Here is a 144,179-nt window from a genome sequence, read left to right on the forward strand (position 1 = left end):
AGACATGCCAATATGCTAAGAAACTAAGCTAAGAAATCCTAAAACTCTATATCTTACACAGAGAGCATTTCTAAATATAGGCGATACGACAGTAATTAGGATTACGTCATCAAAGCTGAGTTGGCATATTTTGATTGGTCACCCTAAGATGATAGAATATTGAAGGTTTGATAGACTAAATAGATGATTTACTGAAATAGACTAATAACAATGCAATAATTATGATTTAATGTAATTACAACCTCCCCTGGATCTTGAAAATTGGAGCCAATCAGCAAATTTAAGCATCATAGTTAGAGTTGAGCGAAACGGGTTGAAAAAATTCAAAAGTCGCCGACTTTCGCCAAAGTCGGGTTTCATGAAATGAAACCCGACCTTAGCGTGAGGTCGGCCACGAGGTCGGCGACCATCGCGCCAAAGTCGCGTTACAAAAGATGCTTTTGCGCCCTTTTTCAGCCAATCAGGAAGAACGGACACTGTGGGAAACATGATGACATAGGCAGCGGTTACCACCATGTTTGTGAAGGGCATGCAAGTGATTGGCTTGCTTTGTGTGGCGTCACAGGGGGTATAAAAGGGCGTGCACGCCGACCGCCATGTTACTTATGCTGATCTCAGAATAGGGAGAGCTGCTGCTGCTGATGATTCTGTAGGGAGAGCGTTAGGCAGGGAAGAAGATACCAAAAACTACTTCTGCTGCTAGCGATTTTGCCTGTACAACACACCAGTTACTGTGCAGTGCAAGGGGAGGCTATATTTCGGTGCATCAGCTCTGTTGGTTATTAGGCTGCCTTTTAAGGCTCACTGATAGCTGCATTGCTGTTTTCACACTGCTGAGCAAACTCCTTTTTTCAAAGCAATCCAAATTTTATTGTTTTGTCCTGGTGAGTTACTGAGCGTTCATTTTTTCACACACCGTACAGCGGTGTACGCTCCTCACACAGTACCTTGTACCGGCTGTTATCACGGCCAAATTGAAGCTATCTACGTGTGTGACTCTGTAAGGAAAAGTTGAGGAGTTTGACCGTTCTTACAGACCTACACCTTATAGTTTTGTCCATTTTTCAAACAGTTTAGTATATTTGCTGTTTGATTACATTCAAAACTAGAGAGAGACAGCGTGTGTCAGTCAGTATACAAAAACACGGAGCTTGACAATTTTACATACACCATACAGCGGTGTACGTGCACGCTCCTCTCTCAGTACCGTGTAACAGCTGTTATCACGGCCAAATTGAAGCTATCTATGTGTGTGACTCTGTAAGGAAAAGTCGAGGAGTTTGTCCGTTCTTACAGACCTACACCTTATAGTTTTGTCTGTTTTTCAAACAGTTTAGTATATTTGCTGTTTGATTACATTCAAAACTAGAGAGAGACAGCATGTGTCAGTTTTTATACAAAAACACGGAGCTTGACAATTTTACATACACCGTACAGTGGTGTACGTGCACGCTCCTCTCTCAGTACCGTGTAACGGCTGTTATCATGGCCAAATTGAAGCTATCTACGTGTGTGACTCTGTAAGGAAAAGTCGAGGAGTTTGTCCGTTCTTATAGACCTACACTCTAGGGAGATTTCAATTCTGCCCAATTCTATATACACCTTGTAGTTAGTCATACACTAGGCAATTTCTGCCTGTCACATTGCGGTGTAATCTGTCCTGGGCCTGAGACAATAGTTCAGCGTCCTCCAATCTACATTGAGATTCAAATTCTCACCAATACTCTATACAGCTTTTGCCTTCTCATACACCAGCCAATTTCTGCCTGTCACATTGCGGTGTAATCTATACTGGGCCTGAGACAATAGTTCAGCGTCCTCCAATCTACATTGAGATTCAAATTCTCACCAATACTCTATACAGCTTTTGCCTTCTCATACACCAGCCAATTTCTGCCTGTCACATAGCGGTGTAATCTATACTGGGCCTGAGACAATAGTTCAGCGTCCTCCAATCTACAGTGAGATTAAAATTCTCACCAATACTCTATACAGCTTCTGCCTTCTCATACACCAGCCAATTTCTGCCTGTCACATTGCGGTGTAATCTATACTGGGCCTGAGACAATAGTTCAGCGTCCTCCAATCTACATTGATATTCAAATTCTCACCAATAATCTATACAGCTTTTGCCTTCTCATACACCAGCCAATTTCTGCCTGTCACATTGCGGTGTAATCTATACTGGGCCTGAGACAATAGTTCAGCGTCCTCCAATCTACAGTGAGATTCAAATTCTCACCAATGCTCTATAGACCCTTTACCTTGTTTTACAATACCATATAGCTGTTGTTATTTTGGGTACCTTTTTCAAAAGAATGAAGAAGTATGGTTGAAGAGGCCGTGGAAGTGGGCGGGGGTTGCCAGCTGGTCCTGATGGTGGTGTTGGTGGTGGTGCTTCTGCTGGTTGTGGCAAAAGCACAATAGCACCTAAGGCAGGAGATGGTGAGCCAGCGTCATTGTCTGGCTCCACAAGGCCTCGTAGGCTCCCTTTTCTGGGAGTAGGTAAACCGCTTTTAAAGCCGGAGCTTCAGGAACAAGTTTTGGCTTACATTGCTGACACAGCCTCCAGCTCTATCGCCTCCTCTTCTGAAGTTTCAAAAAATAAAAGCACTGCATCATCAGTGGAGGCTCCTGGTCAGGAACAACACCTTTCCTTGTGTCCTTCACCCCTACCAAAAGTGAATGATGCGGCAGGCCACACTACAGATTACTCCATGGAGCTCTTTTCTCATACCATGCCTGGGTTATCAAGTCAAATTGTGAATTCCCCAGTCCAAGATGAATCTGACATGGAGTGCACTGATGCACAGCCATTGATAGATTTATCTGCTGGTACATTCACTCAGAGCACTACATTGTACTCGCAGTGTACTGAGCCAGAATCTGACCCTGATGAAACTCAGGTGCCCCTTCCCGCATACTATACCACCATACACGGTGACACAGAGGAAGGTGCACATGACATTGAAGAGGAGGTGATGGATGACCCAGTTGTTGACCCAGATTGGCATCCATTGGGGGAAGAGGGTGCCGCTGCCAATAGCTCAGAAGAGGAGGAGGAGCATCCGCAGCAGGCATCGACATCACAAGAGCTGTTATCTGGCAGGCCCAGAGCAGTCCAAAATCGGGTTACAAAAAGCAAAAGAGTTGCAGGACAGCTTGGCCAGACGGTCAAAATAGCACAGCGTGCAAGGCCTCAAAATGTCTTCCATAGTAGGAAGAGTGCAGTGTGGCACTTTTTTGAACAAAATCCTAATGATCAGGCAAAGGTTATCTGTAAGAAGAGCGCAAAGACCTTTAACCGAGGGAAAAATCTGAGAAATTTGAATACCAGTTGCATGCTTAGACATTTAACCACCATGCACTTGGAAGCGTGGACGGACTACCAAACCTCACGTACCACATGTGCAACTGCTGCCAAAGAAGGTAGTCAGCAACGCTACATTGTTTCCCCCACTGTAAGCCCACCGTTTAGCACACCACCAGCAGCAAATGTTGAGGTGTCGTCGCAAGGCCAAAGCAGTCAGGGAATCACAATGTTATATCAACGAAAGACTGAATCTAGGCCATCAGAAAGAACACCAACTCCATCACCATCATCAACCCTCTCTCAGTCCACCATGTCCACCGCTAGTTCCACCATATGCAGCTCTCAAGTCCAGCTCACCTTACCAGAGACTATGAATAGGACAAAGTACTCATCCTCTCATCCGCGTACACTGGGTTTGAATGCCCACATTGCCAAACTAATCTCGTTAGAGATGATGCCCTACCGGTTGGTTGAAAGCGCAGCTTTCCGCGAACTCATGGCCTACGCTGTACCACGCTATGACCTACCCAGTCGCCACTTCTTTTCTCGCAAAGCCATCCCAGCCCTCCACCTTCATGTGAAAGACCACATTGTCCATGCACTCAAGCAATCAGTGAGTGGAAAGGTGCACCTCACAACTGATGCATGGTCCAGTAGGCATGGCCATCACTGCGCACTGGGTTAATGTGGTGGATGCAGGGTCCACAGGGGACAGCGGTGGTGAGACAGTGCTGCCTAGCCCACGGTATAGGAAGCAGTTGGCTGTAGACGTTCGACCCTCCTCCTCCTCCCCTTGCTTGGGCAGGGCCACAGCATTTGCAATGTTTGCCTCTCCCTGCTCCTCCACTGTGTTGTCTGGGCTGTCAAATCCTTCACTGGGACTGCCACTACAAATTTGTTGAACTGATAGATGATGGTTAAGACGTAGCTATGCCCTGTCCCACTGGCCGGGCTCTAGCTTCAGATGATCAATGGCTTCCATTTCTTATGGACCTCGACTCACAATAACATGCAGTGGTGGTTTATCCTCAGCTTTCACAGTTTTCCTACTCACAGACGCGTGACATTCCGGCGCACATTTTTAAATGTGCCCTCTCATGCCAGTCCCATAGAATCGCCTACGGCCTGTGGCTTCTGTCTTTTGCACTCCAAAGTTACGTGACAGATCATGATAGGCAGTGAGCAACATGTTTACATCTCTCCCTGTGATTAAAATTTGATGGAGATGAGTAACGCTGATGGGATCAACGGTACTGCGATACAGCAACACTTTCTTCACAAAGTTATGTTTTCGCTGTCTCCACTCACAAATTAATTGAGGGTCAGCTTCGCCTCAGAGAATTGTGACAGCAGTTTTTCCCGTGATTGTTAATTCCTAGATTTCTGCAATCACTAGACTTTATGTCAGTAATTGTATGCATCTCATTTCCTATGTCGGAGAGGCTGGACTGTCTTATTGAGGCAGAAATATATATGAAGATTTAAAAATATCACCAAAAGTGTATACTGGTGTACGCTTCAAAAACATTTCCTTTTTTCTACTTTTTAGATTTTTGTCTAATCCATACTGAGAACATGGAGATTGATAGACCTGTTATTGCGTGATCTCGCGTGCCAAAGCCTCGCGTATCCCTCTAGTAAGCTTGACGCGTACCGCGGGTGCATGCCGGAGTCTCGGTCGTTAACGGAATAAAGCTGAGAAATTGCTATCACAGCTACAAACGGACATACCACACCACACACAGAAATGACAAAGCTTGCAATCTGTCCATCTTTTCTGTAGCTTGTATGGTTGTGGTTTCCCGGGTGGAATCCAATTAAGCCACAGGCTCCACTCCTGGTGGTGCCCTTTTGGACATTCCTCTAAGGTTTAGCTTTGCAATCATACAGCCCCCGGAAACCAAACACTTTGCCTTCATGGACGCAGTTTGGAGGTTCGTGGGAATAACGCCGCCCCATCGGCAGTTGCCATAATTTATTGGTGGGCAGTCCGACGGTATATGATCGTGTTCGATTTCAGAATTTTTTTTTTTGGTTTGTATTTTACATTTTTATTCCAGCCTTTCTTGACTTCATAAGGGCATGACAAGCCTATATCTGTGTCTCCTCCACCTCCTCCTTTTACTCCTCCAGCATTTTGTCTGCTTTGGGACACCTTTAAAGGTGTTTTGTAATTGTTTTCTATGTGTTTGCATGTGTTTGTGTTTGCCTGCCATTGTTTTGAATGAGGTTCGACGGTGTTCTTCGAACATTCGACGAACATTCGACGAACTTGCCTCCTGTGCGACGAACCAAAACACTAGCGGGGTGGCTCAACACTACTCCTCATATATCGAAGTACATTGTTAATGTTTAAACTTTGCTATATATACCTGGTATCTGGTGATACTGTACCCTTTCTGCCAGGAAGTCCTCCTCCAACCAACACTCTAAGTGTATCATTGACACCTGGAACATTGTCCCACATGTGTGATTATTTCTTGCAGATCTTGTTATATTGTGGTGTGATCCATCCTGAGCGTGTGAGTGTCTATGGGTTACTCCTGCAATTTAGATGTACATTTAAAAATTACCCCAACACTGTATACAGCTCTACGCTTGGGATACATTACCATTTACTGCTTGTTATATTCTGGTCTAATCCAAACTGACCAAGTGAGAGTTATTTTCTGACTGTGGAAATAAATACTGAAATTGACAACAATGACACCTACAATGTGTACAGCTGTACTCTTGAGATCCATTACCGTTTTACGGCTTTTTAGATTGTGTTGTAATCCAATACTGAGCCTGAGAGTGTCTGTGTGTGCCTCCTCAAATATCTACGGAGATTTAGAATGTTTAAACTATACTATATATACCTGCTATCTGATGATACTGTACAAGCTGGTGCTGATGGTGGTGGTGCATCTGCTGGTAGTTGCAAAAGCACAATAGCAGCTAAGGCAGGAGGTGTTGAGCCTGCGTCATGGTCTGGATCCGGAACGCCTGGAAGGCTACCTTTTCTGGGAGTAGGTTAACCGCTTTTAAAGGCGGAGCATGAGGAACTGGTTTTGGCTTACATTGCCAAAACAGACTCCAGCAAATATGCCCTCCTCTTCTGAAGTTTCAAAAAATGCAAGCACTGAGTCGTCAAGTGCTGGCTCCTGGTCAGGAAGAACCCCTTTCCTTGTGTCCTTCACCCCCACCAAAAGTGAATGATGCAACAGGCCACACTTCACATTAGTCCATGTAGCTCTTTCTATCATACCATGCCTGGTTTATCAAGTCAAATCGTGAATTCCCAAGTCCAAGATGAATCAGACATGGAGTGTGGGTGGCCAGCCAGGGCAGTGGGGTTAATTGGTACCGGGCCGGTGTCTCACAGGGATGTGTCACGGTGGTGGTGACCTGTTCCGTGGCCCTGGGCGTCCATGCAAAGGGGTGAATTACGTTTATAGGTGAATGATACATGACGCCACCTGTCGTTTCTGATTAGATTGACCAGCGCTGCAGTGTCGCTTCTCTGGGACAGATGTTGTGGTGCAGCTAAGATGTAGAAGCCCTGCACAGGTAGGGACGTAGTCGCAGGGCAGATGAAAGAGTTGGTAGATGGTGTGCAGTGCAGGATGTAGCAGAGCCATGCGCCAGGCACAGGAGAAAGATGACAGACACAGTCATGCAGTTCCTTTACCTGTACTTGGTAAGTGCCGTCCAGGACCCAGAGTACAAATGGAGAAGGAGTTGGTCAGCCTGGAAGCCAATTTGGAGTTCTCTCTCTGCAGATAGGTAGTGTGGCCTCCGTTCTAGTGCTTATCTGAGGTATTCACAGTGCTGAGTTCAATGAAGTTCCCCCTGTTGATTGACTCTCTTTTGGAACTTTCTCGTATGGCAGGCAGCCGTAGCCTTTTCCTTCTGGCTCCCACACGTCGATGCTGGGGCCTCCGAGCCTTAGTTGGGTACAGAGCATTTACAACTGCTACTTCCTCCGGTTTTGGCTGCAGGAACATCAGTGTCCCTACAAACTCGGAGACCGGAATCCGGACCATGCGCTCCTGCTAGGAGTGAGCCTTAACTCTGCTCATCCTCCAGCTCCCCTTCTCACGTCCACACACTTCCCCTTCCCTGCACAGAGTGCCCTAACTTACCTCCTTCTGACCACAGAGAGCAGCTCCTCAGCAGTCAGGTTCAGAGGTCTCCCTGCTGGCCTGGAGTGGGAAATGTGTTGTGTGTTGGTTGAACTGCTAGAGAGATCCTTCATTGCTCCCAAGCATGACATCACACTCCCTAGGAGGAAGGTAATGCCACTGTGGCGACCGTACTCCTGGGGGCGCCACAAGTGCACTGATGCCCAGCCACTGCTAGATGATTCTGCTGGTACATTGACCCAGGCCACTACATTCCCCTCACACTCCACACAGCCAGAATGTGACCCTGAGGAAACTCAGGTTTCCCTTCCCGCATACTATACCACCTTACAAGGTGACAAAGAGGAAGGTGCAGATGAAAGTGCAGGTTCCTTGAGCAGGTGGGGGTCATACTCATGGGCGATGGCACTGGCACAGGGCCCCTCATAGTACGTAAAAGTGTCTCTGCCGGTGGGGAGGGCCCACCCGTTGTCAGACACACCGCAGTACTATGAGGGGCCCTGTGCCAGTGCCGTCGCCAAAGAGTGGGCCCCCCCTGCTTGCTCCGGATCACAGCACTTGCAGTGCAGTGAGATGGAAGATGGGGACGACGAGGAGTCCAGACTAGTACAGGGATTCCCTAGCGAGGAGACTTATTTAATTGTTTTCAATGTTGGGACAGCAATTTTTGGGGAGCACTATACTCTGGAGAATGATATATGGGGCCCACCATACACTGGAGCATTCCAAAGGTGGACATCAGACACTGGAGCAGCATTTACAGGGCCCATTATACACTGGAGCATTAGAAATGGGGCCCATTATATATGGAGCATTATTTGGGCCCATAAGACAGTGGAGCTTCATCCATGGGGACCAACATATACTGTAGTATTATGTGTCATCATATACTGTTTCAAATATTATATGTGACCAATGATTCTGAATGGAGAAATATATGGTCCTCAATACTCTGTATAGCGCATTACTCTGTATAGCGCACTATCCGGTGCCCATAATACTGTATGGAGTTATATACTGTCCGTTTTTGGAGCTATTGGAGAATTTAAAATCGATATCAGTCATGTGATGTAAAAAGTGAAGTATTTTTCATTGTACTATACCGCTATTTCTCTACCGTATCGGAGCATCATGAGTTGTGGTATGTGTTAAAGGGGCGCTTTTTGGCCCAGGGCACATGAAAACCTGGAGCCAGCCCTACCCCCCCACAACTTTAGTCAAATAACCCCCAGTTTTCAGTGCGTAACTATTATTATGAAGTAAATTGAGGTTGACAAGCTTCAGTAATAAAAATTGATGTTTTTGCCTTTCAAATGGGCACTGTAGGTGTGTTTCCTGTCCTCCACTCCCTGCCGACTTTGCTTCCCCATTGACTTACATTGGGTTTCGTGTTTCAGTCGGCCTTCGACTTTTCATGATTATCGGCCGATTTCGTTCGACCCAACTTTTGAGAAAGTCGGGTTTCATGAAACCCGACTCGACCCGAAAAAAGGCAAAGTCGCTCATCTCTAATCATAATTGTTTTCAGTCTGGCAAAATTGGTTGAATGTAACTGTTTTCGTCTCTGAACCAATTTGGCCGTAAAACAGTGTAAGCAAGAACAGATTTGTTCACCGCATTGTCCCCTTGCTATGGCTACATAAGAATAACACATTTCCATCAGTGCACTATATCTCATCATTATTACTGCACCTTTGTTGCTCTTTTATTATTAGTGCTTCTCCATGGATTTCATTACAACCCTGGAATGCACTGACAGAAGTGTGGAGATTCTTGCCATGGGTGTGTGGCATAGAAAAAAGGAACAACCCATGGGAAAACTGGTTACCAAGTGAGTCATGGAGACCCTCCAGGCAAGAAGATCTCTTCACTCTGCCTTTGCCATGGATTCTTGTAGGTCATAGCCTCACCTGGAAATGTCTCCAATGTGTGTTGTTTTTTGTATAATAATATTACCGTAATCTTGGATTTAACCAAAATGTACCATTAATTCTCTCCACCCTTCAGTCAAGGCATGGATCAGGATCTGGAACCTATTACTACTGAACTACTGAAGAATAAGAAGTGTTTTATAATATTTGCTTATTTTGGATATGTAATATAGTGACTATGAAATTCTGGAAATGCAATGTTAAGAATGATGTATCTACTAGCTCCTAATGCATAAATGGGACTATGAATTTTGTATAATCTTTTTATCTTCCAGTTACAACGATGAGCTCTTTTTTCTACATTATAGTTTTCTTCATTCTTTTTTTGTACATAATTATGGTAGTGATTTGGAGATGTGCTTCAACAATAGTCACATACAGCAGGGTCATTCTATGGTAACTTATGTTACAATAAGTTTACTTCTCATATGAAGTAATGGCAATGTAACGTAAGTTACCATCAGCTTTGTAACGTAAGTTACTACATTGTGTTGTAACGTAAGTTGCCAAGTAATAACACTGTATTTTGTATTTAATTTGTATTCTTGAATAATCAAACTGTGTTGAAATCTATTGAGAATAGTTTAATGTACAATATACATTGTGGTGTAGTAACCACTGTGTCCGCTAGGGGGCGCTGTGTGGATGTCCCAAGAGAACGGATGAGTGGCAGAATCCTGAAGGATGGTTATGTATCTCAAAGTGGGTGGCTTTGAGATGGAGATTTGTGTATGTGTGATCAGCAATATCATTGCTGAGGTGTTGTTTCAAAGTGTAAGGGAGAAGTCTTCAGGTAACTAGAGAGATGGGCGGGTTCTGGTTACCTACAAACCCACCCAGGGGTGTGTCTGAAAACGCCTGTAGTAAAAGGCTATGTGAGTGTGTGAAGGACCTGTGATGAGGTCATAGTCACGGGACCCGGTGGGCGTGGCTATAGACCATATAATGTGGCCAGGGTAGGTCACATGTGGTGAATGCAAGGACCTGGTTGGTCTAGAGTGGAAGGTCCCGTGTGCAGGAGTGTCTCCTGGCTAACACCCTGGGTGTAATGGCTGCCAGAGCCTGAAAGTTCCCTGGAGGGAATGAATGCATGGAGGAACAGCCATGAGAGAACCCTGACGTGGGTGAGATAATTATGAGGCTGAAGAGCCTGTGTATGCTGGATATTGCTGACAGAGGGAAACTCTGTAATGGACGCTATGCTGGTAATGCTGTTAAGTGAAATTTCTGTTGCTGCTGTGGTTTATGAGGCGTGAATAAACCGCATGGACTGTTTTGATTTGATGAAAATCCTGTGCCGGATGTGATTTTTTTTTTTGTGGCTGCAAGCGAGTATCCCCTACTAGATGACAGCGCTACCTCACAACATTCACTCATTTTTGTGCCTGCCTTCAAAGAACAGCCTGTAGCCATTATTAACTCAATTTTTGGCTTGTGAATGTAACGTAAGTTACCATGGAATGACCCAGCAATAAATTCAAAGGGCCTGTACAGTAACATAGCTACCACGGATGCAAAGGGTGCAGTTGTCCCGGGCCCCGAGCTCAGAGGGGCCTACCCGGAGCTACTCAATCATTAACTGTATCGATGCGCACACATTGCCCATGCAGTTAGGCGCCGTGGTACAACAAGGAGACACAATCTCCCTGCACTGCCACTCTCGGTTCTGTAGACCACAGATCGCTTTAAACCTGCAACCTATTGAACTACCGATGCACATGCAGGATGTCGGAGTCCTTTGCGGTGACGTCATCATGCCTTGCCAGGACGCTGACGTCCTGAGCGTGCGTCAGTGCTATGACAATGCATTGGTAGACCTTGGAGGACCTGGATTAGGTGAGTATGTGAGGTTTTTTTTATTTTGATTAAAACTTGTGAAAGCATCATAAACAGTGGGCGACCTCATGCATTACAGGGAATACTGTGAGGGTCCTTATAAAGTGTGAGTGGCATTAAATAGTTTAAGGGGTAAAGCAGTGGCCTTTATACAGTTTGGGAGGTAATGTGGGACCAATTATACAGTGTGGGAGCTAATGCAGTGGCCATTATACGGTTTTGGGGCTAATGCTAGGGCAATTATACAGTGTTGGGGGTATATGATTGGCTTCAGCAGTCAAGTAACTTGAACAGCTCATCAGTGGATGTTTCTCTGATGATGCACTTAGTAAGGCTGCTTTTACATTAGCATCTGTTTGCGTAGCATCCGCAGCAATCCGTATGCGTCATGTTTCCCTATCTTTAACATGGTGTACGCAGTTGTTCGGTGTGTGGCGGGGTCCAGCGATCGCAACATTTTGGCTTTTTGGAAGCGGCAAAAATCTGTCAAATATGCGCAGTCATGTGCATGCGGATGAGTGCATCAAATAAGCGCATTACTGTCTATGCGATCACATCAGAGGAGAGAGAAATTAAATGGCACCTTGGAATTTTATTTACGGTCGCTGCTATAAGTAAATAACGGCGATCGTAAAACCGGGGTCAGTAAAAACCGACCCTAATCATGTTCTCTGGTGTCTCGGCTACCCCCGACAGCCGAGACCCCAAAGAAATTTCGACTCTGGGGGCGCTATACACTTTTTCCACAGTGCAGTGAATTCACGGCGCTGTGGTTTAAGTACCCTTAACTACCGACGTTAAAAGTCGTATCGGCGGTCGTTAAGGGGTTAATAGTGGGCACACGTGATCAAAGCCGACAGCTGTGCTTACTGTGTTGCCTATTTAAGAGAAATGAATATTCACTGCTCTCCACTCCATTAATGACTCTCCATTGGCATGGAGAGTCATTAATATTCAATTCTCTTTAGTAATGGGCACAGCGGTTTGCCACAGCTGCCGGCTCCTGCCTCCTGTGACCCGCAGCTCCGCCGCTGCCGCTTCCCCACCTCCCCACAGCAGATGCATCAATTCAATTTCTAAGGACGCACATTCAGCTGAAATAAAATGTTGGGAATCCCCTGAACCGGGCAGGGATGCCAAGGGGTCTACAGTGCCTGAGGGCTGCATGAAGCAGTCTCAGGTCCGCATGCTGTCCACAGGCCATGTGAGACCCCTGGCTCAGAGCATCCTCCTCGCTAGATGAGCTCATAACAGTCTTTATATTGTTAGAACTGCATTTAAATAATTTCCTAATGTCTCTGAGGATTTACACTTTATATGAGGATAATGTTTCCACCTAGATTACAGACCCCTGTGGTGAGTTTCACAGATAACAGTATGAAATAAGATCAAACTAACAAACTTCTTGAGTATACACGGAGGCTCTTATAACCGAGGAAGGGGAAATCTGTAGAAGTTGGATGTTTTTGTTTAATACAATGAAGTTTTAGGCATGCAGATTCTCCCCTTTATATGTGCACATATTAGCATTTAAATGAAAATGTGTCAGTAGTAAGCAAAACTAATGCAGCCAAAAATGTAACACAAATACATTACAAATAGCTGGGAAGTATTGTTATTCTACCAGGGAGACATTTCCCTTTTTTGTTTGTCCTGAACAACACTAACTGGGTGTGACAGCTGGAACAGCCTTTCTCCCATGGAAATGGCAGCTACATTAGGTGAACATTGTTATTGATGAGAGTTTATAACTCGGATGAACCAAGCTTAGAAATATGTCTAGGAAATTCCTAGAATGGCTGAAAGGTTATTAACTTCAATGCTTTGCATTTTTCCGGAGACGAGCCAGCAATGCTGATTGCTGAGTAAAATAAGGTCACTGCTGCACGGGAGACAAAGACGGAGCCTGTGGGCCGGTTACTCGTCCTGGAATACTGGAACTATACCAATGACGGAGGAAATCAGCTTTTATGTCACGTCCATTCAGTACGGTAACATAAACACCCAAAATATTTATATTAATTTAGTTTTATGTTTTTGGTCGATGGAACTTCTCCAGATATGTTTTTGCCTCGCTTACAACTCAATCACTACATATCCCATTGGCATCACCTTCAAATGATAAAGCTTTTTAAGCAGACCTTATAGCCGTGCCAAAGCAACGATGAATGCGGACATTGAAGCATTGGACTGGGAAGTGAAAAACCTATTTACTAGTGTTATTTCTGATTTAGCATACACAGGCATTTTGTGAAATAACAGCATCTCTGATGAAAGGACCTATGTAGTCCTAAACCTTCCAATCTAAATCTGCCTATTTGGTGAATAAAACATAAATGTTTTGGGTGGAAAATTTTTGAGAAAATTTGCCTAGTATTCCACAGACTAATAATGCAAAACATAACTATTAATGCACTACTGCATTGGGTTGTTTCATATTTGTGGAAATGAGAAGGAAAAATTATTTTATATTTGTACAGTATCTGTGTACGTTGTAAAGTTGCTTCATATTGCCGCTGATTTGTACATGGCTTTTTTATTTTTAAGAACGGCTTCTTTAACATGTCTGCAAGTCCTGAGCTCAGTGGGTGTTCCCCGTGAATCTTGCTCTTCCTTTCTCACCTGTTCTGCCAATACTCTATCTAACCTGTATCCCTCTGATTTTAGTCAGTAATGGCCTTTTTACTATCTCCTTGAGCAGTGTGTGGTCGTATCTGCAATGACTGCAGATGTCTTTATACAGTAATTACAAGTAGGCTGATGAGAATATGGAGTAATATATGATGTCAGTATACTCATGTGGTCCTATTCTTTGTTGCATTTACACCTTTTCATTGTCTATTTTTTATATGCTTTAAGCCTGTTTTTTTTTTTTTGTTTTTTTTTTTTTTAATTTACATCTTATTCTTTTAATTTGTGAATTTGATACACTTGTGGCAATGGGACTGAATATAAAACCTTAAAGGGAATCTCATTAGGATCAACCCTCCTTAGCCGTTTATATGGGCATGCTGATCATAGGAAGCTGAATAAAATGAAATCTTGATATCTGTAATCCTACGTCTGATTCCAGAGAAATCTGGTCTTTTATATTATATGTAAATGAGCTGTTTATATCTATGGGCCAGACACTAATCTTCCCCAAGGATCTGCCTCCAAAGCGTATTTTAAATTAAAGGGACGTTACCAGTGTGAGATATGTAACTAACACGGAACAGTAGAACTGAACTTTGTCTCCTTACACACACATTTGCTGCAGCTCTCACAGCTCTGCTGTATTACAGCACTGTCTGCCTGTGAGATGAAAGCTGAAAGGAACCTGCAGACATGTCAGATATAATCACTCACAGCTCTGCAGTGAGATCAGGAGTGCTGGCTGTCAGTCATTACATGTCTCACACTGGTAATTCCCCCTTTTATTAAAAATAAGCCCTGAAGGCAGTTTCTCAGGGAGATCTGTGTCCGGCCCATAGATCTTAACAGCTCATTTACTTAAGAAAAGGTGGATTTATCTGGAATAAGACATCGGATCGCAAATGTAAAGGTATCATTGTATTCAGCTTCCTATGATCTAAGTGCCCATGTTGACGGCGTGGAGATTTAATCCTAATTACAGATTCCCTGTAAAGTCTATTTTATGTGTGTTTGCCTCTTTTTTTTTTTATTTACTTGTTGTGAATTCACTTTCTGGCCTACCTCTGGTTACTAGTGAGAGTAGTGGAGCTGGTTATATTGACAGAGGGGTCGTGAATTCTCTTTCCGGGCTCCCTCTGGTGGTTACAGGAGGTAATGGAACTGATCTAATTAACAGAGGCTTGCCACCTGATAATGAGGAGGACGATTGAACATCTGGAGTTTCTGACTGGATATAAGACAGCCGACTCCCTCTATCCCTGCTGATGATTTTTTTCCAGCCTCCTGAGGTCTTAGTTTCCAGCTCAGTCCCTACATGCTCAAGCTCAGTGTTCTTTTGCTATTGTTCACATTTGATTTGGTTTTGTCTATTTCAGTTTTGTGTGGTCAGCCAGCCCCGGCTGGGGCTGTGCTGAATTTTCATCCTTATGTTACTGTTTGTGCCAGTTTGTTTTTGTCCCTTATTAGATTGGCCTCTTTGCTCTGCTTTCAGAATATATCAGAGTGCTGATATAGTGGGCGAAGTCTAGTGACTTCAGTATTTTTTCTACCAGACGTGTTGGGCATTTTTTGCAAGGTTTTTTGCGTGATTGCAGACAGTCTTTCCTTTCCTGCCTGTCTAGTTAGTGTGAGCCCCATCGTTTCCTGCCTGCGTTTGTGTTTTCATCTCACCGACAATATATGTTTGGAAGCTATCTGTTCCTTTGGGGTCTGCTCTGGGGCAGTTTAGATTTCCCCTTTCTTGCTTTAGGTTTATTTAGTTCTCCGGCTGTGTCGAGGCGTCTAGAATCATTGTAGGTACGCTCCACGGCTACTGCTAGTTGTGTGGATAGGATCAGGGGTCTGCAATCCGCTTATTTACCAACCTCTCTGGTTTTCTGTGGCTTAGCTTGGTCTTGCTTTCCTCCTCTGTGACCCAATCATAACACTTACTATTGTGGGTGAACTTCATGAATTCCAGAGGTTTTCACCTGATTCATCAATTGCTACTTTCTAAAAGTTGCTAACTTTGTCCCAAATTGTACTCCAGTCCTCCACCCTAGACGGATTTTTTTTGTACACAAACATTTTGTGCAATTTTTTTTGCAGTACACGCAACTTCATGTACTAAAGAGTCTGTTAAAGGTAAAATTAAAGACAATTTTTTGATTTTGTTCAAAATTTATGAATTGCTTAAAGAGTTTGGCTAAAAAACGGCAACAATTACTGCAATATAAAATAAGTGTCCCCACAAATGATGAGTCAGGGATGATGGGGTTTATTTCTAGACCATAACCATTATGCAGAAGCTGCATCAGTCACATATAATATGTGAATACACAACATGGTTATTTTCAATCAAAACTATTTTCAAATTTGCTTAAATTTTTAGTTACAATGGGCCAAAAGTGGTAGCCAATATGTACAGTAAATAGCCACACATGATACGGTCTATGTTTTCTTCTGAGACTCCAGACATGAAGTTAATTATTGTACAGCATTTCCATCTCCGGATAAATAGCTGTCTCTGGCTCCCTCTAGTGGTAAATTGGAGCCTACCAGAAGTCCTAATTTCACAGTTTCAATACACTACTGGTCCGATTCATCAAGATTAATGTTATTAACGTCAGTCTTCTTATGCGGGTGTGCTGATGTCAGAGGGGCTTGATTTATTTAGAGGTGCATGTCTCTTAATAAATTAGGCAAACCTGAAAAGTCAGACTGAAGACTTGTAACGAAAAGCCTATGTTCACATGTAGTGTTCTTGCAACTTTCTATTAGTGACAGTTTTTGCCTTCTTCTCCAGGAACCAGCACCACTTCGCTTTTTTCATGTAACATCAATTTATTCTCTGTGTTTAACTCCTTCAATGAACACCACAAAAAAGTAGCAAACTATGCTTTATCATCATACTGCTGGAAAAAGTTGAATAAAACGTGATCAAAAAGAAGAATGTGAATAAAAATGGTAACACTGAAAATGTAGGAAAAAATAAAAAAAAGCTCATACCACAAGATATGGCCTTCCCAAAACCCTGTCTGATGATGAATACACATATAGCAGGATGCAGCAGGCCTCCACTAATAAAGGCAAGGAGCAGCACAGGTGCAGGCTACTGATAAAAACAACCACCCCACACCTAACAACAAACCATGGTGGGGTTGGCTGCCTAGTAGAAAAAATGCAAATAGATAAGGCTTGCATAGGACGCCAGTCACACGTAGGTGTGATGCAAAGTGTCTGGCTTGCATCCTATTAATGACGCCCATAGTATTCTCAGGCGGGCTGCTCCAGCACTATAATATGCAACACACAGTGACAGACGCCCCAATAGACCAAGCCAACAGAAAGAGGCCCGGCTGCATCCTGCAAAAAATATAAGTGCAAAAAATTAATGCATACAATGAGGTATTGGTTAATATTTTGGCCAAAATAGATAGAGCCTGCAAGCCGCGTCAAGGCTACTCATAATTTGCAGTTTCCTAACACTGTGTTCGGCGTCCTATGCAGTTAAATTCCTTCCCTTCCAAGCCCTACTGTGCGCCCAAACAGTAGTTTTTCACCAAATGTAACTTGTGGGGGGTTTCTATTATTTAGGCACATCAGAGACTATCGTAATGTGACATGGCATCCACTCTCAATTTCAGACAATTTTGAGTTCAAAAAGTCAAACAGTGCTCCTTCCTTTTTGAGACCTGCCTTGCACCAAAAGAGTGGTTTTCCCCCCACATATTGGGTATTGGCGTACTCGGGATAAATTACGTAACAAATATTGGGGTTCATTTTCTACTGATAGCCTTATTAAAAAAAATTGAGTGCTAAGTTAAATTTTTGTGAAAAAAGTTAAATGTTTGTTTTTTCCTTCCACATTGCTTCAGTTCCTGTGAAGCACCTGAAAGGTTAAATCTTGAATGTGGTTTTGCACACCTTCAGGGGTGAAGTGTTTACAATGCTGTCACTTTTGGGTATTTTCTATCATTTAGGCCCCTCAAAGTCCCTTCAAATGTGATGTGGTCTCCAAAAAAATGGTTTTGAAAATTTTGCTGGAAAAATGAGAAATCGCTGGTCAACTTTTAACCCTTATAATTATGTTTCCAAAATTGTGCTGATGTAAAGTAGACATGAGGGAAATTATTATTATTATTATTATTATTATTATTTATTGTTATAGCGCCATTTATTCCATGGCGCTTTACATGTAGGGAGGGGTATACATAAAAGCAAGTACAATAATGTTGAACAATACAAGTCATAACTGGTACAGGAGGAGAGAGGACCCTGCCCGCGAAGGCTCACAATCTACAAGGGATGGGTGAAAATACAGTAGGCGAGGGTAGAGCTGGTCATGCAGCGGTTTGGTCGATCGGTGGTTACTGCAGGTTATAGGCTTGCCTGAAGAGGTGGGTCTTCAGGCTCTTTTTGAAGGTTTCGATGGTAGGTGAGAGTCTGATATGTTGTGGTAGAGAGTTCCAGAGTAGGGGTGATGCGCGAGAGAAATCTTGTATGCGATTGTGGGAAGAGGAGATAAGAGGGGAGTAGAGAAGGAGATCTTGTGAGGATCGGAGGTTGCGTGCAGGAAAGTACCGGGAGACAAGGTCACAGATGTATGGAGGAGACAGGTTGTGGATGGCTTTGTATGTCATGGTTAGGGTTTTGTACTGGAGTCTCTGGGCAATGGGGAGCCAGTGAAGGGATTGACAGAGGGGAGAAGCTGGGGAATAGCGGGGGGACAGGTGTATTAGTCAGGCAGCGGAGTTTAGAATAGATTGGAGGGGTGCGAGAGTGTTCGAGGGGAGGCCACTGAGCAGGAGGTTGCAGTAGTCAAGGCGAGATATAATGAGGGCATGGACTAGGGTTTTTGCAGATTCTTGGTTGAGGAATGAACGGATTCGTGAAATATTTTTGAGTTGAAGTCGGCAGGAAGTGGAAAGGGCTTGGATATGTGGTTTGAAGGAGAGATCAGCATCAAGGATTACCCCGAGGCAGCGAGCTTGTGGGACTGGGGAGAGTGGGCAGCCACTTACTGTAATGGATAGGTTCGTTGGGGGGGGGTCACGTGAGATGGGGGGGGGGGAAAGATGATGAATTGTTTTGTCCATGTTAAGTTTCAGAAATCTGGTAGAGAAGAAGGATGAAATAGTGGACAGACATTGAGGGATTCTGGTTAGCAGGGAGGTGATATCTGGTCCAGAGATGTAGATCTGTGTGTCATCAGCATAGAGATGATACTGGAAGCCATGAGATTCTATAAGCGGTCCCAGGCCAAAGGTGTAAATGGAGAAGAGCAGGGGTCCTAGGACTGAACCTTGTGGGACGCCGACAGATAAGGGGTGAGGTGAGGAGGTGGTGTGGGAGACGCTGAATGTCCGGTCTGTTAGGTATGATGAGATCCAGGACAAGGCCAAGTCTGTGATGCCAAGGCATGAGAGGGTCAGTAATAGTAGGGAAGGGGGCGTGGCCTGCACGCTGATGGCGAGGGCTGCTTGAAAGGAGAGCTCTGTGCTTCAGCAGGATAAACCAGCTCACAGATAACAGGATTACCAGCTACAGCAGGTGTGAGTAACCCCAGCCCTCAGGGATGCCTAAGTTGAGACCTAAAAAAACTGGCACTCCAGCCAAGCTGACAGACTTTTACCCCCGGGATAGGGAAGTCTCCTCACCAAGCAAGATGGCGCTGGCTTCCCACTCAGCTTCTTCCCACTCCTCACAACGAGATACAGGCTGCTTGAGAGGCAATGCAGGTATTCCTCTGACAGAGGAAACAATGCAATCTCTGCTGAAAACGCTGAGGGCTTCCCAACAGGGTGATCTCAGAGAAATAGTCAGAGAGCTGAAGGAAGAAATCAGGTCTCTGGGTGATCGCACAGAGCACGTAGAAACTAAAATGGCTGAATTTGCAACATCACATAACAATCTGATAGATGCTAACACAGCTTTGGAAAAGGAGGTGGAGGCATTAAAACTTAAAATCAGTGATATAGAGGACAGATCCCGAAGAAATAACCTAAAAATCAGAGGGATTCCCTCATCTGTAGCAGATAAAGACCTCCATGAATACTTCCACAAGTTTCTGCAGCTTATACTTCCTGGATGGGACACCAGAGACCTGATAGTGGACAGAATTCATAGAGTCCCTAAATCCAAAGGCATAGATCCAGCTCTGCCTAAAGATGTCCTGGCTAGACTTCATTTCTATAAAACAAAAGAAGCTGTGCTGTACACACTGAGGGAAAGTCCAGCCCTGCCAGACACTTTCATGGGACTAAAAATCTTCCCAGATCTTTCTGCTACAACTCTTAATAAAAGAAGAGAATTCGCCCACCTTTCTAAACTCCTTAGAGATCAAGACATCAAGTACAAGTGGGGTATTCCGGTGAGGATGATAATTTTCAAAGATGGAGGCACTTACATATGTCATACTCCTTCTCAGCTGGGCAAATTGCTGGATGACTGGGGAATAGCCCACCCACCAAACCCTGGCGGGCGGGAGAATCAAAGAAGATCTCCAGACAGGATTAACCCTGAATGGTCAGCAACTTAGCTGGGACTCCTTCCTGCTGTCCTTGCTCCTGTGACACAGGATGTCACGTAGCCCCCCTGATGTTCTCGCCTATGGCGAGCGGTTATACTCCGGTCACCCTACTCGGGGCAAACTGGTGTTGATGGAACTTTTTTGTTTTTGTTCTTCTTCTCAAAAATGTTCTTTAATTTTTTTCGGAAATTTCTTTCAATTCCTTGTTGGTCTAACCCTTCTCATCCCTGATGGCGTTCCTAGGAATTCAAACCCCCCCCTGCGGCTCCAATATGAGAATTAAGATATTGTCTATTAATGTGAGCGGACTCAACTCCCCAGCAAAAAGGTCAATGATGTGGAGAGAGGTGATGGCATCTAACTGTGATATAGCGTGCATTCAGGAGACCCACCTTCTTTCCACAGATAATAAACGGCTACTTCATCCCAGGTTTCAACACGCCTTTTTTGCTAATGACTTAAAAAAAAGAGGAGTGGCCATTTTAATAAAGAACTCAGTGGCCTTTAAATTGATAAATGTCAGTTATGGAGCGGATGGAAGATATATTATTTTGTCTTGTTATATTAACAGTGTCCCTTATACCTTGGCAACGGTCTACTCCCCAAATTCATCGCAATTGACCTTTGCTAGGAAATTTTTCCAAGCATTCAAGGATACTGCCACAGGGGCGGAAATCATCTGTGGAGATTTTAATATACCTGTTATACGCTCCATGGATTGCTCCAACATCAACATCTCACATGCTAAGGAACTTAAGCATCTCATCAATGAATTCCATTTTCATGACATCTGGAGATATTTACATGCATCAGAAAGAGACTATACATTCTTCTCTTCCAGGCATCGCTCATACAGTAGAATTGATTTCTTTTTGGTCGACAGCAAATCTATAAGTAATTGTGTTGCAGCTGATATTGGTTTAATCACTTGGACAGATCATGCGCCGATCTCTTTGTCTGTTCAGGGTGGCTTTAATGTTCAAAATTCCCCCAGGTGGAGATTGAATACTAGCTTGCTTGGTAGGCAGAAGGTACATGATGAAGTAGAGTCAGTGTTAACAGAATATTTCAAACTTAATAATAATGGGGAAATTTCTGACGAGACCCTGTGGTCTGCTCATAAAGCAGTAGTCAGGGGGCAGCTCATAAAACTAGCCTCCATCCAAAAACGGCAAAAAGACGCAGATATTAAATATATATTAACCCGTATTCATCACCTTGAATCCCTGAATAAAGCCAAAGCAACCCCTAACTTGACTAAAGAAATTGTAACCCATAGATTCCAACTAAGATCCCTACTCCTGCAAAAATACGAACATAATCTAAAAAAAAATAGATCGACATTCTACGCTATGGGGGATAGAGCGGGGTCCTTATTGGCAAGAAGGACGAAAAAACGTGAGATTCAATCTAAAATAGAATTCCTGAGGGACCCAAATGGAACAATCACTAGACATCCCATTGAAATAGCAGAAGCATTTGCGAAATATTATGAGGCCCTGTATAATCTAAAAAATGATTCCAACACGTCACAGCCGACTCAAGTGGATATACAGGGCTTTCTAGATACCCTGGATCTTCCCCGGGTCTCAGATGAGCAATTAGAGGAACTTAATCTTCCCTTTACTACACATGAAATCCTAGGAGTCATCAAAATGACTAAGTCTAACTCTGCCCCGGGCCCCGATGGGCTGCCATACGAATATTACAAACAATTTACATCCACTCTGTCCCCCTTTATGTTAAAAACCTTCAATTTTTGGCAAAATAAAGGGTCAATTTCCCCAGACAACTTGGAAGCGATTATATTATCACGCTACCCAAGCCAGGGAAACCTGCAGACACCCCGGGTAATTTTAGGCCCATTTCACTACTAAATTGTGATGTTAAAATTTATGCCAAACTAGTGGCGGATAGACTTCATAAAGTGATCCCGGCCTTAGTGGCCCCAGACCAAGTTGGTTTTGTGACAGGCAGGCAATCTAAGGATGGCACCAGACGGATGCTTGACTTGATTGGGCTGGTGGAGATATCGGGTGAACCCAGTGCATTCCTGTCTCTTGATGCTGAAAAAGCCTTTGACAGGGTGCACTGGGGATACCTGGAGAGAGTTCTAACACAATTCGGGTTCTTGGGAAAAATTAAGTCATCCATTCTAGCTCTCTACTCTTACCCAAATGCGTCAGTGTTGGCATCGGGGTTTCTGTCATCTAAATTTCAAATAAGTAATGGCACTCGCCGGGGGTGTCCATTGTCTCCCGCTATTTTTGCTTTAGTGGTAGAACCTCTGGCGGAAGCTATACGAAAAAACATAGCCATTTCTGGTATAAGAGTTGGGGAATTTGAACATAAACTTGGTTTATACGCAGATGATGTGATAATTTTCTGTTCTAACCCTGTAGTTTCGATTCCAGCAGTGGTGAACACATTATCGAACTTTTCTAAAGTGTCGTATTATAAGCTTAACGCGGCAAAGTCTTTGATATTGCCGTTTAATGTACCGGTGGAAGCCAGGAGTGTGCTGGAGGGGGCCTTTCAATTCAAATGGTGCGATAGGGGGATACCTTATTTAGGTATTAAGCTGACACCATCGCAGATGTTAATTAAAGAAAATTTGGAACCTCTGATCCAAAATTTAGAAAAGGAATTGGGAAGGTATGAAAAAAATATCGTTGTCCTGGATGGCCAGGATACAGTCCTTTAAAATGGTTTTCTTACCCAAAATATTGTATATACTCAGATGCTTACCCATCAAAATTTCTCACAAAACCCTGATGAAACTTCAATTGTTGACTAACAAATTTGTCTGGGGTAATAAAAGGGCCAGGGTCGCAGGTAAAGTGTTATATCCCCCATATGACTCAGGGGGACTGGGCACCCCAAACATATCAGCATATTATAAAGCCTTACTAATTGAATCACTAAAGGAATGGTGGTGTCCAGGTAATTCACATAGATGGGCTCAGATTGAAAATTTCCTGTCCCGCCAGGGCTCGGTCAGAAGAATGATGGAAGCAGAATATTTGAGCCGTTCACGGTTCTCCCCGTGTGTTCCCACCATGTCAGCTTCCCTGGAGGTCTGGCGAAATGACTTGATTCATAAGATTCAGATTCCTCTTTCAGAGATTTCCCTCAAGTCGTTGGAATCTCAAATCCCCTTTTTGAATCTAGCCAGGTGGGAGGGATCGGGCATTACAGTGCTGGCGGATCTATTCTCTGATTTGGGTGTTAACCCCTTTAATGAAATAGTACGGAAACACCCCTCTTTAAAGGGTTGTTTCTATCAACACATCCAAATTAGTCATTTTCTGGCCTCTAAATTTCCTCTAAAGTCGAATCCTCTGTTACCTACAACAAAGGCTTTGGTATTTAAAAAGATAATTAAATCCAAAGGTATCTCCTCAACATACAAATGGCTCAATACCCCCCCCCCCCCGAAGAGCAAAAATCTCCTTATATGAATAAATGGGACGTGGAGTTGAATGTTTCTACCTCTCCTTCAAACTGGCACTCGGCTTCAGCAAATATCCAAAAATATTCCAAGTGCATAAATCATCTGGAGCAGCTGAAAAAAGTACACCTGCGATGGTATCGGTCCCCAGCCAACTTAGCACAGTTCCTCCCAAATTATTCGCCACATTGTTGGAAGGGCTGCCTCCAAAGGGGTACTCTTGGTCACTGCTGGTGGGCTTGTCCCAAGGTTTTCTCGTTCTGGCTGGAGGTGTTTGGCCTGATGGGTGAGCTGACAGGCAATACTATTAATCCGAATCCGGGTCTGGCAGTGCTAAACATGGGTATAGAGGAGTTCTCTTGGGAATCCAGGGGATTATTGGTTCACATTCTAGTTGCTGCCAGATATTGCATAAGTAGCTATTGGAAATCCCCAAAGACACCTACATTAGCTGAACTATATAACCGAATTAATCTCCATTGCCAATACGAGTTCTGTCTGGCTCACTCCATCCGCGCCAAAAACAAAATACTTCAGACTTGGGACACGTGGCTAAACTCTGTATATGCATCCCCTGTCAGGCATCTGTTTCCAGGGCAAACTGTCTGAGATTAATAAAATGGGTCAAATAGGGTCAAAGAGAGTGTTACGCAGGGAGTTCATCTGTACCACATGTCAATATTCAAGGTGTTTATATCTATGTTGTTGTTACTGCTCGGGCTACCCCGGAACGCCATCTAATTCCCTAGCTCCCCCCCCCCCCCCCCGGTTGCCTCTTTGCAACCATCCATGGTTCTCCCTTCCCCTTTCTTATCTTCCTTTCTTACTCTCTGGTTCTGGTTGTTTGAAACCCTCGTTTTGAGGATTAAAGAGTAAATGGTAGGTTGACTTTATACGTATTAGGTGTTGATTAACCAAAAAAAAAAAAGTTGTAACTTGTATCAGACATGTTTGTTGGTGGTGTGATGGGAAATGTGAATCATAATCCAAAGATATACTACCACGTGTTACAGCGTTGTTCTTTGTGTATTAATGCCATTGATACCTGAATTTTTTCCTTTTTCTAATGTAACTTCCTACAATAAAAATTGATTGGAATAAAAAAGTAATAGTAGGGAATGGTCCACTGTGTCAAAGGCAGCCGACAGGTCCAGGAGGAGGAGGACAGAGTAGTGTCGCTTGCTCTTGGCGGTTAAGAGGTCATTGGTGACCTTAGTAAGGGCAGTTTTGGTGGAGTGGTGTGACCGGAAGCCAGATTGTAAGCGGTCGAAGAGGGAGCAAGAAGAGAGATGGGAGGACAGTTCAAGGTAGACGTGTTGTTCCAGTAGCTTGGAGGCATAGGGGAGAAGTGATATAGGGCGATAGCTAGATACAGAGGATGGGTCAAGAGAGGGCTTTTTGAGGATAGGTGTGATTGAGGCATGTTTTAAAGCTTGAGGGGGAAAACACCAGTTGTTAGTGATAGGTTGAAGAGATGGGTTAGGGTTGGGATGAAGACTGTGGTGAGGTTTGGGATGGAGTGGGAAGGGATCGGGTCAAGTGCACAAGTGGTGAGATGTGATCTTGAGAGTAGAGTGGAGTCAATCTTCTGTAATGGTGGAGAAGTTGGTTTTGGAGGTGGAGGGCTGGGAAGTCAGGAGAAGGGGCTCTGGGGGTTGTTGACCAAAACTGTCTCTGATGTTATCAATCTTCTGCTTGAAAAATGAGGCAAAGTCTTCAGCTGAGATGAGTGGGGAGGGAGGAGGTGCTGGGGGACGGAGGAGAGAATTGAAGGTGTTGAATAACTGTTTAGGGTTGTGAGACAGGGTGGATATGAGCGATGAGAAGTAGGTTTGTTTAGCTGTGGCGAGTGTGGTCTTGAAAGTAGTGAGAGACTGTTTGAATGCGATGAAGTGCTCGTTGGAGTGGGATCTTTTCCATCTGCGCTCAGCAGCCCTGGAAGCTCGCCTCAGTTCTTTGGTCAGGCTGGTGTGCCAGGACTGTCTGTTGATTTTGCGAGCTTTGGTATGTGTAAGTGGGGCAGCAGATTCCAAAGCTACAGCTATTGTGGTGTTATATAGAGCAGCTGCGTCATCCGCATTGTGTAAGGAACTTATATCTGTGAGAGGGAGGAGGGATTCAGAGAATGAGTGTAGGTCAAGGTGTTTAAGATTTCTGCAAGGGTGTGAAAGTTTGTGGGGTGGGGATTGTAGACATGGAGTGGAGAGGGAAGAGAATGTGAGCAGGTTGTGGTCAGAGAGAGGAAGAGGTGAGTTAGAGAGGTTAGATAGGGAGCAGAGGCGGGTGAAGATGAGGTCCAGTGTGTGGCCATCTTTGTGGGTGGCTGTAGAAGACCATTGAATGAGGCCGAAGGAGGAAGTGAGAGATAGAAGTTTAGTGGCAGCTGAGAGGGAAGTGTCAGTGGGGATGTTGAAGTCGCCCATGATGATAGTAGGGATGTCCGCGGAAAGGAAATGAAGTAGCCAGGTGGTGAAGTGGTCAAAGAAGGTGGTGGCAGGCCCTGGGGGCTGGTAGATGACAGCCAGTTGGAGGTTGGAGGGGGAGTAGATGCGCACAGAGTGCACCTCAAAGGCAGGGAGGGTAACAGAGGGTGGCAGTGGGATTGGGGTGAAGGAGCAGGTATCTGACAGGAGAAGACCAACTCCTCCGCCATGTTTGCTGGTGGGGCGGGGGGTGTGAGAAAGGTGGAAGCCACCATATGAGAGTACAGCAGGAGAGGCTGTGTCAGAAGGGGTGAGCCAGGTTTCGGTGATGGCGAGGAAGGAAAGTTTGGTAGTAACAAAAAGATCATGGATGTAGGAAAGCTTGTTGCAGACAGAGCGAGCGTTCCACAGAGCTCCTGTTAGTGGGACTGGGGAAGCGGGGGCTGGGTGAATGGGTATAAGGTTGGAGTGGTTACGGAAGGTTGTGATAGAGCGTGGATGGGAGGTAGAAATGACTGTGGGAATGTGGTGAGGATTTAGTAACTATTTATTGACATATCTCACTGATTTACGGGCATAAAAATTAAAAGTTTGAAAATTGTGAAATGTTGTAAATTTTTGCCAAATTTCTGATTATTTTTTTTTTTTTTTTTTTTTTTTTTTCTTCCCCACAAATAAACATAAGTCATTTGAAATACATTTTACTACATCTTGAAGTACAATACGTAACGAAAAAATATTCTCAGAATCTGCGGGATCCACTGAATTGTTCGAGATTTATTACTTCATAAATTGACACTGGTCAAATTTTAACCAATGGGGCCCGTTCATTAAGGGGTTAATATATTTAATTTCTTTTATACATCTTTACAGTAATGGGTATTAGAATAGTCGTTGTTGGTGTATGTATACACAGAGCCTTTTTGAGGCGGTCAATAATGACAAGTTCTCTAATGGAAGAAACAACTTTAGTTATTTTCGGAAGCATTTCTTAGTTATTTTAAAGTGTCTTTGCAGAATTTTTTTCCCTAAAGTGCTTTTTTTCAGCCTTTTGATAAGAAACGCTCCAAACTAAGATGTCCTATCAGGAGATTCTTGAAAGAAGTGACTTGCACTTTTTATTTTCTCCCACTAGATGTTTTTCAAAACCCGAAGCTGCGAAAAACGCCCAAAAGACTGAACAAGCAGCAAGATGGTTTGAAATAGAAATGAATGGATAGAGTCTATGAAGCATTTTTAAGCGACTTATCAGATGTTTTTTGATACGGACCCACTTCATGTGCACATATCCTTAGGTTTTGTTTACAATGTAGTTTTTTCTTGCTGAGTTTTCCAGAGCAGAAATGCTCCAAAATATTTGAGGAATTAGAAAGAAAACTTTTTATTGAAGCGTTTCTGTTCTTAAAAACACAGGATAAGATCACACGAGCACACAAATAAGTAGTGAGAGTTTCATCCTGGAAATTTGGAAGATTTATCTCATCTGTCTTTCATATACAATCTTTGTTTTTCTTTTTACAGCAGCAGTTAACATAAATTTAGACTAAATACAGTTTCCTACGGTAAAGAATGTCAGGTATCTGTTAAAATGAGAAGCTATATGGTGGTCCCATATGGAAATCCATTTTTAAATTTATTATTCTTCATGTTGCACAATACGGAAACTGATTATTTTTTTTTTTTGGCAGTTACCATGTATGACCTCAAGGTGGCGGTGTTGGGGCTCATCACTTACAGTATATTCTCCCTAAAGGCTCATCTGAAATCCAGAACCTATGTTCCTATTGGGGCGAAAAATAAAAATACTGAAATCTGAATTTACTGGCTTTTTCCTGCTTTTTAATAAAATTGATTTTCTTTACTAAGCTGCAACCTGAGTAATAAACTGTGCAATTAAGTTACATTTTCTGCATAGGACCGGGGTCACAATAGCATTGAATACGGACGAGTACTATGCGAGAAAACATCGCATAGCACTTGGACCAGTGTTAATCTATGGTACAGCTCTCATCACCATATTTTTTTTCTTAGGCTCTGTGGCTTGTAGTGCCTGGAAGAAATCTCTGCCTCCTGTCTTCATGATCAGACCACCCCTTTCCAGTGCACGTCACACTGCCCTGTGATGTGCAGCTGTGGTTCCGTAATCCCGCGCCTGCACGTCCACTCACGCAGCTATATGAACCTTATCCGCCTTTCTATGGGCAGAGTCTTCATCCTTCTTCTGTGCAGGCGAGTCACTCCTAATGCACAGCGACTCGCCTGCGCAGAAGAAGGATGAAGATTCTGCCCATAGAAGGTTGGATAAAGCATGGATAATAGCGTGAGTGCAGGGCACATTGCATTCTGCAATTTTCATACTTTGACAAGGCGCTTCTGTGCTCCGAACACCCTCAAGATGCAATCACAATGGGCTGTATCCTTTATTTTATCTTTCAGTAGTAAATAGTAGTTGATGCAATATATACAATAATAAGCATTATTCCAACACCCCCACTCAACAACTACATATCCGGTTAGTCCCATAGTGATTCTGAATTCTTCAAATTTGGCTCTTGGAAGTGGCATTGTCAACATCAGCTATCAACTGGTCAGACTCACAATAAGCAAACTTAATTATGCCATGTTCTCTCAAATCACGCATGATGTTTAACATCAATGTGCTCTTTTCTTGCATTGATCTCACATTTGGTTTAACCAAATAAATAACCTCTTGAATTGCGTGGGCTACAGACACATACTCTGCTTCTGTAGCTCACAATGCAACAGACACCTGTTTTCTACTAGACAAAGAAATTGACTTTTCTCCAAGGTTGAACAAATAGCCGCTTGTCGATTTATGATGACTTAAGCCACCAGTCCAGTCTGCATTCACATAGCTTGTGAGTTTTAGATCTCCTGTTGTAGATATCTTTAAATTTATGTCTTGAGTCTCTTTTAAATATTGTAGAATTGTCACAAGCAGGTCATATCCACCTGGGAGATCTGTGGTTATAAAATCACTACGTATTGTGAATTGCAGATCTTCTATTAAGCCAGTGTGTTTGTGTTTCATACTAAATGGATTCCGTTACCTTTGGTGGTGAAGAGGTTAACTACCTTTTCTATGCTGGTTACAAACATGCAGCTTCATCTCACAGCTGTTCCTTACCTGGTCATTTCCTCTACCTATAAAATCTGGTCAGACCTTGCTAGTGAAAGCTTTGCTTCCTAGTTCCTTGGAAATGCTATGCTGATTTGGAGATCGTTGTTGCTACTGGAGATTGTTGCATGTTGTTTTTGGGTGTATGCTTTCCTCAGTGTCCTGTTCCCATTTGTTTGGTACATTCCGATCCTTCCCTATATACCTCTCTACCTTTGAGTGTTTGTATGTTTATTGCTTTTTTTTAATCCTTGTCTGTCTTAAGTGTTTATACACTAGCATTTCTGTCCCAGGCCTCCTGGAGAAGAAAAAAATGTCCTCCTCCAAAATGGTGCCGCCCACCCCTGCACAGTAGCAGCTCTCGGATCTCTATACACACTGATAGCTGCTACTGTGCAGGCCCGGTGGGCACCATTTTCAAATTGATTTTTGTTGTACTTGCTCAATAACATCAAGAACAATTATTATAAGCGCACTAAACATGCGATTTGGCTGCAGAGCAGGTGCCACGGCCGGCACCTGACTGCAGAAGCATTATTTTCTTCAGCATGTACAGATATTCATTATGCAAACTAGGGGGCAGGTCACTGAGGGATCAATGACCTGTCAGCAGTCTGCATTACCTAATCAGAGCACCACATAAAGACCCCTATCCATTTCCATTGTGGTAATGGAGAAAGGATGAACGGCAAGATGGTAAATGACCGTTATGTATCACAGGGGTGGGTGCCTTGTGGTGGAAGCTTGAATGTGTGTTGATCAGCAGAGGTACTGCCAAGGTTTTGTTAGTGTATCAGAGAGAGCTTCCAGGTGGCTGGTGAGACGGGTGGGACCAGTCACCTACAAACCCACTCAGGGGCATGGGTCTGAATGCCCAGGATAAAGCCTGTGTGTGGCTGTGTAAAATAGGATCAGCGATGAGGTCATAGCCATGTGATCCGTATCTCACCGGTGGGCGTGGCTATGGACCATATAAGGTGACCAGGGTAGGTCACATGTGGGAGAGTGCCTGAATCTGATTGGTCCGTGTGGAAGGTCGACATGCTGGAAGGCGAGCTGCCTTCCTGATGAGCACATGCGGAGGCCGCTGACCCGGGGATGCCTGTGTATAATGGCCTGCGAGTGTGTGACAGTTCCCAGGAGGGAATGGATGTCCAGAGTGAGAAGCAACTAAGAGGTAACCATGGACAAGGGGGAATTAACTGTGAGACTTTAGAGCCTGTTTGCTGGACAAAGCACAGCCTGTGTGAACACCGGGCTAAGAGAGCGGAGCTCCTTTATGAACTTTTGTTTGGTCTGGTGTAAGACTGTTACCGTTTTCTTCATGCTGCTATGGTTTATGCCATGTACAATAAACCGTATGGACTATGTTATGTGAAAAGCCTGCGTCGGACCTGGTTTATCTGCAGCCAAGTGAGTGTCCCCTGTTGTGAGCTCTCTTGATCCAACTTTTGAGGCAAGGCTCCCTCTGGTGGATACTGCTGGTAAACATGATGTTAACCCAACAGCTGCAGAAGATAATTGGAGGAGTGGTGGTGACTGGGACTACATAAGTGAGCAGACTTCTCTCAGTGACTGCTGGTGATACTCCTTTCTTTGCTTACTGAGGATTTCTGTCTGCTGCCTGATCCTGCATTTTTTTAGCTAAGTGTCATTTGCTAAACCCTTTTCATCTGTTTTTGCCTTGCTGTTAGGGGTCAGCTTGCTCCCCCTGGGGCTGCTGGCTCCTGCCCTGTATTTTTGTATCTTGTGTTTGTTTGCTCAGTCCCCTGCTGTATTAGCCTGTTGCTAGCCGCCAGTTCACACCTGAGTGCTGATATAGTGGGGGCGAGGTTGTTCAAACCTCAGCATTTTTGTACATCAGTTGTGTTGGATTTATTAGGGTTTTTGCGTGATTGCAGACAGTGCCTTTTCTGTCCTGTCCTATCTAGTCAGTGTGGGCCCCATCATTTGCTCAGTCTATTTTCTGTCTGTGCCTGTGCTTCATCTTATCTCACCGACAATATATGTTTGGGGGCTGTCTATTCCTTTGGGGATCTTCTCCGGGGCAGTTTAGATTTCACCTTTCTGTCTTTAGGCTTAGTTAGTCCTCCGGCTGTGACAAGGCGTCTAGGGCAACGTAGGAACGCTCCACGGCTACTGCTAGTTGTGTTGTTAAGATCTGGGGTCTGCAATCCGCTGAGTGACCAACCTCTCTGGTGTTCTGGTGGCATAGCCTATTGCGCTCTCCTCCTCAGTGACCCATTCATAACAGTCCCCCAATACACTCAGCGCTACCTTACAGTGTAATAATAATAATATTAGCAAATACATCCAATAATATATGTATTATAGTTTTTCTGATTCACTATGTCTTTTTCCTCATGTGCAGGCATTGCAAGACCTTGGGTATCTATGGTTATGACCACTAGGTAAGTGTCACTATTATCAGTGGTATTAACCATGTATACCCAAGGTCCTGTAATGCTTGCACATGAGGAAAGAGACATAGCGCATTAGAAAAACTATAATACATTTCTAATTGGAGGTATTTGCTAATATTATTATTGTTATTATTAAACCTACTACATATTGGGATATTCCCATCTAGGAGATGGGAATACCTGTTTAAGACAGCTAGTACCTTTCATTGTCTTATTACACAGATCGACTGTAATACCATCAGCAAGTTGTTTTGTAACTACAAGCTATAGCCCCAGCTGGGAATTCTGTTTTCCATGCCTTTGATGCAGCCTCTTGGTTTTTTTTCTCTATTATTCAAGTGAGGTTTGATAAAGACCCGGAGCAGGGTCGAAACGTTACCTCGTTATCTTGTCACTTTTCTTTTCCTGTGGTGAATATTGAATAAGTTTAAGCACTGTTTTGCAAAAACAAAGCTAGCTGTTGCTTCTCTTTGTAGGGTGAGTATATGACCAAGGGCAGGGGACTTACACTTAAAGCACCACTCCAGCGCTGAATGAAAAAAAAAAAAAGAAAAAAAAAAAAGGTTGAAGTGGTCTTTTAAAGAGACATGCCCACTATTGCAAAAACTAAAACAGATAAAAACCTTCATATACAATAGTGCTTTCATCCTGCATAGTTTGCATGTAAATTGTACATAGGTAGCAATAACCGTGTGTATGCATGTGTTAACAGTGGCTAAGGTTACAATTTGGTCCAATACACTGTTCTAATATATTTGCTTACAGATTTTTGGCAGCTGGGAAGTCTTTTGCGGCCCTGTATTTCCAGTTTTTGGCTGGGACGTTCACAATTTCCTCCATTAGTCACTCAACATGTATCCTCATCAGGGCTCGACTGATGAACACCTTGATGCCAAAGGTTATGCAACAGCAGTGATTGGAGACAGGCAAGGTCTTCTATGGGAATTCTTATTTCCAAACTGCCTAGGTGCTTTGAATGGAAACCACATCCATGTACAAAAGCCGCTACACTCTAGGTCCCAATGCCGTAATTATCAGCAGTTTGTTCAGTAGTGGTTAGCTTTTGCGAGCAAAAACTACTGCTTTATAATTTTAGCTATCGGGCCTTCGGAATCTCTGCAGGTTACCACCTTCATAGCTCCCTAACTAGTTTACTAATGTACCTAGGCGTTTCCTCCATAGAGGCATGGACCACCAAAGGGGCATTTTTAACTACAAGCTTACAAGAACCCAAAAGTTTGTTGAATGTTTTCTTTTTAACTCAATTCAGCTTGACGAGCCAAATGTAAACTCGACTGAGTGTGATTCTCCACAATTTTGTCCAGATGTATGACATGTCCTTGGATGAAGACATGAAGGATCCTGAATCCACCTCTCTTACAGTATATTTGGAAACCACAGCTAGACAGGGAACATCGAGTTTGAAGGTTCAAAACCTGTATGAAAATAATTTTTTGACCCCTGAAGGCAGATTGTTACCACAGGATGCTACGGTTTCCCTACACACATAATTGTATTTTCCTTGTTTGTTTCATAATTACTTATGGTATGTTATTTTGTTATATCAGGGTTTTTTCTCAGTTGAGCTTTGCATTAACATAGTTTTAGTAACATAGTTTTGAAGGCTGAAGGAAGACCTTATGTCCATCTAGTTAAGCCTATTTTTAGTGCAGCTGTTCTGCGTTGTTGATCCTGGGGAAGGCAAAAACCCCACAGAGTAGAAGCCAATTTTCTCTATAGGGAAAAAAATTCCTTCCCCTAAGCTGGGTCAACCATCTACCTAAAATATTCTGTTATTCGTAACCTTCTATACTGTTACTCACAAGAAAAGCATCCATTCCTTTCTTAAATTCATTCAGTGAGTTGGCCATCACCACTTCCTCAGGAAGAGAATTCCAGAGCCTCACTGCTCTTACCGTGAAGAACCTGCTTCTATGCTGGCGCAGAAATTGTCTTTCCTCCAAACGAAGAGAATACCCCCTTGTTCTTGTCACAGTCCTTGGTACAAAAAGTTCATTGGAGAGATCTCTGTATTGCCCTCTAATATACTTGCACATATATATTAGGTCTCCCGTAAGTCTTCTCTTGAAATAGACCTAATTTTGATAACCTTTCTGGGTATTGTAGTGAACCAACTCCATTTATCATTTTAGTAGCCCGCCTTTGAACCCTTTCAAGTTCAGTAATGTCTTTCTGGAGCACCGGCGTCCAAAATTGCACACAATACTACAAGTGTGGTCTGACAAGTGATTTGTACAGAGGGAGAATTAGGTTTTAATCTCGTGTCCCCAGACCTCTTCTAATGCATCCCATGACCCTATTTGCTTTGGTGGCAGCTGCCTGACACTGGGCACTCCAATTTAGCTGCTTATTGACTAAGATGCCTAAGTCTTTTTCCATGTCTGATTTCCCCAGCAGTTTCCCATTTAGTAAGTAGTTGTAGCATCTGTTTCTCCTTCCCATGTGCATAACCTTACACTTATCTGTGTTAAACCTCATTTGCCATTTTTAGCCCAAATCTCCAATTTACTCAAATCTGTCTGTAGTTGCAAACTGTCCTCCTTTGTGTTAACTACCTTACATAGTTTTGTATCATCTGCAAATACTGATATTTTACTGTGTAAGCCATCCACTAGATCATTAATAAATATACTAAATAGTAGGGGGCCAATACAGAACCCTGTGGTACCCCACTAGTAACCCTGGCCCAATCTGAGTATGCACCATTAATAACCACTCTTTGTTTTCTATCACTAAGCCAGCTACCTACCCATCTACACACACTTTCCCCAAGCCTTACTTACCAATCTTTTACGTGGGACAGTGTCAAGTGCTTTAGAGAAGTCGAGATAAGTGACATCCAATGATTCTCCTTGGTCCATTTGAGAGCTTACATCCTCATAGAAGCTGATCAGGTTAGTTTGACAGGAGCGATCCTTCATAAATCCATGTTGATATGGAGTTAAACATTTATTAACATTGAGATATTCCATAATGGTATCCCTTAGAAACCCTTCAAAAATTTTACTCACAACAGATGTTAAGCATACTGGCCTATAGTTTCCAGGTTCCCTTTTACACCCCTTTTTGAATGTTGGTACCACATTTGCTTGCCGCCAATCAAAAGGAACAGACCCTGTTTCTATAGATAAAAAGAGAGAAGAGCCAGCACTGCCAGTGGTCAGAACGCATAACATGAGGTGCATATGCACATATCTTACTGCATTCAAAATGAGACATTTAGCAAAATATTGATCAATATATTGAGCCACCCCGCAACGCCAAGGCAATCTCATATGGGGGGGTCCTAGTCTACATTTTTATTTATTCACTGTGCCATTGCGGCCTCCTAAATGTTTTAAAAGCAAGACCATATCAAATGCAATCCATACCTGAAGCATATCTGCATCACTCCCGTGCAGCGTGGCGGGGTGGCTCAATATATTGAACAATATTTTGCTAAATGTCTCATTTTGAATGCAGTAAGATATGTGCATATGCACCTCATGTTATGCGTTCTGACCACTGGCAGTGCTGGCTCTTCTCTCTTTTTATTGCAAATTGGTTTTGTGGCTGACCACCACTGTTGCCGTGCACGCTGGGTCATGTTCGCCATCTTTTCTGTGTTTATTGTGATTGATCTAGGCTGCTGTGCTCACTCACGGCAGCCCCGCCCTGCCCCAGGCTTTATTTATTTTTGCATCCATGTCTGAGCCTGCATTGCCCTTCATCTGTGTTTGCTGGTCAGGCAGTGTGTGGAGGTCAAACCTGAGATGTCTGTGTTCAGACCTGGTTGGCCTTCATCTGCACCTGCTCCATCTGGCTGCACGGGAGTGATGCAGATATGCTTCAGGTATGGATTGCATTTGATATGGTCTTGCTTTTAAAACATTTAGGAGGCCGCAATGGCACAGTGAATAAATAAAAATGTAGAGTAGGACCCCCCCATATGAGATTGCCTTGGCGTTGCGGGGAGGCTCAATATATTGATCAATATATTGCTAAATGTCTCATTTTGAATGCAGTAAGATATGTGCATATGCACCTCATGTTATGCGTTCTGACCACTGGCAGTGCTGGCTCTTCTCTCTTTTTATTGCAACCTGTTTCTATAGAGTCTTTAAATATAAGGAATAGAGGCCTGTCTATCACATTACTTAACTCCCTTAATACCCGAGGGTGAATGCCATCAGGGCCTGGTGATTTGTCAATTTTAATCCTACTAAGGCGGTTCTGCACGCCTTCCTGGGTTAGGCAGGTAATACTTAATGGGGAGTTTACATTATCACTCTGCATTTCCCCTGGCAAATACTTTTTTCTCAACAGTGTTCACACAGGAAAAGGATTTAAAACATTTGCTTTTCCCACATCGCTCTTTATGATTTCACCCTCATTGTTCTTTAAAGGGCCGACACCATCAATTTTAATCATTTTACTTTTTATATGATTAAAGAATAGTTTGGGGTTTGTTTCACTTTCCTTAGCAATGAGTCTCTCAGTTTCCACTTTTGCTAAATGTATTTGTTTTTTACACATTTTATTTTTTTCTCTAACTTTTTAATGCTTCTCGATTTGCCTTCTTGTTTTAGCTTCTTAAATGCCTTGTTCTTGTTATTTATTGCCCTTTTTACATCCTTATTTAGCCACATTGGTGTTCTCCTGTTCCTAGCCCTTTTATTTCTGTACGGTATGGCTAGCTCGCAGTGGGTGTGTAAAACTGATTTAAATATTTCCCATTTATTTTCTGTGCTTCTATTTTTGAGGACAATGTCCGAATCAATTCGGCGAAGGTCTTCTCTAAGCTGATCAAACTTTGCTTTCCTGAATTCAGCGTTTTTGTAACCCCCTTCCAGGGCACCTTACTGAAGGACAAGTGGAATTGTATTATATTGTGGTCACTGTTCCCTAGGTGCCCATCGACTCGTACTTCTGTTATTCTATCTGGCATGTTGCTTAAAATTAAGTCCAGAAGGGCTGTCCCTCTAGCTGGGCCCTGCACAAGTTGTGACAGATAATTATCCTTGGTCACTGACAGAAATTGGTCTCCTTTCTGAGATACGCAGGTTTCAGTTTCCCAGTCTGTCGGGGTAGTTGTGTAGTAATATCTCAAAAATTACCCAAGAATCATTTGTCTGTTATTTCTTTACTTGAAGAATAAATTGGGCAATACACTTTTTGGCAATCATTTGTTAAAAAAGAACCATGGCCCATATTTGGGTCAATTAAAAAAAAAAAAAAACACTTAAAGTTGATAAACAATAAAATATAATAACCAAATTAAAAGAAAAAATTAAAATACCTGGGTGGGGAGAGGGGAGAACTGTTTGGTCTGTCAGGTGATCCGAATCTTTCAGGTGTCTGATGTATTTTAAAATTAGAGGGCCTACCATACATTGATGGCACAGAAGCCGAGTATGAAGATTGGAGAGAGGATGAAGGACAAAGGGTGGCATAAGAGGAGCAAGAGTTTGTTGGAATAAATGGTGCTGCCCACGATAAGAAGGGCTATGGCTTTGCGCATACATCGGCGAGTTTGGCCCATAAGAGGACACATGATGGGCTAGTGAGAACAAAGGTAGGGGGGGGCTAATAAATGGTGTAGCACCAGTGTGTCCCATATAACTCCAATGCTACCAATTTGTAAAGCAATCATGAGGATAGTTGGGTGGGGTGATTGCTTCCAGCACAACGAGTATTGCCGAATGTGTGAGTTGCCTTAAATGGGTATTGCCATCTCCAAGATCCTATCCAAATATGTAGTAGGTGTAATAATAATAATATTAGTATATACCTCCAATTAGAAATGTAGTATAGTTTGTATGATTTGCTATGTCTCTTTCCTCATGTGCAGGCATTACAGAACCTTAGAAATACATGGTTATGACCACTGATATAGTGACAGTTAGTTAACTAGTTGCTAGTGATACTGTAAGAAGATGAGTCAAGATGGAGGCAACGGTGTGCAGTGCCCTTTAAGGCTGGAACTATCGGGGCTGTCGCCACTGTTGGCACGGCAGTTTTCCTCAGAGACGGAGAGACATTTCTGTCAGACAGCAGGGAATGCGGGGTACAAAAGGAGACCTGAACGCGAGAATGGAGCAGACTTGGCAGGAAGACGACAGGAGATGGTTGACTCCCTCTCCGCTGCTCCAACTAACAACTCCACTTTTCCCTTTTGTTGCGGGACAAACTGGGAAATCGGTGGGAGAGTAGGCCACACAGAGTGAAGCATCGGGTCGGTGTGGAAGGACCTGTATATAAGGTTTTTCCAGAAGGAGAAGAGAATGCGCCAACTAGGGTGGTCCATAGGAATATGCTCCGGCCATGCCTCTCGGAAGATCACATACGGAGGGAAGAAACTCCCAAAGTTTCTGAAGAGGTGCCTCCTGTGGCTGTGGAGGATGAAGAAGAGGAAAATCTCGAGCAACCATCTGAAGACACGTCTGCAGATCAGGGTCCCGAGACTCCTAAAGAGAGAATTACGGCGGATGCAGACTCAGCTTTGCCTTCACCAGAAGACTCCACTATTCCTTCCAATCCACGTTGCTCCTAATGAACAACGGCCGGACAGCCCCCCATTCGGTACAATCAAGACCAATTCATTTGGCGACAAACCGCTGAACCTGTAAATAAATTCTCCAGTTGTGCTCCAGATGCCTCAACCGTGGAATGGCGAGTGAAAAGAGAGGGGGGGGGGGTGTAAGAAGATGAGTCAAGACGGAGTCGGCGGTGTGCGGTGCCCTTTAAGGCCGGAACTATCAGGGCTGTCACCACTGTTGGCGGGGAAGTTTTCCTCTGAAAGGGAGAGACCTTTCTGTCAGACAGATGGGGGCGCAGGGTACAAAAGGAGACTTAAGTCTTCTCCGTTCCCAAGCTCGACGGGAAGACGACAGGAGACGGTTGACTCCTTCTCCGCTGCTTCTACTAACAACTCCACTTTTCCTAGACCTCCGTGCGCTGACCCTGAGACTTCTCTTGACACTATTATGTTACCATCTGTACCCACACCGTTGGATACCCCTGTTTTACCCGAGATACCGGAACAACTGTTTAGAGACTACTCCGAGAGACCGCGGGTTGTTGCGGCTTGTACATGTGCTAGCGACCCGTGCCCGGCGCCATTTCCGAGGCATTCACACAAAGAGCTGTTTCCACGTTCCAGCGTACCCAACACACAACCACAAGTACTTCATTACAAGCGCTAGAAAGGAGACGTTCAGAGAAGGCATATGTTGGTGGAGTGTTGGAACGGAGTACTTCATCTTGCCTGGAGGTGGACTGAGCCCCTGACCTGGAGGACACAGCACGGATGTGGGCACCTGTATGCTCAGCAGACTGTGAGTAAAGCTTTGGAACTACATGCTCTGGTGTCCTCCGCTTATTCCTGCGCCAACCCACTCAGCACTGCTACATCTCTGTGCTTAAAACTACACCGGTCTCCTCTCCTCACTACCTCGCCATCAACACTGCCCTGGGACTACAGCCCTACCTGTGGAGGGCCACAACATAATTGCTGCACCACACCATCTGTCCCAGAGGATCTGTCTGCAGCGTCGGCTTAATATCTTCATTGCCAAACAGCACAGGTGGCGTCACGAATCATCCACTTATAAACTTTAATCATCAGCCACACTATTTCTTTTACATGGACGCCCAGGGCCACGGACCGGGTCACAGCCACTGTGACACTTCCCATTGAAATCAACGGGCCCGGCTCCGAGTACCCCACGGCCCTGGCGGGCAATCCATAACCACTGTTGCCGTGGGAGGGTTCTTCTGGGAGGGAAGGACCTTCACGCTGGACAGCGGGGGAATGGGAAGTATAAAGAGGACTGAGCGCGGGAACAGGTCAGACTTGGCGGGAAAGCGACAGGAGAAGGTTGACTCCCTCTCCGCTGCTCCAGCTGACAACTCCACGCCACCCTTCCCACTGAGTGCTGACTCCACAATTGACTTTGACGCTATTGAGTTATCGTCTGACCCTGTTCTTGTAGACAGTCCAGTCCCTGTGGTGATTGAGAAGCTGACTTTCTGCGTTCCTAGAGACTATCCCAAAAGACTGTGGTCTGTGAGCAAGCACATGGCTCGCGTTCTTCGCCATCACTGAGTAATCCACACAAAGCACTGTTTCCACAATCCACTGCATTCAACAAACTCTCTCTCCTTACAGGAGTAGCATAGCACTGGACCAGATCCATTCTCAGATGGGAGCACAGAACCAGAATTCCTAACATCAGGATAAGGGACATATACTTGTATATACCAGTATGGGTAACATACATACCACGATGGGGAATATATTTATCAGGATGGGGACCAGGATAAGGAACATATACCAGGATGGGGGATATACATATCAGGATGGGGGATATACATACCAGAAATGGATATATACTGCTCAAAAAAATAAAGGGAACACTGTTCCATTTTCAACAGGCTGTTTGTGTTCCCTGTTATACAGATACCAGTATGGGGCCAGGAAGGAGAACAGGACCAGGAAGGGATATATACATATATCAGTATGGGGTCAGGAAGGAGAACATATATACCAGGATGGGAGATATATATACCATGATGTGGTACAGTGGGGAAAAAAGTATTTAGTCAGCCACCAATTGTGCAAGTTCTCCCACTTAAAAAGATGAGCGAGGCCTGTAATTGACATCTTAGGTGTAGACCACAACTATGAGAGTCAAAATGAGAAAACAAATCCAGAAAACCGCCTTGTCTGAATTGGTAGCTAACAAAATACTTTTTCCCCCACTGTATTTATATACACCAAGATACCAAGATGGGATATACTGTATACAGTATATACTAGTATGGGGCCAGGAAGGGGAACACCGATGCACCGAGGCCCATTGGACTCTAGTTACGCCACTGCTACTCAACCATGAATGTCTATGGGGATCTGTATAAAACTAATAAGTTCATACAAGCAGGAAAACGCCCTATGAAATAACATGGGGGTCCGTGATCGAATGAAAAAAAACCCTTCTGAGGAAGAAGTGCAAAAACGCGTGTCAAGGGGATACACTAGAGCCTCCTGGGTACCTATATCTTGGTATTGGTCATGGCTTTGATTTAGCTCTATATTTCTCTTTGGCACTATTCACAGATGCCTATTTGACTGCCTGCAACATATTTTAATGTCTCTGAATTCACCCATGAACCATTTACTCTCTACCATTGGTACTATGTTTTTATTATATTTATTTGGTATAACTTTTTTCAAGCAAGTTACCAGAAACAAACACCAGCACCGACGAGTACTCCTATCTGCATTTTTTTGCATGTTCTGTTGTATTTATGATTTGCACCTTGCACTTTATCTACGAGGACGCTATTCTGCGTACATTGTGATCTCATGCATTTGCCTACTTATTGATTTAAGCCTGATTTGCAAGGTCTTGCATAGACTCAACCTACCTGTATACCATATTTGCTCAGTGTTTGCTTTTTCATTTCCTGTATGGTCTGTTTTACATCTCCGATTTTTTTTTTTTTAACCTTTTAACTCTTTGTATTTTCTTCAATAACATTATAAAATTGCTTGTCATTTCTAAACCTGTTTGAAGGACTTTTTTTCCCCACATAGGTTGAAGCAGCGAGGACGCACGGAAACACGTGTACAGTATGTGCGGATGTAATGCTGCTATCATACACCTGAGATAGACTTTTCTTTTTTTCTCAGGTGTCATCAATAATCAGGGAAACTGTATTTGATCATGTACATTATAAAATTTTGATGTATGAAATTGGATGTCACACAGACGTAAAAAAAAACGGACACACAGACTGCACATGGATGACAATGCGGATGGAAATAATTGAGCAATAAGTACAAACTGCGTCTTCAGGTACGGCTGCACCTGTAATTTGTCAGTGATTTGAGCCGCCACGGTTTACGTCAGGGGAATCAAAGTTCCTACATTGCTCTCTACTTTTTTTTTTGCAATATTTTTTTACTTTTTTATTCCAGGATATTTGTTTTGTGTTTTGCTTTTGGTTTTCTCTGTGTAAAGGTCATGTGTTCATATGCAATTACATTTTGCATGCACATTAATTTACTTTTTCTGCTCAGACCCAGTTTCTCATTTGTTTCATTGTGCATTCTGTGCATATAAGGGTGTGACCGCCCTGTTTCTGAGTTGGAAAATCCATCCTGTCTGGCCTACACTATTACTGGTGGTTCAGTCCCTCTGTCCTTGTTCACATTTACGTCACTTGACAAGTGGAAAGGTTTTAAATACAAGAGTTAGGACTGTCCCACAAGGGTTGCCGTGACGTGGCGGGATGGCTTCTACATTATTTTGATCAAAATTATGTTAACTAAATACCCTTATTATTACTATTATTACTATTATTACTACCTTCATGCAATTTTTGCAATATTTTTTTACTTTTTTATTCCAGGATATTTGTTTTGTGTTTTGCTTTTGGTTTTCTCATTGCTCTCTACTTTCAGTTCACGGACTCAACTTCATCTCAACCACCGGAAACCCAAGTTTTTTAAGCAGAGGTTTGGTTATAAGCAGAGAAAGAGGAATCGAGCAGAGCTGAGGGAGGAGAGCTGAGAGCTGGGGCTAAGAAGGTTCCTCTTGTTCAGCCTGTCAGGGCCTAAGGTCCAGCCTGGGTGGGTGGGGTGTGCGGAGAAGGGGGTGCATGGAGGATGACATCTGGCTTCCCTTCCTGTAGAGAGGTCCTAGGGCTGGGCAGCGTATCCAGGGGACAGGCTCACCATGGAAGATGTAAGTTATCCACCAGCCTCTCTTATTAACCCCTTCTTTCACACTGTCACCTGCTTATCGAAACCTCGCTCACTCGAATCTCCTGCGCGACGGGCTTGTTAACCCTTTCCCTCCGCAGGGATGCAGTGATGCTGGAACTGTGCATCTTCTGTTACCAAAGAGGAGTCCAAATGTCAAAAAGTAAACTTGATTTTCCACTTCGCTCCCGACGGCTATTAGCCTGAAATAAAGGGAACAGAGCATTACTAACATTACAGCCAGCTAACAAGCAGAACTGGGCTACTTTTTGGCAGTGTCATTTCGCTCCTCTTCATACGTGACACAAGACTTCCTCCTCTCCGCAGATGTGAAACAGTTAAGTAGGTGTCTTCTACCGCTAGCACCGCAGAACCCTGGTTAGAAAGATGCTGAGTACAAGCATTACATGGGGCTGCCTGTGATTGCCCTCTGCTATCTGCCACATATCCCAGCTGGAAAGCTCAGCCTTTCCCTAGAAATGCAGCGACGAGACGGGAAATACAAACCACAGTGAAGTCACAGCATTACTAATATCCGTGCTGCTGGATGTTGAGAAATGGCAATGTAGGAAGAGGAGATAGAAAGGAGCCGTCTTCCTAGATCTGTAGTGCTGGAAGACATCATGTCCTGTTCTCGTGGGCTGCGCAGAAGGGGTTTCTCCACCACCGGCAGCTGGGTGTCAAGCTGTCGTAGCTTCTCTGTGCTGTTCCCAGATTGTCCTCTGAATGCAATGTTTTTCAGCTGATCGAAAGTTTCCATCTCCATCACTTTCACACAAGCATTGCAGAAAAGCTTGGAAAGCATGTCCAATTATATACTTACTATGTCTGATAAGACTATTAGAATTGTAACTGGTATTTATTTATTATGCTTTTCTTATATAGCGCCATTAATTCCACAGCACTTTACAGACGTTATCATCGCTATCCCTTTTGGGGCTCACAATCTAGATTCCCTATTAATATGGAGAACCCGGAGGAAACCCACGCAAACAAGGGGACAACATACAAACTTCTTGCAGATATTGTTGTGGCTAATAAACAATAACAACAATACTAAAAATTATATAATATGTGATTGTATGTAAATAATAAACTCCATTTAAAACCCAATGGTTGCATTAGTCTAGCATTGTAATCCCTGTTTCTCAATTGCTGTAGGTCCACAGGTTGGGAACCACTGGTGTAGACGATACCTGATGACAATAATTTAAAAAAAATCCATTACATTACCCCTGTAGAGGTGACCAATGGTTATATTTATTTATGCTCACTTATAAAGCAACCGTCATATTCCACAGGGCTTTACAGACTTCATTCCTGTCCCCACTGGAGCTCACAATCTAAATTTCCTACTGGTATGACTTAGCATGGGTTTCCTCCAGGTACTCCGGTTTTCTCCCACTTTCCAAACATGGGGGGAACATACAGAGGCCTTGCAAATGTTGCCCTTTGTGGGATTTAAATGGAATCTGTCAGGAGGTATTTGCTATGTAATCTGAGGACAGCATGATGTAGGGGTTGAAACACAGAATTCAGTGATATGTCATTTACCAAGCTGTGTGCTGTTGTTTACTTACCTTAAAGGTTTTATCACTAGGAGATTATCACTGCCATGCCTGATGTGCACATGTTAGTCCCACACCCCCTCTTCTGATGAGCAGCGCACTGTCAATAGACAATGAACATAGAGAGCCTGATGTGGGCGGGGTTAGCTGTGGTGTGGGCGGAGTTAGCTTTCTCAGCTCTGCTGTATTTCTAAATCTAAGAACTCTGTGTCACAACTGCTGCACCCAGTAAACAAAGTGATACATTGCTGGATTCAGGGTCTCTTTTCCTACATCAAACTGTTCTCAAATGAGGTAAAAAAAACCTGATGACAGATTCCCTTTAATCCCAGGACTCCTGCTTTGCCAAGCAACAGTGCTGCTCATGCTACTGCAATGTAGAATCTGCAATAAATCAGCAGAAAAATCTTCATGCACATGTGAATAACATACTAGATTATAACTCTCTATGGATAAAATTAGTCAAATCTGCAGAAATAATTGACATGAAGTAGACTTAATTAATTCACACTGCTGCATCGCAGATTGATTTACACACAAAATTCTCTACAGATTGTCGATCAGATTCGTTCAAATCACATCTTCAAAATTAGTATTGTAATACGCTGCAGATTTTCTGTTGGAAAATCTGTTTGTGAAATGTTCAACAAATGCTCTGTGTGCAGGTCTCTTATAGTTCACTTCAGTTAATTAACTTGCAATTAACTTCCAAACACGGCCCATGGACAAGAGTGGCGCTGTTTCTGGATAGACAGCGTCGTTATTTTTTTATGTATTTTCTTTATGTATATTTGGTTATAAAAAATGGATTCAGATTAGGACTGGGTTATCTAATGTATGGAAATCAAACTGTAAGGACACCAAGTGGCAGAGTATCAAACAGGATTATTATCATATACAATATGTCTACATAATGAATGAACATTAGTATCTAAGATATAAATCTATTAGACAGTGCTTACTTTTTTTAAAAACTTTCTCGAAATCTCTGTATATAAAACTGTGTGTGTGAGTGTGTGTGTGTGTGTATCACCAACCAATCACGAAGCATCTTTCATTTCAACAGAGCTGGTTAAAAGAAGCTGAGCTATGATTGGTTGTTATGAGCAACAGTTTTCCTTACAACCAATCACTAAGCATCTCTCATTTCACCAGAGCTGGTTAAAAGAAGCTGAGCTGTGATTGGTTGCTATGAGCAAGTTTTCCCACTTGAGAACACCTCAGCAGACACTGACATGATGGGAGAAATCTAGCATCCCTGGGAACATGAGCTCCCAGCCATTGTCTGCCCCCCAAAAAGGAGCACATGACAGAAATGAATCCCCCCCTCCTGTGCCCATATCCCCATCACACATCCTCCATCATATAGGCACATCTTCCCTCTTAAAGGGATCATTGGTACGGAAGTCATAGAAATCCATCCAGCGCTTTGGTTTTGACCCAAGTTAGGACCGTTCCACTCAGCGCTGTTGTTCTAACTCCAGTTTCTCTTAAAGGGATCATTGGTTTGGAATTTAGGGCAAATCCACTCTGCGCTTTGGTACTGACCCCAGGCCTTTCTTAAAGGGATCTCCGGTATGGAAGTCAGGGCAATTGCCTTCAAATGCTTTGGTTTTGACCCCAGGCTCTCTTAAAGGGATCTCCTATATGGAAGTTAGGGCAAATACCTCAGCGCTCTGATTAGGACCCCAGGGTTCTATTAATGGGATCATTTGTATGGAAGTCAGGGCAAATCCACTCAGCCCTCTGGTTCTGATCCCAGTCTCTCTTAAAGGGATCCCCGGTATGGAAGTTAGGGCAAATCCACTCAGCACTCTGGTTCTGACACCAGGCCTCTCTTAAAGTGATCCCCGGTATGGAAGTTAGGACCGTTCCACTTAGTGCTCTGGCTCTGACCCCAGGCTGACGGAATGATGTGGGATATTAGGAGTAGTAGTCCGGTGGCTTTGGCTGATGGGATGATGTGAGATATTAGTGGTAGTAGTCCGGTGGCTCTGGCTGATGGAATGATGTGGGATATTAGGGGTAGTAGTCTGGTGGCTCTGGCTATCGGGTTGATGTGGGATATTAGGGGTAGTAGTCCGGTGGCTCTGGCTGACGGGATGATGTGGGATATTAGGGATAGTAGTCCGGTGGCTCTGGCTGACGGGATGATGTGGGATATTATGGGTAGTAGTCCGGTAGCTCTGGCTGACGGGATGATGTGGGATATTAGTGATAGTAGTCCGGTGGCTCTGGCTATCGGGTTGATGTGGGATATTAGGGATAGTAGTCCGGTGGCTCTGGCTGACGGGATGATGTCGGATATTAGTGGTAGTTGTCCGGTGGCTCTGGCTGATGGGATGATGTGGGATATTAGGGGTAGTAGTCCGGTGGCTCTGGCTGACGGGATGATGTGGGATATTAGTGATAGTAGTCCGGTGGCTCTGGCTATCGGGTTGATGTGGGATATTAGGGGTAGTAGTCCGGTGGCTCTGGCTGACAGGATGATGTGGGATATTAGGAATGTGGCTATGCGGAGTGGGCGGGGCTCTACACTTATATATATATATATATATATATATTATAATTTGTTATAACTAACTGTAGTTAGTTACTATTCCTGGGCAGCGCCGGGCTCTTCAGCTAGTAATAGATAAACTGAACAAATAGGATTGTGGTAAAGGGAACTGATCAGGTGATTAACCCCTTCACGCTGCAGCCCTTTTTGCGTTTCTGGTTATCACTCCCCTTTTTCCCAGAGCCATAACTTTTGTATTTTTCCATTAATATGGCCGTGTGAGGGTTTGTTTTTTGCAGGACGAGTTGTACTTTTGACTGACACCATTGGATTTACCATGTCCTGTACTCGAAAAACGGGAAAAAAATTCCAAGTGCTGAGAAGTTGCAAAAAAAGTGCAATTCCACAACTGTTTTTTGGTGTTTTTTTTACTAAGTTCACCAAATGCCAAAATTGACCTGCCAATATGATTCTCCAGGTCATTGAGTTCGTAGATACCAAACATGTCTAAGGGTATGTGCACACGCTGCGGATTCCGCTGCGTTTCCGCAGCGGTTTTGGCCGCTGCGGACCCGCAGCAGTTTTAGCTGCGGTGTACAGTACCATTCAAATGAATGGTAAAAACAAAACGCTGTGTAGACGTTGCGGAAAAATCCGCACGAATTTGCTGCGGTTTTGAATACGCGGAAAGAAGTGACATGTCAATTCTTTCTGCGGAATCCGCAGCGGGTTCCTATCTCCACCATTGTGGAGATGGTGAATCCGCAGGACCAAACCGCAGGCAAAACCGCAGATAATCCGCAGGTCCTTTGACCTGCGGTTTATCTGCGGTTTTTGCAAAATCCGTGCGGATTAATCCGCAGCAGATTCCGCAGCGTCTGCACACGCTTTTTACTTAAATGGTGAAAAAAAAATCCAAAAGTTTGTTTAAAAAAAAATAAAAAAATTGTGTCACTTTCCGATACCCGTATGGTCTCCATTTTTCGTGATTTAAGGTTGGGTGAGGGCTTATTTTTTTCGCACCGAGCTGATATTTTTAATGATACCATTTTGATGTAGATATGATCTTTCGATCGCCCATTATTGCATTTTATTGCAATGTTGCAGTGACCAAAAAAAGTAATTCTGGTGTTTTTACTTTTTGTCCCGCTACGCCATTTACTGATCGGATTAATCTTTTTTCTTATTGATAGAACGGGCGATTCTGAATGCGGCGATACCAAATATGTGTACTTTTTTTGTTTTATTTTGAATGGGGCAAATGGGGGGTGATTTGAAGTTTTATTTTTTAAATATTTTTAAAAACTTATTTTTACTTTAGGCATTCTTCAATAGTCTCCATGGGAGACTAGAAGCTGCGATAACCCGATGGCCTCTGCTACACATGGGCGATGATCAGATCGCCTGTATGAAGTAGAATTACTCACTTGCTATGAGCTATGACCACCAGGTGGTGCTCATAGCAATCTGGCAAAGACAACCATAGAGGTCTGCTGGAGACCATTGGTGAGCTACGATCATGTGACAGGGTCACCGATGGGCAGGATTAGCGACACGCTTCCGGCTTAACCCGTTAAATGCCACTGACAGCAGCATTTAATGTGATTAACAGCTGCAGTGGGATGGCAATTCCACCCGCATGTGGCCAGAAAGATGTGGGTTCAGCGCCGGAGCCAACATCAAAGGGAGGGACACGACATGCTCTGTACTAGTATGGCGCATGTCGTGAAGGGGTTAAATGCTACTAACCTGCAGATATAGGGCTAATCTGCAGGTTAGTAGTGTACTGACACCGTGCAGAGCTGCCACTAAGAGCCCTACACTGACAGCCGGCTCATCATTAGGGCCAACTGTCAATCAGTGCCGGGGGGTGCAGTTACAGCCGCCGCTCACTATGCACAGAGCGGTGAATGATCCTGCACCGGTGACAAAGTGATTAGGGAACTAGGGGGTCTGCAATACCAAGACAGGTTATTACACTTGGGGTTATTTAGTTTTGAAAATCGAAGGCTTAGGGGTGATCTTATTACAATGTATAAATATATGCGGGGACAGTACAAAGACCTTTCTAATGATCTTTTTACTCTTAGACCTGTGACGGGGACAAGGGGGCATCCTCTACGTCTGGAGGAAAGAAGGTTTCAGCATACTCAGACGCGGATTCTTTACTGTAAGAGCAGTGAGACTATGGAACTCTCTGCCATATGAGGTTGTAATGAGTGATTCCCTACTAAAATTTAAGAAGGGCCTGGATGCCTTTCTTGAAAAGTATAATATTACAGGGTATATACACTAGTTTCCTTAATATTGTGTTGATCCAGGGAGCTAGTCTGATTGCCGTATGTGGAGTCGGGATAGAATTTTTTTCCCCAATGTGAAGCTTACTGTTTGCCACATGGGTTTTTTTTGCCTTCCTCTGGATTAACATGTTACAGCAAGTTAGGATAGGATATGGGTTGAACTAGATGGACTTAAAGTCTTCCTTCAACCTTAATAACTATGTTACTATGTCACCCTGTGGCTTAAAGAGCTAGTCTGCAGAGAGCAATAAAGTTAATTTCCCCCCGGCATCGGGGCTCTCAGTGCGGCATCCGCACAGTGTAAGTACGCTATTAGTCTGCAGATTAACCATAGTGTTTTTTTACATGACAGGTTCCCTTTATATGGTGGATTCTCCAGATGTATTCAATATATCATCATGCTTTTTTGCTGCTGCAGAACACTTTATTATGGGCAGCACATCACATGTTTACATGGAGAGATGTGCTGCCAATAACTAGAATTGTTAGGCTAGGTGCGCAATGCAATATATGTCAAGAGCTTTTCCCAACATATAGTGTAACGTCATCTTAGGCGATGTGATAGCAATCACCAGACGGAGGCCCAAAGTGTGTTCTTCTGCCTCCTTCTGGACGTAGGTGCCGCATACCATTTCTTTACCTGTATAGTAAAATGCATTGGACTTCACTTTCCTGTACAGAGGGACACTGCAAAAAAAGTATACTATGCAGTATATTATATGTTTCCTTACAGCCGGTCCATATTCGGGACGGATGCCTCTGTATCCACTGTCGGACGCACACCTCCTGAATGTGGACCGAGACTTATGTACCCATAAAAATCATTGAACCCAACGAACAAGTGTATTGCTTGTTCTTTATTGCCAGCCTGTTTATATAGTAAGTAACAAGCATTTCTATGAATAGTCATTCACTGATTATTGTCTCATCTAAATCTGCCATAACGGAACAGAACAATATATCAGAGTAACAAAATCAATCATTGAAGGGGTTGCCCACAATTAGAAACACATGACTGCTCCATTTAAGTAATTGGAGTTGAGCTGCAATACCAGAGATTTACAAACATTATAAAGCAAATATATCATCTATATTATTTTATAAAAACCAGATAGTGATACATATATTTTTTGTAATTTGTTTTTATTTTATGAATATACATTTTGTCTTCTGCACATGATAGTGGTGGTCTCTTTGCCTGTTGATTACATTTAGAGGTATTCTTTACAGCAGCCACATTGACTATAAATGGCATTGCAAATATCTAGAAGCGTCGTATACAGTACAGTGCAAAAATTTTAGGCAGGTATGGAAAAACTGCAGCAAAGTGAGAATGCTTTAAAAATAGAAGTGCTAATATTTTGCTTTAACCCCTTCACCCCCAAGGGTGGTTTGCACGTTCATGACCGGGCCAATTTTTACAATTCTGACCACTGTACCTTTATGAGGTCATAACTCTGGAACGCTTCCATGGATCCCGGTGATTCTGACATTGTTTTCTCGTGACATATTGTACTTCATGTTAGTGGTAAAATTTCATTCAAATAACTTGCGTTTATTTGTGAGAAAAACGGAAATTTGGCGAAAATTTCGCAATTTTCCAACTTTGAATTTTTATGCCCTTAAATCACAGAGATACGGCACACAAAAAACTTGATAACTACCATTTCCCACATGTTTACTTTACATCAGCACAATTTTGGAACCAAAATTTTTTTTTGTTAGGAAGTTATAAGGGTTAAAAGTTGACCAGCGATTTCTCATTTTTACAACACCATTTTATTTTTAGGACCACATCACATTTGAAGCCACTTTGAGGGGTCTATATGATAGAAAATACCCAAAAGTGACACCATTCTAAAAACTGCACCCCTTAAGGTGCTCAAAACCACATTCAAGAAGTTTATTAACCCTTTAGGTGCGTCACAGGAATTTTTTTGAATATTTAAAAAAAAAATGAACATCTAACTTTTTTTCATAAAAAAAATAATTCAGGTTCAATTTTTTTTATTTTACCAAGGGTAACAGGAGAAATTGGACTGCAAAAGTTATTGTGCAATTTGTCCTGAGTACGCAGATACCTGATATGTGGGGGGGAACGACTGTTTCGGCGCATGGCAGAGCTCAGAATGGAAGGAGCGCCGTTTGACTTTTTCAATGCAAAATTGGCTGGAATTCAGATTGGACGCCATGTCACGTTTGGAGAGTCCCTGATGTACCTAAACAGTGGAAACCCCCTACAAGTGACCCCATTTTGGAAACTAGACCCCCCAAGGAACTTATCTAGATAAGTGGTGAGAACTTTGAACCCACAAGGGCTTTACAAAAGTTTATAACATAAAGCCATACAATTAAAAAATCATATTTTTTCCACAGAAATGATCTTTTCACCCTCAATTCTTATTTTTCCAAGGGTAACAGGACCCTAGAAGTTATTGTGCAATTTGTCCTGAGTACGCTGATACCCCACATGTGGGGGTAAACCACTATTTGGGCGCATGGCAGAGCTCGGAAGGGAAGCAGCGCCATTTGACGTTTTTGGCTGGAATTGAGATCGGACACCATGTCGCGTTTGGAAAACCCCTGATGTACCAAAACAGTGGAAACCCCCCACAAATGACACCATTTTGGAAACTAGACCCCCTAAGGAACTTATCTAGATGTGTGGTGAGCACTTTGACCCCCCCAGTGCTTCACAGAAGTTTATAACGCCCGGGCGTGAAAATAAAAAATTCGTATTTTTTCCACAAACATGATCTTTTAGTCACCATTTTTTATTTTCCCAAGGGTACCAGGAGAAATTGGACCCCAAAAGTTGTTGTCCAATTTGTCCTGAGTATGCTGATACCCCATATGTGGGAGAAAACTACTGTATGGGCACACGTCGGGGCTCGGAAGGGAAGTAGTGACGTTTTGGAATGCAGACTTTGATGGAATGGTCTGCGGGTGTCATGTGCGTTTGGAGAGCCCCTGATGTACCTAAACTATTGAAACTCCCCACAAGTGACCCCATTTTGGACACTAGACCCCCCACGGAACTTATCTAGATGTGTGGTGAGCACTTTGAACCCCCAAGTGCTTCACAGAAGTTTATAACACTCGGACGTGAAAATAAAAAAATCATTTTTTTCCACAAAAATGATATTTTTGCCCCCAATTTTTTATTTTCCTAAGGGCAACAGGAGAAATTGGACCCCAAAAATTGTTTTGCAATTTGTCCTGAGTAGGCTGATACCCTACTTGTGGGGGTAAAACACTGTTTGGGCGCATGGCAGAGCTTGGAAGGGAAGGAGCACCATTTGACTTTTTCAACTCAGAATTGGCTGGAATTGAGATCAGACGCCATGTTGCATTTGGAGAGCCCCTGATGTGCCCAAACAGTGGAAACCCCCAATTCTAACTCCAACCTGAACCCCAACATGCCCCTAGCCCTAACGCTAACCCTAGCCCTAACCCTAGTCCAAACCCTAACCCTAGCCCTAACCCTAATGGAAAAATGGAAATAAATACATTTTTTTTATTTTATTATTTTTCCCTAACTAAGGGGGTGATAACGGGGGGTTTGATTTACTATTTATGGCGGTTTTTATTTTTGGCAGCTGTCGCACGCTAAAAGACGCTTTTTATTGTAAAAATAGTTTTTGCATCACCACATATTGAGAGCTATAATTTTTCCGTATTTTGACCCACCGGGTCATGTGAGGTCTTATTTTTTGCGGGACGAGTTGACGTTTTTATTGGTACCATTTTCGGGCACGTGAAATATTTTGATCGCTTTTTATTCCGATTTTTGGGACGCAGAATGAAGAAAAACCAGCGTCTCATGAATTTCTTTTGGGGGGGTGCGTTTACACCGTTCCGCGTGCGGTAAAATTGATAAAGCGGTTTTATTCTTCGGGTCAGTACGGTTACAGCGATACCTCATTTAGGTCTTTTTTTATGTTTTTGTCGGTTTTATGCAATGAAAACTATTTTATATAAAAAATAATTATTTTTGCATCGCTTTATTCTGCGAGCTATAATTTTTTTATTTTTTCGCTGATGATGCTGTGTTGCAGCTCGTTTTTTGCGGGACAAGATGACGTTTTCAGCGGTACCATGGATATTTATATGCGTCTTTTTGATCGCGCGTTATTACACTTTTTGTTTGGCAGTATGATAATAAATCATTATTTTTTGCTTCGTTTTTTATTTTTATTTTTTAAGGGGTTCGCTAAAGGGGTTAAATAATGGGACAGTTTTATAGGGCAGGTCATTACGGACGCGGCGATACCTAATATGTGTACTTTTATTGTTTTGTTTGTTTTTTTTTATTTCCAAAAAATGGATTTATTGGGGGAATATTTTTTTTTTTTTTTTCTAATTTATTTGGCGATTTTTTTTTTTTTTTTTTTTTTTTATTTTTTTTTAATTATTTTTACACTTTTTTTTATTTATTTTTTTACTTTATTAAATAGTCCCAGGTGGGACATCACTGTCCTGTGACAGATCGCTGATCTGTCACATCACAGATCACTGTGACAGATCAGCGATCTGACACAGGCACTGCAGAAGGCTTCCTCATGCCTGCGCTTTGCAGGCACTGAGGAAGCCAGCTTCCTCAGGCCCCCGTCGCCATCTTGGATTCGGGGGCCTGGAGGAAAGGAGTCCCCCGCAGCAGCGCTGCACATTGCGCTGCCGTGGGGGGCTCAGGGAAGCACGGAGGGAGCCCCCTCCCTGCCGATGCTTCCCTTTAACTCCCGGTACACCGCGATCATGTTTGATCGCGGTGTGCAAGGGGTTAACGTGTCGGGGGCAGTCCGTGACCGCCCCTGACACATTGTGCCGGGTGTCAGCTGTGATAATCAGCTGACACCCGGCCGCGATCAGCGGCGCTCACCACGTGGGCGCCGCTGATCGCGCCCGACGTACTATCCCGTCCATGGGCATAGGGGCCCAGGTCCCATGGACGGGATATACCGTCGGATGTCAGGAAGGGGTTAATCAATTAACAAAATGTAAAGTGAGTGATCAAAAGAGAAATCCAAATCAATATTTGGTGTAACCTTCAAAACTGCATCAATTCTTCTAGGTGCACAAGCATTTGTAGGATTATAGGTGTATGAGTAACCAATTATACCAAACTGCAACAAGACACAAGGTAGTTACACTGCATCAGCAATATACTGCTCATGGTCTTTTAAAGAAGCACCAAGTAATGGTCGATGTTGACGACCATATGTGTGTACGGGGGTCAGGGCTTTGCGCCTTTAAATGTTGATGCTACTGTTTACATGTACATAATAGCCATATTTGTATGAGTCGTGTATATAATTGCTATATATTTAATTGTGCCGCATTTTCGTACTATATGTAAGCTAGGGACAGTGCAGCTAGGGAATAGGGCCACTAGATGGGGGGCACTGAGTACACTACTTTAGATTTAGTTATAAGGCACTTAGAGGTTAATTCTAGGAGGGGTAGCTGGAGAATAGGTTAGACAGATTTCCTGTTCATAGTAAGTCAGGGGTAGACCCCTGGGTGCTGCTCAGGTGGCCTCTGGCCTGAGCTGCTTAGCTACCACGCAATGTTCTGAAGTAGAAACCCAGCCTTCCAAGGAAAGAGTGGAAGTATTAAGGAAGAAGAGAAGAGTTAAGAGCACAGTATCCGCAGCAACGTAGTGAAGTATTTACAGATGAAGTTTGGATACAGAAGAAGTAGAGTGGGTCACCGTGAAAGTGCGCGGGAAGGATAACCCAGGATGACCCAGTAGATAATATTTCCGTGTCTGGGCTGAAGTCGGTTCCAGGGGGATAAATACAAGTGGCGTTTTCACCGGGCTTTTCATCCCGTTATATCTTTGTGACCTATTCTTGTGAAGCAGAAGAAGTTCGGGAAAGACAACGAAAATGCATTGCTGGTACTGTGACAAGTGTGCTGAAAGTGTTATGAATCTGCTGTGACCACTGCAGAATGAATGAAATCATTTCTGCGCAGGCTCCCCGCCTGACCAGGGATGAACTAATAAGCGTGGGAAAGTTTCTGAACTTTTTCCCACACTGCCAGTTCACCTCCAGTCAGCCGGGGACTCCGCGTAGCCTCAGTGACGTCAGCGGTAGTCAGTGAGGCTGTGCGGAGTCCCCGGCTGACGGGAGGTGAACTCAGGAGCATGGGAAAAAGTTCAGAAACTTTACCACGCTTATTAGAACGAATTTTATTTAAAGTTTTTGGTTATGTGCACACAGCACCTTATAGATGCTGGTGTACCCACAGTGTTTTTGCAGCAGAAGATGCTTCAGTAAAATGTCGGTAATGTTTTTACTTAACCCCTTACCGACCAGAGGTATTTTTGGTTTTACATTTTCATTTTTTGCTCCCCTTCTTCCCAGAACCATGACTTTTTTATTTTTTGGTCAAAACTCAAAGTGGCCATGTGAGGGCTTGTTTTTTGCGGGACGAGTTGTACTTTTGAATGACACCATTGGTTTTAACATATCGTGTACTGGAAAACGGGAAAAAAATTCCAAGTGTGGTGAAATTGCAAAAAAAGTACAATCCCACACTTGTTTTTTTTTTTTACCATGTTCACTAAATGCTATAGCTAACCTGCCATTATGATTCTCCAGGTCATTACGAGTTCATAGACACCAAACATGTCTAGGTTTTTTTTTTATTTAAGTGGTGGAAAAAAAATCCAAACTTTGTTAAAAAAAAAGACGCCATTTTCCGATATCAGTACCGTCTCCAATTTTTGTGATCTCGGGTTGGTTGCGGGCTTATTTTTTGCATGCCAAGCCGAGTTTTTAATGGTACCATTTTGGTGCAGATACGATCTCTAGATCACCCATTAATGCATTTTAATGCAATGCTGCGTCGACCAAAAAAATGTAAATCTGGCGTTTTGACCATTCTTCTCATTATGCCATTTAGCGATCGGGTTATTTTCTTTTTATATTGATAAATCGAGCGATTCTGATTTGCACAAGGAGAGACTAGAAGCAATTGGATGAACGGAATGTGAGGAGACACAGATTAGATATTAGAAAAAACTTTTTGACAGTTAGTGATCAATGAGTGGAACAGGCTGCCACGGGAGGTGGTGAGTTCTCCTTCAATAGAAGTCTTCAAACAGAGGCTGGACAGACATCTGTCTGGGATGATTTAGCGAATCCTGCTTTGAGCAGGGGGTTGGACCAGATGGCCCAGGAGGTTCTTTTGTACTCTACAATTCTATGTTTCTATAATTCTAAACAGAAAAAAAGCAAATTGGACATCATTTTGCAAAAAAACCTTGAAAATGACCAGTACAAAGTTGTTGGCACCCTATTTGATTGCACACCCTTTGGAATAAATATCTGCAATGAATTGCTTCCTAAAGCCATCTACAAGCTTCTTACACCTCTCAACAGGAATTTTGGATCACTCTTCTTTTACAAACTGCTCCAGGTCTCTCGTATTGGAAGGCACATTCTCTCAACAGCAATTTTAAGATCTCTCCACTGGCGTTCAAAGGGATTTAGATCTGGACTCCTTGCTGACCATTTCAGAACTCTGCAGAAATTTATTTCCACCCATTTCGGGGTGAATCTTGAAATTTGTTTGGGGTCATTGTCCTAATGGAAGACCCATGACCTAGGACGCAAACCCAGCTTTCTGACACTGGGCATTACATTGCTACCCAAAATCCTATGTAATCTTTAGATTTCATGATACCTTGCACACAGTCAAGGCACCCAGTGCCAGAGGCAGTAAAACAACCCACATACATCTTTGAACCTCCACCATATTTGAATGTAGGTTCTGTGTTCTTTTCTTTGTAGACCTTATTCCATTTCCCGTAAACAGAATGATGTGCTTTACCAAAAAGCTCTGTCTTGGTCTCATTTGTCCACACAGCGCTTTCCCAGTAGGATTTTGGCTTACTTGCGTACATTTTTGGCAAACTGCACTCTAACTTTTTTATGTCTGTGTCAGCAGTGGAGTTTTCCTGGGTCTCCTGCCATAGAGTTTCATTTCACTCAAAGGTTGACAGCTAGTTCGCGCTAACACTAATGCACCCCTGAGCCTGCAGGACAGCTTGAATTTCTCTAGAACTTGATTGTGGCTGTCTATCCACCACCAAGCTATCATGCTTTGCAATCTTTCATCAATTCTTCTCTGCTGTCCACATCCAGGGAGAATAGCTACAGTGCCATGGGTTGTAAATTTCTTGATTATGTTGCACACTGTGGACAAAGGAACATCAAGATCTGTGGAGATGGACTTGTAACCTTGAGATTGTTGATATTTTTCAACAATTTTGGTTATCAAGTCCTCAGACAGTTCTCTTCTCTTTCTGTTCTCCGTGCTTAGTGTGGCACATATAGACACACAATGCAAAGATTGAGTCAACTTCTGCCCTTTTTATATGGTTTCAGGTGTAATTTTTATATTACCCACACCTGTTACCGCAGGCAAGTTTGAGCGAGCATGAAATGCTTGAAACAAAGTTGTTTACCCACAAGTTTGGAAAGGTGCCAACACTTGTGTCTGGTCCACATTTGGGGTTTTGTGTGAAATTATGTCCAGTTTTCTGTTTTTCTGTATTTTGTGTGTGTGTATATATATATATATATATATATATATATATATATATATATATATATATATATAATTTATACACACATTGTACTCAAAAGTGGCAAATATAGGTAAATGACTACAAAAACTCTGGACCTGGATTTGCTCATTCTTTAACCCAATTACGACCTATATGTCATAGATCGCCTTCAGGCACATGAAAGCTGATTTGATCAGCTGTCATGTGCCCCTAACAGCCGTGCGTGGAGAGAGATCCATCCACGGCTGTTTCCTCTGACAGAGGAATTTAATATGCACGCGCAGATAGCGTGTCACTAACCCCGCCCATCGGCGCCCGTGTCACATGATCCCCGTCCTTGTCATTGCCAATCTGCTATATTAAAAAAATGTAAAAAATATAAAAGTTTAAGTCATCCCCCTTTTGCCCCATTCAAAATAAAACAATAAAATTAGACATATTTGGCATTGCTGCTTTCAGTACAAATGCCCGATCTGTCAGAATATAAAAACATTCGCTAAATGGCAAAACGAGAAAAAAAATCTAAATGTCAGCATTTTTTGCGGGTGAGGGGTTGCCACAACTCTGCAATAACGGGCAATCAAAAAATCGTATCTACGGTAAAATTGGTATCGATAAAAACATCAGTTCGGCTCGCAAAAAATAAGCCTTCACCAAGCCACAGATACCGAAAAATGGAGTTGCTACAGATCTCGGAAAATGCCACCATTTTTTTTTTTTTAAATAAACTTTGGATTTTTTTTCAACACTTAAATAAAAAATCGATTAGCATATAATAACTATTTGCGCTAGCAAGATAAACCAGGGAAGAGGTCTGAACATAAAAGTGCGTATATGTAGTAATGAATACACCCCACTCTTCTTGCAGGAAAATGTTGCCAACCAGCAAGTGATTAAAAGCAGTAGCGATAAAATAAATCTCAATACACACAGAGCGGTACCTTCATTCCAGCAGAGTATAGGGTGGTAGAGAAATCCTAGCTCCAAAAGGTCCCAGTGTAGAAGCAACAGTACAGACGGCAGTCCTGATAAGTATGCAGGATTCCTAGTCCTTGGCGCGCAGGTGGATACCGTGAGTATTGGACGCTGTCCCGGCCGGTGACAGACCTCCACCTAACCGCGTGGCAGCCGCTAGTAGGCGGCGGTAGAAGCGACGCGTGTAGGCTAAGAGCCAGCAAGGTGCAACGGAACCCCGCAGGACCTTGCGTGACGTCACGTGTAGAATCACGTGACTGGCATGAAAGCGCTGAATAGACCACAAAGCTATCTTACGCGTTTCGGAATCGTCGGATTCCTTCCTCAGAGATGTCCATAGAGATTAGATGAGCGCTTTTACACCCACGGTTTCCTGTATTCAGATGTTAAAGGCAAACAATTCGATCTCACTGTTTAAGCCATTGGGGACCAGTGTGTTCATTTCAAATATCAGTCTACTTTCTTCCCTCGACATCTGTTGAATAAAATTTCCTTTCCTCCAGCTTTTTTTTAACCACTCTTATGCCGGTGACTTTGATATTCTTAATGGAACCTCCATGATGGGTAAGGAAATGATGTGAGAGGGGATGGCCAGTAAATTTGTTCCCAATATTGCGCAGGTGTTCAGCTATCCGAATATTCATCGGGCGTATAGTGCGCCCAATATATAATTTTCCACAGGGACAGGTAATGCCATATATAACCCCTGTGGTATCGCATGTTATAAAATCTTTAATTTCTACCTCCGCAGACTTATTGGTAATCACCAATTGTTTCTTAAGAACCAATTTTTTACAAGGGCCACATTTTCTACAAGGTAAAAAACCAACTGGTAATTTTTCTAGATTTGATATAACGTTCCTCAGGGGTTTAGAGATAGAAGGGGTTATCATATTGCCCAGATTTTGCACCTTCCTAAAGATAAACGTAGGGTGTAGTGATAGAGATTCCCCTATAACGTTATCATTCCTCAAGATATTCCAATGTCTATTGACAATTTTTTTGAGGATTATACTGTTGGCATTGTACTGTGTGATTATGGGGATATCTTCCATAATGGAATGATCCTTTCCTCTCTTCCGTTGTTCCAATAATTGATCCCTTGGTATTTTCTCCACTAATTCTTTTGTTTTTTGCAAAGAAACTGGATCATAACCTTTATTGGAGAACATTTTCATCATTATCTCTGCCTCTCTATTAAAGTCCTCCCTTTTGGAGCAACTGCGGTGAGCTCTGATAAGTTGGCTTTTTGGAACATTTAGCAACCAGCTAGGCAGATGACAACTGTCCAGTGAAATAAAATTGTTAGAATGGGTGGGTTTGTGAAATAATTGCGTGCCGATGACATCATTTTCTAGAAACATTTTTAGATCTAAAACATTAATTTCCTTTGAACTGGTAATAATGGAAAAATGTAAAAAATATGAATTTTTATTTAACGAGTTAAAAAATTGTTCCAATAAAAGAGGAAACAATTGGTGATTACCAATAAGTCTGCGGGGGTAGAAATTAAAGATTTTATAACATGTGATACCACAGGGGTTATATATGGCATTACCTGTCCCTGTGGAAAATTATATATTGGGCGCACTATACGCCCGATGAATATTCGGATAGCTGAACACCTGCGCAATATTGGGAACAAATTTACTGGCCATCCCCTCTCACATCATTTCCTTACCCATCATGGAGGTTCCATTAAGAATATCAAAGTCACCGGCATAAGAGTGGTTAAAAAAAGCTGGAGGAAAGGAAATTTTATTTCACAGATGTCGAGGGAAGAAAGTAGACTGATATTTGAAATGAACACACTGGTCCCCAATGGCTTAAACAGTGAGATCGAATTGTTTGCCTTTAACATCTGAATACAGGAAACCGTGGGTGTAAAAGCGCTCATCTAATCTCTATGGACATCTCTGAGGAAGGAATCCGACGATTCCGAAACGCGTAAGATAGCTTTGTGGTCTATTCAGCGCTTTCAAGCCAGTCACGTGATTCTACACGTGACCGTGACGTCGCGCAAGGTCCTGCGGGGTTCCGTTGCACCTTGCTGGCTCTTAGCCTACACGCGTCGCTTCTACCGCCGCCTACTAGCGGCTGCCACGCGGTTAGGTGGACGTCTGTCACTGGCCAGGACAGCGTCCAATACTCACGGTATCCACCTGCACGCCAAGGACTTGGAATCCTGCATCCTTATCGGGACTGCTGTCTGTACTGTTGCTTCTACACTGGGACCGTTTGGAGCTAGGATTTCTCTACCACCCTATACTCTGCTGGAATGAAGGTACCGCTCTGTGTGTATTGAGATTTATTTTATCGCTACTGCTTTTAATCACTTGCTGGTTGGCAGCATTTTCCTGCAAGAAGAGTGGGGTGTATTCGTTACTACATAGACGCACTTTTATGTTCAGACCTCTTCCCTGGTTTATCTTGCTAGCGCAAATAGTTATTATATGCTAATCGATTTTTTATTATAGGACAAATTAGGTGGTTTTGTCCATATTTGCTGCTGCGGGTACCAGTATTCTAGCGCTTTGCGCCTCTGTAATCTTGTTTTTATTACTTAAATAAAAAAGAACCAAGACATGTTTGGTATCTGAGAACTCGAAATGACCTGGAAATTCACAATAGCACGTCAGTTTTAGCATTTAGTGAATATGGTTAAAAAAAAATTGTGGAAATGTACTTTTTGTTTGCAATGTCACCGTACTTAGAACTTTTTTCCCCATTTTCCGGTACAATGGTGTCATTCAAAAGTACAACTCATCCTGCAAAAACAAGCCCTCACATGGCCATATTGACGGAAAAAATAAAAAAGTTACAGCTCTGAGAAGAAAGTGAGCAAAAAATGGAACCGAAGAAAAGCGGAAAATCCCCTGGTTTCTCTACCACATCTGAGAGCAGCGTTCCTGATTCCAGTGATGTATCACTTGCTGGGCTGCTTGCCGTAGTTCTGATAAAATCTTTTATCTGCTACAGATCTAACAGGTCTATGAATGCAGAGCTCTGTGCAACTCTGCGCACATAACTGATTGACAACTTCTTGTGTACACTGGGCATAGGCAGACAACTGCCAATTAGTGATGGTGGCAGGGTTACACAGTGCACATGAATATGGAGAACTACAGGGTCGGTGCTGTTCCAGGAGTGTCTCTCTTCCGGGGCTCACATGAGGTTATTATGTCACTTGAGCCCTGTGCCAATTCAACGCTGACTATACTGTCCCCGCCTTTGGACATATCACCAACAGGAAGTCAGGGCTATGGCTGCTCTCTGACTTCCTGTTGATGTTCGATACATCTGAAGGTGGGGACATTACCGCAGGCGGTAATTGTGCGCAGGGCTCTTGTAACATAACAACCTCACGTGAACCCTGGTACTACAGTGCGCAGGCGCCGGGAAAGGTCAGAGAGGCCCAGTGCCTGAGCACTGCAGTACATTCCTCTGCTCTCAACAGGGCAGAGAAGTACGCCTGCCAGGAGTGCGATGCCAGGCAGTGATGAGGCAACAGGAGGGCGGCATCTCAAGAAGATGAAAGGTGCTGGACCTGGACCTGCGACACCCATCGGACTGGACCGCCCCCTCCCCCCGGGTGAGTATAATAAAACTTATTTTTCTTATCTTGCAGGTCAGATCAGGGGATTATCTACAGCATTATAGAATGCTGTAGATAAGCCCTGAAGGGCGGTAGCTGCATCGTATAGTGGCCAAAACTGCTGACAGGTTCCCTTTAAATCAGTTACTCAAGTTAATTATCAAAGCTAACTTGTAGAAACAACCTTTTTTTACTTATGTCTGTTTCCTTTTTACTTTCTGACACTTTATAAAGAAGACCAGGCCCAAGACTTTTTTAGTCACTGTTAAAGCCTAGTTCACGTTATTTCTTAGCTTTTAGTAATTTCCTTTGCACTTTAGTTAAGCAACATGAAAGAAGTCTCTGGTGACTCAGCGAGCGGAACTGAGTTATACTCATACCGCAACTCAACAGCAAAAATAGCACCAGTGTAGCACCCAATGTCTACATGTATGCTGTCTTTATATTTTATATATACACACCCAACTCACAAAAAGTTAGGGATATTTGGCTTTCAGGCAAAATTTCAGGATGATCCTAAAATGCGCTCTAACCTTTTCAGGTGAACTTAATGTGACCTTCTCTAAACCTCTGAATGCCCGTGTCCAACTGTTCAGTGCTTCGGTACTTTTTGCACAACTTGTGGTTCTTTAACAAGGAGCTTAATGACAAAATGCACAACAGGTGTTCGATCCATGGTATCACCCAATAAATTTTGGGGTTTAATTAGAATTGGTATTAAACAGTCCTCATCATGCTGTTCTGATTTTGACATGATGAGACCAAGATGACACCTAACAATTATTGAAAATAGAGATAATCAAACACGAGGGGTAAACTAGCCAAAAAGTATATTTTATTATATTAAACATTAAACATATAAAAATCACCAAGAAAAGAATAATGTGGGATAAAGGAAGAGAAGAAGCTAAGAGATTGATGTGGGGATAGAAGGAATAAATAACCACAAAGACAAAAATGTCCCCCTAATGTTGCGCTCATTTTACTGATGGTAAATAATTAATAATCTGTCAAGGTTATAGGGATGGTAATGGTGGTAGTATATGCTTATATGCTTCCATACTGTACTGTCCTTTAGTTGTGAATGAAAATTATATTAGAGAAGACCTGTCACCAGGCTAAAAGTAGACACTTCTTGCTCTTATTTTATTTCTTCTGCTTTCATGAGTATTCCATTTTTTTTTAAATTCCGCCATTAGATTCCAAAAATATGGGCCTTTTTATTTAGTGATACTTTTTATGGTCTTTACAAAGAGAACGTGGCTCACAGGTTAATAATGCAGATCAGCCTAAAGATACGCCCCAGAGGATCCTGTCAGCCACTCCCCCTTGTAAAACCAGAAAAAAAAGCACTGAATAAAAAGATTTTGGCTTGATTTTAGAAATACCACAACAAAAAAACAGGAAAAAAAAACTCCGGTGAGCAGTGGGAATAAAACAAGAGCAAAAACTGGCCACTGTTTACCTGGTTACATGTCCTCTTTAAATTAAATCTATCTATTGTTACTCTTTCTGTGCTTATAGTACACCCATGGCTCACGGCACCAATTTGATGGCACGAATGCATTGCTTGCTTTGTGACAAGACATAATACACAGGACCGAGATCAGCCTCAGTAAAATCACAAATCACTAAGTTTACTGGAACTGAGAATGAGAAACCAAAGTCACGATGCTGAAACAGTGGGAAATTACCAAAGTAAACATTGGCTCATGGTGGCTTTTGTGCACACACACTTTTGCTTCGTATTCATATTAAGGTTCCCTCCGTACAGTTTTTCAGGGTTTTTTTCTTGCAAAATTGCCATAAGTTGTATGTGTTGCTTACAAACACTTTTTCTAATTCTTGCCCATTCTGCAAATTCAGCGCGCTGATAAAACATCAGTCGAACATCCTGTCGGCGGATATTAGCTACTCACAAATGGCAGCCTTACAAAATCCAGCTGCTGCAACATCTCAATGAGGATGACCCAGATCGGCGTGCTGAATTTGCAGAATGGGCAAAATAAAAATTGGAACAGGACCCTCAGTTTACACAGAACATTATGTTCAGTGATGAGGCAAACTTTTTTGGGTGGGCCATTTATATGGATACACCTAAATAAAATGGGAATGGTGACAGTTGTCTTGCGTAGGGTGTCTTGCATTGAAATCTGCTGCAATGACCTGGGTACTGCGTTCACCAGACATCAACACAATTTCTATCCACTCCTCACGTGTTAACCTCTGTGACATGTCAATGGCTGTAAACAAAGAGAAACTTGTATATAACTCATGAAAGAATAAATTTACATTAAAACCAAGCACACTATTGTTTTTCTTGTGAAATTCTCAATAAGTTTGATGTCACATGACCCTCTTCCCATTGAAAAAAATAAAGTTGGATCCAAAATGGCCGACTTCAAAATGGCCGCCATGGTTACCACCCATCTTAAAATGTTTTCCCCTCCCATATACTAATGTGCCACAAACAGGAAGTTGATATCCCCAACCATTCCCATTTTATTTATGTGTATCCATATAAATGGCCCACCCTGTATTTGAAATCTCTGTCACAGACTCTGCCAAAAAGTTTGGATAAAATAGTGCAACATGAGGTTCCTCCTTGTGAAGAGTGACATGCCTAGCCTGTCTGTCATTCTCACACCTCCGTTTTCCTTTCCTTATCTCCATGGACTTCTATAGACAGATTTAATCTGATCTGTTAGTGGGTTTACCAGTCCATTCTGTTTTGAGTAAAGGCCCTGACACACACAGCGAGATCGTAGTGAGATCACTGATTTTGTGACGCATCCGCGATCTCGCTGTGTGTGTCATGCATCAGCGACTGACCCCCCCCCGCCGGGTATCGCTGATCGTGCAGCAATGTCCTGGGCCATTTTTTTGATCGTGCATCGTGTGGCAGCGGGAGACCAATCATCTGCAAGCTCCCAGCGCTGTAAGCAGACTCTAGGAGCTGGTATCCAAGGTAAATATCGGGTAACTAAGCGCGCGTTGCTTAGTTACCCGCTGTGTACCTTGGATACCTGCGTGCTCGCGCTGGGAGCTGGTATCCAAGGTACACAGCGGGTAATTAAGTGACGCGCACGCTTAGTTACCTGTTATTTACCTTGGATACCAGCGTCCTCGCTGGTCCTGATCGCTTGTGAGATCTGCCTGTTTGGCAGCTCACCAGCGATCATGTAGCGAGGCACCAGCGATCCTGACAAGGTCGTATCGTTGTCGGGATCGCTGGTGCATCGTTTGGTGTGACAGGACCCTAAGACTGATTTTTGAAGAAGCGGACATAGAAGCAGGTTTCAATAGATACATAAAAAGGTTTCTTATGGTTCTACAGACTATTGACTTTAGCAAAGTTTGCTGAAATTACAGTGACCGTTTAGGATTATTTGCTAACAATGCATAATCAACTTGTTACAAACATTTTAATCAGATTACAATTTTTTCAGTGTTATTTTTGAGGGTCACTGATACACTGGATATTTTTATCTTTTCTTGCATTCCTTGACCTAATCAACTTACAGTCACAGAACACAGCTATCTATAATCGCAGAAATGTTGCAGAACGCAAACTAAAAGGTTATTGTTACAATTCCTCTTAACAAGTAGCGTAATGCTATAAATGGTCTTAGCAGTTCTCCAATAAAGGACGTATCAGTCTACAGAAGTGAAAAACAAATTGGGAAGAAGTGGGAAAGTAAATAAAGAAGTGATTTAGTGTCCTCCGAGAAATAAGAGACATGAAAATGCTCTGAAACATCTATATTTACTTTTACAAACATCAGATTGTTGTTGATCTCAGGCTGGTTTCAGACTAGCGCATTTTACATGCAGCGCACGGCGCCACTAAGCCCCGCCCCCTGCCCGCCCCGTCCGGTCAGGGTGCGCAGATCGCATGCAACCGTGTGCGATAGGAGGAAATGACCGAACGGGGCGGGCAGAGGGTGGGGCTTAGCGGCACCGTGCACTGCCTGTTAAATGCGCTAGTCTGAAACCAGCCTCAGATTGGAACTTATTTGCACCTGGTATCTGTGACTCTAGTCACTACTCATGGACGAGCCCTGAGGCTGGGGTAGTCAAGAGGTCTGTAGTCAGATACCCTGAGGGCTTGTCATATACAATGGGGTAAGGCTAAAGGCATAGTAGGGTCACAGTCCGGGGTCAAAAATCCAGGAAGGTAGCGAATCAAGAGAAAAAGGCAAGATAAACGGATGGGCAAAAGCAAAGTCCAAAGATTAAATACAGGAATACAGAGACCAAAGCAAGGTCACACCATTTGAGCTAAACCAACAATTGGCACTAATTGGAGGCAGAGAGCCAGCTAAATAGCCAAATAAGGCTAAGTTCACACTTGCGTTTGGGTAGAGTGCGTAGGACTACTTACTTCCTTAAGCTCCGCCTGCTTACACACTTCTTCCCTTAAACTCCACCTACTTCCGCATGCGTTTTGCATACCTATCTTTAACATTGCGTACGCAGATACATGCGTTGTATGAAGGCGTCCGCATGCGTTGTTTTGACTTGCCCGCCGACCGCACAGAAATGCAACATGCTGTGCTCGACGGGCATGTGAAAATGACGCATGCGGGCGCCCGCATACAACCCATGTCTCTGCGTACCCAATGTTAAAGATACAGTAGGTACGCAGGACGCATGCGGAAGTAGGTGGAGCTTAAGGGAGGACGTGCATAAGAAGGCAGAGCTTAAGGGAGGAAGTACGCAGCTTTACTCACTCTGCACAAACGCAAGTGTGAACCCGGCCTAATTACTTGAATATCAGACACGTTGAGGAAGCCCAAGCACAACCCGGTCCTGATTAGACGGATGAACTGTCCATCACCATAGCTCAGCATGCCCCCTGCCCTAGATTGGAAAGCTGAACTGTCACTCGCTGCTTCCAGACTCCGATAGGTGTAATTGTGACAGTATCCTGTTATATTAGAAAGGTGGTTTGATATCATTTGTACCATACCAATATCTATATTTCAGATCCCAGTGCTCTTTCTGATAGGTCTGTATTAATACTGTATCTGGGGTGGTGGTTGGGGTATAGGGTCACTCTCAATACAATCGAAAAGCAGAGCTCTACACTCAGATTCAGCGTTACTATGCCATCTTAATAGATCTTTATTAAATACAGGTTTCTGCAGGAGCAGATAAAAAGCGTCAGAGGAATAGAGATGTGATCCTGCACAATATTTTCTCTTCACCTAAACTACAAGGCTATGATGTCACGTTGCAAAAAATCTCTGCTGCAGATTTGGTTATAAATCTGAAACTAAATCTGCAAGTAACCCATGACAATTTTGTTGCGGATTTGGCTGTGGATTTTTCCCAGCTCCATTTACTAAGCATTGAATATGGTGAAAACCACAATGTAATGCCGCATAAAGGCTGGTGGACACAACCGTTTAAATCAGACAAGTGCTATCTGTGGTTTTGATAGATAACACTCGTACCATGTTATTCTATGGGGCCGTGCACATGACCAATTTTTTTCCATGAACCAGTCGGTGACATGTCCGATTTTGATCTGAATGTCGGATTAAAAGCGGCAAGGCAAATCTACATGTCTGTGGAAAACATTGGACGGCACTCGGATGATATCCGAGTGCAGTCCGATTTTCACACATTGATGGAATGGAGAAGGTGAAGACATTTTTTTCCCTCTTCACCTCCGAGAAAAATGGGACCTCATTCTGATCAAACTCTGAGTCTCATTAGCATAATTGGACCAATTTTTTCGAAAGAAGAGAAAATGTGACCCTACCCTAAGGCTGGAGTCATATACAACGTATAAAAATGCGGTCCGTTTTAAAAGGACTAGAATCGCAGAAATGCTCCCTGAACAGTGATCCGTATGTCATCCGTCTGCAATGCGAGGATCTAAGCATCCGTGTGACATCCGTACGGCATCCGTATGGCGAGATTTTCTCGCCGGCTTGCAAAATGGACATATAATGGGTCCAAAGCATCAAATATTTGTGAAAACATATATACAGTCATATATATATATATATATATATATATATATATATATATATATATATATATATATACACAGTATATATATATATGTCAGTGAGACATATGTACAGTATATATTTGTATTTCATACAGAGGTAGATAGCAGAATAGCCGATAATTCAATTGCCGGCTTCTGTAAAATCTTTACAGAACCCGACAGGATATGAGACATGGTATACATACAGTAAACCATTGCATATCCGTTAGATTTATATATGTCCCTCACTAATAATGTTAGTAGTGTGTGTGTGTGTGTGTGTGTGTGTGTGTGTGTGTGTGTGTGTGTGTGTGTGTGTGTGTGTGTAAAATTTTGGAGCTGTAGGTGTTAAATTAAAGGGTTAATTCACGGAAAAAATTGGTGTGGGCTCCCGCGCAATTTTCTCCTTTATTAACCAGGCTTAATGTCACCTTACAATAGCAAGGTGACATTAACCCCTTATTACCCCATATGCCACCCGCTACAGGGCAATGGGAAGAGAGCGGGTAAGTGCCGGAATTGGCACATCTTACAGATGCGCCTTTTCTTGAGTGGCTGGCGGCAGATTATTTTAGCCGGGGGGGGCCAAAAACAATGGTCCCTCTCTAGGCTATTAATATATGCCCTCAGTCACTGACTTGCCCTCACTGGCGGAGAAAATTGCATGTGAGCCCACACCAGTTTTTTCCGTGAATTAAACCTTTAATTTAGCACCTACAGCTCCAAAATTTTACACACTACTAACGTTATTACTGTAGTGAGGGACATATAAAAAAAAAAAAACGGATATGCAATGGCTTACTGTATGTAAACCATGTCTCATATCCTGTCGGGTTCTGTAATGATTTTACAGATGCCTACAATTGATTTTTCACCTATTCTGCTATCTATATCTCTATGAAATATATATATATATATATATATATATATATATATATATATATATACACACACTATATATATATACTAGATGGTGGCCCAATTCTAACGCATCGGGTATTCTAGAATATGACCAGCGGGAGACCGACGTTCAAAAGATGGTCCAGGATGATCCACCACGATCGGCGATCTTACAGCGGGGGCCTTATCGCTGCTGCGTGTCACACTGAGGCTAAGTACCCACATTGCAGAAATGCTGAGGAAATTTCCGCAGCATTTCTGCAACTCCCGCCACGGGAAAAACGCATGCGAATTCGCATGCGTTTTCCCGCGGAAAACATGCGTTTTTTACGTGATTTTCGCGTGCGGAATTCAAGCGCATTCCAAGCTATTTGAAGCATCACTTGGAATGTGATTGACAGGTTGGTTACACTTGTTAAGCATATTGTTTAACAATTGTGATCAACTTTTTACTATTGATGCTGCCTATGCAGCATCAAAAGTAAAAGATAGAATGTAAAAAATAATAATTTTTTTTTTTTTTTTAAAAAAAGGCTATTCTCACCTTCTGACGGCCCTCTCCACGCTCCCAGAATCTTCCGGTCCCAGTAATGCTTAGCGCGAAAGACCGGAGATGATGTCACTCTCGTGAGAGCGCGACATCATCATCAGTCTTTCGCACAGAGCATTACTGGGACCGGAAGATGTCGGGCGCGTGGTGAGATGAGGGAAAGAGTCCGGGGGCCGTCGGAAGGTGAGTATATCACTATTTTTTATTTTAACTCTATTTTTTACAGGTTTATGGTACCCAGGGCCTGGAGTAGAGTCTCCTCTCCTCCGGACCCTGAGTACCATCCGCACATTGAGCGTTGCACCAGTCATCTCCCGGCTGCGTCTCCGCTAACCTCCATGTGACAGGAGATGACCCACGGCAACCGTTGGGAGATCAGCGGCTAGCGCCGCAGATCTCCGACGGTAGTGGTGGCGTGCGTCGTTCGAATTTCGCTCCAATTCGCGGCCGGACTGCGCCTGTTGCTGATTGGTCACGCCCGGACGGCCGCGACCAATCAGTGATGCGGGATTTACGTGACAGACAGACAGAATTAGATGATTATATAGTAGATATGTGTCAATGATATATATATATATATATATATATATATATATATATATATATATACCTATACTTGTGTATACATATATTCTATCTACTCTATTTTAACCTGTCAGTGTGATTTTACAGTATAACGCACTGAATTGCCGGCTTTTCTAAAGGACACCAGTGCGTATTTCTCGCAAGTCACACGCATGGTCCGTGTGCGATCTGTTTTTTTCTCGCCCCCATAGACTTGCATTGGCGGATGATGGGAGCTGCACCATAAGTTAACATTGGTCCGAGTGCTAAGCGATTTTTTTTTTGTAGCATAGCACTCGTCCGTATTTCTCTCTAGTGTGACTCTGGCCTAATAGTGAGCATGCTGCAAATTTGAATCCAAGCCATGCTTTTACTTTCATGCAGATTTTCAGATGTCACTTGGAATAAAAAAAAATAAAATAAAACAATTTACTTGTTTTGTACTGTAACTTGCTGCGGATTTGTGGTGTGGAATCCGCACTACAAGACAACAACATGTGAACTTGGTCTTAGTGTACCAATGTCCAATGTATAAAAATAACTGGTAATATATTTCGCACGTATGCCTATAAATGTATCTGTAGTTTCCCAGAACAGAAGATTGGTGAGATGAAGTGGTGATTATTCATGGGGGGAGATATTAGAATGTATTAGTATTAGTTACAAATTTCTGTCACAATCATGCTAAGTTCAGACAAGCTTATAAAAATTTGTCCAATTTGCATCCAGAAGAAAAGGACGATTTTTCATCTTTACTGTCATCCGTATGCCATCTGCAGGGCCGGTTTTAGAGAAAGTGGGGCCCTGGGCAAAAGTTTAAAGTGGGGCCCCAAATGCTCACATATTTCACCATCACACAAACAGTTCAGTTGTTTTTACATGCGCTGAGTTCAGGGCGGTATGAACATGATCGACAGTATTGAAGTCGTTCGACGCTCATTTCCCGGCCTCTTTACACTGACAGTGGAACAATGATGGGGAGAGAACAATAACTAATAGATCAATATGTCCACATACAGTATCATGCTATCAGCAGCATATTTGAAGTTTTCCCCAGGCAATGTGCTGCTGAGAACAATGATTTTTGATCCGGATAAACAATCCTGTGGTAGGGGCTGGACTGGGGGGTGGTCCACTGCTTACCACGACCAGACGATGGCAAAGACGAGACAGAGGCAGATTCCAGTTGTAACAGGTCCGAGTTTATTGGCCGTCCTCCTGACGACCATAGCCATGCACCACAGTTCCTCTACAGCTCTCTGTTTCCAGGCCCGGGTACCTTTCACCTTTCCCTTAGTCGTGATGACTTCCCTCGCGGATCTTTCGCTGGGGCTGTCCTAGACCAATCTACCGCCAGCGCTTCACCTGCCCGAGGTCGTTGTCCAACCGGCACCCCCCCGGGGCCTCGTCTGTCCCGCGGTACGTCGTGTCAGGGCCACCCCCCTGACTGTCCTCTCCTGTCCGTCCCCTGGTAGAGCTCTTCCCCGTTCTCCGTCTTCTGTCCTGAGTCTTCCTCTGCTGAGCTCTTCCTGGGACTAACCTAACCTGGAACCCCAACCAGTCCTATTTATCCCCTCTCTCACTGGGAATTCCCCTCCTGGGTTCCTATCTCCCCGCCCCCCATGACTAAGCAGTTTCTATAGCCGTATGCTGATGTTAAGTCCTGAACTACACTCCCCCCTGTCATCTTGTGGTCGAATTTCGGTACTGCACTCCCTTTTCTGTCTTTCCCTGCTGTTACCTTTCTGTCATTGCCAATCTCCATCTGTAGTGCACAAATCGTCCCTTCCTACTACCAGTAAAGTTGTCCGTCAAGTCATCTTCCCCACAATCCAATCACTCGATAAATAGGCAGCATTTTGCTTGTTTAGTATAATGCACCCCATAGTCCTCCAAATAGTATAATGCACACCCCACAGTCCTCCATACAGTATAATACACACCCCATAGTCCTCCACATAGTATAATGCATCTCAGCAGCTCAACTGCCCAGCACAGCATGGCACTCAATTAAGTGACGTCAGAGGGGCAGTGATGGGAAGGGAGCATCATCTGATGCTGTCTCCTACATCATTGCTTTCAACTGAATCACAATCTAAAATGCCAGTACAGTTGAATGCGGGGGTGACGCTGGCGACGGGCCCCATAGCAGCCGTGTAGTGTGTCGCTAGGGAGCCCCTGTAGGAGTGGAGGCCCTTGGCAAATGCCTAGTCTGCCTGCCCCTAATGCCGGCCCTGGCCATCAATATGCGATCTGTTTTACTTATCAGCAATGAGTAAAATTTATAAGGCCAAAAACAGTTTTATATGTAAATAATGGCAATGTATCCATACTAATTGAACGCAATATGGTTGTTTTGTGTAAGATCTGTTTGTTTTTATTGCTCAACCATAGACTTGGATAGTGTCATCCAACATACAGAAAAGACTGGTACTTACTAGAGTTGAGCGAAACGGGTCGAAAAATTTCAAAAGTCGCCGACTTTTGTCAAAGTCGGGTTTCATGAAACGAAACCCGACCCTAGGATGAGGTCGGCCACGAGGTCGGCGACTTACGCGCCAAAGTCGCGTTTCAAAAGTTTGTTTTGCGCTCTTTTTCAGCCAATCAGGATCCACGGACACTGTGGGCAACGTGATGACATAGGCAGGGGTCACCACCATCTTTCAGAAGGGCATGCAAGTGATTGGCTTGCTTTGGTGGGCGTCACAGGGGGTATAAAAGGGCGTGCACGCCGACCGCCATCTTACTTCTGCCGATCTCAGTATAGGGAGAGGTTGCTGCTGATTCTGTAGGGAGAGCGTTAGGCAGGGAAGAAGACAAAAAAACTGCTTCTGCTGCTAGCGATTTGGCCTGCACAACACACCAGTCACTGTGTGTGCAGTGCAAGGGGAGGCTACATAGTGGTGTATCAGTGGTGTTGGTTGTTGGGCTGCCTTCTAAGGCTTCCTGACATTCCTGCATTGCTGTTTACCCACTGCTCCGCAAACTGCTTTTTTAAAAGCAATCCAATCTCCCTTATCCTCTAGTCACTTTTGTCACAGCTGTGCCATCGAGCCTGTGACATAGCGCTCAGATATCAGTGGGCCTCACACAATCCAAAAGTGTCCAGTGTCCAAAAGTGTGTGCAGAGATTCAAAATCTCCCTTATCCTCTAGTCACTTTGGTCACAGCTGTGCCATCGAGCCTGTCACATAGCGCTCAGATATTCATTGGGCCTCACACAATCCAAAAGTGTCCAGTGTCCAAAAGTGTGTGCAGAGATTCAAAATCTCCCTTATCCTCTAGTCACTTTGGTCACAGCTGTGCCATCGAGCCTGTCACATAGCGCTCAGATATTCATTGGGCCTCACACAATCCAAAAGTGTCCAGTGTCCAAAAGTGTGTGCAGAGATTCAAAATCTCCCTTATCCTCTAGTCACTTTGGTCACAGCTGTGCCATCGAGCCTGTCACATAGCGCTCAGATATTCATTGGGCCTCACACAATCCAAAAGTGTCCAGTGTCCAAAAGTGTGTGCAGAGATTCAAAATCTCCCTTATCCTCTAGTCACTTTGGTCACAGCTGTGCCATCGAGCCTGTGACATAGCGCTCAGATATCAGTGGGCCTCACACAATCCAAAAGTGTCCAGTGTCCACAAGTGTCTGCAGAAATTCAAAATCTCCCCTGTCCTATAGACACCTTGTACCTTGTTTTACATTACTATATAGTTTGTTGGATTTTGTCTACATTTCTACCAAAAATGAGGAAGGCTGGTGGAAGAGGCCGTGGAATTGGGCGGGGGTTGGCAGCTGGTAATGATGGTGTTGGTGGTGGATCTGATGGTAGTGGCAAGAGCAAAATAGGACCGAATGCAGGAGGTGTTGAGCCTGCATCATCGTCTGGCTACATAAGGCCTCGAACGCTTAGTTTTCTAGGAGTTGGCAAACCGCTTTTAAAGCCAGAGCATCAGGAAAAAGTTTTGTCTTACATTGCTGACTCAGCCTCCAGCTCTATCGCCTAGTTGTAAAAAGTAAAAGCACTGAGTCGTCATTGGAGGCTCATGTTCATGAACCACACCTTTCCTTGTGTCCTTCACCCCAACCAAGATTGAAGGATGACGCAGGCCATACTACTGATTACTCCATGGAGCTGTTTTCACATACCATGCCTGGATTATCAAGTCGAATGGTGAATTACCCAGGCCAAGATGAATCTGACATGGAGTGCACTGATGCACAGCCGCTGATGGATGATTCTGCTGGTACATTCACTCAGAGCACTACATTGTCCTCGCAGTGTACAGAGCCAGATTCTGACCCTGATGAGACTCAGGTGCCCCTTCCCGCACACTATACCACCATACACGGTGACACAGAGGAAGGTGCACATGACATAGAAGAGGAGGTGATGGATGACCCAGTTGTTGACCCAGATTGGCATCCATTGGGGGAAGAGGGTGCTGCTTCCAATAGCTCAGATGAGGAGCATCCACAGCAGACATCGACATCGCAACAGCTGTTATCTGGCAGGCCCGGAGCACTCCAAAGACAGGTTCCAAACATCAAAAGAGTTGCTGGACAGCTTGTCCAGAGGGTCAAAAGATCACAGCGTGCTAGGCCGCAAAATGTCTGCCAAAGTAGGAAGAGTGCAGTGTGGCACTTTTTTGAACAAAATCCTCATGATCAGGCCAAGGTTATCTGTAAGAAGTGCGCAAAGACCTTTAGCCGAGGGAAAAATCTGAAAAATTTGAATACCAGTTGCATGCTTAGACATTTAACCAGCATGCACTTGCAAGCGTGGACACAACACCAAACCTCAAGTGCCACATGTGCAACTGATCACAATGAAGGTAGTCAGCAACGCTACATTGTTTCCCCCACTGTAAGCCCACCGGTTAGCACAGCAGCAAATGTTGAGGTGTCGTTGCAAGGCCACAGCAGTCAGGGAATCCCACTGTTATATCAACGAAAGACTGATTCTAGGCCATCAGAAAGAACACCAACTCCATCACCATCATCAACCCTCTCTCAGTCCGCCCTGTCCACCGCTACTTCCACCATATGCAGCTCTCAAGTCCAGCTCACCCTCCCAGACACTATGAGTAGGTCAAGAAAGTACTCAGTCTCTCATTCGCCTACACTGGGTTTGAACGCCCACATTGCCAAACTAATCTCGTTTGAGATGATGCCCTTTCGGTTGGTGGAAAGCACAGCTTTCCGCGAACTCATGGCCTATGCAGTACCACGCTATGACCTACCCAGTCGCCACTTCTTCTCTCGCAAAGCCATCCCAGCCCTCCACCATCATGTGAAAGACCGCATTGTCCATGCACTCAAGCAGTCAGTGAGCGGAAAGGTGCACCTCACAACTGATGCATGGTCCAGTTGGCATGGCCAGGGCCGTTACGTGTCCATCACTGTGCACTGGGTTAATGTGGTGGATGCAGGGTCCACAGGGGACAGCGGTGGTGGGACAGTGCTGCCTAGCCCACGGTATAGGAAACAGTTGGCTGTAGGCGTTCAACCCTCCTCCTCCTCCTCCTCCAGAAGCGAAAGCTCGTCCACAGAGCGCAGTCGTACGAGCACTCCATCTGCAGCTGCCACTGTTGCACACGATGTGTCCCCCTATCGAGCAGCTAGTGGAAAGCGTCAGCAGGCTGTGTTGCAGATGATGTGTTTGGGCAACAGACACACCGCCGAGGTGCTGGCCGAGTACTTGAAGCGACAAACTGAGTCATGGCTGGGCAGTGTACATCTTGAGGCAGGCAAGGTAGTTAGTGATAACGGCCGTAATTTTGTGGCAGACATAGCCCTTTCAAAACTCAGCCACATACCTTGCTTGGCTCACACCTTGAACCTGGTGGTGCAGTGCTTCCTCAAAAATTATCCGGAGTTAACAGCCCTGCTCCAGAAGGTGCGAAGACTGTGCGCGCACATCCGCCGGTCGCCTGTACACTCCGTTTGTATGCAGAAGCTGCAGCGATTGCTCCACCTTCCCAACCACCGCCTCATTATCGACATTGCAACAAGGTGGAACTCCACCCTGCACATGGTGGAGCGGCTGTGCGAGCAGAGGCAGGCCATAATGCATTTGTGGGAGGATACACGGCCAGGCACTTTGAGAGCAGACATGGAGTTGACAGGTGTGCAGTGGTCGAAGCTGAAAGACCTCTGTAAAGTCCTTCAGTGTTTTGAGGAATGCACACGGCTGGTAAGCGCAGACGACGCCATCCTAAGCATGAGCATCCCACTTATGCGTCTGCTCATGCAAACTTTGACGCACCTTAAGGAGCAGGCGTCTGCAGCCAATGTTGATGAGGAGGAAGAGGAGGAGGGAATCCTTGATGACATTCAGCCATTGTCTGCTCAGGGACCTCTCCTGGACGAGGTGGAGGAAGAGGAGGAGGAGGATGATGATGGGGATGATTACTTAGGGGAGGAGGATGCATCTCGTGGGGCAAGTGAAAATGTTGGCGTGGCAAGGTCTGGTACAGGGTTTGTGCGTGACTGGAGGGATGTGGATTTGCCAGAAAGTGCTCCTCCACCCAGCACTCGCAGTGCATTATTGACACCGGGAACATTGGCCCACATGTCAGATTATGCCTTGCAGATCCTAAAAAGGGACCCCCGCATTGCCAAAATGATGAACGATGACGACTACTGGTTGGCCAGCATCCTGGATCCACGCTATAAAGGCAAATTACAAAACATCATGCCACAGGAGAACCTTGACCTAATATTGGCTAATAAACAAGCAACTCTGGTAAATCGGTTGCTTGAGGCATTCCCAGCACACAGCAGCGGTGATGGTTCTCACACGAGCCGTACGGGCCGGGGGCAGCTTGGCAGAGGTGTTCGTGGTGCACACAGCAGAAGTGGCGTTGGAGACAGGGGTTTCATGACAATGTTGTGGACTGATATTTCAAATACCGCTCACACAACTGGTAATACTGCATCGATGGAAAGTGACAGGAGACAGCAGTTGTCAACTATCGTTACAAACTACTTTTCCTCCCATATCGATGTTCTCCCACACAGGTCATTCCCCTTTGACTATTGGGCCGCTAAACTGGACACCTGGCCTGAATTGGCCCAATATGCCTTACAGGAGCTCGCTTGCCCAGCTGCAAGTGTGCTATCGGAAAGAGTCTTCAGTGCAGCTGGATCAATCCTGACAGAAAAAAGGACCCGTCTGTCAACCCAAAATGTGGATGATCTAACCTTCATTAAAATGAACCATGCATGGGTTTCCAAGGATTTTGTCCCACCTTCCCCTGATGACACATAGGGTGAAAAATGGCTTGCTTTGGTCCACCTCTTCCTGGGACTTCACCTATTTCGCCTTTTGCATCAGCTGAATGTCCAACATCAACATATGCCACTTTCTAAAACTCCCTAACTGTGCTGCCTCCCCCCCCATGGCCGGGGTCACCACCTAGCGCACGACACCGTGCGAGTGCCGTTGCCCTGGACAGGTGGGTAGGCCGACTCTTGGGCGCGGGCACTGGCACAGGGTCCCTCATAGTGCAATCAAGTGTCTCTGACGGTGGTGGTGCACACCCGCCGTCAGACACACCGCTGTACTATGAGGGGCCCAGTGCCAGTACCGACGCCCACGAGTGGGCCCCCCTTGCTTGGGCAGGGCCCCAGCATTTGCAATCTTTACCTCTCCCTGCTCCTCCGCTGTGTAATCTGGGCCGTCAAATCCATACTGTGCCTGACACCGTCTGAGCCTGCCTCCTGATGTATAGACATATATTTTGAATGTGTACGCTATCCATACATGTTATCTGGGGATACAGTACCCTTTCTAACCTTTGTGCAATCACGTGCAATCCATACTGGGCCTAACACCGTCTGAGCCTGCTTCCTGAGACATATATTTTGAATGTGTACGCTATCCATACATGTTATCTGGGGATACAGTACCCTTTCTAACCTTTGTGCAATCACGTGCAATCCATACTGGGCCTAACACCGTCTGAGCCTGCCTCCTGAGACATATATTTTGAATGTGTACGCTATCCATACATGTTATCCGGGGATACGGTACCCTTTCTAACCTTTGTGCAATCACGTGCAATCCATACTGGGCCTAACACCGTCTGAGCCTGCCTCCTGAGACATATATTTTGAATGTGTACGCTATCCATACATGTTATCCGGGGATACGGTACCCTTTCTCACCTTTGTGCAATCACGTGTAATCCATACTGGGCGTGAGAACGGCTGGCGAGCTGTTAAGCAAGCTACAGCACCTGTGGTTTGCACACGTAAGATTTTCATTTTTTCAGGAATGACGGTTAGGCCTAATTCCGGAACTGCGGTTGACCTGCACTTACTGGGAAATCATTGTTCGCGGGTAATAATTGTAATCAGTGATCCCCATCACTAACGTTGTTCAGCGGGTTATCTGCACCTGTAAGCGACAAACGCTGGCCTTTTCAGTGTAGCGCACATGCAGCCACAGACATGTAAGGGCATGACACACCAGTTATTGGCCAATCTCATGTGCCAGAGCCTCACGTGTCCCTCTAGTAAGCCGGACTCGGACCGCGGGGCATGACGGAGTCTCGTTCGTTAACGGAATTAAGCTTGCAATGTGTGCATCTGTTCTGTAGCCGGCATGGTTGAGGTTTCCCAGGTGGAGTCGAATTTAACCGTAGGCTCCACTCCTGGTGGTGCCCTTCTGGACATTCCTTTAAGGTTCAGCTTTGCAACCATACTGCCCACGTAAAACAAACACTTTGCCTTCATGAACGCTGTTTGGAGGGTCATGACTCGTGGGAATAACGCCGCCCAATCAGTTAACCTGCTAGAGAGATCGTTCGTTGCTCCCAAGCATGACATCACACTCCCTAGGAAGAAGGTAATGCCACTGTGGCGACCGTACTCCTGGGGGCGACACAAGTGCACTGATGCCCAGCCACTGCTCGATGAATCTGCTGGTACATTGACCCAGACCACTACATTCCCCTCGCACGCTACCCGGCCTGAATCTGACCCTGATGAAACTCAGGTTACCCTTCCCATATACAGTTCCATCTTACACGGTGACAAAGAGGAAGCTGCAGATGAAAGTGCAGGTTCGGCCCACCCGCCATCAGACACACCACCGTACTATCAGGGGCCCTGTGCCAGTGCCGTCGCCAACGAGTGGGCCCCCCCTGCTTGCCCAGGATCACAGCACTTTCAAAGTTGAAATACTGTGCAGTGAGATGGAAGATGGGGACGACGAGGAGTCTAGACTAGTACAGGGATTCCCTAGCGAGGAGACTTATTTGATTGTTTTCAATGTTGGGACAGCAATTTTTGGGGAGCACTATACTCTGGAGAATGATAGATGGGGCCCACCATACACTGGAACATTCCAAAGGTGGACATCAGACACTGGAGCAGTATTTACAGGGCCCATTATACACTAGAGCATTAGAAATGGGGCCCATTATGTTTGGAGCATTATTTGGGCCCATAAGACAGTGGAGCTTCATCCATGGGGACCAACATATACTGTAGCATTATGTGGAGCTCATCATATACTGTTTCAAACATTATATGGGACCAATGATTCTGTATGGAGAAATAGATGGGCCTCGTCATGAGATGTAAAAAGTGAGGTATTTTTCATTGTACTATACCGCTATTTCTCTGCCGTATCGGAGCATGATGAGTTGTGGTACGTGTTAAAGGGGCGCTCTTTCGCCCAGGGCACATGAAAACCTGCAGCCAGCCCTCCCCCCCCACAACTTTAGCCAAATAACCCCCATTTTTCAGTGCGTAACTTGTATTATGAAGTTAATTAAGGTTGACAAGCTTAAGTAAGAAGAATTGATGCTTTTGGCATTCAAATGGGCACTGTAGGTGTGTTTCCTGTCCTCCTCTCACTGCCGACTTTTATTCCCCATTGACTTACATTGGGTTTCGTGTTTCGGGACGACCCCGACTTTTCCCTATAATCGGACGATCTTGCTCGACCCGACTTTTGGAAAAGTCGGGTTTCACGAAACGAAACGCGACCCTAAAAAACCAAAAGTCGCTCAACTCTAGTACTTACTGTAGTTATTTCACATGGATATTTTGTCCATATAAAGTTAAAAAACGTTTATCTGAACAGCTCAATTGAATAACATTGGTTCCATGTCAGTTTTTTCCATGGGCGACACTCAGACCACAACTATGGTCAAATGAACATAGCCTTAGAATTGAACATTTCCAACATTTCCAGTAGCCTATCCTCAGCCAAAAATGGCTCCAGTTGTCACAATGCCCCCTCTAAGTGTGTCTTGGACACGGTAACTGACAGCTCAGTCTATCAATCTGGTGCAGGGGCATGCTGGGCTGTTGATGTTTTGATGGACAACTCAGCTGTCTAATCTGAGTCTGCGAGGTGCTGAGCTTCTTAAGCCTCATCTCACATAGCGAGATCGCTAGCGAGATCGCGGTTGCATCACCGATGCGCGCTGGCCAGCGGGAGACAACGATCAAAAAACAGCCCAGGACGATAGAGCGCGATCAGCGATATCCAACAGGGGGGCCGGTCGCTGGTGCCTGTCACACACATCAATATCTCTGGCGAGATCGCTGTGGCGTCACAAAATCAGCGATCTCGCTGGCAATATCGCTGTGTGTGACGGGGCCTTTAGCATCTGCTCAGTGGGTTGCCTTGTATTTCTGTGCTCTGCTTATTGATCTATTGCTGCCTGACCTTAGAACTTGTTATGACCATCCATTTGCCTAGTCCCTTTGCTCTGATTTGTTATCTTTCTGGTATTCTGACCTTGGACTGTGACCTGACTTAGCTTTTGTCTTTTCCCTTTAGTTTGCTATGTGCTCTCTTGGTATCTAACCCCGGAACATTTGACTACCCTGCCTCACGGCTTATCCATGAGTAGTGACTAGTGTCACGCCTATCAGCAATAATTTAGCAGCTTAATTAGGCCTATTACTTATTGGAGCCATTAATGATGGCTGCTAAAGCCCATGTCTTTCTCTGCCCTTCCTTATTTTTGGCCTCTAGAACTGCTTTGCATCTGATCCCCCAATGCTATGAAGCATAGGCTAGTATAAGCAATATATGCTTCATTATAATCTGGCTATTCTACCTTTACTTGGAGAAAAAAATTAAAAAATAAAGTTATTGTAAGCATGAATGTGTGTTCTTTTGTTGTACTTGGATTTAATCCAGTTGGTATATCAACTTCACTTTCAATTTACGTCCTGTCCCGGCCTATATTCCGACATATTGACCTCTCCTGGGAAAACCATCGCTACATTCCATTTGCAGATAACACTTTTCACTTTGGCCCATCTATGTAACCACTCCTTACTGCTATTTCTGGCCCTATCTCATTGTTTGTCTGACTTCCTCTGCGTGATTTTCCCTTTGTTCCTGTTACCTGGTAATTTCCCCATCATCTTCTCAAACAAACAGAATGAAACTCTTTAAATTGTAACCTATGATTTCAGTATTATCTCTGGTCTGTATAACAAGAGTGTATGCTTTAGAGATTAAATACATTCTATAACAGCTGGAAACAACATAGCTGATAAAACAGACAGACCCCCAATGGAGCACTGTACTTCAACATAACATCAAAGGTCATGGAGTATTTTCCTTTTGCCTCCAATGTTTAACGACAGACTGCTTATTTTTATACACAACTTTTTTTTTAATCAGATCATTTTTATTATTTTTATTGTTTACAGGAAGAGTAAACAATCACATAAGATATTGATACTGGCATAGTTAAAGATTAGTTCAAGACAATCGTGTTATTTATAAATATAATATTATTCATTTTATTTTTCAGTTCTGTTAAGGTTGAAGGGTTTGTATCTAGCCATCATCAGTTTACTCGCTTGAAAAAGAATCCTTGAGATACTTAGAGAGCCAATAGTCTACAGTCAATATATATCTTCAGTCCTCTGGTTCCAGTCTCTCTCCAAATAGATATGACTTTTAGTTGTTGGGTACAAACATCGAAAAATGGCTAAGTGAAATAATAAACTGAACTAAAATGAAAACTGTAGGGGTTGTACTCACTCAGGTGTGACAGGAGGAAAACAGGAGGCATGTACCTTTAAAAGTTCATGTGGGTTTATTGGCTTCATACACCCAGAAGCACCAATAAAAGATAAACAGCCTTTAGATCAGGCAAAAACAAAGCATAATTGTCCTTAGCAGAGCTCTGCTCCCCCAGGCCTGTGGGCACACAGGCTGGGGTAATGTCCAGCTCATAGGCTCGGTCTGGAGCCAAACACACAGGAATCCTTCTTCCAACACACAGACCATGTGCCAATCAGCAGCCTCCATTACATAAGCTGTAACCACACCCAGATGTGAGGTATGTGGGTAGTCAGACCTGCCCATCTCTCATAGCTACTCGCAACCTGGATCCAGGTGCACCAAACAACATTTTAGTGCTTACATGCACTAAAGAAAATACTCCGGGTTACATCACAGAGAGCAGCCATCTCTGTGACACATACCTCCCATTGATTACGTGGCCTGTAGCCTCCTTACAAAACAAACAAACTAACAAACAAAAAATCTCAAAAAAACACACACAATAATAAACACCTACTCTGTATGTATATAAAGCTTTAACAGATACTAAGAGAAAGAAACTTATTATAAATGGGTCAACAATCCCTCTAGCCTTCTAACTCAGGTTCTGCCATTCAGAAAATAAATTAAAGCCAACCTGTCACAAGGTTTGTCCGTTACTGGATATGGCCACCACCTTTCAGGCTTGACATACAACATTCTATAAAGCTGTATATAAGCCCTCAACCTGATCTGTAAGACAAGAAAAAAAGCTTTTATTATACTCACGTGCCGGGCGGTCCGGTCTGAGGAGTGTCACTGGTCTTGGTCTGGCACCTCCCTTCTTGCGATACCGTCCTCCTTCTTGCTTCATGTGGATGACGTTGATATAAATGATATGGCACACAGAATGCGTGTGTTCTCATCTTAATTGTCTGTGGCCGAATTGGATCTCTGGCAGAGATTATACGTGCACGGAGAAAAGAGTACACAAGACAAGGTATATCATGTCAAATGACTCTTCCCTATCTTTAATCAGAGATGTACAGTTTTTATAACAGAAATCGAGCTGTCTCATTGTATTACATCATGGGTTCCGTTCCAAATTACTGTTTACCCCAAATAGCAAATTAGCATTGATCTCATATGTCCTATATCTACTATATAATCATTAGGCACATAATTATCGTTTCTGGCCTAGCCTAACCCAGTTTCGATGAGACTAGGTGGATACAGAAATACAGAAATAAGTCTTAGAGAATCAGAAGTATCTTAAAGCTATATATTTCTAATATTTGAGCAAAGCGTCCATATAGTGGTATAATTTTAATTCTTGTATATATTCATATGCCATATATTCTCCCCTTACCAACGTGACCCCAAGTCATCCACAAAGTCTCCCTGGTGTTGTGTTCCTGCGCACGTGTACTTCTCTGTCCTGACTAGGTCAAAGAGCTCCGACGCATGCGCACTACATGGAGAAGGATCTACAATCATTGGTACGGCTTGCAATCCCCTTAATTTCAAGTTCATTGTTCCCATGGATCTTCATTTTGAAGACTTGTTGTAAAGGAGGAGGACATGTTTTTTAAATTGTCATGGCTTTTTAATTTGTGGCAATCTATTGACAAATACTTTTACAGGTCAACAGATACGTGCTTTTTTAGGCTGTGTGCACACGCTGCGGATTAGGTGCGGATTCATCCGTGCGGATTTTGTAAAATCCGCAGGTGAAACCGCAGGTCAAAAGACTTGCGGTTTTACCTGCGGATTGCTCTGCGGTTTTGCCCTGCGGTTTTTCATCTCCTCAAATGGAGGAGATGGCCAACCGCAGGGGAATCCGCAGAAAGAATTGACATGTCAATTCTTTCTGCGGATTGAAAACCGCAGATAATCCGCCCGGAAAATTCCGCACCGTCTGCACTGCGGTTTTTGATTCCCATAGGGAATCATGGTACTGTACACCGCAGCAGAAACTGCTGCGGGTCCGCAGCGGCCAAAACCGCTGCGGAACCGCAGCAAAATCCGCAGCGTGTGCACACAGCCTGAATCTCTGATAGAATCTAGAATATCTGTTATTTAGCACAATAATCCAACCAGCCGCCTTTCATAGTAAAATGTGAAGGGGATATCCATGGTACATTCACTCTGCAAATGTGGGGGATATGTTGTGAAATTTTAAGTAAGGGTAGGTTGCAAAGTATCATTAATGTTACATCACTAAAAGGGAATCTGTCAGCAGGTTTTTGCTACCTCATCTGAGAGCATCATAATGTAGGCAAAGAAGAGAAGCTGAATCCAACAATGTGTTACTTAGTTTACTGGGTGCAGCCATTCTGACACAATCAGAGTTTTTAGATTTAGCAATGCAGCAGAGCTGAGAAAGATAACCACACCCACACAAGGCTCTGCATATGCAATGGCTATAGATAGTGAGCTGCTTATAACAGGAGGGGGCGGAGTTGGACCAGGAGGCACAAGTCGCTGTGTCCCAGTAATGATAAACTCCTGGTGCTAAAACAATCATTACAGGTAAACAGAACCTCAGAGGCATCACTGAAATCTGTGTTTTAACCCCTACCTTACACTGTCATCAGATCACATAGCAAAAACCTGCTGACAACTTATTACGAGACAAGTAAATTGCTTTACTCTTCTGTTTCTCCACTTTGCTCTTGAGGCTTTTGGGTGGAAAGGATAATGCACCACATTTGGGGGTCCTGCCCATAAGTGTAACAATTTCGGTAGGCCACCCATGTCCAAAAATGCTTGCCGTTTGTCTGACAAACCTATGAATATGTCCAAATGAATGCAATCATAGGGAATAAAGTTGAAAGTTTTGTAAAAATTTGGGATTCGGGCTTATGTGCTGACGGGGCCATTTACTATAATGATGCAGACGGATTCACAGTGTACTCTGTTGGACATCATTTTCGGACCTACATACCCAGTTAAGGTTGGCCACAAGACACAGTCGACCACCTCAGTTCTAGGTTTTGGGAATTATACTATTCTATTTTTCACAACTCTTTATATTAGACCCTCCTTATGCCTTTACTGCTATGTGAAACATACATTTATGAGCTATACATTTATTCCTGTGTATAATAAGATTGGCTATGTACTATATCGCACCTATAAAATGTTTATATGTTTTAGACTAAAAATATACAAGATTTCAAAAGATTTACAACATATCGAATACATAATCAAAAGATACATACAGGACAAAATACACAGAATGTATAAATAATTTTTATGCATTCCTGACAGCCGGCTCGGCAGTCCATCAGAACAGAGCTGACTCCAAGTCGGTGCCATGCCATGGTGGCAGCCGCTCACTATGTACTGAGCATTGACTCAAACCAATGCCATCCGCGCCTATATGACAAAAACCTCAAGGCTACGGCCACCGGGCAGCTTAAGAACGCTATTAACCTGCAGGAAAACCCCATAATCTGCAAGTTAACAGCATTTTTTTTCACATGACAGGTTCCCTTTAATGTACAGATTCTCATTGAGGTCATTGGCTCTCATGTAATATTTAGTCCCTTAGTTGCAAGTGAAATTATACAGAGAGGTGTGGTTTCACCAGGGATAATTGCTGGGTGCAAGGGGTCCCAGGATATCCTTCTAATTAAAATGAATACCTATATAGGGCCAAAGTAAGTGGCTCTTCCTATGGACAAAAACACCTAAATGAGAAATGGAAGCAAAAATACGCAAATATAAGAAATATGCAAAACATTTTATTGGATGGAAAAAACAATACATGATAAGAGCATCAAAAGAGAATGTGAAACACGGAAAATGCTCTACTCTATCACAAATAGGTAATCAAAATCATTGCATAGCAGACAAATAGTGTAGGTCTGTGTTTTTTACACCCTCACACCCACTGGAAGAAGCATAGGCGAAACGCGCCTTGGAATCTTGCTTCCCACCCTGCTAGACCTTGTTTTCTTTGCTTACACTCTTTGCTCCTATTTATACATGACTAATACTGGCAATACCCTTGTTTCTAGCTCCTTATACTTTGCAGATTCTTCATCTAATCATCCCTGTGCAGTTTGCTCCTCTTGATACTATTACCACAACCACTATTGGGATTAATAGTTGATCTTTGACAATTAATGGGACCATGTTTCCTAGTACCTAGTAGATTTACTTGATTTTGCCTACATATAGGCTTTCAGCCTATAACATTTTGCTTACAGTGGGGCAAAAAAGTATTTAGTCAGTCAGCAAGATCCACCACTTAAAAAGATGAGAGGCGTCTGTAATTTACATCATAGGTAGACCTCAACTATGGGAGACAAACTGAGAAAAAAAAATCCAGAAAATCACATTGTCTGTTTTTTTTTCATTTTATTTGCATATTATGGTGGAAATTAAGTATTTGGTCAGAAACAAGCAATCAAGATTTCTGGCTCTCACAGACCTGTAACTTCTTCTTTAAGAGTCTCCTCTTTCCTCCACTCATTACCTGTAGTAATGGCACCTGTTTAAACTTGTTATCAGTATAAAAAGACACCTGTGCACACCCTCAAACAGTCTGACTCCAAACTCCACTATGGTGAAGACCAAAGAGCTGTCAAAGGACACCAGAAACAAAATTGTAGCCCTGCACCAGGCTGGGAAGACTGAATCTGCAATAGCCAACCAGCTTGGAGTGAAGAAATCAACTGTGGGAGCAATAATTAGAAAATGGAAGACATACAAGACCACTGATAATCTCCCTCGATCTGGTGCTCCACGCAAAATCCCACCCCGTGGGGTCAGAATGATCACAAGAACGGTGATCAAAAATCCCAGAACCACGCGGGGGGACCTAGTGAATGAACTGCAGAGAGCTGGGACCAATGTAACAAGGCCTACCATAAGTAACACACTACGCCACCATGGACTCAGATCCTGCAGTGCCAGACGTGTCCCACTGCTTAAGCCTGTACATGTCCGGGCCCGTCTGAAGTTTGCTAGAGAGCATTTGGATGATCCAGAGGAGTTTTGGGAGAATGTCCTATGGTCTGATGAAACCAAACTGGAACTGTTTGGTAGAAACACAACTTGTCGTGTTTGGAGGAAAAAGAATACTGAGTTGCATCCATCAAACACCATACCTACTGTAAAGCATGGTGGTGGAAACATCATGCTTTGGGGCTGTTTCTCTGCAAAGGGGCCAGGACGACTGATCCGGGTACATGAAAGAATGAATGGGGCCATGTATCGTGAGATTTTGAGTGAAAACCTCCTTCCATCAGCAAGGGCATTGAAGATGAAACGTGGCTGGGTCTTTCAACATGACAATGATCCAAAGCACACCGCCAGGGCAACGAAGGAGTGGCTTCGTAAGAAGCATTTCAAGGTCCTGGTGTGGCCTAGCCAGTCTCCAGATCTCAACCCTATAGAAAACCTTTTGGAGGGAGTTGAAAGTCCGTGTTGCCAAGCGAAAAGCCAAAAACATCACTGCTCTAGAGGAGATCTGCATGGAGGAATGGGCCAACATACCAACAACAGTGTGTGGCAACCTTGTGAAGACTTACAGAAAACGCTTGACCTCTGTCATTGCCAACAAAGGATATATCACAAAGTATTGAGATGAAATTTTGTTTCTGACCAAATACTTATTTTCCACCATAATATGCAAATAAAATGAAAAAAAAACAGACAATGTGATTTTCTGGATTTTTTTTACTCAGTTTGTCTCCCATAGTTGAGGTCTACCTATGATGTAAATTACAGACGCCTCTCATCTTTTTAAGTGGTGGAACTTGCACTATTGCTGACTGACTAAATACTTTTTTGCCCCACTGTATCTTTGTTTTGAGGCACCACTCGGGACTGTATCTACACTATTTGTCTGCTATACAATGATACTGGTTGCCAGCTTGTGACAGAGAGATGGGAGCAATTTCTGAAATTTCAGATTCTCTTTTTATGCTTTTATCATGTTTACTATTCTGAAATTTGGGCGTTTTCACTCCATTTCTTATTTTGGTGTGTTCTAATTAAAATGGTTGTCCAAAGTCAAATACTCCTTGAAGACCAATTTTAAAGATCATTCACTAAATCAGTAAACTCGGGTCACGTATTAAAACTAACTTTAGAAAAATATATTCCACCTGTCATTTTGAACTACAAGTAAAGGCATTGGCAATAATTAAACTTTTTTAAAATTTTTTATTTATATATTAATTACTTGTACATTTGCCGCAATTAAAATAAATCTCTTGTGATCATAGTACTAAGTATATTAGCTAACTACACAATAGCCCATGTGTCTGTGAAATCAGCTTTTTTTTTTTCTTCAACATCTAATTTTCATGTTGCATTGTTTTCTTTAAGGGTGTGAAGGAAAGCAGCGTTTCTCCACCAGAATCTAAAGTGATTCACAAAGCCGGCTGGCTGAAGAAAACGAGTGGACTGCTAGGACTGTGGAAAGATCGCTACATCCAGATACTGCAGACCCAGCTTTATGTTTTTGATAGTGAGGTAAAAAAAAACTAATAATCTTAAAACTGCTGTCCAGTGGGCTGTCCTAATCAGTGATTGACAGCTAGCGCCATAGCTATGCTCATACAAGGAATACTGTCAGTCATTGAGTGAAACCGCCCACTGGACTCCTAAGAACAAAATCATAGAGGTATTTAAATTAATAGTATCCTAGTTATACTGAATGTTTTTCCACAAAACTACGTATCAGTCTGTTCAGCATCTCCATGCTGTCTGCCTATAGATTACATTGCGTTTTTGAGTTGATACTGTCACGGGGTTACCATGACAGTGTTGAGCCAGAAGACCGCAGCATCTGATTGCTCCTACTCCTGTGTTGAAAAGAAGCACTTCTTTTTTAAATGGTGTTTATTTATTTTGGCAGAGCAGGGGTTAATCGGCCATGTTGGGAGCTCTGGGAGCCTGAGCTGCTATCTGAGCTTGGTTAGCCACTCGTATCCCCTATATAATCTGGGCGCTGATTGAGGCACATTGTCAGTGCTAGCTTATGTTGCATGGCTTGGAGGAGAGGTGTTTTGGTGCTTATTATGAGAAGTTTGGAGGCGTTATCTGTGACTGTTGTGTGGACTTGTAAGTGTGATAATTTCCTTCTCTCCTCTTATTTTAGTTTTCCCCCATCCTCCACTCCCCAATGCATTGCTCTGTTATATGTGAGTGAATATTTGTATGCCTGGTATTTTCAGTTTCACCTTGTTCGTGTTGCCTTGTTCGTCATGTTGGTGTACTGCGGTGCACGGCAGCACCCTCTTCCCTGAGTGGGGGTAGGGAACAGATGGAGGGTTGATTCAGGAGATAATGCAAGGGTTGAGGCCCCGGCGTCTTCACCTTCAGAAGCATCCCGGGGAATAGGGCAAGCCAGGGTGCCCCCTAGTGTTAGGGACATGGAAGGAGTCCTGGGTCACCTGACAGCTGAGTTGTCACAGATATGTTCCTTTTATTGTGCATCATATTATCCAGCACATTTTTATTAGTTAAAATAATACATACAAAATATTAAATACATTTTGGTCAATAGTACCCACCTTGGAAGCACATGAACAATGGGTTCTATAACTCCACCATGATTTTATATTCCCCTTAAAAACTACCTTTATTAAATATGTTTAAAAAATACCCAATTCACCCAAAGTTGAAATAGTGAGTATTATAAAACACAATGAATATCCTATAAGAGGATTTAATCAGATAAATAGTATGGTTGACGCTGTTGGGTCTATGGGTAGGGTCTTACCCTTGTATTCAATCCTACCTAGGCCACAGAGGTTGGCACCCTAGGAACACGACAATGGCGCCCATGCCCAACGTCTGCTTACCGTAGTAATCCCTTTCCTGTTCTCTATAAGTAAGCCCTTTTTTAGGGACCACATCCCATTTGAAGTTACTTTGAGGGGTCTATGTAAGAGAAAATACCCCAAAATGACACAATTCTAAAAACGGCACCCTTCAAGGTTCTCAAAAACACATTTTGCCCACAAAATTGTTATTTTAGCCCCAAATTTTGCCTTTTCACAAACAGCAGAACAGGGTAAGGCTGGTGTCATGCTTGCGAGTGTGAAGCGAGAAACTCGCGCAAGTCTCTCGCATCAATATCCGGCACTGCCGCCGGCACTCGGGACCAGAGTGTGCGGCTGCATGTATTTCTATGCAACCGCACACTCCGGTCCCGAGTGCCAGCGGCAATGCCGGGGAGTTGATGCAAGAGACTCGTGCAAGTTTCTCGCATTACACAGGCAAGTGTATCCCTGGCCTAACAGGAGAAATTGCACTATACAATTTGTTGTGCACTTTCAGCTGAGTACGCCAATTCTCCAATTGTGGGCTTAAACAACTGTTTGGGCATACATCAGGACTCGGAAAGGAAGGGGAGCCAATTGATTTTTTGAATGCAAAATTTGATGGATTCATTAGCGTATGTTCTCTCACGTTTGGAGAGCCCATGATGTGCCTAAACAGTAGAAACCCACCACAAATGACTACATTTTGGAAACTGGACCACCCCAAGCAGGGGTGTAACTACCGGGGTTGCAGCGGGGCCCGGAGTGCTTAGGGGCCCGCTCGCAAGTTTGCATTTCAGAGCTGCAGACGCTCATTTACTGTGCAGCTCCGTGCTGCAATTTGCCTGACGCTGATTGGTTTATTAGGGCAGCGAAGGCAGGCATTCAGGAGTGCGCTCAGTCCCTGAGGCAGGCTTAGAAGGTGGAATACGTGCATTCAGCTGCACACAATGGTTGTTCTGTGCGCACAGGACCTGCGATGTGGTCACAGGAGGGGAGGAGTCGGGGGTCACATGATCAGGGTCCTCAATGTGTGCAGGACGCTGCTGTGCTGGTTGTCATGGTGCTGGATGAGGGTAAGTTTATGTGTGGGGTCAGGTGGGGTGGTTTGCAGGTGGATGTAGCCGAGCCGTGTGTGTACGAAGTGTATGGAGCTCAGTCGTGTGTGTACGAGGTGTGCAGAGCGGAGCCGTGTGTGTACTAAGCGTAGCCGCATGTGTATGAGGTGGACAGAGAAGAGCCGCGTGTGTACGATGTGGACAGAGCGGAGCCGCGCGTGTACAAGGTGGATGGAGAGAAGCCGCACATGTACGAGGTGGATGGAGCGGAGATGTACGTGTATTTGGGCATGGGGGCCCCATTTGAAAGTTCACACTGGGGCCCATAACTTTGTTGTTACGCCACTGCCCCCAAGGAATACAGTGGGTAAGGAAAGTATTCAGACCCCTTTACATTTTTCATTATTTGTTTCATTGCAGCCATTTGGTAAATTCAATTTTTTGACTGAAAAAAAAAAACAGAAATGTTGAAATTTTTGCAAATTTATTAAGAAAGAAAAAATGAAATATTGTCTACCGTAAAACTTGGTTAAAACGGGCTTTGCCAACATGGGTATTGATAACATGTTATTTAAAGGTAATCTGTCACCAGTTTTTTTCTATGGAATTTGAGAGCAGCATAATGTAGGAGCAGAGACCCTGATTCCAGCGATGAATCACTTTCTGAGCTGCTTTCTGACATTTTGATAAATCACTATTCTATCAAATCCAGATATAGCAGGTCTCTGAATGCTGAGCTCTGTATAACCCCGCCCACACCACTGATTGGCAGCTTTCTGCCCATGTGCAACATACACAGAAATCTGCCAAGAAGTGGGGGAGGGGTTATGCATATGCTTGACTACATGATAGCTGTAACGAGCCAGCAACAGAGCTGTGTCAGAATACCTGATGAGCAGAGATCCGCACATCCTCCCGCAACAGAGAGTGCGCTGTCATTGTGCACATCACACATGATACGTTTCAAGGAGGGGACAGAGGATTTAGTTTGGGAATTGCAGGGAATTTTTAAAGGGAATCTGTCACCCCCTGGGACGTATATGACCTATTAATATGGGCATACAGGTAATAGAAATGTTACACTAGTCCTACCTGTATGCCTCATATTTCTCCACAACAAGACCATTAATATGAGGCATATAGGTAGGACCAATGTAACATTACTATTACCTGTATGCCCATATTAACGGGTCATATACATTCGGGGGGGAACAGATTCCCTTTAATACAAGAATATTAGAAAATAATTTTAGATTATGGCATTAAATAGATAGGTATTTAGACTGAAAATGACTTTGCTTTCAGACCATCCTTGTTTAGAAAGTTTTACAATGTGTGGAAAAATATAGGGAGGGAACACTGGATCTGGTGTCACTATTGGTATCCTCTTTTCTCAGGAATGTCAGGCACCTGTGTTTCCTGCCGAGATACTGTTTTTTATGAATAGAAAACCTGTCAGAGTTGAGCTGGAAAAAATTATTTTCTGCACAACATGAAACTGTGAGATGAGTTTGGATGACACCTGTCACTAATGCAGCAGCACGGCAGCTGTTTGGCAGCGACTGGCAAATCTCTCTGAAATGCTAAAGACGCATTTGTATATGAAGCCACATACATTGGGGAGCATAAGTACCGCATTTGATATACTGCCGATTTTGTCTTTATCTGTATGGAGGAGTGGGCCATGTGCTGACCGGGCCCCATACACAGGTAAGGGCAGTAATGCCCTGATGGCGGCCCTGGGGCCACAATCCCTGCTGCAGTGTGGGCAAACTTGGTCAAGATGATTAAGTAGATTTTACAGGAATCAGACATACGGTATATCCATATCCATGGATATCTAAGCTACTTCAATGCACTGCACATGGGGAAAAGCGACATAGCTAATCAGAAGAACTATACCATATTTTTAATTGGAGGTATTTGGTAATATTATTATTATTATACCTACTACATATTGGGATACAGCACATGTATGGCATCCGTGCTTCATCCATGTTCTGTCCATGTTTAACATTACAAAGGATAGAAGATTTGGAATTTATTTATTTCTCTATCCACCCGTGAATTACACACTGATGGCATCAGTACCATTTTTTCATGGATGCGTTTAAACACAGACACTGATGTTGAATTTCATAAGCCTCAGTAGATTTTATCTTCCCAATTACCCATTACATTTATGATATGACCAAAAGGATTACCGTAAATACATTTATATTATTAGCTATTCTATTTCTCTTGCAAGGTCATACATGTGCGACGGAGCACAAGGGACCCGGTCTCATATATTAGAAATGGCGCTTTAGATCGGTTTTCAAAACCACGGTGGAAAAATCAGTCTGATTATAAACAACACTATGGATTCACAATTGCAATTAGCGACAGGTATTTAGTAGGCAGCTTTAACAAGGATCTTTATGCAGAATTCTGCATTCAAAAAGTGCTCATGAATATGGTTAATTTCAGGCCCATTTCTTGTAATTCCATTTCTCAAAAATAAAAAAGATGGCCATCACAACACAGGGCGTGAAACTGCAGCATGACAAGCTCCACATGTGGGTACAATGGAATAGTGGAAAGTTTACGTTATTTTTACTGCTTTGACTTACTATTAGTTCAAGAGCCTTTTATGTAATGAAAACTCAACAGCCCCATAAACGCCTCAGAGGCCGATGATTTTGGGTCAGGAGACTAACAGCTGCTCCGGACATCAGGGCCTGTACTCAGACTGTAATACTCGGACGTCTGGATTCAGCCTAATTCCCTTTGTCTTATAATTGTCCGATTATTATAGTTCTGTAAACAGTATAAATGTTTTATCATATCTCTGCATGATTTTTGTAGAAACCATTCATCTGCAAAAATTACTTCTGAACAAATGAATGAAACAAGTTTGCTGGATTTTTTTAAAAGAATATTTTCCTAAATCATCCCGAGTGTGTGATCCATTGGACCTTCCACTCAGGGCTCGCTCACACTAGAATATAACATGGCCAAGTGCTAGCCAATGTTTTATAGGAGAGCACTCGGCCCAAAGTTATACTATGGGGCAGTGCCAATCTGGGATCTTTATCTTATGCTGATTCAGCATGAGAAGACAACCACAGAATGCTAAGAGTGCACCTGATAATTGGATCATGCGCACCCATTCAAGTCTATAGGTGCGTGTGAAATGTCAGACTGCACTCGGATGTCATCTGAGTGCAGTCTGATTACCAAGGACACAGAGACAATGGAGATGATGGATAAATTAAGTTCTCCATCTTCCCCGCACCTGTGATGCGATTTCTAATGCGAGAGAATGGGATCACAGTAAGATGACACTCAGACCAAACTGTGACAGGCTGTAAGATGAGTATCATATGATCATGAGTACATTTACATGGGCTCCATTACAAGGAATATATGGGAATGCCATAAAGTAAGAGCTGATCAGAGTCCAGCTGGACTCCTGAGTTGACAACCCTGTTTCGGTCCAATTTGAGGTTTCATTTGTCTCCAATTCCACTGCCCCATTTCATGTATTTGTGGTGGGATTTGATAAAATGTCTTTTTATTTCACTGTTTTCCTACAGGATGGGCAGAGATGTCTGGAGACACTGGAGCTTGCCAATTATGAGCGTTGCCAAGACCAAAAAGCCTTCCTGAAGCGAAAAAAGCATTTTAATTTAATCCCATCTCCAGGCGCTAAGGTACATTATTTAGATCATCTGAACAGTTAAAATAGAGCTTAGATTTTTGGACCAGAACTTAGGTTTAAGTGATTTGTGCTTCTCTGAGATTCAGCGGCTGAGCTATTCAGGCATCTAGACGCGTTACATCATTTTTTGTATTTGCTGGATTTTGGGCGCCTTATAACAAAGAATAAACTCAAAAGCAAACAAAATATTAATAATACACATGCAGATAATACATACTGTAAGGTGACTAATACCAAACCAAATATGGGAAGAAGTCTCCTACTATAAGTGCATGTGACCCATCGGAGAAACCACAGAAAAGCAAGCAAGAAGAGAAACCGACTGACAGGTCAATGGTGAGAAAGTGTGTGTGTATATATATATATATATATATATATATATATATATATATATATATATATATATATATATATATATATATATATATGCAAACTTTAATGATCAAGAATTTGGGATTACAGGGTGGGAAAAATGACCAGAAGAAAAGCGGAAGAGTGTTCCTAGTGACAATTCAATATATATAGATAAATCTATTCAGATAGAGAAGTCATTAAATAGCTGCAAAACATACAAAGGCATGTACAACACTTTGTATATAGGTCAAGAAAGTATACAGCAGTGTAAGGATATTATAAAGAAATATATATTACAATGGCCAGGTGAAGCTATGAGTGGCCTAGTTTATGCTGACCTTACAGTTATATTATAAATGAGGCACATTGAGCCATTTACATGATTGCACTATTGCACTTTACTTGCACAATAGGAAGCTTGCACACACCTACTGTATATACTGTATACCTGCACATTGGTGGGACAGGGTTATACAGAGCTCATGAATATTCTTGCTTACATGGCAGCAGGTTTATTAGTCCTCTAATGATAATCTCCTGCTGATAAAACAATGATTTTTATCAAAACTACACTAAGCAGCCCAGTAAGTGACACATCACTGGATTCAAGGTCTCTGTCTCTACATACTTATGCTGCTGTCAGATTAGATGGCAAAAACCTGATGACAGTTTTGCTTTAACTAAAGCATTTCATTCCTGGGTGTAAAGTACCACAATATATTATTCTTTTATATGCACCAAATTGACTACTGTAAGAGAGGATGTGAATGCTTTAGCATTTGAAAGGTGCCGGCCATCGAACTGACAGCCCAGCTCACAGGAGTAAATGAACTTTATTCCTTTTGTAAGGAAATTGAGATAGTTCACAAACTCCTCCTTGACGAACATGTATATTGTTGTGAAAGTATTTTGATGTGTAATGTGAACTGTGACATGCTGTTATTATTTTCTTCCCAACAGTATAGAGAGTTAGAATTAATGATCGGGACTAGCCCAAAGTGGGAGGGGCTAAGTTAAAGGGACACAGACAGTTTTCTGACAGTATGTGAGGTAGGGCTCAGTGTGCATAGAGAGCTGACTTAATGCCTGATGTGAGCATTGCCACATGACGTGGGTGTCCTTAATGTGAGAGGAGATCGTGACAGAGAATAGCAGGAGCCCAGCGGGAAGTAGGACAGAAGTGACCGAAACCCAGAGTGAATGATCGGAGACGGGTCCAGGGGAAGGATGCCTAGTTGTCTGCCCCAGAGTTTATAACTCCAAGAGGTGACGGACCAAAATGGGACAGAATACGTTAGATGAATAGAGTCCTCAGGTGTGAGATCCAAGGTGTCAGTGACAGAGAAGATAAGTACCAGCCATACTGGCAACATGGCTCCCTTGAAGGGAAAGAAGATGCAGAATTGTAGGTTGAGTAAAGGACTCTTGCTAACTGGATTGTAGTACCCAGCTGGGTTGTGGTGAAGTAGTGAGGAAAGGAACTGAAACATTGTGTTAACAATGCTACGTATTGTGAAGGAAACATTCATTCAGATATGTACCCTCTATCTACTGTATATAATCCCCGCCAAGTTATCGTTCAGTAAAAAGTTTATTTTTGACTGATGGTCTCCCTCATTGAACTGTAAAACATCTGGTCCTGGCCAACCAAAATCATCGAACACAGGCGGCCTGCAAGGGCATAGTCTCCCCATAGTACAAGTCCACACACCCAGCCAGGACCTCCACTTTCATGTAACGTGTCGGGGCGTAAGAGACGAGTACCTCACCCACGGCTACCGCCCCACGCCACATTATAGTTCTGTGAGCCATCCCCATACATGTGTGCCGATGCGGCCACAGCCATCACGCACAGCGCCCTCAGAGTACTGCGAGCCAGGGTTGTAAGCATGGTTTGGCACTTTGACTAGCAGCAAGTTCTGCACTGAAACACTGTAGAGCTGGCTGTCAATCAAAGTGTCGGGGCATGCTTTCTAGTGTCACTCCCAGTATACTGAGCAGCGACTGCAGCTTCCCTCTCACGCCTGTATGACTGAAAGCCAGCGGCTCCCAAGAGGCATAAAGTTCATTTTCTCCCAGCATATCGTCTGGACACCTTTCTAACATTATTAACCCTATATCTGCAGGTCAATAGGGTTATCTGACATGACCAATTCCCTTTAATATATTTTGATCTCAAGATTTTCTCCCAAACCTTCAAATGCTTGTATGGTCAGCTAATTGGGGAGAAGGGTGTAAGCCGGACACCCCTGCGAATGGCTTTATCACCAGGGAGACTGAAAGCATTGAGAGGTGAAACTCAAAATTTCAGATCCTTCTTTCCCCTGATATCATCATCGGGAGAGGGGCGTGAAGCAAATGGTTAGCAGGCCCTTTGGGTTCAGAAAGATTTCTACTAATATGTGTCACAATCTAGAATCCCTATCAGTATGTCTTTGCCGTGTGGGAGGAAACCTACGCAAACACGGGGAGAACATACAAACCCTTTTAGATGTTGTCCTTGGTGGGATTTGAACCCAGGACTCCAGCACTGAAAGACTGCAGTGCTAACCACTGAGCCAGTGTGCTGCCCTCATTTTGGTTACATACATACCTTTGATATATAAATAATTGACAAAGAATTATAAAAATTGTTGTCTTAGGTGCAAGATGTGAAATTCCAAGCTAAGAATGCAGAAGAAAGAGATGTATGGATCCAGGCTCTGAATGATGGGATAAACAGAGGAAAAAACAAAGTCTTTGATCAGGTAGTGTAACAAAAGGAGGACGAGTTGATAAATTAAAGAAGAAATCTCTTTAAATAACAATGTGCTAGTTTATAAAGCAGAGCCCTTCGTTTTACTGTAACTGGGGGTAGGAAGTTACAAGCACATTTTGGAGTCATGAGTCACTGGGGTACATACTCATAGAATCGTAGAGTTGGAAGGGACCTCCTGGGCTATCTGGTCCAACCCCCTGCTCATCTTCCATAATCTTTTCTCCTTCTTCCTCTTCCATTTTCTCCTTGTGTGTCTATCTTGTGTTTATTACTAATGTAGTCATGGTGTAAGGCTGGGGTCACACTGCGTTATGGCAGTCCGTTAACGCTGCCATTGACCCCATTATGTGGCGCATCGGACGCAGGGTGCAGCGTCTGAGGCTCCGTTACCGCTAGCGCTGATGAATCATCAGCGCTAGCGGTATAGCATAATGCATATCGCGATATGCTATAGCGTTAACGCAGCCCGTCAATGCTATGCGTTGAACGGGCTGTGTTAACGCTATGTGAACCTGGCCTAAGAATATTTACATGACGGTCTACATGCATATCCTGAGATATAGGGAACTTTATATAAGTCAGTCTACTTTTTTTGTCTTGTGGTATTCGCTGACATTTTTTGGGCAAGGTTCTTCAAAATGGCAAACTTGGTTCATAAATTTTGCTCAAAATAAAAAATGCTCTTTGCTATCATCGTTAACCTTTTTTATGTATTTTCAGCGCAAAAATACAAAAGGTTTCGCTAAATTTGCGCAAAAATTGTAGGGTATAAAAAATGACTTATTTATGCAAAAATGTAGCAACTTTTTTTAAAAAAGGTAAAAAGTCTTAAAATTGAAGACCTCTGTAAATCCCAAACACTGCCCACAATGACGAACACAAAAACAAACGTGGACACTTATAAAATAGACTTTAGAAAGAGCATGAATTAAAAACGAAAAAGGCTCGAAAGAAAAACAGGCTAAAAATACTAATGTCTAGACAAAAAAGGTGCAAATGCGATAATTAATAAAGACATCTTTATTAAAGGGAATCTGTCAACTATTTTTTGCTATGTAATCTGACAGTAGCATGATGTAGGTGCAGATACCCCATTCCAGTGATATGCCACTTACTGGACTGCTTGGGTTTAGTTTGGATAAAATCCCTGCAGCAGTGATCAAAATGCTGAGCTGTATATAGCCCTGCACATACCCTTATTGGCAGCTTCCTCTATACAGTGTACACTGTCAGCAAGCTGCCAATCAGCAATGGGGGAGGGGTTACACAGACACTGACTGGCCTGCACCTGAGACCTAGTCCTCTAGTGATAATGTACTGCTGAAAAAAAAAAAAATAACAAGTGACACATCCCTGAATTCTGGGTCTCTGCCCCTATATTATACTACTCTCCAAATAAATGGCAATATCCTGCTGACAAATTCCCTTCAATGGAGCATGTGATGTGCTACAAATTAAAAAAAAAAAAAAGTATCCTCACCTCTTGGATTGGTTGCAGTGCTCTTGTGTTGCCACCTCTGGATGTTGATCCCATATTAATAACCTCGCCTCTTTCAACACCTGTCTTGTGCAGATGCTACAATACGTCCCTCCCCATAACACTTCTACATGAGTCCAAATGTCGAATGCTGATTACATGCCTAGTAATAAAACCCACATGGCCATCTGCCCTAGGCACTAGTGATGAGCGCGTATACTCGTTGCTCGGGTGTCCTCTGAGTATTTTGGCGTGCTCGGAGATTTCGTTTTCCTCGTCTTATCTGCATGATTTGCGACTGCTAGACAGCTTGAAGACACGCGTGGAATGCCTGTTTGTTAGGGAATTCCCACATGTATTCAGCCTGTCTACAAGTCGCAAATCATGCAGCTGAGACGACGAAAACAAAATCTCCGAGCACGCCAAAATACTCGGAGGACACCCGAGCATGCTCGGGAAAACCCAGGTAATGAGTATACTCGCTCATTCCTAGTAGTAACCTTTACGCTGACCTAGGGGATTCTCTAAGTATCTCTGCTTCTATTTCCCACTACAAGGGACAAGAGTGTGAGGACGGACTTTATTTGATGAAGGCTTAAAAATTGTCTGTATCTAAAAGGTTATAAAACTGATTCATATTTCCAGGTGCCTCTCTTGTCTCCCCTAGCCTATCTCAATCATTCTAGTCTTAATTCTATTTTGTCATTGCCCATTTTTAGGTTAAGGTAGACCCCAAATGTTCACTAGAACATATTACTCGGGATCGTGCTAAGGTTGGAGCTGCAAAAAGAAGACCTCCCACAAGAATTCATCTCAAAGAGGTTTGTGAATTTTTTTTTTTTTTACAAAAATAATTATTTTTAATTGGTAGACATTAATTAGATTAAATCATTTATACATCACTCAGAAAACTGTTTTCATTAATATTTCCACCAATATCCTCTTTCCTTGTAAGACAAAGGTGTGTATTATTAGCAATGTTCCCTATACAATGGTCCAAAATGCAGGAAATTAGCTAGGAATGTTAGATATTAGATCTTAAAAAGATGTTGCATTAAAGGGAAACTGTCAGCAGGATTTCTCACCCCAAACTATTAGTATGTGCATATAGGTTTTTCAAGGACAAGTCCAGCAATACCTTTACATGGCCAATCCGTTCCTCCATTACTGAGAAATCAATGTTTGAATTGATATGCAAATTAGGGTCAAAAACATCCGTAGATCTGAAGACTGTGCCACTCCAGCTCTATTCCACCCCCAGGGCAGCATCTTCCTGCTTGACTAACAACTCCTTTGCCTGAAATCATGTAGGGAAGTGGACCGACCTATGGACCTGTCTGCAGCAGGAAGGTGAATGCAAGATGTGCAGTAAATGTACTCGATGTGAACTGCTGTAAATGTGGGGAAACAGTGAAAGATGGTAAAGTTCTGGGTTGGCCACTAGGGGGAGACCAAGGACAGCAGGAAAAGTAGACGGTGCAGTACTAAGGTTTGGCCACAAGATGGAGGCAGTGAGCAGTGAGAAAAGGGCTTAACAGCAGCTTAAGGCTAGGAAACTGCATAGTCATGGTGGGCGGAGTTACAGAGGGAAATAGAGGGAAATTCCTGGGGAGGGGAATAAAAAGGCAAAGAGAGTTCCAGAAGGAAGCCAGTCCAGGAGGAGTTCAGCAGAGGAGGAGACTGAAGGAGGAAGAGACTAAGAGAGGAAGAACTCCGGGAGGGACTGGAAGGAGAAACAGTCAGGGGGATGGCCCTGACAGGAGAGTCGCAGGACAGAGGAAGCCCAGGGATACCAGACGGACGGACTCAGACAGGTGAAGCACTGTGGTGGTAGGCCTAGGGCAGCCACAGCAAAAGAACCGCGAGGGACGTCAATTCAGGAAAGAGAAGAAGGTGAAAGGTACTCGGGCCTGTGTGTACAGAAGCTGTCATGCTGCTGTGGTCGTCGGGAGGACAGCCAATAAAGAGGACCTGTTGAACGTACATCGCTTTCTGTCTCCAGTCTGTTCGCGGCGAAAAAGGGACCATCCCCTAGTCAGCACACATACCTACAATCACTCAACATAGTGGCTGTCAGTCAAGCAGTAGGAGGCGGCACTGGGCAGGGAATAGAGCTGGAGTGACAGATGATTCAAATCTACAGTAGCTCTTCAGCCTTATTTGCATATCAATTCAAATGCTGATTTCTCAATAATCAAGCAACAGACTGGCCATGTGATTGTATTGCTGGACTTGTCTTTGAAAGAGCTACATGAACATTACATTTTTGTGCGGATGACATCTTGCCGGCAGATTCCATGTAAAAATAGAAATAGTTTCCAGCAAGGTTGCATATTTCTTCAAGAAACATGGGAAGGCTGCATCAAAGTGCTTTGATAACCTAGATATGAAATTCCACTACATTATTACTGGAACTTCCTACAACTGAGTATCTCTTTTAAAAGAAAACTGTCCCACGGAATTGCCAAAATATATCAATATCGCCATGTTCTTTGTCGCTTTAGCAGGGTTACAGACTGCTTTTAGATAAATTTCTATCTGGATTATGCACTATGCACATCCACTAGTCATCAAGCTGGCCATTCCTTTGAATAGTCATGCTGTCTGGACTATAATAATGCCCATTCAGGAATGATACACATACCAAAGGGGATCTGACATCACCAGAATAGCCCCTAAAATTTTGTTTCTTCAGCAGGCACAGTGAAGCCATATGTACTTGACTCAACATTATATGAATATTGCTCATGTATTGGTAGACAGACAGAGCTGTACTATGTACTTCAGATGAAGCCAAGTGCAGTTATACCCAGATTCCCTGTGCAAGCCGGTAAAGCATGGAGTAATGTTGTGCAAATCCGTTACTCGCTTACAATTTTCATACATATGTTAAAATACAGAATAGCCCAGTAATATAAGTAGTAGCTCTTAAAAACTTGAACATTGAAATGTAGTATGATTGTAGAGGCTTTTCACCCTATAACCACCAACCTTTGGTAATTTGTCTTATTGCAGGTGGCAGATGCTGCTGATGATGATTCCCTAAGACTAGGCCTTGAAGCTTTGGACACTGGAATTTTAACAGTAGTTCCCCCTGTTCCAAAAGAAAAGGATGAGGAACCAAAACCCCAGAAGGAACCAGTAAAGATCCCAATGCCACCCACAAAGCAAAACAATCTTCCAAGTACGGAATCACCAATCCATCTAGAAGAACCAAAAGGCGAGAAGGAACCAGTAAAGATTCCAATGCCACCCACAAAGCAAAGCAATCTTCTATCCATGGAACCATCCATGCATCCAGAGGAACCAAAGCTCCAAAATGAAACAGTAAAGATCCCAATCACACCTACGAAGCAAAGCAATCTTCCAACTATGGAGCCATCCATTTCTGATACAGGTAGTGATGCTCAAGTTTCTCATGTGCCACCTCCTCCTCCCAAAAACTTGAAAGAAAACATTTATGCTCGTGAAAAGCTGCTGTCTGAAAATGCAGAAACAGATATGGAAAATAAGTCTGAACCTGAAGTTTCTAATAATCCAAATGAAGGAAATATAACAAACATAGTCAGTTCTCCACCAAAACCCCCACCTAAAATGTTGTCAGACAAGATGAAGATCAAATGGATGGAGCCATCTTCAGAGTCGATGGAAAAAGAGAACATATCAGTAGAGAAAGGAAGTAAAGAGGACCTATCAGAAGTTGTAAAAACAGGTCCTCGTCAAACTATGATATCTGTTGGTATAGAAAAGAGAGACAGTACAAACAGTCTACAAGATGAAAATGAAGAGGAACAAAATGATGTGGATGATGATCAAAATGATACTGAAGATACATCTACAGAAAGGGCAACTGAAGACATAGAGGACAAAGAAAAGCACAACTTTGGTGAGAATGACATAATGACGGACGATATTCAAAAATCATCAACTGAACAACCAGCAACTTTCTTGGATGACACAAGATTGCTGAACACAAGACAAAACAAGCCACTGCCAGCAAAACGGCATCTCATTGATGGCAAACCAAAGGCATCTTCTATGGGAGACCTTTTATCAGAGAGCAATATAGACTTTGGAAGCAAAGAGGATGCCTCTGTGTTACACCTAACTAAGGACCGGTTAAACATAGTGGAGATGAAGTTGGCATGTGGCAGGCAAAGAACAGAAACCCTTTTAAACAAGGTTTTAAATGGGCAACGTGAAAAAGCAGAAGACGGCAATGGGCTAGATGCTAATTCTGCAACACTTCTCAATAAAGTAATGAAAGACCTTCAAGAAGCTTCCGAAGCACTGATGGAGATCAAGGCACCCAAAAATACAACACCAGAAGGAGAGACTGATAGGCAAAAAGAAAAGCAGAAGGAATTACTTGCACTTCAAAGGAGAACTGTTCACTTTTAATACTTGTTCGGAAGCAGATGTATTTGTAGATAGTATACAGCACAAATCGCTTCAGCACTTTATCTATAACCAGTCTCTATTTGGACCTTGAGGACGTTACCAAGCAAATGCTCCTAGTGTCTCCACAACAGCCAGTATATATATAAAATGGGCATGCTCTTGTTACTTTTCTAAATAATTTATAAAAAGTCCTTATTGTTTCACAGAATTTGTTTTGAGAATCCTACTATAATCTAGTCGAGGAACAATGCACTATTCAGGCCCTCAACCCATCACATTATCCAAATGGAAGATGAAATAGTCAATATCCCAGACAAAATACTTATAGTTCACATAGGACTTTTTGTCATTTCTTGTAATTCGTAGCCAAATGTCCAGTATTTACATAGACTATATACAGCTCTGGCAAAAATTAAGAGACCACTTTTAAATGTTCAGTTTGTCTGATTTTTCTCTTTATAGGTATATTTTTTGAGTAAAATGTTAAATTGTTCTTTTAGTCTATAAACTTCTGACAACATGTCTCCAAATTTCCAAGCACTAAATTTTGTTTTCTTTTTCTGAAAAATACAAAATTGGTCAAAATAAAAAAACAGTGCTTTTAGACATCAAATAATGCAAAGAAAACAAGTTCATAATCATTTAGAAACAACAATACTAATGTTTTAACTCAGGAAGAGCTCAGAAATCAATATTTTGTGGAATAACCATGATTTTTTAAAACAGCTTTCATGCACCTTGGCATGCTTGCCACCAGTCTTTCACACAGCTTCTTGTGCAAAAATGTAAGCAGTTCTTCTTTGTTTGATGGCTTCTGACTATCCATCTTCCTCTTAATTACATTCCAGAGGTTTTCAATGGGGTTCAGGTCTGGAGAATGGGCTGCCCATGACAAGGTTTTGATATGGTGGTCCCTTAATTTTTGCCAGAGCTGTAGATGCTATCAGAGCTAAAACTATCTACTAGAGTCATTGTGGTGGCCATCCATATACAGAATACCATTCTATGTACAACTATAATACTGGTCACTGAACAAAGACAGCAGAGATACCCTTATAGTTTTACCTGTTACCGGAAATATTGAAAAGGTCTCTCAAATATCCATTAACAACAGACACAAATATAGAGGAATGTAACTTTTTTTCTTAAAAAAAGTGTTTGCCCCTGCGGCAGAGGGGACATGGCTACGAGTGATCCAACAGATTCACTGTAATCTCCTCCATCTTATAGATTCACATTTCTGGTGCACAGCAGTCCCCAAAAATGTATTAAATTCATTAAAAGGGTTGTCCACTATTCGGGCAGCCCCTGTTTCCTTCCAGTAAAATAATAGCACTTAATAATAATAATACTCACCTCCGGTGCAGGCGCCATTCCAGCAATGTTGGCACTGGCTCTCCTGTGGCTCACGTGATCCTTGCGGCCAATCGGTGCTAGATTCATTCTCTCCTATGGACATAATTGATATCCTGTGGAAGTCAGAGCTGCAGCTGCTCTCTCACTTCCTCTGGATGTCTTGATTTGTCCGAGGAGGAGAGAATGAAGCCAGCGCTGATTGGCCAGATGGATCACGTGGCATAATAGTCACGCGATCCCCAGGAGAGCCAGTGCCAACGCTGTTGGAATGGCGCCGGCACCACAGGTGACTATAAGTGTTATTATTATAGTGGGGAAAACATAGGTATTTGGAAGAGGTTGTCCGAGTAGTGGACAGCTCGTTTAAGGAGCGTGCAGCTTGTAAACAATTTGCCAAATTTACACCAGCAAACTCTGCTTCCAGACAGGGTCATCCCAACCTGTACAGATACTAGATATGGAATATATTAACAGTTAAAGGGTTTTCACCCTTTAGTGTTTTATGACATTAGCAGATGTTCTCCTTTAAATTAATGGAGGTTATGTAAAGTTCTGTATATTAATTTCAGTGGAAACATTGCACTCAATCAGATTGCCCTTCATCAGTCACTTGGACTAATACCAGATTCATTTTTGTTGAGCTGATTTATGTGGCCTTATCCACATGGTATTGAGCTTTATAGTTAGAAAACCTTATTGTTATTGCTTAATAATGGATTGAGAAACGATTTTATTGTAATTATGTCTCATTATCAAATGTGGGGTCCCCGAGGGACAGGCAAAACCTCTATATGATATACGCCATTGGAGCTGGTCCTACAAATGGATTCAAAGATCTGTCATTGGTGATGGAGGATCTGATTGTATCCAGATGTAGAAAATTCTCCACCTTTACCAGACCAGAGTCAAACACCAATCAGCCATAGATTTTGTATGGATTTAAAAGGGCAGTCGGTGATTATTTTTTGTGTTTTTTTTCATTTCTCCCTTTATTAGCAACCATGCACCCTGCATGTACATGTGTAATGAATGTACTAATATATTCATCGGTCGCCATCTTCAACTATTTTCAGTGGCGCTCCACTACATTCCAGCAACACATGACCTGTGACCTACCGGATCACACAGTGTCTGCTTTTTGGAGCGGAGGACAGTTTTTACATTTTCTAAATGTCAATCTATGAGGCTCTGGATATTGCTTTAGAGGCTGGTTCTGAGTCTTGTAGACATAGAAAGTAACTGCTGCTCCATGTAAAACACGCCGTTTGATCCAGCAGGTTACAAATGTGGTCACGTGGTGCCGGAATGTACCGAACGCTGTTGAAAACGACAGTAGACAATTTCCATGATGTAAATGATCTGTGGCTAACATGTATCAGATACCACAGGACTTCTTCAGATAACTTGTGAAGTCCGTGCTCCCACCTTTCAATATTATGCAGGTGGATTAAATGTTCTGGCTGATCAGTATATGCTACTCTATGTTATAGTAATCTATTATTGTATATACCCAACTTTAGACATTCCTATTAGTTGGAAAACTGGAACTGATGTAAATGTGTGACTAGTTAAGGGATTCTACTCCAATAAAAAATGGGATTTTTTTTTTTTGCATGCAACCTCAACAGTGACTTACAGTCTCGCCCATTAACGAGTGCTGACTGGCAAAGTACAAGTTGATAGTCATTCATTTACTGGACCATCCACAAAAGTCAATGAGTACAGATGGAACAGAACGATCATTAAAATGATCGTTTTACCCCCTTGCAGCATAATGTTATCAGCGGCACATCTTCTGCTTACATGGGTTCATATGCTGCTGATAATCATAATCATTAAGCCGCCTACATGATCCATTTACCTAACGAATGAGTATTTAGGTGATTTATGGCAAATTTACCTGTGTTTTATATGGGCCAGTAACTGGGAACGAGCGTTCCTACAAATGTTCCTGCCCTGTTTAACTGACTGTGTAAGGCCAAGTTCATTGATGGTGAATTTTTTTCATATTCTGTCCTCGATAGTATTGTAAATATTTCTCTTCACATACAACAGCCCACACAGTAGCATTTTTCCCAAGTGACTTGAATTTGAAAAAGTACCTGTAGCAACTACAATTTCCTATATCACAAACTACAGTGGTGAGACCCCAGTCTACGGAGTCCTGTTCTGTTGGAATCGTTTTTTTGATCCTCTGAAACATCGCTCCTGTTTTTTTAAAATTATCAAATGCAACAAAAACGAATCTGTATATTGAACGCACAACTTTGTTTTAATCAGGACCATTTTTCTATGAGTTCTCTTTTCTCAGGTTTTTGTTGTGCCTGGTGAAAGAAGACATTTCATTCCAATTATTTCTTGCTGATCTTCAGATTATTTGGTAGTATTAGATAGTGCTCTCAACACAATGTGTGTGATAGAGAGGGTCTGAAGAATGGACTCCCTACTTTCTAAAGACCATCTGCCCTAATACTGTATTTCAGTGGGTTTTTCTTAATAAGTAAATCTTTCTAAGTGCAGCACCTGTCAAAGTTTGGAGCAAGGTTGTTCTCTGCTGGACACCAATCCCAAATCTTCAGAGATATTTTTATCAAATTTCTGCCATTGAGTTTCTAAACTGCAGCTATCACATTTCTTTAGTTAGGCTCACACGACCAATGTCTCCACATCCAAGAAAAACAGTCCATTAATTTGATCAGAGTTTTATCAGCATGGCATCAGTTTCTCCACCGTCTCCATTTTGTCAGTCCATGAAAATCGGACCACACTTGGATGCACTCCGAGTGCAATCCAATTTTTTCACGGACTCATAGACTTGCGTTGCCGATTTTGATCCGAAACGCGAATCAAATTATGACGGTCTCCTGTTTTTTGTCTGAGGAAAAAATCTGACGTGTACAGCGGCATAGAATATCATAGGTACGAGTGCTATCTGTGAAAACAAGGGAATGCACTCGTACGAGAAAATTGGTTGAGCCCTAGCCTTAAATTCTTATCATGTAGAATCAAAACATCTTCCTTAGCTTTGAGCTTGCATTGATTAGTTTTGAGCTTGAATGAATAAGATATACAAAATGAACCATTACTAATGTCCACCACATACATTTCACAACTGTCAATCATTTGGCCTACAGCCATTTCGGCCGAGTGAACCTATGTTCTCTGTGAGAGAGCTGTCATCAGACATGCGGTTTATCACTGGGAGAACACAGTGATCATCCGTCTAATATCAGACACGTCAGATCAATATTTTCCCCGACAATAAATTGTCTAGGGATCCAATACACTTTAGACTGTCCGCCAAACCCATCAATATCTGCAGGTTTGGCTGACATTAGTCTAATGTGTATGGGGGGAACATAAAAAGTCACTTTGAGTTAACCTTTTACCATACCTCTCGTAACTTCAGCTATAAAGGCATGTAAGTAATGTGAAGCAGTTTGCTGACCTAAATTGTATTATCTGTGTGTTTTGTGGTGGCTGGTTACCAGGTCTGGCACTAAATTACGCATTCTATTCAGACTTGATGCCAGGAGTGGATTTTGGCCCTGGATCTCATTCAGCTGGGGATGTTCATTTCAGCTGGTCCGGATGCAGTGTAACAGCTGGGAGAGACTACACGAAATGTCTGGGATACCTTCCCCAACCATTGCCAGAGCTCTCACTCTGGAAAATGTTCTTCTTGAAATCTAGGTGAATCTTCATAAAACATTGGAAAATTTATGTTGTTTAATTTTTCTTCATGAAATTTTCTTGAAATGTGACTACTATCAAGTATGTAGACTCATTTATCAACCCAGTGGCTGATTGTAATTACATAGAATATTTAAATGGGGCACAATGTTTCTGCCATTTTTAGTACAAAATGTTATCTTCGTATGAATAAAATAGTATTTTGTCATGACCATTGCTTTGTATAAAAAGCTATTAAAGTTTTTTTTCCAGATAGCTTCAATTGTCTGCTTTGCCAACACTTTTCCAAAAATAGGTTGAACCATCAGGACCTCCATCCTTTATTATTGATATTTCTTTCATAGGAAACTCCCTCTGAGTTAGTGCTGTGGACTGTACAGTTATGGACGCTGTGAAATACTACATTTTTCTACAAACTGATTTAATGAGCCATTAAACTGCACCGTCGATATGTACTTACACTTGCATGGCTTCATCTCTGAGACAAGCATATGCTACTGGCACGATCAACCAGGTAGCACCCAGCATGACTGCAATGAGTTGAGGTCCAGGAGGAAGTGTAACCCACCAGTGTTTGCACCTTTTGTGCATTAGCGGTTATGCATTTCAATTTGCAGGGAAGACTTTGTTCATGGTAGTTTTTTAAGGGATGAAAGGGACGGTTAGACAAGAAAAAAATATATTTAAATGTGTTAAAAATTAAAATATATAAAATTTACTATTACACTAACATTATCAAATGGCCACCGTTGTCCCACTGTCGGTATTTTTCTTGGCTACTAACAGTTTTACTTTCCCGAAAGAGATTTCTGTGTTGGTACATGCCTTTTGCTGTGTGTAAAGGGTGCTGGCTGACTTGCTTATTTTAATAAATGAGCCAGCTCCCTTCTCAATCACCAATGATTCACAGACAAAGAAGGGAGCTGGATTAAAGTTTGAATTGAAAGTCAACTGGCATACCCATCCTTTCTGTGTTAAGGTCACCTTGTGAAGTGGACCCACTATGCCCCAGGTCTGGATGGGAACATGGACCCCAGGCACTGGTACAGCTCTCAGCATGTCACAAGTGGAATAAGGACGAGACACCATCAGGAATCTTGCAAGCAGCAGGACGGGTGAAGTGAAGTCAGCAGGTCAGCAGGGACACAAGAAATAGAACTGTCATGATCCAGGATGGGGTTTGCCTTTGGCCCATCCTGGTCAGACAGAGGTTAATTGTTTCTGTCTCTCTCTGGCAGAGGGCGGCTATTTAATGCTCACTTGACCTAGGTCCAGTGTCAGTTATACTCCTGCCCCCAGCTGAGTTAGTTGACCTCGTGCGTACGTGTGCCTTGTGCCTGATAACTTGCTTGCTTGTTTGGTTTTGATCCGGTTCTGTCCCAGTTATGAGTTCTGCCTGTCCCTCTTGTACTGCGCTACTTCTCTGTGTATGACCCTCTGCCTGTGACTTGACTATTCTCTGCTCGTCCCTCTGGTACTGCACAGCCCTCTCCGTGTACGAACCCTCGCTTGTCTGACCTGCATTTTCCTCTCCTCTACTACAGTCTCCCTGCAGTAGGTACATTTCATCATCTGCAGCTATAGGATGCTAAGCCCCGCCCCCTGCAGTCACATTATCGTAGGTCCTGGGACTCCTTACTATTTTCAGTGCCGCAGGTCCTGTCTGCTTGAACCATCACTACAGTATTGGACCCTGCGCTCTCCCATAGTGTGGGTAAGTCAACCTGCTCTGCATGGCAGTTTGCCGACGCTGACAGGGTCCTGACATTAGAGTCCTGACTTTATAACTGACCGTTACCATTTTTTTTCTCTGCTCCCCTTCTCCTGTGTATGATAGATCCAATGCACGCTCTTTCTGAGCAGGTAAAGCACCTGACTCAGAAGTCTAAGAAACTCCTGGGGGAACAACTAGCCCTGGCTCTGTCTAAGCAGCTGATCGCTGACACTGTGCAGGGGTTTTATCATCGGGGGCTCGGGATGTTACATTAATTTCCCCTGAGTCTCCGGTTAAGTTACCGGATACCTTTTCTGGAGATAAAAAGGAATTCAAAGTTTTCAAGGAGGGCTGTAAGCTTTTTTTTTTCATTGAGACCACACTCTTCTGGGGATGAAAGTCAGAGAGTGGGGGTCATTATGTCTCTGCTAAGGGGAGCCCCCCCAGGCTTGGGCTTTCTCCCTTCCGACCACTGCCCCTGAGCGTATGACTGTGGATGCATTTTTTGAGGCCCTGGGGCATATTTATGATGAGCCTGATCGGATGCGTATGGCTGAGGACATGGTGATGAGTGTGTGCCAGGGGAAGCACTCAGCCGAGTGGTTTTGCTCAGAGTTCAGACGTTGGGCTGCTGAGGTCTGCTGGAATGATGCCGCCCTCCGGTGTTTGTTCCGTAGAGGCCTGTCTGAACATCTCAAAGATGCCTTGGCTCTCCACCCTCCGCCTGATTCCCTGGAGGAGGCTACGATACAGGCCGTCCGAATGGATCGCAGGCTACGGGAGAGGGGAGTGATGCAGATTGAGACCCCGTTATTCTCCCAAGGAAGGGGAGCTAGTCCTACATTGGAAACCCTGGAGATGGGAATCACCGACCTCAAGGAGAAAGAAAGGAGACAACGGCGCTTGGGAAAATGCTGGTTTCACTGTGGCGATTCTGGACATTGGAAAAAGGATTTCCCCTCCTGTCCACTGACCAACAAGCGACTGAGCCCGGGTGATTGTCGTGGAGGTCACCCAGGCTCTCAGGTACCTTTTTTCTCCATTTTCAAAAATGTTGTTGCAAGTGGAACTTTGTTGTGGGAGTGTCTGAACATCCACTTCAGCCTTCGTGGATTGCGGATCGTCGTTGAACTTTATTGACTCTGACTTGGTGTCCAGGTGTAAGTTAGGGACAGTTAGGCTGGAGACTACTATCCATGTTGTTGCCATTGACAAAACACCACTGGCTAAGAATGACGTCATATTTCTTACAGAGGAGTTTCTCCTTAAAGTGAGTTCATTGCACGAGGAACATATTTCATGCTTTGTTATGGACAACCTACCTGCGGGACTGGTGTTGGGGTTCCCCTGGTTACAATTACATAATCCTGTGATTAATTGGGAATCTCGCGACATTGTTAAATGGGGTCCCTATTGTTCTGAAAAATGTCTTGCTACTGTGTCTGTGTCGTCCGTTGGTCTGGAAGGTATTCCGGAGTACCTAAAAGACTATATTGACGTTTTCTCCGAAAAAGAGGCTGAAGTTTTCCCACCACACCGTCCATTTGATTGTGCCATTGACCTTGGTTCCAGGTGCTAAATTGCCCAAGGCCCGCTTGTATAACCTTTCGGGTCCCGAGCGGGCAGCTATGAAGGAATACATTTCCGAGAGTCTCCGTAAGGGACACATTCGTCCTTCTGTTTCTCCCGTGGCGGCGGGGTTTTTTTTCGTAAAGAAAAAAGACGGTGGTTTGTGCCCATGCCTCGATTTTCGAGAGTTAAATAAGATAACTGTGAGAAATACGTATCCCCTCCCACTTATTCCTGATTTGTACAACCAGTTGTCCGGAGCTAAGTGGTTTTCGAAATTAGATCTACGGGGAGCGTATAACCTTATCCGAGTCCGGTAAGGAGATGAGTGGAAAACTGCTTTTCTCACTACTGAAGGGTTGTTTGAAAATTTGGTCATGCCTTTCGGTCTGACCAATGCTCCAGCGGTCTTCCAAAATTTCATCAATCACGTGTTCTCTGATTTTATTGGATGTTTTATGGTGGTGTATTTGGATGACATACTGATCTACTCACCTGATAAACAGGCTCACATTGGTCATATTCTGGCAGTTCTCCAAAGGCTTTGGGAGAACTGTCTCTTTGCTTAACTAGAGAAATGTTTATTTTTTGTTCAGGAACTGTCTTTTCTGGGATTCATTGTGTCTGCTGAGGGGTATCGCATGGATCCTAATAAGGTGCAGGCCATTGTCGATTGGGTTCAACCCTGTGATTTGAAGGCTCTGCAGCATTTCCTAGGATATGCCAATTATTATCGTAAATTTATAAGGGTGTTCTCACAGGTGGTTAAACCCCTCACAGACATGACTCAAAAGGGGGCCGATATCAAGAATTGGTCAGCCGCAGCGATAGCGGCGTTTCAGTTTTTAAAAAAATGTTTCATGTCTGCTCCGGTTCTTATTCAACCGGACCCGTCTGAACCATTTATTGTTGAGGTAGAGGCCTCAGAGGTGGGGGTGGGGGCGGTATTGTCCCAGGGACCTGCCACTTTGACTAATTTGAGACCTTGCGCCTTTTTCTCGAAGAAATTCTCCCCTGCGGAGAGAAACTATGATGTTGGGAATCGAGAACTTCTGGCCGTGAAGTTGGCCTTTGAAGAATAGAGGCATTTTTTGGAGGGGGCTGTCTATCCTATAACCGTAATTACGGACCACAAGAACCTAGCTTACATTGAGTCAGCTAAAAGGTTGACTCCTAGATAGGCTAGATGGTCACTTTTTTTTTCCCGATTCCACTTCTCTATCACTTTTCGGCCAGGATCCAAAAATGTCAGAGCTGATGCCTTGTCACGCAGTCTAGATCCGGTTTCCCCCCCCCGAACCTCCATCCTCCATTCTTCAGCCCGGGGTGGTGGTGGCAGGTATTTCTAATATGTTGGAACCGGAGATTCAGGAAGCCCAGTCTCTTGCACCTCCGGCTAAGTCGGTGGATAAACTTTTCGTACCAGCTCAATTTCGTCTCAAGGTCCTCCGGGAGTTCCACGACTCAGTTCTAGGTGGACATCCAGGGATCTCGGCTACCCGGAAGGCCATCGCTAGAATATTCTGGTGGTCTTCTTTAGCCTCTGATGTTGGGGAATATGTGTCTGCTTGTGATGTTTGTGCCCGTGCGAAAAACCCCCATATCCGGCCGGCTGGGGAATTGGTACCACTACCAATTCCTGAGAGACCATGGACTCATTTGTCCATGTATTTCATCACCAACCTTCCCCCCCTCCAAGGGTAATACCGTCGTTTGGGTTGTGGTGGACAGGTTTAGTAAGCAGGCACATTTTGTACCTTTGGCGGCTCTACCTAATGCGAAAACATTGTCCAGATTGTTTGCTGAGCATGTGGTGCGGTTGCATGGGGTACCTTTGAATGTGGTGTCTGATAGGGGAGTACAATTTGTTATTTGTTTCCAGATTTTGGAGGGCATTTTGTAAGAGGTTGGGTATTGGTCTGTCCTTTTCATCCGCTTACCATCCAGAGACTAATGGGCAGACTGAGCAGTCCAATCAGTCTCTGGAGCAAATTCTGCGTTGCTTGACCTCAGCCCGACAGGATGATTGGTGTACTGCGTTACCTTTGGCCGAGTTTGCGTTTAACAACCGCATTAACCAGTCTACGGGTACATCACCCTTTTTCTGCAACTATGGGCTTCATCCACATTTTGTAGAGTTTTCCCGTTTGGACTCTGGGTGTCCTGGGGCGAATGAGACTATCCAGCGGTTGGGGGAGGTATGGCAGGAGGTCCAGAGTAACATTACGAAGGCCCAGGATAAATATGAGTTTTTTGCAGACAAAAAACGGTCTTTGGGGCCGGTGTTCCAGGTTGGGGATAAGGTATGGTTATCTACCAAGAATATAAGGCTCAAGGTCCCCTCTGCGAAGCTTGGTCCTAAATTTATTGGTCCCTATGAAATTACCGAAGCTTTTCGGTTGCATCTCCCGCCATCTCTACGGATCCCCAATGTTTTCCATAGGGCCCTTTTGGAACCTGTGGGTTCCGGTGGGGAGGGATCATCGTCTTCCCCGCCACCGGTTTTGGTAGACGGGCAGTCTGAGTACGAGGTGGAACGAATTGTTGACTCTAGGTTGGTACATCGTGCCCTTCAATATCTTGTACATTGGAAATGCTACGATCCTGAAGACCGGTCGTGGGTTCCTGCTCGATCGGTTCATGCGGATCGGTGGGTCCGGGCCTTTCACGCCAAGTATCCTGAGAGACCCGGGGGTCCAGTGGCCCCCCCGTTGAGAGGAAGGTACTGTCATGATCCAGGATGGGGTTTGTCTTTTGGCCCGTCCTGGTCAGACAGGGGTTAGTTGTTTCTGCCTCTCTCTGGCAGAGGGTGGCTATTTAATGCTCACTTGACCTAGGTCCGATGTCAGTTATACTCCTGCCCTCGGCTGAGTTAGTTGACCTTGTGCATACGTGTGCCTTGTGCCTGATAACTTGCTTGCTTGTTTGGTTTTGATCCGGTTCTGTCCCTGTTACGAGTTCTGCCTGTCCATCTTGTACTGCGCTACTTCTCTGTGTATGACCCTCTGCCTGTGACTTGACTATTCTCTGCTCGTCTCTCTGGTATCGCACAGCTCTCTCCGTGTAAGAACCCTCGCTTGTCTGACCTGCGTTTTCCTCTCTTCTACTACAGTTTCCCTGCAGTATTTACATTTCATCATCTGCAGCAGTAGGACGCTAAGCCCCGCCCCCTGCAGTCACATGATCGTAGGTCCTGGGACTCCTTACTATTTTCAGTGCCGCAGGTCCTGTCTGCTTGAACCATCACTACAGTATTGGACCCCGCGCTCTCCCATAGTGTGGTGTTGTGAGTTCATTTTCCCCTTCACCGTCGATGTCTGATGAACTCCCTCTTCTGGTGAAGGAAGGTAGTGAGGCTGATTACCAAACACCTGATCTGGTAGATGATGACTGGGTAACAGGAAATTCTGACTGGATATAAGGCAGCCGACGCCCTTCTGAGTCGCTGGTGATTTCTCTGCTGGATTCTTGGAGACCAGTCTGATACCTGCTTCCCATAGATAAGTTTTTGCTCTGCTATTGAACTTATTAGTTTTGTTTTGTTTACCTTGTTTTTTGGAGTTCAGCCATCCCCGGTCGGGGGTGTGCTGAGTTCCATTTTTGTCTCTTTGCTCTATCTTCAGAATTTACCTGAGTGCTGATTGTCTTTTTGAAGTCCTAGCGACTTCAGGGCCTGTTTCTTCCTATCAGACGGTTGGGACATTTTTTGGTAGGGTTTTTTACGGATTGCAGACAGCAGCTTTTCTATCCTGTCCTTTTTAGTTAGCTTGGGCCCCATCGTTTGCTCAACCTGTCTTTCTATCTGTGTTAGTGTTTTCATCTTGCTTCACCGTCATTATATGTTGGAGGCTGCCTATTGCTTTGGGGTCTGCTCTGGGGCAGTTTAGATTTCCCCTTTCTTTCTTTAGGCCTATTTAGCTCTCCGGCTGTGATCGAGGGGTCTAGGGCATCATAGGAACCCCCCACGGCTACTGTTAGTTGTTGTGGATAGGATCAGGGGTCTGCAATCCGATAGCAACCAACCTCTCCGGTTTTCTGGACTTAGCTTGTATTTTTGTTTTTTCCTCCTTCGGTGACTCATTCATAACAGAATCACTAGCCATACCGCAGATTCTAGGGTACTCAATAGCAGGAAAGAATTGTAAAAAAAAAAAAAAAAAAGTGTCAGAATTTTTTTCTTTTTTGTGTATATTTTTTCCTTTATTTCTCTGAGGCCGTAGGAGGAATTTTTTTCTCAATGGAGATTAAGCAATTGTCTGATCATGTGGAGCAGCTCACTGCTGAAGTGCGGGGAATTTCCACCTATCTTGCTCATTCACATGCTGCTGAACCAAAGACCCCCTACTCCTGATGTGTTTTTTGGGGATCGGTCTAAATTTTTGAATTTTAAGAATAATTGTAAATTATTTTTTGCCTTGAAGCCTAACTCATCGGGGAGCTCCGCGCAGCAGGTTAAAATTGTCATCTCTTTGCTGCGCGGCGATCCCCAGGATTGGGCGTTTTCTTTGAAACCGGATGATCCTATTCTGACTGATGTGAATGTATTTTTTCAGGCCTTGGGGTTGTTGTATGATGAACCTAATGCTATTGATCAGGCTGAAAAGGCCCTGTTGGCATTGAGCCAGGGTCGGGATTCTGCAGAGTTGTACTGTCAAAAATTCCGAAAGTGGGCGGTCCTTACTACCTGGAATGATGGTGCCTTGGCAGCTCTCTTTCGGAAAGGTTTGTCAGAAACCGTAAAAGATACTATGGTGGGATTTCCTGTTCCCTCTGGTCTTGACGATTCTATGTCATTAGCCATTCAGGTTGATCGGCGTTTGCGTGAACACAAAACCGCACGAGAGGTGTTGCCACCTGTTGAACAAATGTCTGAGCCTATGCAATGTGATAGAGTTTTGTCTAGGGTGCAACGTCAGGAGTTCAGAAGGCGTAATAAGCTGTGTTTTTTCTGTGGTGATGCCTCGCATATTATTTCTGTCTGCCCTAAACGAGAGAAACGTTTTGCACACACATTTGCTGTGGGTGGTGTTCAACCTAAGTTTCTTCTGGCAATTACTCTGATCTGCTCCCTGTCCACATTTTCCGCTAAGGCTTTTGTGGATTCGGGAGCAGCTTTGAACCTGATGGACTTGGATTTTGCTAAACGTTGTGGGTTTCCTATGACACCTCTGCGGACGCCTATCCCTTTGAGTGGTATTGATGCTACTCCTTTGGTGAAGAATAAACGTCAGTTTTGGACCCAGGTGGTAATGCGGGTCGCCCCAGACCATCAAGAAAATTGCAGATTTTTGGTGTTGCATAATTTGCATGATACCATCGTTCTGGGGTTTCCCTGGTTGCAAATCCATAATCCAGTTTTGGATTGGAAATCTGTGTCTGTGGTGAGTTGGGGTTGTCGTTGTGCCCTTAGTGATGCTCCTGTTTTCTCCACCTCTCCCCAGTCGCATGATGTTCCTGACTATTTGGCTGATTATTATGATGTATTTAGTGAGAATGAGTCTGCGTCTTTGCCTCCTCATAGGAGTTATGATTGTGCAATTGAGCTGAGCCCTGGGTGTAAATTTCCCAAGGGTCAACTTTTCAATTTATCTGTACCCGAACACGAGGCTATGCGATCCTATATTAAGGAATCGTTGGAGAAGGGTCATATTAGACCATCCTCTTCACCCTTAGGTGCTGTGTTTTTTTTCGTGGCTAAGAAAGATGGGTCATTAAGGCCTTGTATTGACTATCGTTCCCTCAACAAAATTACTGTTAAATATCAGCATCCGTTACCCCTGATTTCTGATCTATTCTCCAGAGTTAAAGGTGCTTGCTGGTTTACAAAGCTTGACCTCAGGGGGCGTATAATCTTATTCGCATTAAGCATGGGGATGAATGGAAGACGGCGTTTAATACTCCGGAGGGACATTTTGAGTACCTGGTGATGCCTTTTGGGCTCACTAATGCCCCTTCTGTCTTCCAGTGCTTCATGAATGATATTTTCCGAGACTTGGTGGATAAATTTTTGATCATCTATCTGGATGATATTTTGATCTTTTGCAAGGATTGGGACTCTCATGTGGAACATGTTCGGACTGTGTTCCGGATTTTGAGGGCGAATTCCCTGTATGTCAAGGGATCGAAATGCCTTTTTGGTGTACAGAGAATTTCATTTTTGGGATTTATTTTGTCTCCGTCAACTATTGAAATGGACCCGGCCAAGGTACAGGCCATTTATGATTGGGTTCAGCCTACTTCTTTGAAGGCCCTCCAGAAATTTTTGGGTTTTGCTAAAAAAGACTTGGGTATACTAATAGATCACAGACTGAATATGAGTCAACAGTGTGATGCAGCAGCAAAAAAGGCAAATGCAATTCTAGGATGTATTAACAGAAGCATACAGTCTAGATCACGTGAAGTCATTATTTCCCTCTACTCCTCTTTGGTCAGACCTCATCTGGAATATTGTGTCCAGTTTTGGGCACCACATTTTAAAAAAGACATCAACAAACTGGAGCAAGTTCAGAAAAGAGCAACCAGAATGGTGACCGGTCTGCAAGTCCTGTCTTATGAGGAAAGGTTGCAGGATTTGGGAATGTTTAGTTTGCAAAAGAGAAGACTGAGAGGAGACTTAATAGCTGTCTACAAATATCTAAAGGGCTGTCACATTGTAGAAGGATCAACTTTATTCTCATTTGCACAAGGAAAGACTAGAAGCAATGGGATGAAATTGAATGGGAGGAGACACAGATTAGATATTTGAAAAAACTTTTTGACAGTTAGAGTGATCAATGAGTGGAACAGGCTGCCACGAGACGTGGTGAGTTCTCCTTCAATGGAAGTCTTCAAACAGAGGCTGGACAGACATCTGACTGGGATGATTTAGCGAATCCTGCTTTGAGCAGGGGGTTGGACCAGATGGCCCAGGAGGTCCCTTCCAACTCTACGATTCTATGATTCTATGAATTTTTATCGGAAATTTATAGCTAATTTTTCTGGTATTGCAAAACCATTGACTGATTTGACTAAGAAGGGTGCTGATGTGCTGAATTGGTCTCCGGAGGCTGTTTCTTCCTTTCAGGAGCTGAATGTCATGTTTCCGCCAGACTTAGGGCCTGCTGTTCCGGTCGCGGCCTCTAGGAGGCGCTGGACCGCCACTTTATCGTCAGACTCAGGGACGGCTGTTCCTGCCTCGGCCACTGGACAGGGCCGTGGTTCTGTCACGTCAGGCTCAGAGCCTACTGTCCCGGCTTTAGCCTCTAGGAGGCGCCGGTCTGTCACGTCGCTGTTAAATTCTGGGTCTGCTGCTCCTGTCGCGGTCACTAGGAGGCGCCATGGCTCGCCGGGGAGTTATGGTGCTGACAGAGTAAGGGCACCTGCACAGGCATCTGGTGGACGCAGGCTCCACCCCTCTGTCAGTCATCAAGAGGTTACTGCATCTCCATCTGGCCTGGTCCTGTGGGCGGTACTGATGACATCATCAGTCCAGGAACCTATGAGGGGTGACCTGATCCCTGAAATACCTTGGGACTGGTCTTGCAAGCCGCCGGATATATTCTTGGTTCCCCTGTGTGTTACTGTGTGAATTGCTTTCTGACTGACTGACTTTGGCCTGGACTTCTGACTCTCCTTCTGCCTAACGATTCTGTACCTCTGCGACTCTCCTGGTTTATGACTCTCGGCCTGAATCTGACTCTGCTTCTGCCTAACGATTCTGTACCTCTGCTACTGTCCTGGTTTATGACTCTCGGCCTGAATCTGACTCTGCTTCTGTCTACCATTTTTGTACCATTGCTGCCCGACTGGTTTAGACTCGCATATCTCCACGTTTGTGTCCTGTATTGGAACACCTTTCTGGCGACCGTCCTGCTCTGGTCACTGCTCCTATTCAGACAGCGCCTCCTGGGCTCTGCTATAAATCCAGATCCCTGTATAGGGGTAAAGGGTATCAGTGTTTCTCGGGGTGTTGCCTGGCTGCAGCCCAGACCCGCAGGCGGACGTCACACTGAAGCGAAGGTTCACTTCTGCTCCGGTTTTGCGGCAACCTGATGTCTCACTCCCGTTTCAGGTAGAGGTGGACGCTTCTGAGATTGGTGCAGGAGCTGTTTTGTCCCAAAAAGATCCTGTAACATCTAAAATGAATCCCTGTGCTTTCTTTTCCCGAAAGTTCTCCCCATCCGAACGTAACTATGATGTGGGGAATCGGGAACTGTTAGCCATGAAATGGGCATTTGAGGAGTGGAGACATTGGTTGGAGGGAGCTAAACATCAAGTCGTGGTCCTTACTGACCACAAGAATTTGATTTACCTGGAGTCTGCCAAACGCTTGAATCCTAGACAGGCTAGGTGGGCCTTGTTTTTCACACGTTTTGATTTTGTGGTCTCTTTTCTTCCGGGCACTAAGAATGTCAAGGCAGACGCCCTCTCTAGGAGTTTCTTTGCGGATTCTCCTGTTATGACCAAGCCTGCTACCATCTTAGGTGAGGGGGTAGTTCTTTCTGCCATCTCGCCCGATTTTAGATGTGCTCTAGAAGAGTTTCAGGAGGACAAACCAGAGCGTTGTCCCATTGGAAAATTGTATGTTCCTGACCAGTGGAGGAAGAGAGTGATGTCTGAAGTTCATTGCTCTGCATTGGCTGGTCATCCAGGTATTTTTGGTACTAGAGATTTGGTGAGTCGGTCTTTTTGGTGGCCCGCCTTGTCTCGTGATGTCAGGAATTTTGTGCAGTCCTGTGGGACTTGCTCTCGGTCTAAACCTTGTTCTCGCTCTAGTGGGTTGTTGATGCCTTTGCCGGTGCCCAGGAGTACATGGACCCATATTTCAATGGATTTTATCTCTGATATGCCTGTCTCTCAGAGAATGACTGTTATTTGGGTGATTTGTGATAGATTCTCTAAGATGGTCCATCTTGTACCACTCCATAAGTTGCCATCTTCCTCAGAGTTGGTGCCCTTGTTTTTGCAACAGGTGGTTCACTTGCACGGGATTCCTGAGAACATTGTATCTGACAGAGGAGTTCAGTTTGTGTCTAGATTTTGGAGGACTTTCTGTTCCAAGCTGGGAATTCAGTTGTCCTTCTCCTCTGCGTTTCACCCTCAGACCAATGGGCAGACGGAGAGAACAAACCAGACTTTGGAGTCGTATTTGAGATGTTTTATTTCTGCCGATCAGGATGATTGGGTTTCATTTTTGCCCTTGGCTGAATTTGCTTTAAATAATAGAGCTAGTTCTGCCACTTTGATGTCACCTTTTTTTTGTAACTTTGGGTTTCATCCTCGATTCTCTTCAGGGCTGGTGGAGCCTTCTGCCTGCCCAGGTGTTGACACTGTGGTGGAGAGAATGCACCAGATCTGGGACCAAGTGGTGGATAAGTTGTCTCTCTCCCAGGAAAAGGCCCAACGGTTTTCCAACCGGCATAGGACCATTGGTCCCCAGTTTAAGGTGGGTGATATGGTTTGGTTGTCATCAAAGAATATCGCTATGAAGGTCGCTTCTCCAAAGTTTAAACCTAGATTCCTTTGACCTTACAAGATTTTGGAGATTCTTAATCCAGTCTCTTTTCGATTGGCTCTTCCTGTTATATTTAAGATTCATAACGTGTTTCATAAGTCTCTGTTAAAGATGTTTGTTGAGACAGTAGTTCCTGTGGTGGCACCTCCTGACCCGGTATTGGTTGAAGGTAATGTGGAATATGAGGTTGAGAAGATACTGGATTCTCGCCTGGATAGACGGAGACTCCAGTATTTGGTTAAATGGAAGGGTTATGGCCAGGAGGATATTTCTTGGGTCCCTGCATCCAATATTCATGCCGAAAGATTGGTTCGTGTCTTTCATCGGGCCCATCCTGATTGCCCTGGTGGCGTGGATGAGGGTTCGGTGACCCCTCCTCAAGGGAAAGGTACTATTGTGAGTTCACTTTCCCCTTTACCGTCGATGTCTGATGAACTCCCTCTTCTGGTGAAGGAAGGTAGTGAGGCTGATTACCAAACACCTGATCTGGTAGATGATGACTGGGTAACAGGAAATTCTGACTGGATATAAGGCAGCCGACGCCCTTCTGAGTCGCTGGTGATTTCTCTGCTGTATTCTTGGAGACCAGTCTGATACCTGCTTCCCATAGATAAGTTTTTGCTCTGCTATTGAACTTATTAGTTTTGTTTTGTTTACCTTGTTTTTTGGAGTTCAGCCATCCCCGGTCGGGGGTGTGCTGAGTTCCATTTTTGTCTCTTTGCTCTGTCTTCAGAATTTACCTGAGTGCTGATATAGTCTTTTTGAAGTCCTAGCGACTTCAGGGCCTGTTTTTTCCTATCAGACGGTTGGGACATTTTTTGGTAGGGTTTTTTACAGATTGCAGACAGCAGCTTTTCTATCCTGTCCTTTTTAGTTAGCTTGGGCCCCATCGTTTGCTCAACCTGTCTTTCTATCTGTGTTAGTGTTTTCATCTTGCTTCACCGTCATTATATGTTGGAGGCTGCCTATTGCTTTGGGGTCTGCTCTGGGGCAGTTTAGATTTCCCCTTTCTTTCTTTAGGCCTATTTAGTTCTCCGGCTGTGATCGAGGGGTCTAGGGCATCGTAGGAACCCCCCACGGCTACTGTTAGTTGTTGTGGATAGGATCAGGGGTCTGCAATCCGATAGCTACCAACCTCTCCGGTTTTCTGGACTTAGCTTGTATTTTTGTTTTTTCCTCCTTCGGTGACTCATTCATAACAGTGTGGGTAAGTCACCCTGCTCTGCGTGGCAGTTTGCCAACGCTGACAGGGTCCTGACATTAGAGTCCTGACAAGAACCCTAAAAATTAACTTTTATTGATATTTTCAAAGTATATAGGACTTATAATTCTTAAAAAAAAGCATATCAGACCGAGGTACTTAAGGGTATATGGGGAATACGGTCAAGGTCAATCTCCTTTCGTGAGGTAGCGATACAAATGGACCTGTGAAGTCCTTAGTCATCCCTTTTTTCCTCTCCCTACCTGGCTCCCTACTTACTTTTGTGTCCCTCGTGACCCTAATATACCCTCTTCCTATCTATCGGATAGGGTATATTAGGGTCACGAGGGACCCCAACGTTGAACGGGGGCACCATTTTGCCAAAATTAGGATGCCAACCTTTGCTTCCAGGTAGGGTGAGAAAAAAGGGATGACTAGGGACTTGACAGGTCCATTTGTCTCGCTATCTGGCGAAAGGAGATTGACCTGGACCATATTCCCATATATGCTTCAGTACCTCTGTCTAATATGTTTTTTTAAGAATTATAAGTCCTATATACTTTTAAAATATCAATAAAAGTACATTTTTAGGGGTCTATTTTTTCTTTTGGTTTTAAAGTTTATTAGGCACTATTTCATGATTTATGATTTGGCGATGACAGCAGTGATAGAAGCAAGTTAGCACAGTGTACATAGGAGGTGGAGTATAGCAAACAAGAGTCTTGAATCACAGTCTGTAGACACAGGTGTGTGTCCTAATGGACCTTATAAGACCTGGGGATATGATGTCACTGAGCCATGCCAGGCAACCTGCCAAACTCAACCTGTAGCACAACAGAGGACAGTGGGCTGAGGTGAAGGGAGCAGAGCCCAATAGCCCCGGACAGACGTGTGACATCCTGTTTGCCAGTACCAACATTGACAGGGGGATATTGGTGTAGCTTTGGTAATAAAAATATACTAGTTATTATTTATTATTTTTCCAGTTGGGCTAGCCCTTTTAAGTTTGGCATGTGGGGCCAATTTTTACCTTGATAGAAGAAGGCCATGCTGTTGTGATGTGATCATGTACTTGTAGACCTATAAAATAAATCTTTTCTTAGCTTTCTGTATTTTAGTTCTTTGTAAGACATGCATATTACTATGACACTGACTTTCTGCTGTAAGAAATGTGCAGCCATCCTTCACCCTGGTTGGCACAGCGCGGCAATGGAATCTCTCTCCCTTAAAACATTGTATTACTGCCAACAACAATATGATAAACAGCAGCTCAGTGTCTGAGCTCCCAGAAGATGAAGAGACACTAACAATGAGGCTTTATGCTGGAGCAAGGACACCGGATCTACGCCAGTAGCTCAGCAGAAAAAGCTTCATTTTGTGAACATGGCAACAGAATGTGACTTTTTCTTGTCCTGTCACTGGATTTGTCATCGATTTATTCAAGCTTTTACGCTCTGTGACTCTGAAATCCTACAGGTCACTAGCAAATAGGCTTAAAGGGTTCCTAGGTTTAGAAAAATCATGTATTAAGATGCAAGATCCCTGTGCAATGCTTCAGAGGTCATCAGTTTATTTGATGGAATCCCTAATATCACTGCTGAGATCAGGCAAGATTAACAATTCACATTATTTTCCAACTGATTATTATTGAGCTGTGCATTAATATTGAATTAAAGGGGTTGTTCACTACTAGGACAACCCCTTCTTAAATGAAATGTTCTGCCCCGATAAAATAATAAAGCCTATACTCCCCTCCCGTGCCGGCTTCAGTTCCGTTCCCCAACACATTTGATGGGGCAATTTACTTACTACTGTACCTCTTACCTTAGTATACCATTTATATTTTATTCTATTCAGCAACTTTATTTTTATTATTTATTCTGTGATACAGCCATCATTTTCCTACAAGATGCATTTAATATTTCAGTTATTGGTAGCAATTTAATCAGGTTGTTGTGTTTGGTGCATGGCTTTGCCTTTAGAAGTTCATTATACTAATAGTGCAGAGATTCTATACATTCAGATCTTTCTCCATCCAGCCATGTCAGTGATGGGGAGTAGGAGATAATCTTTATTATCAGGGTTGGTGTACTGGTACTTTATACATTACTTCTATGGTGCTGGGCCTGTGTGTGACAAGTAGAGTGAGAGGGGTTTAAGCAGAGTTACACAGGTTTGTGCTCACTGCTGTCTTGCAGCTCAGCAAAAGGAGCGATGGGAAATGTAGTAAGAAGGCAACAGAGGATTCTGAAGAGGAAGTGTCCGCTTGGGTAACATAGCTGGTGCCAAGGCATAGGAAGCAAAGCAAAAAAGCATAAAACAACATGAAACTTGGCAGATAATTGGAAGCTATAAAAGTTCAGGAATAAAGGGGAGGAGAAGAAGTGTTTTATAAGGGGGGAAGAAAGTAATTTTTCTGATAATATATCACAAAGTTTTTTAGATTCACTTGTGCTATTGATTTATGCAAAAAATTTTTAAAGTACAATTCCCATTAAATAGATATATGGTAACACTGCTGCATTAGGAAGTGGTTAGCATGTTGATGGTTTGGGTTTTTACACTTACATTAAAAAATAAAAGGATGAAATAAAATAGCAAATTGTTACTTATTTTTAAATGTGAAGCAGACACTATATATACAGTATGTACTTTACATGTATGTATATATATATATATTATATTTACAGTATATTGTAGGGGTTTTACTCACTTGAGTTCATTGAGTTCATGTGGGTTTATTGCTTCATAAACCCCAGAAGCACAAACAGAACATAAACAGCCTTTAGATCAGGCAAAGAAAATACAAATGTCCATAGCAGGTCTCAGGTCTCTGCTCCGCCTGGCCTGTGGGCACACAGGCTGGGTTAGCATCAGTATTTCAGGCTCAGTCTGAGACCAAACACACAGGAGACCTTCTCCCTCCCAATACACAGACCATGTGCCAAACAACAGCCTCCATTATATAGGCTGAAACCACACCCAGAAGTGAGGTAGTGAGGTATGTGGGAAGCCGGACCCACCCATCTCTCATAGCTACCCACAACCCGGTCCCAGGTGCACCAAACAAACCTCTTAGTGCTTACATGCACTAGAGAAAATACTACGGGTTACATCACATACAGCAGTCATCTCTGTGACACATACCTAACATTGACTATGCGGCCATTAGTCTCCTTACTATATATATATATATATATATATATATATATATATATATATATACACATATATATGTGTGTGTGTGTGTATGTGTGTGTATATATATATACACTCACTGGCCACTTTATTAGGTACACCTGTCCAACTGTGTGTTAAGACTTAATTTCTAATCAGCCAATCACATGGCGGCAACTCAGTGCATTTAGGCATGTAGACATGGTCAAGACAATCTCCTGCAGTTCAAACCGAGCATCAGTATGGGGAAGAAAGGTGATTTGAGTGCCTTTGAACGTGGCATGATTGTTGGTGCCAGAAGGGCTGGTCTGAGTATTTCAGAAACTGCTGATCTACTGGGATTTTCACGCACAACCATCTCTAGGGTTTACAGAGAATGGTCCAAAAAAGAAAAAAAATCCAGTGAGCGGCAGTTCTGTGGCCGGAAATGCCTTGTTGATGCCAGAGGTCAGAGGAGAATGGGCATACTGGTTCGAGCTGATAGAAAGGCAACAGTGACTCAAATTGCCACCCGTTACAACCAAGGTAGGCAGAAGAGCATCTCTGAACGCACAGTGCGTCGAACTTTGAGGCAGATGGGCTACAGCAGCAGAAGACCACACTGGGTACCACTCCTCTCAGCTAAGAACAGGCATCTGATGGCTACTTTCAGCAGGATAATGCGCCATGTCATAAAGCTCGAATCATCTCAGATTGGTTTCTTGAACGTGACAATGAGTTCACTGTACTCAAATGGCCTCCTCAGTCACCAGATCTCAATCCAATAGAGCATCTTTGGGATGTGGTGGAACGGGAGATTCGCATCAGGGATGTGCAGCCGACAAATCTGCGCCAACTGTGTGATGCCATCATGTCAATATGGTCCAAAATCTCTGAGGAATGCTTCCAGCACCTTGTTGAATCTCTGCCACGAAGAATTGAGGCAGTTCTGAAGGCAAAAGGGGGTCCAACCCGTTACTAGCATGGTGTACCTAATAAAGTGGCCAGTGAGTGTATATATATATATATATATATATATATATATATATATATATATATACATATATATATATATATATATATATATATATATATACAGTGTGTATATATATATATATATTTATATATATACTAGCTGAAGAGCCCGGCATTGACCGGGCATAGTAACTAACCGTGGTTAGTTATAACAAATTATAATGATTATATATATATAAAACTGAGTGAATAGCCCCACTCACTCCGCATAGCCACACTCACTCTAATATCCCACATCATCCCTTCAGCCAGAGCCACCGGACTACTACCCCTATTATCCCACATCATCCCATCAGAGCCACTGGACTACTACTCCTAACATCCCACATCATCCCATCAGCCAGAGCCACCGGAATACTAAAACTAATATCCAAAATCATCATCCCGTCAGAGCCACCGAACTACTACCACTAATATCCCACATCATCCCGTCAGCCCAAGCCACTGGACTACTACCTGCACACCAACTTACTCACTGCTTCAAGTCATGCTGTGATTTCTGTCTGCTGCATGCTCCATGTGCTATGCCTCTTGTCTCCTGCTTTCTCTCTGCATGTTACCTGGCTGTGTGCATAGGGGGGCGGAGCCAGAACTCTCTGGTTCTTATGGAGTCAGGGTGCACCTGTCTAGTGTGTCCCTGACCAATTACCAACAGCCCTCTAGTATTTAGGGCTGCCCTACCCAGTACACTTGGCCTGTGCAATGTGTTAACTCAGTTAGCTTCTTGAGTAAGCCAGGTCCTGTCCTATGTTTCGCCTTCTCTGGAGGCTTTATTCCTAGACTCTGTGTTCCTGTACCTTGCCTAGTACCTCCGTCCACCCTCCAGGAGGCAGAATATCCTGGTCCTTGAGTCTTTCTTCCTGTACCTTGTCTGAACTCTGTCCTACTCCTGCCTCCATGTCTTTGGCTTTTTTCCCTCCCTGCTGTCTTTCCTTGTGTCCTCCCTGTCGGTGCTCTGTTCCCTTGTAGTAGCTCTGCATGCTCTGCACTCTTGCAGCTCTGCACCTTTGTAGCTCTGCCTGCTCTGTACCCGTGCAGCTCTGCCTGCTCTGTACCCGTGCAGCTCTGTCTTCTTCGCTCTCTTGTGACTCTGCCTGCTCTGTAGGCTCTGCCTGTTCTCAGTACTCTTGCAGTTCCTGCTTGGTTCTACTGCTGCAGAACCTCTTGCCTACTCTGCACTACTGTGGCTCCGCCTACTCTGCACTACTGCGGCTCCGCCTACTCCGCACTCCTGTGGCTCCGCCTACTCCGCACTCCTGCGGCTCTTTCCTGTCAATACCCGTGCCTGCTCCTCCTGTGTGAACAGGTGCAAGCCTGTTCCGTCATACTCCACTCCTTCCTGCCTATACCGGTACCTGCACCTGCTGTGTGAGCAGGCCCCTACCTGTTCCTTCTCATACCACGCCTTCCTGCCATGTGTCTAATCCGTGGCATCCTGCCTGTGTCTAATCCGTGCCAGCCTGCCCTGTGTCTAATCCGTGCCAGCCTGCCCTGTGTCTAATCCGTGCCAGCCTGCCCTGTGTCTAATCCGTGCCAGCCTGCCCTGTGTCTCAGCCGTACCAGCCTGCCGTGTGTCTCAGCCATACCAGCCTGCCGTGTGTCTCAGCCATGCCAGCCTGCCGTGTGTCTCAGCCGTGCCAGCCTGCCCTGTATCTCAGCCGTGCCAGCCTGCCCTGTATCTCAGCCATGCCTGCCTGGGTACCAGCCTTGCCTGCCATTCCCACCTACCTGTCACTCGCACCTGACCAAGTGTCCTGTCCCCGAGTGGGATCAGCTGTCACAGCCAGACACCAACCTGGAGTGGCACCTGGCAGCTGCCTGCCGCACAACCCTGACCACACCATTGGAGGCTCCAGAGAAGACCAAGGCAGCTGTCTTAGCCACCCCCCTTCCAGGGTAGTCTGGTCTGTGGCACAATGGGGCCACAACCCCCCGTCTCGCGCCAACCTCCCAAGGCGCGAGCGTGACACTACCCCTAATATCCCACATCATCCCGTCAGCCAGAGCCACCGAACTACTGCCACTAATATCCCACATCATTCCGCCAGAGCCACCGGACTACTGCCACTAATATCCCACATCATCTCGTTAGCCAGAGCTACCGGACTACTACCCCTAATATCCCACATCATCCCGTCAGAGCCACCAGACTACTACCCCTAATATTCCACATCATCCCGTCAGAGCCAACATTGTCAGGTTGGCGATGTTACACTGATTAAAATGATACCTGGGTTGAAGAAATCCGTCTTGTGTTTCTTTTTTTTAATCTGTGTTTGAATTTTTAAGTTAATGAGGATGTTTCATGCCAAAGAGAAGTTCTTGATTCTGGGATCCCCATGCAGTCTGTGTCAGAGTGTGGTCTGTTTCGGCACAGTAATAAATTGTGATATTTCCACCTTTACAGAAGGACGATAACACCATAGAAATGATAAGAATAATATGACTCAGTTACCACAACTGTCTACAAGGAAAACTGTTGCTTATAGCAACCAATCACAGCTCAGCTTTCATCTTTTAAACAGCTCTGGTGAAATGAAATGCTTAGTGATTGGTTGCTATGGGCAACACAGGCAGTGTAACCTTTTGTGGTCAAGAAGATGTGCCTATGACATATATATTAGATATTTAATATATATATATATACACATATATTTGATTAGATATTATATATATACATATATGCTAGATATTTATTATATGGGGCTTTGCGTGTGGAATGAGTGGGGCTATGTGGAGTGGGTGGGGCTATGTGGAGTGGGCGTGGCTTGATACACACTCATTTATATAGATAGATATATGTGTGTATATATATATATATATATATATATATATATATATATATAGTGTCTGCTCTTCAAATTTGTAAAATTGCCATTTTCTTTTACACTGTATGCTGTGTGTGTGTATAGTTAACAACTACTGACATATCAGATCTAAACATGCATATATAGGTCCAGACAGAAACTAATTTGCCAAGGACCAAACAACACCTCCTCGCATAATATGATCCTACAAAAAGAATGGAGTAATGTGCCACAAACAATAAAGTAAAGAAACAACCATACCAATAATGATATGAAAGATGATTTTTTTAATATTAAAGGGAACTTGTCACCCCCCCAGGCGTTTTTAAGTAAAAGAGACAACTTGTGCAGCACTAATGCTGCATTCTGTCAAGGTGGCTCTTTTATTTAGCGTCCCTTCCACCGCCGAAATAATCGTTTTTAAAATTGGTTAGACATACCTGATATTTGACAGGGTGGCAGGTCTTTCCCCCCTGGACTCAGATGCCTCACATACGTCAGTCATGTCCAGCTTTTGAATTTGGCGCTGCCTCCTCAGCGTTCATTTCTTTTTCTCGCGCCTGCGCAGTAATATTCTTTCAGTGGTGCAGCAGGACCTGTGATCACATCAGCACCATGTGACCAGTAGGGGCGGAGCTCACCAGAGCAGTGGTGCAGCAGGACCTGTGATGACGTCAGCACCCGAGCCAGAGTGTTCACTCCCAGAGCCCAAGGAGGGGTCTCGCGCCAGTCTCGAGGCGCATCCAGCACTAAGCTCCACTTGTGGCTACCACTGTCAGCACTCTGTTCCCCAGGATAACGGGGCCCCGCAATGGCCAAATTCTGTGCCACTGGGCAAGACCTTTGTCCCCCCTCGCCTTCGGCCAAAGGTTCTCGCGTGGGCACACGCGTCCAGGGCGGGTGGTCACTGTGGCTACAAGCAGACCACAAAACTCCTGGTAGGGTCGTATTTGTAGCCGCACAGGGCTCGGGATATTAAAAAATGTATTTGGGCATGCGGCTCATGTGCTCGGGATAGCCTCCTTAAACAGAGAGTGGAAACGTCCGCCGACACACCGCGACGTTCCACTTCAACTTATGCTCCGGGCGGTTTTGCCGCTCCCGTTGTCTCTCACGTGTCCCTCTTAAACCTGGCGATCTTGCCGCCTCTGATACCTTCCATGTGTACCGGTTTTCCGTGTCATCTACCGGGACATCAGACTTGCCTTCGGACGAGTCTGAGACCTATGCCTGTTATGAGCTCATTTTCTGCTCCCCCAGTTGAGAGTTCTCCTTCCGTTCTCCCTCTGGTGGTGACAGGAGGTAGTGAGGTTGGTTTAAGTGGTAGTGATCTGCCACCTGATGAGGAGGATAACGATTGGATCTCTGGAGTATCAGACTGGATATAAGACAGCCGATGCCCTATCCTGGTGCTGGTGATTCAGTCTGCTTCTCAGGTCTTAGACTTCAGCTCTCTTCCAGTCTTCTCAAGTTAAGTTTGCTTTTTGCTAATGTTCACACTTGCGCTTGTTGGTCAATTCAGTTTCTTGTGTGGTCAGCCTGCCCCTGCTGGGGCTATGCTGAACTTCCACTCCTATTTATCTGTATTTGCCAATTTGCCTTTTTGTACCTTATTAGATTGGCCTTTTTTGCTCTGTATCAGAATATTTCAGAGTGCTGATATAGTGGGAGAAGTCTAGTGACTCCAGGGTTAATTTTGCTATCAGACATGTTGACATTATTTTGGTAGGGTTTTTTGGCAGATTGCAGACAGTGGCTTTCCTTTCCTGTCCTTTCTAGTTAGTCGGGCCCCATCGTTTGTTCAGCCTATTTTCCTGCCTTTGTTTGTGTTTTCATCTTGTTTCACCGTCAATACATGTGGGGGGGCAGTCTTTCCTTTAGGGTCTGCTCTGGGGCAGTTGGTTATCCTCTTTCCCTGCTTTAGGCTTATGTAGCTCTCCGGTTGTGACGAGGCATCTAGGACAATCGTAGGAACGCTCCACGACTGCTGCTAGTTGTGTGGTTAAGATCAGGGATCTGCAATCTGCATAGTTACCAACCTCTCTGGTTTTCTGAGACTTAGCTTGTTGTTTTTTTTTCCTCCTCGGTGACCCATTCATAACAGAAAAATGAGCTCATAACATATGCCTCTGATGAGCACAAGGTGGTGGATTGGAAGGCTCAGAGGGGAGGGGGCCCTAGGAGGGGGGGTAATGTTAGGCATCTGGTTTCTGCGTCTGCTCTGCAGGAATCCAGAGCCTCACATTCTGCGGTCTCCTGCTGTCTATCTACTGCAGAGAAGATTACTTTGCAGCAGACCGCTCCAGAGACTAAGTTCCTCTGTGCTCCTACTGGGCATGCTCACGAGACGATCTCCCATTGGAGATCGGGAGTCATGTGCCCAGGTCCTGCTCCAGATCTCATTGGTCCATCTCGGAGATCTGGAAGGTCCCGCACGGCTATAAAAGGCGTGCATGACCTTTCGGCCATGCGCTAGTATAGACTTTTCAAGCTAAATGTGTGAATGGTGACGGATGTATGACTCTGGTGACTGACTCATTTGAAACCCCTTCCCTCTGATATTACACATGTGGATAGGGAATTAGTGCAGCAGTCAGCACCAGTCAGGGCAAGCCTTAGGCCACTGTGCACTCCGCACCTCTACTCTAGCTTCCGACATTGCGCCTGCCTCCTAGCTTTGTCGACTAGCGGCCGTGCCCTACGCCGCGCTGCAGTTGCAGCCCTCCTTGGCGTCCGCAGTAGCAACGCCGCACACACGGTAGGTCTAGACGGATGCAGCTCCTCTGCCTTGGGTCCTATTCCTGTCACCAGATACTGTGTGTGCATTTGCCTGTGGTCTGTGACACTAACAGGCTCAGCATTTTCATATGTTTATGTTGCGGCGCCTCTGTGTGTGAACAGAGCCCGCTTTGCACACTTCGGGTGAAGTCCAACCCGTGCGCATTATACCGCCATATTGCTCGTCTGTCATTACCTAGCAGCGGTGTAACATCTACTGCACGGTGGACCCCGAGCGGCGAACACACTTTATCATTTATTTTTATTTAGTGTGTTCCGCCGTTCCTAACAGAACATATAACATACAGACCATACATATAACATCCAGAACATACAACATATAACATACAGAACATACACATAACATACAACACATAACATAGAGTACATACTCACCGCACACTTAATACCCCGAAGCCATCGATCTCCTGTAATAAAGATAAAATAATAAACCAACCTATACTCTCCTTTCTACCGTAGTCCAATTAATAATGAGTGTCCCACGACGATCTCCCGTGGAGAGCTGCCACATCAGCTGATGCGACCGCTCTCCAGGGGCTCCAGCACTGAAATGACAGAAGGAGGTAATCCTCCGCTGTGTATCCCTCCTCCGGGAAAAATGTCCCATAACCCTAACCCTAACCATAGCCCTAACCTAATTCTTACGCAGCAATGCTATAAATTGAGACTCTGAACTCAGGTAACTCAGTGATGGACTGCAGGAGCATTGTCTCCTGCCAGTTCATCACTGAGAGGCCCTATAGAGCAGTGACATCACCTGATGTCACTGTTCTATGGGGAGATCATCGAGGGACCCTCGTTATTAATTGGACTGCGTCGGACAGGGAGTATACGGTTGGTTTATTATTTTTCGTTTTTTTCTAGGAGACGATGGTGTCGCTTGGATCTGGGAGTTAAATAAAAAGATGAAAACCGTGTTGTGTTTTATTTCACTAAAAGACTTTTTTCTTATGTGTGTGGTTTTTTTTTTAACCCTTTATTAATATAAGATTAATAATGGATCGGTGTCTTATTGACGCCTCTCCATTATTAACCAGGCTTAATGTCACCTCCCAATAGCAAGGTGACATTAACCCCTTATATTACCCCATATCCCACCGCTACACAGGAGTGGGAAGAGAGGGGCTAAGTGCCAGAATTGGCGTATCTTATAGATGTGCCATTTCTGGGGCGGCTGCAGGCTGGTATTTGTAGTCCGGGGGCCCAATATCCATGGCCCCTTCCTAGGCTATGAATATCAGCCCGCAGCTGTCTGCGTAGCCTTTCTGGCTATAAAATAAACGGGGACGCCACATCATTTTTTGGGGGGGTCCCCCTATTTTAATAGCCAGTAAAGGCTATGCAGACAGCTGCTGGCTGATATTCATAGCCGGGGAAGGGGCCATGGGTATTACCCCATTCCCAGGCTACAAATATTAGCCCCCGGGCATCGGCTTTCCCCCTCTGTCGCAGAAAATTGCGCGGTAGCCCACGCCATTTTTTTTTCTTTTTTTAAATATATATGGCTATATATAGATATATCTATGTATACAGTATGTCTATAGATATATCTATGGAAATATCTATAGATATATCTATAGAAATATCTATAGATGGATAGATATGGGATAGATAGATAGATAGATAGATAGATAGTATATCCATATATCTATCTATATCTAACTATCTATCCCATATTTATCTATCTATCTATCCCATATTTATCTATCTATCTATCTATCCCATATTTATCTATCTACAGTATCTATCTATATATCCCATATCTATCTATCCCATATTTATCTATCTGTCTATCTGTCTTTCTGTGTGTGTAATGGAGTGTGGGTTGGACAAATGTAAATGAGGAGGATGGACAGAATTGACATCACAAATCTTTTTTTTTTTTTTTTGTTAAATTGCATACCTTTATTTAGCTTACAAAAACACATACAAATCCGCAGGCAAAACTGCAATGAAAAACCACGTCAAAAACTCATCAAAACAGCGTCAAAAATGCATCAAAAATGCGCTTTCTGCCAAGAGCTGCGGTTATTGTGCGTAAAAATCCGCAATGTGTGATCATACCCTAACACCAAAAGCAGTCACACAGGTCTCATGATGACAAATAAATAAACTGCAACACAGAGCAAAAAAGGTGCAGAATATCATATGTATCTCAAATTGACAATCACATATATAACGACCAAAGAAGTAGAGAATACATGTGTAAGCAAAAGTTACGGAAAAAAGTCCATCAAATCTTAGGCATAAAGTGCCGCTCATAGTGCAGTTTTTTTTTTTTTGTATGGCTAAATATAGGGGAGTGTGACTCCCTCTGCTTGACTCTTGCACTCTTCCCGTTAACCTGCAGGTGTTCTCAACTAGCTCTACTAGTCCGTTCACTTGTAGGCTTGCAGCCCAGGAGAGACATGTTTGTCCTTTATAAAAGGTTTTTATTTTTTTAACCTGAAAGTGGCATATATAGTAGGATATGGTAGGGTTCAGACAGGACCCGTCAGAGAAGTGTCACCTTGCCGCGGTTGACGGGCACACATGAATTGGCCAAATCATGCGCTAAGAACCTTCGCTTTTGGAAGTACATCTTGCTGAGGGATAGAGCGTTTGGAAGTTTTTATTTGCATTGACATTATATGTCTTCGCATTTTTTTGGCATTCACAGGGTGCTGCTGTGCTTTCTTTGTGTGTGTGTGTATATATTGTGGCAGGGCTAAGGGTCGTGTAATTGATGGGAGATATGTGTCTCATAAATGGCTTGTCTCTATAATGTAAGGCAGAAGTAAAGCGTACCAGATATTGTTATTGTTTTTGTTTGAAGGACCTGTGGTGAGGTCACAGTCAGGTGACCAGTCAGCTGCTGGGAACGTGGGTGTGGCTACAGCCTTATAATGTGACCTGCTCCTGAACCAGGGAGTTGTGTGTGGGGAGGACTAAGCCTCCCATGTGTGCTGAGACTCCTGCTCTGAGTCTACAACTACGGACATTTTGTGTTATTTTGCCTGAGCTAAAAGGCTATTTGTTTGGTGTTACGTTGCCTTGTGCGTTTATGCCGTGAATAAACCGCAAGCACTGTGGAAGAACCTGTCTCACATTTGTCTCCCGCTGCACCTAAGTGAGCCACATCCCCACAATTGGTGGTACACGTGCGGGCAGCGGTCCCAGCAGAGACTTGAGACAGTTGCTGCATGTCCTGGGTGAAGTTTGCAGCGGGGCAACAAGCATTGCCTGGAATCATGGAGGACCTCATGAAACACCTGGTCCAGTCCCAGGCACTGCAGCAAGAAACCAACAAGCTGCTGTTACAGCAGATCCAGCAAGGCCAGCAGGAGCAGCGGCAGCAGTTCCAGCAGAGCCAGCAGGAACAACGGCAGCAGATGCAGCTTCTGGCAACCGCCATCCAGGAGGGCAGGACGAGCGCCCCAACCCCAGGTCGGGCTGATGCCACCGACGTCGAGAAGGCGGTAAGACGCGCATTACAAAAAATGACCCCTGAGGATGATGTGGAGGCCTTCCTGACGGTGTTTGAGAGGGTGGCTGAGAGGGAAAAATTTCAGCCAGAGCGGTGGGCGGAGGTACTGGCCCCTTACCTAACGGGGGAGCCCCAGAAGGCGTACTTTGACCTGACGGTACAAGATGCCAGAGAGTATCCCAAATTAAAAGCGGAAATTCTCGCCCGCTTGGGGGTAACAATGACTACCAGGGCACAGAGAGTGCATCGTTGGGCCTATCACCGGGACAAACCCCCGCGCTCCCAAATGTTTGACCTGTTGCACCTGGTCCAGAAATGGCTGCAGCCAGAGTCGGCTTCCCCTGCACAGATGGTAGAGCGAGCTGTGATGGATCGGTTTGTGCATTCTCTGCCGAGACCTCTACAGACTTGGGTTGCCCAGGGTGATCCCCAAAATGCTGATGAACTGGTTGGGCTGGTCGAGAGATACCAGGGGATGGAAGGTTCCTTGGGGAAGCAACCCATTCCATATTGGGGGTCCCAGCAGGGGGCGGAGTCACAAAAAGGGGTGGTGCGTCCAAGGTCAAAAGGGGCGGGGGAGGCGGTGCCCAAGGTCCCCTCGGGTGTTATTTGCTGGAAGTGTCATGGGCCAGGACATATAGCGGCCCGTTGTCCCCAGACCACCGAGCAGATGGACTGCAGCATGGGACGCCGTAGTTCATACTACGCATATCCAGCTTGCAGTGTGAACTCGCTACCTAACAAGGGGCCACAAGCGTGTCCCGTGAAGGTGAACGGTCGAGCAGTAATGGCGCTTCTGGACTCCGGGAGTTTGGTGACCCTTGTGAGGGCCAGTTTTCCTCTAAACATACTCCCGGGTAAAAAGATTGGTGTTCGGTGCATACATGGCGATGCAAAGGACTACCCTATGGCTAGGGTGAAGATTGAAACGGCGCATGGCACCGAGTCGCATGAAGTTGGCGTTGTTCGAGACTTGTTGCATCCCATAATTATTGGCCGGGATTTCTGTCTGTTTTGGGATCTGTGGGGGATGGGTTCTGAGTGTGCTAGCAAGAGCAGGGAACCAATCCACCCCACTGAGGTATCGCCACCACCAGAGGCAGACGAGTTCCCTTTATGTGTCCTTGTTGGGGATGAAGAGGAAGGGTCCCCTGTACCTGACATCCCGGAGTTAGGGGTGGCCGGGGAGAATTTTGGGACTGCCCAACATAGGGACCCCACACTAAGGGAAGCCTTTAACAATGTCACCGTCATTAATGGGGTTGCACAAGAGCCGGGAGCAGACACAAGGTTTCCCCATTTTATGTTAAGTGGGGAATTGTTGTACCGGGTCACGAAAATAAGGGAGGAGGTGGCAGAGCAGTTAATAGTACCAGGCCCCTATAGACGAAAAGTGTTGGACATGGCCCATTCACACATCTTGGGGGGACACCTGGGGGTGGAAAAAACCCAGGAACGGATTGTACAGAGGTTCTATTGGCCTGGGTGTCACCGGGAAATAGTAAACTATTGCAGGTCCTGCCCGACATGTCAGTTAACTGCCCCCACATCTCATTTTCGGAACCCTCTTGTGCCACTGCCCATTATTGAGGTGCCATTTGAGAGAATTGCCATGGACTTGGTCGGTCCCTTAGTTAAATCAGCTCGGGGCCATCAGTATATATTAGTCATCCTGGACTATGCCACACGCTATCCTGAGGCCATTCCCCTGAGAAACTCCTCTGCGAAGAGTATAGCCCGTGAGCTGGTCCATGTGTTTTCCCGGACGGGTTTGCCGAAGGAGATCCTGACCGACCAGGGGACACCTTTTATGAGCAAGGTGATGAGAGAATTGTGCAGAGTCTTGCAAATTTCCCAGCTGAGGACTTCAGTGTACCATCCACAGTCAGATGGCCTTGTTGAGAGGTTTAACAAGACCCTGAAGAGCATGCTGAGAAAAGTCATAGAGGAAGATGGTAGAGACTGGGATTGTCTCTTACCGTATTTACTGTTTTCTATCCGTGAAGTTCCCCAGGCCTCCACGGAGTTCTCCCCCTTCGAGCTTCTGTACGGCCGGCATCCGCGAGGTCTCCTAGATATAGCCAAGGAAACCTGGGAAGCCGAAGTCACGCCCCACAGAAGCGTCATTGAGCATGTGGCACTGATGCAGCAGAGGGTTGCGAAGGTGATGCCCATTGTTAAAGAACATCTCCGCCAGGCACAAGAGGCTCAGGCCAGGGTCTACAACCGGTCAGCCAGAGTGAGGCAGTTCAATCCGGGAGACCGAGTTCTCGTGCTAATCCCGACGGTGGAAAGTAAGTTCTTGGCCAAGTGGCAAGGGCCATATGAGGTGGTGGAGAAACTGGGAGACGTAAACTACAAGATCCACCAACCCGGAAGACGGAAGCCATACCAGGTTTACCATGTTAACCTTATCAAGCCGTGGCAAGATAGAGAGCCAGCGGTAACTCCGTGCTTGCTGGGCAACCTAGAAGGGGAGGTTGGAGCCGTTACCATAGCGGAGACTCTATCGAAGGCCCAGAAGCAGCAGTGCCGGGAGTTACTCCAGAAAAACCGCGACCTGTTCTCAGAGTTGCCGGGGTGCACGAAGGTGATGGAGCACAAAATTCTGACCGAGCCACATGTGCGGGTGAACGTGAAACCATATCGTATTCCTGAGGCCCGGCGAGAGGTAATCTCCAAGGAGGTGCAGCGTATGTTGAAGCTCGGGGTCATTGAGGAATCCAAGAGCGGCTGGTCGAGCCCGATTGTCCTGGTCCCAAAACCTGATGGTGAATGGAGGTTCTGCAACGATTACCGGAAGCTGAATGAGGTCTCCAAGTTCGACGCTTATCCCATGCCACGCGTTGATGAGCTCATCGAGAGACTTGGACCTGCCAGGTACATAACCACTTTGGATCTGACCAAGGGATATTGGCAGATCCCCATGGCACAGGAAGCCAAGGAGAAGACGGCATTCTCCACACCAGACGGGTGCTTCCAGTATGTCCGGATGCCGTTTGGCCTACAGGGAGCTCCAGCAACCTTCCAGAGGGCGATGGATAGAATCCTTGCACCTCATAAGCTATACGCTGCCGCATACCGGGATGATATCGTCATCTTTACCCCGGACTGGGAGACTCACCTGGAAAAGGTCCAAGCAGTGTTTGACGCGAGGCGGGGTTTACAATAAACCCGAAGAAGTGTGCCTTGGGGAGAGAAGAAGCCAAGTACCTCGGATATGTAGTGGGGCGTGGCGAGATCAAACCCCAAATCAATAAAGTGGAGGCAATTCAAACATGGCCGAGACCTCTGTCAAAGAAGCAAGTTAAAGCCTTCCTGGGGATTGTGGGATATTACAGGAGGTTTATCCCAAACTTCGCCACAGTGGCTGCACCTCTAACTGATCTGCTTAAAGGGACAAAGTCAGTGATGGTCAGCTGGTCCGAAGAAGCAGAGTCAGCCTTCCAAGAAATGAAGGGAGCTCTTTGTAAGCAGCCCGTTTTGGTGGCCCCAGACTTTAAACGTGAATTTGTCCTCCAGACAGATGCCTCAGATGTCGGGGTAGGAGCTGTCCTTTCCCAAGAGATACGTGGGGAGGATCATCCTGTTCTCTACTTGAGTAGGAAGTTGACTTCTTGTGAGAGAAATTACTCAGTTGTAGAGAAGGAGTGTTTGGCCATAAAATGGGCAGTGGACACATTACGGTACTACCTGGTGGGACGGAAGTTTAGGTTAATATCCGACCATGCCCCACTCAGGTGGATGAGGGAAACCAAGGGCAAGAATGCTAGGGTCACCCGCTGGTTCTTAGCCCTACAAGACTTCAGCTTCCATGTAGAGCATAGGGCCGGGAAGCTACATGGGAATGCCGATGCCCTCTCCAGAATCCCTTGCCTGGTAGGTGAAAGTGCCAAGCCCCACGGCTTTAGGCAGAGGGGGGAGGTATGTGGCAGGGCTAAGGGTCGTGTAATTGATGGGAGATATGTGTCTCATAAATGGCTTATCTCCATAATGTAAGGCATAGGTAAAGCATACCAGATATTGTTATTGTTTTTGTTTGAAGGACCTGTGGTGAGGTCACAGTCATGTGACCAGTCAGCTGCTGGGAACGTGGGTGTGGCTACAGCCTTATAATGTGACCTGCTCCTGAACCAGGGACTTGTGTGTGGGGAGGACTAAGCCTCCCATGTGTGCTGAGACTCCTGCTCTGAGTCTACAACTACGGACATTTTGTGTTATTTTGCCTGAGCTAAAAGGCTATTTGTTTGGTGTTACGTTGCCTTGTGCGTTTATGCCGTGAATAAACCGCAAGCACTGTGGAAGAACCTGTCTCACATTTGTCTCCCGCTGCACCTAAGCGAGCCACATCCCCACAATATATATATATATATATATATATATATATATATATATATATATATATATATATATATATATATATATATATATATATATTATGGGTAGTTGTACCGGATCGGAGCATGCAGCCGCACGCTCCGCTCCCAAGTGCCGGCGGCAGTGCCGGGTATTAAGATGCGAGACTCGGCCCTGTTTCTCGCATGTGTGATCCCGGCCTCATATTCCACATCATCCTGTCAGCCAGAGCCACCAGACTACTACCCTTAATATCCCACATCATCCTATCAGAGCCACTGGACTACTACCCCTAATATCCCACATCATCCCATCAGCCAGAGCCACCGGACTACTACCCCTAATATCCCACATCATCTCCTCAGCCAGAGTCACCGGACTACTACCCCTAATATCCCACATCATCCCCTCAGCCAGAGTCACCGGACTTCTACCGCTAATATCCCACATCATCCCGTCAGCCAGAGTCACCGGACTTCTACCGCTAATATCCCACATCATCCCATCAGCCAGAGCCACCGGACTACTACCGCTAATATCCCACATCATCCCATCAGCCAGAGCCACCGGACTACTACCCCTAATATCCCACATCATCCCATCAGCCAGAGCCACCGGACTACTACCCCTAATATCCCACATCATCCCATCAGCCAGAGCCACCGGACTACTACCCCTAATATCCCACATCATCCCATCAGCCAGAGCCACCGGAATACTACCCTTAATATCCCACATCATCCTGTCAGAGCCAATATTGTCAGGTTCAAGAATTGATATAGCACGCTCAGAGGAGCGCTCAAGAAACCAATCACAATTTCAGGGATTTCTTACTTTATTCCACAATGCGTTTTGACGGTCAGATGCCGTCTTCATCAGGTACATTGATGTTGCGACCTGATGAAGACTGCATCTGACCACCGAAACACGTTGTGGAATAAACGTATGGTACTGTTTCAGGAGTGTACAGCTGTATACGGTGTAGGGGAAAATTTAAATCTCTGTATTTATTTCTGGAGTCACATACAGACGCTCTCTCAGGATGGATTTGACCGCAATACAAACTGCAGATATACCGTACTGTATGAGGAGCATACAGCTGTATACAGTGTAGGGAAAAATTTAAATCTCCATATACAGTGGGGAAAAAAAGTATTTAGTCAGTCAGCAATAGTGCAAGTTCCACCACTTAAAAAGATGAGAGGCGTCTGTAATTTACATCAAAGGTAGACCTCAACTATGGGAGACAAACTGAGAAAAAAAAATCCAGAAAATCACATTGTCTGTTTTTTTTTTTTCATTTTATTTGCATATTATGGTGGAAAATAAGTATTTGGTCAGAAACAAAATTTCATCTCAATACTTTGTGATATATCCTTTGTTGGCAATGACAGAGGTCAAACGTTTTCTGTAAGTCTTCACAAGGTTGCCACACACTGTTGTTGGTATGTTGGCCCATTCCTCCATGCAGATCTCCTCTAGAGCAGTGATGTTTTTGGCTTTTCGCTTGGCAACACGGACTTTCAACTCCCTCCAAAGGTTTTCTATAGTGTTGAGATCTGGAGACTGGCTAGGCCACTCCAGGACCTTGAAATGCTTCTTACGAAGCCACTCCTTCGTTGCCCTGGCGGTGTGCTTTGGATCATTGTCATGTTGAAAGACCCAGCCACGTTTCATCTTCAATGCCCTTGCTGATGGAAGGAGGTTTGCACTCAAAATCTCACGATACATGGCCCCATTCATTCTTTCATGTACCCGGATCAGTCGTCCTGGCCCCTTTGCAGAGAAACAGCCCCAAAGCATGATGTTTCCACCACCATGCTTTACAGTAGGTATGGTGTTTGATGGATGCAACTCAGTATTCTTTTTCCTCCAAACACGACAAGTTGTGTTTCTACCAAACAGTTCCAGTTTGGTTTCATCAGACCATAGGACATTCTCCCAAAACTCCTCTGGATCATCCAAATGCTCTCTAGCAAACTTCAGACAGGCCCGGACATGTACAGGCTTAAGCAGTGGGACACGTCTGGCACTGCAGGATCTGAGTCCATGGTGGCGTAGTGTGTTACTTATGGTAGGCCTTGTTACATTGGTCCCAGCTCTCTGCAGTTCATTCACTAGGTCCCCCCGCGTGGTTCTGGGATTTTTGCTCACCGTTCTTGTGATCATTCTGACCCCACGGGGTGGGATTTTGCGTGGAGCACCAGATCGAGGGAGATTATCAGTGGTCTTGTATGTCTTCCATTTTCTAATTATTGCTCCCACAGTTGATTTCTTCACTCCAAGCTGGTTGGCTCTTGCAGATTCAGTCTTCCCAGCCTGGTGCAGGGCTACAATTTTGTTTCTGGTGTCCTTTGACAGCTCTTTGGTCTTCACCATAGTGGAGTTTGGAGTCAGACTGTTAGAGGGTGTGCACAGGTGTCTTTTTATACTGATAACAAGTTTAAACAGGTGCCATTCCTACAGGTAATGAGTGGAGGAAAGAGGAGACTCTTAAAGAAGAAGTTACAGGTCTGTGAGAGCCAGAAATCTTGATTGCTTGTTTCTGACCAAATACTTATTTTCCACCATAATATGCAAATAAAATGAAAAAAAAACAGACAATGTGATTTTCTGGATTTTTTTTTCTCAGTTTGTCTCCCATAGTTGAGGTCTACCTATGATGTAAATTACAGACGCCTCTCATCTTTTTAAGCGGTGGAACTTGCACTATTGCTGACTGACTAAATACTTTTTTTCCCCACTGTATATTTCCGGAGTCACACACAGATAGTCAGCATGTATTTGTCCGTGATACCAGCCGGTACACGGTAGTGTGTAAGGAGCGTACAGCTCTATACGGTGTGAGAAAAAATGAACGGTCGGTAACTGTGCAGAATAAAAGTATTAGTGCTGTGTAAAAAGCAGCCTGCACAGCAGTGTACACACAGCAATACAGCTCTCAGGCAGCCTAATAACCAGCACTGCTGCACACAAGAAAATCCTCCCCTGTCATTGCACACTAACTGTACAGCACAATTGCTATCAGCACAAGCACATAAGAACTTCTTCTATCTTCACAGCCCTAACTCTCTCCCTACTGATAAACAGCAACCTCTCCCTACTCCCTACAATATATCTGCTGGTAGTGCCAAAAGCACAATAGCACCTAAGGCAGGAGATGTTGAGCCTGCATCATCGTCTGGCTCCAGAAGGCCTGGAAGGCTCCCTTTTCTTGGAGTAGGTAAAGCGCTTTAAGGCTGTGTGCCCACGTTGCGTTTTTTTAAGCATTTTTGAAGCGTTTGTGCCAGATCAGATGCTTCAGAAATGCTTAAAATAAGCTTCCCATTCATTTTAATGCATTTTGGCCTTTTTATGCCAATTGATGCATTTTTTTCCGCATAGGAAATGCTTAGCGGCTAAAAACGCAGCATGTTCATTATTTTCCGCCTAAGTCTGCGTTTTTAGCTGTTTCCTGAGTCCAGAAGACGCGCGGAAAAAACGCATCAAAAACAAAAAAACGCGCAAAGACGCATGGAAATAAAACGTGCTTTTTCTGGGAAGGAGTCCGGTTTTGTGTCAGGTTTTAAACGCTACCGTGGGCACATAGCCTTAAAGCTGGAGCATCAGAAACAGGTTTTGGCTTACTTTGCCAAAACAGCCTCCAGCTCTATCGCCTCCTCTTCTGAAGTTTCAAAAACTGCAAGCACTGAGTCGTCAGTGCAGGCTCCTGGTCAGGAACAACACCTTTCCTTGTGTCCTTCACCCCCACCAAAAGTGAAGGATGCGGCAGGCCACACTTCAGATTACTCCCTGGAGCTCTTTTCACATACCATGCCTACGTTATCAAGTGAAATCCTGAATTCCCCAGTCCAAGATGAATATGACATGGAGTGCACTGAT

General features: G+C 44.0%; 1 protein-coding gene across 2 annotated transcripts; it reads left to right on the forward strand.

Moving 5' to 3' along the window:
* Nucleotides 1-10,360: 10,360 nt before the first annotated feature.
* Nucleotides 10,361-108,956, forward strand: PLEKHO2 (pleckstrin homology domain containing O2). 2 transcript variants are annotated; one of them, XM_073568836.1, is made up of 6 exons: nt 10,361-10,495; nt 88,460-88,606; nt 94,538-94,654; nt 97,659-97,763; nt 99,971-100,072; nt 102,267-108,956. In XM_073568836.1, exons 1-6 carry the CDS (start codon nt 10,454-10,456, stop codon nt 103,650-103,652), a joined length of 1,899 nt encoding a protein of 632 aa, XP_073424937.1. In that variant the 5' UTR covers nt 10,361-10,453; the 3' UTR covers nt 103,653-108,956. The 2 variants fall into 2 exon arrangements, with proteins under 2 accessions (XP_073424937.1, XP_073424938.1); XM_073568837.1 differs by lacking the exon at nt 10,361-10,495 and adding an exon at nt 42,436-42,539.
* The last annotated feature ends 35,223 nt before the right edge of the window (nt 108,957-144,179 follow it).

This window comes from Dendrobates tinctorius, unplaced genomic scaffold, assembly GCF_039654945.1.
Source record: "Dendrobates tinctorius isolate UK_male_01 unplaced genomic scaffold, ASM3965494v1 ptg000022l, whole genome shotgun sequence".
NCBI lineage: Eukaryota > Metazoa > Chordata > Amphibia > Anura > Dendrobatidae > Dendrobates > Dendrobates tinctorius.

Excerpts from the sequence above, each read along its gene's own strand:
- PLEKHO2 (XM_073568836.1), top strand. The coding sequence starts at position 10,454 with ATGAATGCATGGAGGAACAGCCATGAGAGAACCCTGACGTGG. Across the intron at positions 94,655-97,658 it reads TCCCATCTCCAGGCGCTAAG|GTGCAAGATGTGAAATTCCA; the intron begins GTACATTATTTA and ends TTGTTGTCTTAG. Across the intron at positions 97,764-99,970 it reads AAAACAAAGTCTTTGATCAG|GTTAAGGTAGACCCCAAATG; the intron begins GTAGTGTAACAA and ends GCCCATTTTTAG.